This window comes from Melospiza georgiana, chromosome 14 (assembly GCF_028018845.1).
Source record: "Melospiza georgiana isolate bMelGeo1 chromosome 14, bMelGeo1.pri, whole genome shotgun sequence".
Taxonomy (NCBI): Eukaryota; Metazoa; Chordata; class Aves; order Passeriformes; family Passerellidae; genus Melospiza; species Melospiza georgiana.
In genome coordinates, this window is record NC_080443.1 from 5,098,013 (window position 1) to 5,237,717 (window position 139,705).

Here is a 139,705-nt window from a genome sequence, read left to right on the forward strand (position 1 = left end):
AAGAGAAGAGAAGAGAAGAGAAGAGAAGAGAAGAGAAGAGAAGAGAAGAGAAGAGAAGAGAAGAGAAGAGAAGAGAAGAGGAAGAGAAGAGAAGAGAAGAGAAGAGAAGAGAAGAGAAGAGAAGAGAAGAGAAGAGCACCACATGCCAGTGCTGGTGTGTTACATCACACTTTTGAAACACATTTGCCAACATTTCTTCACATCTACTTGACCTGTCTGCGAGAAGTTGGCATTCATACAACTTAGAGAGGATGATTTAAAATCTGATCTTGAAGGAGACACTATTTTTTTTCTAAAAGATTGCAAATGTCTGTAACATTTCATGCTCTGAAGCTCATTTTTTTAATGATCCTCATAACTAGATTTTTATGATGAATCTTTATGATTCAGAGAATTCAAATCCCAGAGTGATTTGTATGTCTCCCTACACCCCTTAAATATGGATATAGCTTTACATTAATCTTAGGATATGCATTGGTTGTTCTTTGTATTGAAGGCCTTTAAAGGGACTTTTTTCTGAAGGTATTGAATTTTTTTCTCTGTTACATTAACAACAGAGTTTTAACTAAGACAGCACTTCAGGAGAGCAGCAATGAAAGGAGAACACAGCTGTGACTTTCAGAGTTTGCAAGGATGTCAGCAAGAGAAAATGCATCTTTTCCTGTAAATTGGGCAAATTTATTCTGCAAGACTTTGAGAGAAAATAAATTTGGACCTTCACAATGCTATTTATTCAGAGTCACTTTTCAGCATAAAACCACTGCTGAAAGGTCTCATAATAGAGGGTAGAAATCTCATAAGCATCTCAATGCACCTTACACTCCCGCCTCTGTCAAGAGTCAGCAGCCAAGTTGATAACAAGACCTATCTTCTTTTATTTTGCTGGAGAGACTCTTAATCAGTCCACTGTTGCCTGGTTTGTGTCTAATTTTATGTAGCAAGGAGAAGATGAGCATATCCACACTGACTTAGCAAGTTCAGAGGTATTTTGCTTTGGAATTTACAAACAGATAGGAGCCAGGACAGGAATTGCAAATGTAGATAAGCATAAAAGGTTTAGAATTGCATTTCTTTCCTCCTAAATTGCTTCCCTGCAGCTTGTCCTTGTGTAACAGGGCAGCAGGCTGAGCACAGGCACAGCACCACACGTGTCACAGGGTCACAGTCTGAGCAGGATGCAAACTCTGGTTTCATATATGCAAATACATATTTAGAGACTGTTCACATCTGGAAAGAAAGCTGTACCTGAGGCATATGGGAGAGTGACAAGAAACAAGAAAAGTTCGACTTTAAATGCATTCTGACTGCTACATCTGGAAAATCTCTGCTGCAATATGTGGAGTTTGAATTTGTACTGAGAAGAAAATTTGGCCCTGGAAATAGCACAGACCAGTGTGCAGATCTAGCCAGCAGCATGCTGAGCTAGAAGTACCACTGGGTCTTTGTGGTCTGAGATGATATTTTGTGCCTTGAGTCCCATAAAGCAGAATGACAGAGAAAAGCCTATTTTAAGTGTCATTCTTCAGCTCAGGAGCCAATGTAAGGGTGGTGGTGGTATTTATATATAACTCCAAGCAGATCCTTGGCACCCAATGCGTTTCAATGGAAACTATTTCCTTCAGGACTTGAAATGTTAAGTGATATCCAATATAGGGCTTTGAAATAACTTAAACCTTTCTGTGTTTGGTACCTGAAGTCAAATTCCTCTTCATGTTCTCAGAATTGTGTCTATTCTTGCTGCCTGCAAGGGCTGAGCATAAGTGCGAGTTGGTCTCCAGATGCTGGGTTCCCTCTCACTGGGCAGCAAGGGCAGGCTCCACGTGCAGGGCTGCTCCTCACACAGCACAGAGGGGTCACATCCTCTGAGGGACATGGCTTGCTGCTGGCAGGAGATGCAATAGCTAATAGGCACTCAAGATTATTTAGGATCTGGACCTCAAATGTTGGCACTAATTAGCTCCTTAAATCACTGCTGAATGGAAGTGAAGAATAAAAAAAACATTTTTCCCCTCAACGTGGCCCTTTCCAAATCAGGCTGAGATGTTTGCTGAGGGTAGATAACATCTTCACCATGCAGCAGTTGCACTGTACCTGTTCTTAGCCATGCAGAGAACGTGCAGTTCTGGCATCTCTCCCGGACTCTGCAGTATGTTCACTTTCATTTTCAACCACTTTAATAGTAAAAGATCCTTCCTTGGCAGTGGCTACAAATATCAGAATTCCCACTGTGAGGAAAAGTTTAAATATTCAGAATTCACCTTCAAAGCATTAGTTGAAAATCACTATAAGAAATTCTACTCTTGTCTTTGCCTTTTATCTTGTGAAGAAAAGCAAAACCATAAAACTTTAAGGAACAAAGCCTGTCTCCGACCTTGCCCTTGCCTGGATCAGGTGTACAAGTGTGGAACAAGAGTTTTGTTAGTCAGCAGCTGCATGTGTTTGCAATTTAATGTGTCCAGCCTATTCAATTACAGTACTACAGCTAATCACACTAATAACGAGCTCTTAGAGATCTGGGTGCCAGGTTCTGCTCACATTTGCTACTTTTCTTTCTCTCTCCTCCAGTGTGCTTGGATATCTGCTAGTTTTGGCAAATTTGAGTTGACACTGTCTTAGAGGGCAAGAGAAGAGCCCAGCTGCATGCCCTGCTGGTAATTCCCTGAGAGCCTGAACTGGGCCAGCCATGGAAAATGAAGTCATGCTCTTGGTCCAGTACAAAAAGGGATCTGATAAGTGCTGTTCTAGTTGACTCTTTCTGCAATGTAGGAGAGGCTTTTGGGGGAAAGCCTTCAGGCAAAAACACCATTAGAAAAAAATTTCCCAAGTATTTTCAAGCTCTGTGTTGTGACTCTCAATTGCATTTCTTCACTGGTCAGGCTGATGAGAATTGTCCCTTTGTTCTGTGAGTTTAGAATAAAGAAAATAATCTTGTCTTTCCAACAGGCTGTAACTGTAGGCTTGGAAACTGTAGTTGAAATGTTCTTGGCTTGCTGACTTTGCTTTATCCTCTTAACAGAATAAATGTTCTCATGTAATAACAAACCTGACAGATCTTCATAATTGATCCCTATCCCTGACATATGAAGGGCGCAGGATGCAAAGAGGAATGAAGCACTGTAAGTACCCTGCAATGGAAGTATTGATTCTCTCAATTGCAGCTCTGCCTTTCTCTGTAAGTGCCCGCCTCAGCAAGAAGAAATTATGGGAGAAAATGGACAGGGGAAGTAAAATTAGACCTAAATAACAAAAAGTGTAACTGATAACTCAGTGAGAGCCTGCCAAGGAGTCTCATTGCCTAAGGGCTCAGTTTTACATAGAGCCCTTAACTAGATCAATAGATTGCTTTTGGACTACCAGAGGTTAAAACACGCGTAAGTGGAAGAGGGCTAATAAATCAACCCTGCTTGTACCAGACACAGGTTAGTAGTGTCCAAAGCCCTTTATGCAATTAGAATGATTCACACAGGAGTGATTGGCACGGGCTGAGAAGTGCTGTGGGTAATGGGTAAAGTGCTGTGAGGAGAGCTGCTCACACCTCTCACTGCCAGATTATAATCAAGCAAGTTGTTCTTTCAAAGCATGATGTCCTTGATAAACAAGGAATGGCAAGACTTATTAAAGTGCAGGCCAATCATTGTTATACCCTGATACTGGAAGAGATAGGTGTCAGGTTCTGTTACTGCTGAAATTTTCACAGCACCCAAATGGTCTCCTTGGAGGTGTGTGAGGAGGCACACTGGCACTTAATACGTGCACACCTATTCCCAAACCTGCAAAACCACTGCAGGAACCTTTTAACCTGTTCTCTCATCTTCTTTTATCCATCAGTGTTGTCTCACAGTCTGCTCCCACTGAGCATGCTGCAGTTGTCTAACGAATTTCACATTCAGATGGTTGAGTCACATTACACTCCACAGGGTCATATAAATGTTCTGAAGCTGACAGTTGTGATTACAAGTTAGTTGGGTAAGAAGAGGACCCCTGGGCACAAATCTCTGATGTACCTGAAAATTTTTTTGGCAGCAGTGACTAAATCTATCCCAAGCCTACAAGGTCAATTTGCAGCTCAGTTGCCATCCATATTTATCTGCCTCACACATTGAAATTTTGCTATGACAGTGATAAGATCTCCAGGAAATACCTCAAGTAGATGGTTTCCACGGCTAACCTGTAACCCTCATTCTTTTGAAACTATCTTCCAGGATATGTCATTCTCATGATGATGCCATCTTAAGTTAAAAAGAAAAAAGAGGCACCAAGAAAACCAAAGCCGAAAATAAAATATGCTCCTATAGCCATAGAATCCCCCTTCATTTCAAATCTGGCTCATAATGTGGCAAGATTTGATTGCAGCACTGCCACCAAATGTAGGCACTGCTCTGCTAAACAATAAAGGGAAAAGGAAGGGACAAAGAATGCAGTGTAACTTAAATTTCTCGTATTACATGGAAGGACTTATGAATAGAAAAAATGCCAAAGCCATGGAAAATCCTGTGTGCACATACAGCCTTTTGGACCCTGGGCACTTCCAGTGCTTGATGATCTCTCAGTTGGAGCTCCTGCTCAGAACTCATGTATTTAATCACAGAACTGGTGTGACAAAACACCAGATCAGAAAACTGCAGTCACAAAAGGAATCAGTCCTATGTGTATCATGCCTACTTTAGAAGCAATAACAATATTAGACATGTCTTGGTGGTGGGAAATCAGTTGAAACTGCTTTTAAAGTATTCAGCATTTAGCAAGTTTAAAGGTACTTAGAATAAGGTGATATTTGAGACACTCTCAGCTGAATCTCTGGAGACAACTGCTGCTCTTGGTCCATGATCAAGGCAGTGCATGGTCATGTGTGATACAGGGACAACTACTGATATTTCCACATTGAAACAGGTTTTAGCTTGGATTTTATCATTCACTAAATGAAAGGGTTGAGTCTTTTCATCTCTCAACACAATCCACTTCTGTACTGCTAAGTATTGGAAAAAATAAGGCAGTCCTTGTCTGAAGTAGCTGTTTAATATTGAGAGGATGCAGCTGATATTTTTGTCTGGCTTTTCTTTCCAGGAACAAAAGAATGTAAAAGCAAGGAATGTTGCTCAATGGCTTAGAGAACCTGACAGGGGGTTTTTTGTCACAGACTGTAACATGAGCACTGAAAGAGAGGGAAAATGTCTTTTATGTGTTCCTTAAGTTGTGAAATATCCACATTGTTCAAGAACTTCAGGTTCAAACACCTTCACTGCCCCTCACTGCACCAAGGGCTGAATCCAGGGCCTGCTGAGGTCTCCAGGAGTCCTTCCATCAGCTGGAACGGGGCTGGATCAGGCCCAGCACAACACAGAAATGCAAACGCTGCAGCTCTGGCTCTCAGAGGAGCTCTTCACTACGGCAGCTCAATAAACCCTGGCTGGGTTGGTCCTGGTGTGGATCCTGCCCAATAAGCCATGTGCTAAAGGGTGGCCATGGGCAGGAGATGCAGGTCAGGACATCTCTTCAGAAACACCATCCCTGTGCTGTAGAGGTGCTACAATGTGCTCTGTGCAAAGTTACTGCTCAGCAGAATTAGTGTCTTCAGTATTTAATTTCGATATTAAATCAAAGGCCTTTATTTTCTAGTTACTGAACAGGGTGTTCCCTAGGCTATGCACTGATCTCCCTTGAGACCCAAGGCAAAGTTGCTGTAGCTCCATCCATCATTATCCAATTGCTAAAATAGCCAGAAAGTGCTATCAGAGTTCTACTGAAAATGTGCCCCCTCGCCATTCACAACCTGCAATATTAGTTCTGCAAAATTTCCTTTTTATTTACAGCCCTCTAAGTACATTTCCAGAGCTAGATGATGCAGTCTTTGTCAGCAATACAAGCAATAAAATATTACTGTATAGCTGGCACCTCTGGAGCTGGAATACAATCCAATCAAACTGACATAACTGATAAAATTCAGTGCAAAGTCTGAAATGCTTGAGTGCAGAATGTCCTGGAAATCAGTATGGTTTTGCCATAAAAAAAAACCTCTTGTGTCAGTGCCAGGGAATAATGTCCTTTGTTGCACTCATTTAGTACTCTATGCCAACTCCATTCTCATTAAGAACTGCTCACCAGGGACAACTCAAAAGTGTTTTGCTGCTTTTAAGTAAGAAATCGAAATAATTGTGAGCTTGAAGTGGAGGTGTATGCTTTCTTTTGCTACCAGAAATCCTTCTGTCCTTTGCATCAATAACAGCCATTGATTCTAAATTTGCTAATCCTGTTGGGAATGGTTTTCTCAGCCTCTCCCTGAGTCTGGTAAATGGGGATGGAAGATGAGAGCTACAGTAGGTGCAGGGTGAGATGGAGAGGCAGAGCTCCTGAAGTGCAGCATGCTGGCTCTGCTTGGCTTGGTAGAAACAATCCAGAGCTGCATTATAAATGTCCCTTCAGTCCTAAGGATGCTTTTTCTATCACTCTTTTCTTGAAAAACTAACTTTATATTATGTAGGGGGATAGAATATGAGAAAGTGAAGATAGTGTAGAAAATAATCTTACCCCTAAGGAGTTGCAGCTGGGCCAATTATCAGAGATTAGGAACAGGCCTGACTTTAACAGGCCACAGCTGTAAGCAATAAGAAGAAAATGCTATAAAAGAGTGGGGTGGGTGGTAGAGAAAGGAACTGGAGTCAGTGGCTGCTTTGTGAAGAAGAAAGAGTCAGTGCTCTGAGGAGATGTCCATGAGAAACACCAAGAAGGTATGGAACTTTTGTGGTAATGAGACACCAGTACGGAACCCCTGCAGTAAAATGACAGCAATATTAGGTAGCAAGGTATTTCTTACCATGCAGACAAAGATAAACTTTTGCTCTTGTGTTACCCCTGCACATTTGAGAACAGAAGCAAATATTTTCCCTCTGTATCTTTGCAGTATCTGTGGTCATGTGGTACATAGAAAACCTGTAACAGAATTTCACTGACTCCTGCAGTCTATTGAGCCTGGAAATGCATTCACTAGCAAGCTTTTAACTACTTGGATCCTTCCTTCTGCCCCTCAGGAGCAATTTAAATTTAAATGAAAGATGGTTTACAAGGTTTCAAGATAACAAAGTATGCAGAAGCATCAAATATCACCAGACCTGATGGGAAGGATGATAAAGCCTGTGCTCAGTGCCATGCAAAATGTACTGTTTAGAACTGAGACTTGCAGCCAAACTCCCTCCTCAGCACACTCCCTGCTGCTCCCACTATTACTGCAGGGGATGAAGGAGAGTGGGACAAAAAGGTGGTTTACTGTTTCAAAGCTGCATCTTTCCTTTTTTCATCTCGTCTCTGCCTAGCTCTGAATGCTCTTTAGACCCTCCCCTTTAAGGGGCAGGTTAAAGAACAACAGGGGAAAACAAAGGAAACAGAAGAATGTTTTACTTTAAAGACATACTTCTCAAGAGTGTCTGCTCTCAAATGCTTACCTTTAGGTTTTCATGTTGTTGCTTTGGTTTTTTGTGTATTTAAACATATTCCTCCATCATAAGCACTCCTTGTGCCATTTCCAGTGTCAGGAAGGGAGATCTGTTTCTGCAAAAGTACAGTCATAAGAAAGCTGATTTTCTCTCTGTCTAGTCATTGGCTCATTTATGCTCCCTTTCCATCTGCCTTTGCCTGCCTTCCATGACTGCATTGTACTTCTCTCACTGCTGCTGAGTGCCAGGGATTTAACTGAGCACCACACTCAGCTGCCTACAGAGCTTACATCCCCAATAAATAGTATTTAGTTATACTGGATTGGGCTCATGTTCAGTGTTACTTATTAAGATTTTTTTAAAAATATAGTTGTTCATGGATCTGCAGAAAGCTTTTATGACAGGTTTACTGCGTAGTCCATCTTAACCAAAGATATGTTACTTACTGCCTGCTTCAGAGGGCTTTTCTTTCAATGCTCATATCTTAATATTTTGCAAGTTTTTAATCCTTAGTCTCACTTTTCAACTGGCTTGCCTCTTGCTACTTTTTCATTACTTCCTTTAACAGGACTGTAGACAGGTTTTAAGGTGACTTTCCTGAGTTCTAAGCAGATCTCATCCTGAAGTAGATGTTACTTCAGGAGGGACATAAACTTCTTGCCTCTCTCTGCCCAGCTGGGGCACGGAGATGTCAGTGCTCCCTTCCTGACTGCAAGTGGCTGGGGAAAGGACAATTAAACAGCAAGAGCTGCTGACTGCTTTACACCCCATGTTGAGAGTTTTAAAGTGCTGCAGCCTCAGAAAGGCACATAAAACTGGTGGATCTAAGCTCACTTGACTTTTTTTTTTTTTTCATATAAACACCAGTGTTTTCCATGTAAGGGGAAAATCTCTATGGGTGTGTATCAATCAGAATGCTGTCTGCTGTTGGATTTACTGGCAGCCTTAGGTTAAAGGACTGAAATGGCCTAAAGCAAAGCCACTAAAATGTTCTATAATCCTAGTTAGAATAATGATGGAAATGTCCAGTGAACTGCATGATGTGATGCTGACAATTCCTGCATATGGAAAATGAGGTGTGACTACTGTAAAGGCAGGACAGCCTGAGGTTGTTAGTGTTCAGGAACACATAATTACATAATTATTATAATGCAGGTGCTTTCATTAAAGAGCTCTGACCTGACATGGTTTTGAGCCTTACATGTTTTTATATTTTATCATTATATAACTTATATATTAATAAACTTACATTTTTCTATTATATACATTGATTTCATCCAAGTGTGGATTTCTTGTGATCGCCCTCAAAACCCTAACATAGTTTCTTGTTGTTCTTTAAACGTCAATTACATCTAATCACATCTAGCAATTATATAATTTATCATATACTGACTACACAGGTGCAGTTTCACATGATGTAGCAAATACAAGGTCTAACATTTACCAGGGCCTACCTTTAACATTTCCCAAGGCCTACTAAAGCCTAACTTTTTTTTTCTAACTCCCCAAATTTTCTATGATTTTAAAATCTTTCACTATCAAGGTGATGACCAGGTGCTGGTGTCAGGAGCTTTTTGGAGAGGCTATGGAGAATGACCCAGGTCAGCTCTGCAACTGAGAGGAGATGGGTATTTGGACAAAAGATCAGGAGATGGAGATAAGGGTTCTTATCACTCCCCATGGTCAGGGCAAGATGGTCATTTTAAAGATGTAAAATACAAATCCCCAACATCTTTCAATACCTGGATGAGGTTACTGGTTTGTTCTCAGTGTGGTTCTTTTTTAACTGTTCATCCATTCATCCAGCCTTTCTCTGATTTATTGTCCTGGTATAACAATACAGTGAATTGGCTCCTCAAAGCTGTATGAGATTTTAACAGATTCTCAGCCTTGGGGGTGGAATCCTTCTTCCTCTCTATTTCCATCATCCTTGTCCTCTCTCCCATCAAGGGCAGGTACACTCATTTCCTCAGGCTTTATTCCTTTCTAAAATGGTGCAGATTTTTTTCCAATAATGTTTACCACAAGCTGAAGTGTTTTTTACACCAGTTCAAAACAGAAGTTGTTAATAACAGTGATAGTATCTACTAAAAGGAGCTATTGCTCACTTGAAGGTAGTTTAATATTCAAGATTACTATTTTCTTTGCTTTCCATCTCAAATAGACTGGAGCATGTTGGGATTTCTAGATTTTACTTCCAACATTCAGATACAATTTTTAAAAGTCTTGCCAATGTTTGCAGTTATAGCAGGACTTTGACTTTTATTCCTTGTTCTGTGTCCATCATGCTCCAAGGGACATGTGCTGATTGAAATGTTGTATTAATTAACAAGAGAAGTACTTGGGAAGTGGGGACTGTGGTATTATTTTCTAAATGAAAACAGTAGCTGTACTTCTATTTCTATTTTATTTGGCTGTGCTTCTGCTATGTGCTGGAGTGTTCAGCATATGCACCCAGACCCAGCTTCAGTTGGACAGAATACCATCTTAATTACATTATTCTGGAAAAGCTGGTAGCTGTACTTTTGGGCTCCAATGTTGTTATTTTTTCTATCTGATTTATATATTTGAGACAGTTTTTTTGTTGGCCAAGTGGAAAATCTTAGGAGATTATGACTGCTGGCTTTGAAGATCTCAATCCTGTAACAACTGATTCTGATGGCTCCTCAATACTAATTACTGCTCAAGCATGTGCTCTCTTTTATGAATCATTCAAAAATAAGAAACCATGAATAAACGTCATGTGGTTTTTAGTTTCAGCTGAATGTACTCTCTCATAAAAGCACAAAAGTTTGTTATATAGTCTTTGCCACTAAATGATGCAAATATATTTTGTATCATAGAATCATAAAGGATGGAAGAGAGCCTGGAGATCTTCAGCCAAGATGTTAACATGATACTGCTAAGAATATTTGTGTGGATATATTTATGTACCTACACACACACATGTATCTTTTATATCCATATAAAAGTATATCTATACATATGAGTTACTTATGAGAGGAACAGTGCATCTGGTGAGTTTTGGTTAATCCCTAATTTTAAGCTGCAACCCTTGGACTGAAAAATCAGTTCTTCTAATTTAGGATATTTTTAATTTTTTCTTAAAAAGAGTGGTGTAGATTTTTTTGTGTGAATGGGAAGAACCCATCATCAAAAAAGCACATAACACACACAATCCCTTCTGGCAAGATTCATGTCAGATGAAATTTGAGAAGTCACCCTGCAGATGTTTTGAGACATGGCTATCCAGGGATATTTGCTGTAGATGAGGGGAATCACTGGACACTGAAATTCTGGTTGAAATTACAGCACAAATTCTTTGTGTTGAGAAAGAAATTTTCATTTTCTCTTTTGATAGTTGTTGAAGAAAATATGTTCTAATAAGGCAAAAACAGTGGTCTTCTGACAATGTGGGCACTTTCACAGAAATCTCTTTTCCATTGCATTTTTTGAGGAGCATGCTTTGGGCTGAGTTCAGATGAACCTCTTGGCACTCCAATGGGGCACAGAAATATTGAGAATGATCTATTTCCTGATTTCTGTTGATGAGGAAAGGGGAAAAAGCGGATGACACAAATTTTGCTGGGTCTTTACTCACATGCTACTGCTCCCCTGAATTGTGCTTTGTTTCTGTTAGAAATGTTCCAATCCCCTTCTGTTCTGAAAAGCCAAAAGAGCTGCACCAAGTCCACATGGATGGAGGCTTCCAAGCAGAGTGGATGGCAAGGATTTAGCACTCATTTTTTAAAGTTTGGGGTCCCTCTCTAAAGAGACCGTGCAGATAAAGCTTTCTTAGAGAAGAAATGCCCCCAGTGCTGGGGTAGGAAGAATATCTGGGTTTTGTGTGCTTGCCAGTGGGTGAGAGGGACTTGGGTAGGGATGTGACTTGGCACACCGTGTGCCCAGAGTGATGGCACGGGAGTCCTTCCTGGGAAGGGAGAATAAAGAACTCAGCATGAGAGCTGATCCTTCCTCCCCAGCTCTGAAAGAAAGGATTTGAGCTTGACAGGAAAAAATTGCATGGCAGTGCTCACTATTTTCAGTACTTGACAGTTCTCATTGTTACCAAGAGTCCTGTTTCATGTGTTATATAAATATTTCAAGTCAGGGTCCCTTAAATGAAGATATTAAGATGCCATCATTTCACAGCAGAATGTCATTGGTGACACGTAATTTTGAAATGTTCCAAACAGGTTTTCTTCTTCTTTGTATTTTTTCATGCTTTTCAGTATTCCTAAATCCTCCCTGATTCCTTCCACACTTCTGTCTTCCCACTCAGATTTCATGAAGAGGGTAGCCATGAAAATGCGTATTAAAATGCTCTTGAAGTTTAAGTATTAAATGAAATGTGCTTGAGTATCTTACTGTGATTTTTTCATGTAATCTGCTACTGTTCTGGAGTTTGATTTCTTTTTTTTTTTGCTTGAGGATGAAGTCTTGATATATTAGGTGAAGAGAGAAAATAAACTCCCTGGCTGTAGAAAAGTTAAGAAAACATATCTTAATTCATGGTAGAGTCCCACTAGATGAATATTTTGTAGTGAAAACTGAACTGGTTCAGAGTAATTATCTTTTCATTTTCTATGAGTTTTGGATGGTGACAAACGGAATACTCATTTTTTTTCTGAAGTTACACATGTAATTAGAACAATTTCACACATTTTAGTTTTGGTTTTCAAGAAGCTGGGATTTTGTTGTGTAACTCGTGGCAGAGTGCAGCAGTTTCAGTTGAAAACCGGGCAGAAACACAAATTAAGTGTAGATGTTTTGATTTGTTATTTCCTGGTCAATGCACCAAGGAATGTTGTGGGTCTAATGCTGCCCAAATGCAAGTACACCTACTAGAATTAATTACTCATTTTCTGTTACGAGGTGAGAACCAGGACGAGAGCAAAGCAGGCGCAGCATTACACCAGGAAATTACTCTTGCTACTTGAGTGTCTCTAAGAAGAACGAGAAGCTACATGTCAATGCCCAGGACCTGCAGCTCGCTGATTCCCGCTTGTACTATCACTGAACGCAAACTGCTGAGACCCTGGGCTTTTCCCGTGCTGGAGGAGCAGCCCGGAGCTGGGGCCGAGGCTCTGGAGACATCGAGCGCTGCCTCCGGGCCCGGGAGCGAACCCAGCCCGCTGTGCCCGGGGACCGAGGGGGCACCAGGGCTGGAACAGGCGGGGACTGAGCGGGGACACGGGCAGATCGAGGGGGCAACGAGGCAGGATCGAAGAGGGACTGAGGCGCGGCCAGCGCTGCCCCGGCCCGTCCCTGCCCGGCTATTCCTGCCCGCCCCGCTCGGTGCCGCGGTTACCCGGTTACCGCAAACGCGGCCGCAGAGTCCGGGCCGCCCGTGCGATGCCTCAGAGCCCGGAGCCGGCTCTGGCTGCGCGTTCAAGCGGCGGCACCCGGCGACTCGCCAAGCGAACTGTTCGCACAACCGTGCTCTATGTGAGTGGGTGCTGTGAGATCCTTTCTTCACAATGGCGTCTGGATTCCCGGGAAGAACACCAACACCTCGACTTGTGCCCAGGGAAGGACTGAAGCCTAATACTGTGAGTAGGCACTGGGGCTGTGTTAAGGCTGGAAACTGCCCTGCTGTCCCTGCTCTCCCTGCCCCTGCTGTCCAGCAGTGCTCTGAAGCTGCAGAGCCCCTCCCCAGCCCTTTGTGCCGTGCTGCTGTTGCTGGGGCTGTCCTGGTGCAGTAGGGAACACTGTGGGATGTGTCAGGGACAGCCCAGCGCCCTGCCTGGCTGTGCCAGCAGAGCCAAGGGAAACCAATGTACAGCTGAAGCCCTCAGCACGGGCTTCTTTCCTTCCCCTTTGCCACAGCCATTCCTTCTGTCAGGCTGGGCACTCACCTGTGCTGCTCTGACCATCCTGCCCTTGGGCACCCGGGCACGTGAGGGGGAAAGCTCAAACTCTGCCCAAAGCCTTGAGAGCCACGGCTGGTCCCAGCTGGAAGAGCTCCCAAGGCAGCTGTTCCCTCCCAGCTCCTGGGTGGGCACAGATGCAGCCCTGCAGGCAGCACTGGATGGAGCCAGGGCCACAAAGGTCCCTTGCTGTCTGCAGCTCACTTGGCTGAAGATGCCCCACTGCTGAGCCTCTGCCAAGGAGATCCCTCTGTTTTCTTCTGTCCAGGGCTCTGTCAGCCCACACAGAGAAAACCAATGCTAATTGACAGAGAGAGCTAAAACTTGGACACATTCCTGTGCACCTCACTCTTGGTACAGCTTTTCTTGCTTGCTTCCCTTGGACTCAGCCAGCAGTGTTATCTGCTGGCTGTGAGTTTTGAGTGTTGTGCAGGGATGGAGTTTGGGCAGTTCTGAGAGCTCCTCCCCACTCTCTGAAAGGTCACTGCCTCAATCCAGGGAAAAGTAAGAGGAAACAAATGCTCAAAGAGCAGAAATCCCCAACCATGTCCCATCAAATCACAGAGAGACTCATGGGACACAGCCATGTGGCTGGAGTATGTGTATTGCACTCTGTATTATTAATTTATTGGTGCTAAGTATTTCAGCAGGAAACTTCCAGGGCTTCCAGAACTGTGCTAGTGGCTGTGATCACAAATTATTCATCAGTGCCACTTGTTCAAGGAAAGCCTTTCTGAAGCACATCTCTGACATTCTTGCTGGTTTGTTTTGTTTTTGTTTTTTTGTTTTTTTGTTTTTTTTTTTTGCCTTTCAGCTGCTTCCCTCTAAGTTCCAGAGGGAGAAGTTTCTCAACAGAAAGCAGGAGGCCAGCACTGGGGAGAGTTTTCTGCCCAGAATTGGCCCATGTGTAGACAGGAGTGAGACTCGTCAAAAGGTAGCCTTTTCCTGCTCTTTTCCTTTAACATGAAGTTTGAAGAGGGTTTCACATGAAGTTTGAAGAGGGTGTGTACTTGTGACAGGCTCGCCTCCAGCAAAATACCTCAGTGTCCAGGTCCTGGTGTCATTGCAAACTGCTGGCAGTGGTGGACTGGGAGTCCTGATCTGCACTAAGCCAACACAACTGACCTCTGCTGAAGCTGCTGGGCTGTGCTGGAGTGCAGCTGCCATTGCTAAAACCATGGGGGGAAGGCTGGGGACACAAAGACACAAAATTGCAATTTGCCATTCTCCTGCTGAAGGTGCCACCTCTTGCTTTGGTGTGGTCACCATCAAATGCTTGGGGGTCACAGGATTCTCTCCACAGTGGCAGCGTTGGCCTTTGAAGGGCAAGGATCTGCAGAAATCACTTCAGTAATGAAAACAATTTTCATTACTGCTTTGGGTTGGAACAATGTGTTGGACCCTGATGGGATGTTAGATTTTGCAAGCTGCCAGATGTACAGGGGACTCACCCATGCCGAAAGAACAGCTTGGCTTGAGCCTGCTCTGTGTGGCCCAGCAGCTCTCGATCAGCTCAGAGCAGAGGTGGGCGAGCCACTGTTTGCCCAGTGTGTCCTGGGCAGACATGCTCCCCAAGAGTCTTCACTGGGGATCAGTGTAAGGGATCCTTCATGAACCTTCCTCCTGGCAGCTGAACCTCGCCCTGCTCTCTCTCACCTCTCCAGCTGTCACCAGTTCCCCCAAAAAGGAGCTTGTTTCAGGTTTCCCCATCAGATACAGTATTTCAGGACTTCATCTTGTGAATCCCAGAGGGCAGAACCTGGCAGGAATGCCCAGCAGCCCAGCTTGCCTGCACAGGCAGCAGGAAGCCCTGGAGAGCCAAGATTGGCTTTTCATACTGGACCCACACTGTCAGTCAGTGCTGGTCATGTTTCTCCAGGCAGAAAATGCCTTTGAAGCCCACAGTCAATAGGCACAGCCTGTGTGTGTTTCCATCACTTTTGGCAAGCTGATTGCTCTCCTGGTTTTATGATTCTTTCTTGCTGCTTTACTGCTCATTTAAATTCTCTTTGCCATCTCCTTGTTTTAGGGATTGTCTTGTTGTGTTCCTTCTTTTGCTTTTCAGGTTTACTTTTATTCCCAGGAAGGCCACAATGGTTTGGTCTCCTCTCTTGCTGCTCTGCCTGCAAGACTCTATCCCCAGAACGTCCCTACCCAGACCAGATCTGCTAGAAGGGAATTTTTTCCTTCCCCCAGGACAATTTGATGTTTTGCTTTCAGGTAGCACATTCCCCCCTGGAACACGACTGCATGGCTGTGTGCAGGCAGAAGCCAGCAGGTTTTCTGGCCTTGTGGAATATGCAGATGACTTGGTTCAGGTGCTTTGTCTCCATCCTGCTGGTGCTGACCTGTTTGGCCCTTCCTTTCCACCAGGCACTGCCCAACTGCCCCAGGCCACAATGCTGGAGGCAGACAGGAGGGATTCAGGCTCACCCTTGTGAATGATGTGCCTGTGCCTGCACAGCTGAAAGTGCTTTGGGAAAGGGGCCAAGGAGGGATGTCACCAGGGCACGGACAGGGCTCCTCTCGTCCTGTTTCCACAAGTGGCAAAGTCATCATTTCCTGTCTTTGCTGCAGTTTCCTCAGGTGGTGAAGGTCTCCATGGAGAGCAGCCCTTATTTCCAGCTGGCCTGCCCCAGTGATGTGTACCACATCGTGCCACCGGGCGCCTCTGCCCCTGTGCGCATCCGCTTCACCCCCGACGAGAACAAGGTGAGGCTGGAGGGGCCAAAGCACACAATGATCTCCACAGCCATTGTTTTCCCTGCACTCTGGCTCCAGCCCATTGCATGCTGTGAGCTGGGCTCCAGGCCTGGGCAGGCAGCCTGCAGCAGCCAGTCACACCTTGGCACTGCTGGCAGGCTCTGCTTCCCCTCCCTGCACATGCCTGAGCATTGCCAAGGGAAGCTGCACAGGGAACAGGATGAAAATGACAGAGAGGTGTTGACAGATGTTCGGCCATCTCTAGGTACAGTGGAAGGGGTTTCATTATTATGGAAAACACTTGAGGGACAAAGAGGTCAGAGAGCTTTCCTCCTTCCTGACTGCCAACAGCCTCCCTGCCTCGCCCTGGGCTGGAGCAAAGATGGTGCTTTTTCACCCCTCTGTTGTGCAGCCTTGCAGCTGTGCTGTCCCAGAGCACAAGTGAGCCTGGCACAGCTGCAGGGCCAGGGCAGAGGACGTGCTGTGCCCGTGAGCCCGGCCTGGCACAGGCACACTGGGCTCTGGGTGCCCTTGGTCAGCAGCAGGTTGCTGAGCTGCAGGGGACTTGGACACCTGCCTGAAGGAGCTGGTGTAGGGCAGGTACAACACCTGCAGGCAGAGCTGTGGGCCCAGAGCCCGTGGCAGTGACTCTGTCTTCATGCCTGGCACTGTGCTTGCTCTGTCAGCTGGCACCCATTCCGTGCCAAAGGTGCTTCTGCATGGAGGTTTGAACAGCAGTGCTGAGGCCCTGGCAAGTCTGATCTCAGTGCTGGCATCTGGAGGCTTGTTCAGACAGAAGGGTTTAGGACATGGCATGGAAGGGAGGAAGCCTTGCAGGCAAACAAAGAGAGGCTCTTTCCAACAGCATCCTGCAAGCTCTTAGCACTGTTCTTCTCCTGACCTGGCTGGAGAGGCAAAGTTAGAGGGGAGTTCTGAGCCAACTGATGTTTCTGCACTAGGCCAGAGGTGCAGGATCTCTTTGAGTGCAGCAGTTTTCTCATCTTCCTTTTGCTGCTTAGAGTCAGTTTAACACTTTGTCCGATTCTCAGACAGTGGGAATATAGAAACCTGAAGAGGAATGTCCTGTGTTCCCTAGCTCCATGTTCCTTAGAAGGAAGTTAGAAATTATTTAGTATCATTAAAATTTGTGAATGAAAATTATGGTAGCCTAGGGCAGTTCTCCGTATGACCCAAGTGACACAAGAGCTTAATGCCACTGGGATAGGTTTTGCAAAGTGCACTGGTGCCTTTAAAATGTGACTTAGTAGTAGAACTCAGTGTTCATTTTGGGGTGGAATAGGTAAATTGATGCCATGGATGAGTTACAGGAAATGGTTTTTCTTCTGCCATGGGGATGGCACAAAATGCCCTGTGCTGAGTCAGTTTCTTTTCCTGCAGAATTATTCCCATGAGCTCACCTGCATCACTGCCAAGGAGAAGATAGTTGTGCCGATTGAGGCCATCGGTGCTCGAGCCATCCTGGACTTCCCTGCCCAGGTGGAGTTCTCAGAGTGTCCGGTCAAGTACACAACCCAGAAGATTCTGCTGGTTCGCAATGTCGGTAACCGGACAGCTCATTACCAGCTCAGCACCCAGAGGTGAGGCAGCTCATCTGTCCTTGTGCAAAGGATATCTGTCACCTTTGGGTGATGGCAGAGTTGGGAAAGAGCAGCAAAAGGAACCCGAGCATCAGAGCTGCAGCCCTGGCTGGAAGTGAGCAGGCAAGCCATGAAGTCACCCCCACCAGTGTTATTCCCATCCTGCCATCAGAGGGCAGGAATATGTAACATGGGGCAGCAGTGGGAATGGAATGGAATGGAATGTAGTGCTGAAGTGTGGCCATGGATTCCCTTAACTGACAGCTTCTCTGTTCTGGTGGAATTTCTGGCAAAAGAATAAGAAGAAAATCCTGTGCCTTGTCCCCAGCAGGCACTGATCCCCCGAGCCCCAGCAGGGACCTGCAGCAGTGCTGGCATCAGCCCCGGGGCAGATGCAGGAGCACGTGCACCAATCTGGCTCTGGGGCTGCTGGGGCCTTGTCTTTCCTCCCCTCCCTCCAAAGTCTCACGTCCAGCACATGAACATTGCTGGCCCAAGGCTTCTCCATCAGCCAGTGATGTTCTCACCAGGGGGAATGGGAACAGCTCAGCCCATCATTGCAGCAAGAGGTCCTTCATGAGCTGAACCTGAAGCAAGTGACATGAAAAAAGCTCAGCTTGCCAGATGTTCTCTTTATTTTTGTGTGTGATGCATTCATCACCAAACTGCCCAGAACACACTTTTAAGTGACAGATTGACCACCAGCAAAGCACCAAGGCCAGCAAAGCACCAAGGCCAGGAACTTTTGTTTCCTCAGCGGGGCTGTAGAAGAGCACAAAGCCCAGCAGCTGCTGGGCAGGAGCACATTTCCCCTGAGCTGTCCCTGAGCATCAAAGCACGGAGTCTTGTGCTTGTCAGGCAAGAGCTCTTTACCTGGTGACCAATCCTGATTGCTCCTGTTAAATCCAAAGTGCACCAACACATTTGCATTAACATTTCCAACACGTTGGGATCCTTCAGCCTGTAAATGGCATCCTCCTTTTGGCTTTCCATGTCACTCTATTGCTCTAATCTGCATTTGCACTCTTTCAGAGCTTTGACTGCTCCTTTTCTTAGAGCAGCTTTGATTGAAATGCTGATAAAATGTGCCCGTTTTAGGCTAAATCAGGATGTTTTCAAGGCAAAATAAACCAAAGAACCACACTGCAAATTCAACTGTAGCTATTCCTTGGTCTTCAAGGAGAAGTTCCTTCTCCCTGTCTGATTCCTAGGCTGTAATATCCCAGGACAGGTAGTGCCCTAACATTTGCATCTCCTGAGAGGAGGTTTATAGGCAGCAGGAAAAGAGAAATTCCTGAGGCAGTCAGTGTCAAGTTGTGCATGCAGACAGCTCTGAACCCTCTCTGTGCTCTTCACAAACCATTCTCTGATGGGATTGCTGGCAGTGGGACCCTTGAGCCTCATTGCAGAGAGCTGGATGCAGAGTATGGGGGAGATGAGGTCATTTTACCCCCAGGATCTTGTGAGGGCTGGATCTCCTCAGCAGTGGCTCAGTGGCTGTTTCTGACCCTGTCTGTTCTGCCTTCTGCTGCCTGTGCTTGGTTTGCTCCCTGCTTGCCCAAGGGAGCTGCAGTGCAGAAGGAATCTCATGGCCAGGTGTGCCCCCAGCCCTGACCCCTCTCTTTGTCTCGCAGACCTTTCTCCGTGGTGCCGACCTCAGGAATTCTGGGCGCTGGTGACACCGCACAGGTGACAGTGACATTTCACGCGCTGACCAACGGGGACCATTTTGGGTCCCTATGCTGCAACACAGGTGAGTGCTGGGCCCTGCATGGGCACAGGACAGTTCTCCACCATGGCTCCCTGTTGTCCCTCCCCTGCATTCCCTCTAGAGGTACCTCCCCTTTTCAGCTTTACCCCAAAGAAAACTGAAAACTCCTTGGTGTTCAGGGGCTTGAGAAAGTGGATTTCCTCTAACGGGCAAAGATTTTTGACTCCTGTTTTGCTGGGAGTTGCTGAGTGGAGGAAGGAGGATGCCTGATGCTCCACTACCATGTGGCTATGCCTGGTGAAGTTTTATTTTATTCCTGGGCAGTGCTGTATGTGAGGTCTCCATCAGACTCTCTCCAATGCAGGGGATTTCTTGCACACCTCTATCCCATATGCTGCTTCTCCACTGGCTTGTCACACATCCTTTTTCTATGGGGCCCTTACACATATATGTAGTTTTTGTCTAATAACATTTTCAGACCCTCAAGTTCCTGTTTGGTGACAAGACAAATTTTTCCCTGTGCCCATTTCCCAGGCTGTTCATGTTGTTACAAACCTCTCACATCTATCTCCCATTTGATTTCTAGACTGAGGAATCCCATTTCAGTCTTAGTGTAGAAGCTGCTCTGTACTTACTAATCTTTCCTTTGTCTCTTTTTTATTTGATGTGCAATGGTTCAGCTTGGTTTTTGAGATCAGAACAATGTAAAATATTTCAAGACTGATGTGGCTGTGGGTTTGGACAGGGAGATGATGATGATTTTCATGGTGTTCATTTTAGAGTGGTTTGTCATATTGCAGAGCCAGGCTGGTTGTGTTTCCTGACCTGTGTCCCCTCCTGCTGTGGGCTGTCACTTCACTTGCTCCTCTGGGCCTCCTTTTGCTGCCCACCTGCCTCCAGGCATATTTGCTGGTCAGCAACAAGGGATCCAAGGGATCAGGAGAGACAGGAGTCTCGTGGGATGCCCGGGGAGACCCTGGGCAAGGCAGGACTGAACAGGGCTCCTCAGCCCTGTCACCTGAAGGACTTGGATGCAGAAATCCCAGTGATCTGGGTGGGTCACCAGAGCACACTGACCAATCTCACTGTCCATATTGTCACCTTGGGGCCAAATCTCTACAAACACACTCAGAAATAAGGGCTTTAAGGAGCTGCCCAGGACATCCTCACACTCTACACACAGAGCTGTCAGGATGTGACAAATGGACTGATCCAAAGAACTGCTCATTCAGATAAAAACTGGGACACCTTCTTCTGTGCCCTGTGGTTTGTTCTGTTCCTTGTGCTTCCATCAGCCAGTGAGCTGAGAAAAGACTCCTCTTTGCTTTGTTCCAGATGAAGAAAGTATCCAGGTAAAGCTCCATGGAGATGCTGTAGAACTCGATATTGTGTTGAGCACAAATTCCGTGGATGCTGGCAAGACTTTCATCACCAAGTCACACCAGACAACCGTGTTAATCGAAAATAGGAGTAACATCACAGCACACTTCCAGTGGAAGGCTCTTCCTACTGAGGAAGATGAGAACGAAGAGAAGAGGAGGTTGGTTTGGAAGATACATTTCAGTGAGATATATGGCCCAAGACTGAAACTAACGTGTGGCCTCAGGGGGGTGTTGGTGCTTTTGAATGGTTTGGGCCAAGTAAACCATCCCTGGCACTAGGGTGTGTGTCCCTGGGCTTCAGGAGCTCAGCACTCAGCATTCCAGTTGCATTTATACTCCAACCAGAAATGGCATTTTGGGAAGGAAAGGTTGATTGCAATGACTTATTTCCTCAGGTTCTAATTGGGCTCTTGTCTCTCTAATCTTCTTCCTAAATGACCCAGCTTCATCTCCCCTTCCAGGGGAAGTGCTGCAGTGGGTGCTCTGTGACCTTTATCTGCATCCCCCGAGCAGCTCAGTGGGAGGAAAAGCCAGCTGAGGTGGTCGGTGGATTCTGCCTCAGTTTAGGGCAGAGGCTTTGAGCCAAGAGGTTTCTCTGGAGGGATGCTGGCTTTGGAAACCTCTCCTGAGCTTGCAAGTGTGGGCTGAAACTCCCTGCTGTGCCAATGAACAGCAAGTTATCCTCTGATCCATGTGGGACCCTTGTGGCTTGGGCTCAGCCTTTGCTGGGGAGCTGCTGCTGCTCGTCCCCAAGTGCTTTGCTCTCCTGCACTCCCACTTCTCTCTGCAAATATGTGGCTCATGAAACCATCTGCTGGCCTTGTCTCTCCCTGTGGCTGCAGGCAGAGTCTTTTCCTGCACCCCTCAGATGAGGACTGGCTGGAAAACTTCATGGAGGAGAAAGAAGTAGAGAAGGAGCAGGGCTTTTGCGAAGATCACACTACCCTCCTGAGAAGCAGGGTCCCGGAGAAAAAGGCAAAGGTGCAAGAAGATCCCCTGCTCTTCTCCAGTGACATTTTTTTCATTGAGCCAATGGCAAGTGACAGCTGAGAACCTCATTTTCTTCCTCCTCCTCTTCCTCCTCCCAAGCGCCCTTTCCCCGGCTGCAGTCACTGGGCAGATCCTCAGCTGGCCCCATGTGTTGGCAGGGAGCACATGGAGTTTCTGGAGCGGCTGCAGAGCTCCCTGCTCAAAGCATTTGTGCCCTGCAGGCTCGAGGCAGGGCTGGGAGCCTGACAAAGCCCAGCTCTGCTGCCAGGCTGGAGCTCAAGGCCCTGACTGCGTGTCCTTGCAGTGTCCCGGGGAGCAGTTCCTGTAGGCAGGGGCTCCCCCCACACGTGGGGCTCAGCAGAGGCTGTTGGAGCACTGCCAGCTCACACACTGACCTGAAGCTTGCAAAGGTTCCCTGGCAAAAGGAGGCCAAATTCAGCCCAAGGTTAATGACAGAAATGCCAATCCCCTCCTGTAACCATGCCTTGCACTATTTCTGAGTGTCCCTTTCAGTGTCATCTGTGAGCCTGGACACAAGGGTGGAAGGCTGAAATGGGCCTTTGGACTTCTCCTGCACACAGGGACAGAAAACCTTTTCCTTTTCTGGTGATGCAAGCAAACTGCCACGTGCTCCCATCAACCAGAGCCCTGATTCTGGCATTGGGAGAGATGGTGAATGCCTGGTGCCTGCACAGAGCAAAATCCCTTCTCATCTTGGGGTGAAGCCCAGAATAATCCCAACCTCTGCTTTCTTTCAAAACAGCTTAACTAATATCTGTATTTCAAGGAAGGGGATCATGTTCTCTTCTTGGTTACTCCTATGGCCCATCTAAGGCCAAGAGCCACCAGTGCACAGTGGAAGTTACATCCCATGGAGCTGACAGCAGCATGATGGGACCAAGAGCTTGTGTCAGAGCAGCAGGAATATTGTGGAGAGTGGGAGCTGATCAGCTGAGCATTGAGAGCTTCCAGCACTGTGTTGAGCTGGGTTGGGAGGCTTTCCTTGGTTGCTTGTGTTGTTCACTCATCACTGATGCTCTCAATCAAGGCTTGCAGACCTGTGGTTGGAAACAAGAAATGTGAAGTTTGAAGAGCAATGTTTTGCTGTCTCTTTCTGTTGTAGGAGGGAGAAATTGGGCCCAACTCTTCGGCTGAAATCAAGGTGACCTTCAAACCCATGGAAGCATTGGAGTATGGAAGTGTGGCTTACTGCAGCATCTCAGGTGCAGCTCCTTTGCCCTGCTTCTCTCCCTCTCAGTGAAGCCATGGTGCCAGCCTGAGCCCACTGGGCTCCCATGGAACTGCTGGGAAGAGTCCCTGGTCAGCAGGGCAGTGCTGGCACATCCCCACTGGCCCTGCAGCTTCCATGGAATCTCCTGTGCAAGGCCGGGGCTCAGAATGCTGTGTCTGCCTGACTGATCCCAGAACAGCCCAGGCAGTGCAGGGAGAGGTTTCATGCCATGGCTTTGCCAGCATTTCCTCAAAGGCCTGAGAACTCCAGAGCAGAACAGCTTTAGTGAACAAGCACTCAGCCCCTGCAGGCCCCTGGCCTCCAGGATGGGTCCATTTGCCATGGATCCATCATCAGGTGGTAGGAGCTGAGTTAGAAACGGGCTCCCTGAGCCTGGATCACCTCCCAGTGCCCAGACAGCAGCAGAGCAGAGGTGGCTGAGCCCCACTGAGCCCAGGCTGTTTGTAGAAGGAGCACCCTAGGCCAGCCCCTGCTTCTCTCCCTGTGTGGGAGTTGTCACCTTGCAGCTCTCACTCTGTGGAAACAGAACACAGTGCTGAGTGGCAGAAGGGGAGCACTGGGGCAACAAAGGCCTGTGCTCCTGGGCCACGTAGTTTGGTAATTGCCAAACTCTTCATGAGCTTTGTGCCTTCACTGAAGGGATTTCAAAGCTCCTCTAGGTGCATGGGAAGGAAATCACAGAATCACAGTATGTTAAGGGTGGAGTGGACCTTAAAGATCATCTAGTCCCAAGGCCCCTGCCATGGGCAGGGACACCTCCCCCTGGACCAGGTAGCTCAAAGCATGACTGCATCCAGCTCAGAGTCAGGGACAAGCACTGAGGCAGCCTGGAAAATCCAGTGGAACAGAGGGAATGATTGTACTGAAATGGACATCTCTCCCCAGGCCGTGAGATGAGGCTGCCCCTGCTCCTCAGAGGGGAAGGCCAAGGACCCTTGGTTGAATTCAGCATCCCTACACTGAACCTCGGGAATGTTTTTGTCTACACCCCCTACGTCTATGAGGTGAGCAGCGGGGCTTGGGATGGATCCTGATGGCTCCTGAGGCAGCAGCAAGCCTGGTGCAGCTGTGGAATTCCTGCCAACCTGGGCAGTTGTGAGCAGGGAATATTTGTTGTACTGCTCAAATCTGAGGGGTCACAAAGGTGCGTCTGTTGTTCCTGAAGCCCCAGTCCCTGCTTTTGGGCAGCCTTCCTTAGGGATCAGCTGGGAGGCTTCCTGCAAAACAACCCCTTGGCACATGAAACCAACACTGCCTCAAAAAGCTGCATGTTCAGAGGCTTTTGTGGCAGTGCCAGACACAAGGCCCCTTTGGACTGGGCTCTGCAGAAGCAGCTGCAACAAACTGGCTGCCTTGGGCTTCAGCCCACTGCAAACAGCTTCCAGTCAAGTGTCCCTGCCTATTCCTGGAAGTCACAGGAAAGCCATCCAGCCTCCTGGCTCAGTGCTGGCCCTTGCAAAGAGCTTGGGAGTTCTTTCCCTTGCTGACCAGTCCCTCACCACACTTCAGCCTTGGTGCATCTCTGGCTCTAGAAGGAGAAAAGTGTTCCTGGGTGTCACCATGTCCTCACTGACCGTCGGTCACTGCCCAGCCAGCCCTGACATGGTGGACTATGGGGGACAGTCTCCCGTGCCTGGGAGTACAGGAGGGCAGCCAGGGGTGTGTGCCCCTAAAGCAGAGAAGGCATTGGCTGGCTAAGGTGGAGAAAAAAAGAGCTAACTCTCCGTAGGGTTCAGTCTGAGGGTTATCAGAACCTTGGTAAAAGCTCCACGCCTGAGGGGAGATCTAAATGTGAGGGAGCTTTTACTGGGCTACAAATGGGCGTGGAAACAAGAGCGGGATTTAGCGAGCAACCAATGCGAAGAGCTGGGGGTGTGGAAACCGGGGAGAGCGACAAGAGGGGCAACAAATCAGGAAATGCTCTAAGGGAGGGCCCCGAGCTGTGGCCAATCACTCGACGCCGCTTGTGGAAGGTTCTGGAAAGAGGGGATGGGAGGCCAAGAGACTGACAAGAGTCTGGGGAGGAGATTGGGGAATGAATCCGGAAAAACTTGGGGGGCTGGGCGGGGAGTAGGAAGGATTGACAGGCTGGGGGGAGTGAAATAACTTGAGGCAAGCCAGTTTTGGTTTCAGCCAAGGTCACAAAAATGGCAAAACCATAACAAACAGAGAACTGGGGTTATATAAACAACAATATCAAAACCATAACAGACAGAGAACTGGGGTAATAAAAACACAATACAACACTTGGAAATAAAGCAAAGATTTTTTCTATCTATTTTCCTCGCCTCCAGTAGTGTCAAGTTTTCAAAAAAATCATGAGAGAGCAACTGAAAGAGGTAGAAAAGGAGGCCCTGCGTCATGCCAGACACTTTCAAAAGTGTGGCTGGGGAAGGGAAAGACACGCTGAGTTTTCTTACCAAAAGATGGTGCTGTCTGTACATTTTGATGCTGATGCCTCATTCTCAATGTATTGTTTTCATGGTCTGGGAAAAGGTGAATGAGTAGATGGTGCTGTTGGAGCTGTGCTCACTGGGGCAGCAGCAGCTCTGGACTGATTCACTATGCAACTGCAATGACCCCACTCAGGGCTCTCAGCGCCAGCTCTCAATGAGCTTGGTGCTGCTGAGCAGAGGGGCACTGCTCTGTGTCCATGGGATAAGCCCAGGGTGACTGCAGTTCTGTGGAGTTGACACTGCTCTGCATGAAAACCCAAAGGCAGAACTTGTCCTGTTGTATATTTTGACTTCTGCCATTCAGCAGCACAAAGCATCTTCTGCCTTTTCTGGGTATTCATTGCATCATTAGACAGTAACTCACAAGAAGGGAAGATTCCACATGTATTTCCATTTTGCTTTCTTGCTTCTGCAGGTGGAACTGATGAACCAAGGAGCTCTTGATGCTCCCTTCACCTATATCCCTTCAACCACAGAGGTGGACTTCCATTTCAAGATTAAGCCCGAGCGGGGCATCATTCCAGCAGGTGGGACCCAGACTGTTCAGGTCTCCTTCCATACCAACGTGTTGGGGTGGTTTGAGGAAGAATTTCAATTCAGTATCACTGAATCTCCTACACCTGTGATCCTGACGGTCAGGTAAGGACCCTGGGAGCTGGGTGGGCACATCTGTAGCTGTCTCTGGGACATCCCCCACCTACCTCATTCTGGGGTCGAGCAGAGAAAAAAGGTGTTGCCTGAGGTGTGAATCTCTGCTGTAATCCTGGCATTGCCTTAGTGTGAGGCTGCCTGCTGCCCTGTGTGGTGCCCAGGAGCTGCAATGACTCCTCCCTGCGGGGATCTCCCTCTGCCTTGGGCCATGGCAGGCAGTGGGATGGATCAGCTTTGGGCAGCAGCTGCTCTGGGATGTCCCACCTGAACACCCAGCAAGGCCCCCAGGGCTTTGGAGATGGGCCAGCCTGGGTCATTCTGCAGCAGCAGCAGTGTTTGTAAAAACTCCTGTGAATAATCCCTGCCAGATGGGCAGCAGCAGCCTCAGCTCCCCTCTCCCAGCCATGCTGTGGGGACAAGCTGTGCTCCCAGCTCCTGTGCACAGAGGGCTCTGGTGCCTCCTTTGCACAGCCAGCAAAGGGCTGATGTGGGAGTCAGGAACTGTGCAGCAGGAACTGTGCCAAGGACTGGGGCACCATCCCGTGGGCTGGTGCCATGGCAAGAGACAATCCTGGCCCAGCCAAAGGGAGAAGGGCTGATCATGGGGGAGGCAGAGCTCAGTGCTCAGCACCACAGCAGCACGAGGGCTTGTCCCTGCCAGCCTGAGCCATGTGCTGCTGGGATAATGGAGTGGAAGCAGGAGAGCTGATGCTGGCTGCTCTGCAGCTTTGGAGCTGGGCTGCTGCTCTTGGGCGGCACTGGCTCAAGGCAGTCAAGAAATGAAAACAATCTGCACTTGATTATACCAGTAAGATAAGGGAGATGGACAAAAAGGAACAATGAAGTTACTACTTAGCAAGAGAAGTGGTGAGTACGTCTGCCCATAGTGGAGAAACAATGATGCTGGCTTTGTTTTTGGAGGAAAAGTGCTGCTTCTTTAGTTTGGAAATCAAGAGGGAACCTTTCACCATCAAATAATTGATTTTCCTCTGTCCCTCCCCCAAACTGGTCATGGGATGTTTCTGCATAAGCAGCTTTCTCCTTGAGCAAGGGCAGGTGTCTCTTGTTGAGATGTGCAGAGCAGAGCCAGGGGCAGTCCTGTGAGTACAACACAAGGCACAGTTCACTGGTTCTTGATTTTGAACCAAAAGGCAGAGTGGGCATTGATTGGCATCAATACATGAAATCAACTGGTGAACGTTGTGCAGCTTCAAGTGCTGATTTCAGAGGGTGTTGGTGGCTTTTGGAGTGTGTCTGCTGAGTTCAAGGACAGGTGAGGTGCTGTGCTAGATTCAGGCCAGCCTTGTTTGGTTGTTGCAGCTAGTGCTCTTGGCTGTGCCAGCTGTGCACTGCTGACAAGCTGGTCCTTTCCTCTAGGATTCATCTGTGCCCTGGGTAGAACTGTTGCTGCTCTTTTCAGAGGATGTTTGGGGCTCCCCTGCATTCATGTCTCAGAACTCTGTCTGTAATGATTGTGTGGGTCAAACTCTCCTGCGAAAGCTTCTCTATGGGAACAGCAGTTCCAGCTAAGAAGTAGCAAAGCAGGGAACCTGTGGCTGGAAAGGCTGCTTACAGAAGTTTGTGGGGACACCTTGATGTCCATCCCATTGCAGCTGGGGAAACTGAGGCTCAGAGCCACGTTGGGGTGTGTGTTCAGGGTCCTTCATGGGACCACCAGCATCCAGGGGGCTTCTCCTGCCTGCCCATCAGGGGCTGTTGGCTGCTGCCACTTGGCTTGAGCTGCCTCCTGTGCCCAGGGCCCTGTGCTGAGCACACGGGGCTGTGTTGGTTGGGAACCTGGGGTGCCCTGAGCCCAGGTTTTGTGTCCCCAAGCCACGACAGCCGGACCTTTGCAATGCCTTTAACCGAGCCATTTCCTGCTCTGTCCTCGCCATCCAGGGGCACCGTCACTGGACCGGATTTATACTTCGATGTCCCTGACCTCGACTTCGGGGACGTCTCCTTTGGTGAGTGTTCCTGGGCTGGGACACAGTGTCAGGGATCTGTGCCTTCCAACATAAAAGCACCCCTCATTCATGATCTGCCACAGCAGCCTCTTCAGGCTGTGAACTGCAGGGCTGCTGCTGCCTCAGGGGGCATTTTGCCATTGTGAGATCGAATAGAATCACAGAATAGAAAGGCAGCTGTTGTATCTTTGCTTCTTCTCAGCTATTGACTGTTGTCTGCGTGTGCTGACCTCAGTCTCATTTGAGGTTTTGACATCTGGGTTTGTCCTTTTTGTGCCTCTCTTGCCTCCCTGCTGGAGTCCCTGCTGGAGCTGGCAGAGATCACTGTTGATGGGCACAGAGAAGCTCTGGGCTGCACCTGCAGTTGTTTTTTCTCCCCATCTGTGTTCCAGTGACTCTTGGTGAGCAGGCCTGGGGAGAATTCTCCTCCCCACAGAGGTGGCCAGCCCGGCCAGATGTGCACTGCAGAGCAGGCTGTGGCTGCTCTGCGGGCTCTGCAGGACATCCCCACCATGAGTGGCTGTATCTCTGCAAATCTCAGAGCTAAAGTGGGGATCCCCTTGCAGGCACAATCACAGTGAGCAGCATGGCTGTGATGTCCCTGTTTCTGGGTGAGGTGGGACCTGGTTCCTAATTGCTGATCTCAAAGCAAGGCTGGGGTGTGCCCCCAGTTGAGTGGGCTCTGAGCTGTCACGTGCTCAGTCTGTTTGGCCCAAACCAAGAGATGCTTTAAGGGTCCTGCAGAGAGGAACTGCATTAAGTGCATCACGTTCTAGTTCCTGATTCCATCCTCACTTTCTTTTGCTGTAGCTTCTTCTCAATGACAACTCACTGTTTATGTATCTTGAAAATGGTGAGAGTGTTGGCAGACTTACCAGGGAATTTTACAGCTTGAATTCTCAGAGTAAATGCTCGGTCTGGGTGCACACTCATCACTGAGAGAACTGGTGCTGGTTTGGGGCAGGTGAGGGAGCTCCTCCCGATCACAAAGAGAGAAGCTTGCAGTGTTCAGCAGGGTTAGGAGTGGGTATTTTCAAGGCTGCAGTCTGCAGTCAGCGTCAAAGGGAACTAAATGACAATTAATTCCTCATGCAGCTTCTTGGTGAGCTGTAGTTCAGATAATAAAGAGCTCAACTCCAATCACACTTTCATCCTGCCAGGATATTCCCACCAGGAGTCATGCCATGATGAGTGCCTAAATGGATATTTGTGTCCTTTCCTAGGCTTTCCCTGCACCAAGAGCATTTGCCTCACTAACAACTCCGTGGTGCCTGTGACATTCAAGCTCCGCATGTCAGAGGATGGCATGCAGCCGGCTGTGAGCAGCTTTGATCAAATACACAAAGAAGGTGACCCATCCTGGGACAAGGGAATTAAATTCTGTATGGAGCCAAGGGAGTTCACAATGAATCCCAGCCAAGGGACCATCGTCCCCCAGGGACACCAGCATATTAAGGTATGGGAAGAATCCAGCCACAGACGCTTCAGCACCAGGGCTGAAGCTTCACTGCAGTGTGGGAGGGCTTTAGCTCTGGTGCCAGCTTTGAGCATCCTGGGAGTGAGAGATCTGCACTGCTGGGAGGCCTCTGCTAGCTGGGTTACCTGGGATGTTCCTCAGGGAGCACTGTTTTGTTTCCAAAATCATACACTGAGATCAATACCATATAGTCAAGTCCTGAAGCCATTCTTGTGTTTTTGAGAGCAATTTCTTTGATTGCAAGTGGGCAGAGCCAGGATGAGGGCAGAAGGTATCTGTTAGGGAGATGTAATTGTATAAAGCAGTTAGCTTTTCTTCTTGGTCTCATTTCTCCTCTCCTGGGGAACAGAATGATTTGTGTTCACTGCAGGGATCTCCAGTGGAGACAAAACACTCTGCAGCCCTGAACTGCCCAGCACCTGCTGGGCCACTCTTTGCCCTCAGCCTCCTTCTGTAAAGCTGAACTCACTGTGTCCAAGTCAGATTTCCTCTGCATTTATGTCATTGTAGTCAGATGAGAAATTGGCCCCTTAATTTGAATACAGTGGTGTGTAGAGCTTTAGTCTAATGTTTTAATGAAGCTGACCTATGCTGTGATAGCAAGGTGTGTTTGACAAATCTGGTATTGCCAGAAGGCTTTTGCTACTCTGAGACTCTGCTCTACACATGGACCAGCAGAAGAATTAAGGCCAAATCCTCCCTCAGGAACTGGAGGATATCACATGTGAGTAATGAGCTTTTGTAAGGAAGAATTTACTTTTCTTTTTTCCACCAGGTGACCCTCTGTTCCAACACTGTGACGAGATTCAAACGGAGATTGCTGGTGGACCTGAAGGGTATTGCTAAGGAAGTGGCAACGGTGTTCATCATAGCCAGGTACCTTCCCCTTCCCCCAGGCACTGCCTTGCACAGACTTTGCTGGCTGCAGCTCCCAAGGAGAAGTGCTGGTTAATGCCCTCATGTTGTGCCAGCTGGACATGAGAACAGCAGTGCTTGGACAGCAGCCTGTGGTGAAAAGCACCTCTGCTCACAGCCCAGCATGGTCCTGGGCCCTTTTCTAAGGGACCAGGAATGATATCATTTATTGGCCTGGGTGTTGGTGCTTGAGGTGGAACAAATTTCCTGAGGGCCCCCTCTCCTTCTTCCTGCAAGAGATGGAGTTGTGCTGGTTGTAGCCACCCTGCATTGGTTTGGGACACACCAGGCAGCCTGCTGAGAGTCAGGCTCTGGTTCTGTTAATGACCAATGTGTTCTGCTCCTTTTCACAATCTTTGGGGGTAAATGTTCTTCATTCTCTCAGTATCTCTGATTCCCTTGGGGTCATCTCTTTGCCCAGATGTGTTGTTCCTGAGCTGAATGTGTTCCCCATAATCCTGCCGTACCGTGAGTGCCTCCTGAAGGTGCCATATGAGAGGAAGCTCTTTGTTACGAATTCCACCAGCCTTCCTGGCTGCTACGGGCTTATTCCCCAGGTTTGGCATCACATCCACCTGCTCCTGTCAAATATTATTGGGGAGATTATTAGGGGAAAAAAGGGTTTGGATAAGACCTTGCTGGTTTCTATTCAGTCTTAACGATCTGCTGAGAACAGGATCCTACCTGAATGTAAACTTTAGGATGCAGTTTAAGGAAACAGTTCATGTTCTAGTCTTCAGGGTGCTTTCTTGTGGGAGATCTTAGAGGGTTGTGAAAAGCTGCTGCATCCACAGACACCAGTGCTGGCAGCCTCCTTGCAGGATCCCCTGGGAGTGCTAAGCCTACAATTCTTGCAGCTTGTTTGTGCCTTTTACCTTTGTCCTGAGGAGTTTTAAACATGTGTGTACGTCGCTGTTGCGGTGCATGTTAAGGAGTCTAAAGTTTCTTCAGAGGTCCCTCTGAAGTTGCATTTCACTCTGTCCCTTCCAGAAACGTGAGGAGGACTCTCCTGTGCTCTACAGCAGCCCCAAGCCCTGTGGGATTGTCCAGCCTTTCAGCACTGCAGAGATCCCAGTTGTAATCGAAGTGCAGACAGTGGGCGAGCATCGCACCAACATTCTCGTCGGCGTGTTTGGGGATGCGAGACACCCACGGGTGAGTGCAAGGGGAGATGTGAGCCTGTGTGCAACTGCTCCTGCAATGGTGCACAGGGGACAGGGATTCTGCCAGGGAAAACAGCCACAGGCTGCTGTGGAGAAGGACAGGAGGGATGGGTGGCACAAACAGCCCGTGCCTCATAGGTGGTGATCTCAATGTCTGACACAGAAGGTAGTTCATCTAAGCTGGAATTGAGGGGAGTTTTAGTTAATTAATCTTTAAAATGTTGTTAACTTCGGAAACATCTGTTTTAAAATGTCTTGTCCATCTCTCTGAGCACAAAAGAAGATGTCAGAAGACTTCTGGGAACCTTGAGCTTTCTGTAAAAGAAAGGAAACCTGGCATTTGAAGAGTGGTTGCAAGGATTTAAACTGATACTAAAACATAATGAAATGATGATGCCAAATTCCCTGGATGGCACCAAACATCTGAACCTGGGCCATTGTGGCACTGCATGTAAATCAGTGAACAGGAAGGACAGGCAATGCAGGCTGTGCCAGGGAGCCTGAAGTTTGACAAAACAGTTGCTTTCAACTTTCAGGCTGCTTACCTTAAAGAGGAGGGTTTCTCCCCACCAGAATAACCAGTTGTTTAACTGTCAGCCTGGTCTTAACTAGAGATTTCTTGCAAAGCTTTTACCTTTGGGCCAATAATTTGTAGTTTGAAAGGTTCTCTTACCTTAATCCTTTTAAATTTGGAGGTGAACCTGTATTTTTCTTTTTCTTTTCCCACAAAATCCCAGCATTTCAGCTGGAGTGTGGTAGCTGTCCCTAAAGCAATAACTTGAGCAGGGTAGAGCTGTTTAAGCTTTTTTAGGTTTCCCTGTTGTGGTTTGTTTTGGGTGGTTTTTTAATCTTTCTTGCCTGCTTCCTGGAACAGGGAGTAGAATTACGGAGCACTGGATGGCTGGATGAAATCTACCCAAGTCCAACTCTGTTAGAGTTTGGCAGGATCCCAGCTCTACAACCCTCTTCAAAAAGCTTTACCATCTTCAGTGAATGTCTCGTCCCTGTAGCCTTCAGCGTAGACATTGTAAGTATCTGTGGGGCTGTTTTCCAGGGAAATGGACTGGTCAGTAGCAGCCATGACTTGGTTTTTAAATGCAAGATTTCCATATTGCCCTGTGTGAGAGGAGGCAAGATACTCCAATATTCCCTCTGAGCGAGGCAAGAGGAACCTGGCTCTGGAGTGGTTTTAGCTGGGGCACCCCTCAGTGAAGTCAAGTGCAGAGATGTTGGAGCAGAAATTAATCTGGGTTGTGTTGACAAGTTCTCCCTTAATTTTATCTTTTGTCTTTAGCTGTGTGTGTCACATTTTGGAGCTCCGAGATCAAGAGAAACCTGTGGTCCTTTGCTCCCCAGAGCATGGGTTTCACTGTGGTTTCCCTGTCCCATCTGCATTTGCTTTGTGCCAAACTGCTGTTAATAGTAGAGAGCAGGGTGTGAGGTCTGTCCTCAGACTGCTGGTGGGGAGGCAATTTTCACACCTGCTGGGGGTCAAGCCATCTGGGCTGTCCACACAAAGACAAGTGTGGGGGTTGTGCACCCCCAGCCTGTGATCTCTGTGCTATTGAAGAGCATCTTTGGGGAGCAGCTGCAGAGAAAGGCTGTTTAATGTGTGGGGGCTGCAGAGGGCAGAAGGAGCTGGGGCTGCTCCCCTGGCAGGGGGAGCAGGGCTGGTGCAGCCAGGAAGGGCTTGTAGGCTGGGCCTGGGGCTGGCTGGGATGTCTGCTGGAGGGGGAGATCTGTGAGGGGCTTGAGGTTTGTTCTCTTCTTCATGCTGGGTGTGTTGAACTTGTGGAGCTGGATAAAACCTGATGCTATGGACTTGTTTGGTCTGTGGATAAAGCATCAGGCCATGTGGGAGGGGTGTGAATTTTCCTCTTGCTGCTTTCCCAGCTGTTTGGGAAATAAATGTCATTCTGAAGCGAGGGTTTTTTTCCAGGGCAGCTTTTCCTGACTCCACAATGGAGTTCTGCTTTCAGCCTCTGCAGGGAGCAGTGCACCTTGGCTGGGTGCTCATGGTGTGTAAAGGTTGGGTTTCACATGCTCCTGCCAGGGCCAGACCTGCAGAGCTGTGTCTGTACAGCTGTGCTGGTGCAAGGCCTTTCCCCTCCTTTGGGCACCTTCCAGCTCCCTTGCTCAGTCCATGAAGTCCATGAGAAAGCAGATGACAAGAGTTCTTGGGAAGAGTGGGCCATGCCCACAGAGCACATGTTGTCCAGTTTTCTTTCTGCTTCCTGCTTTCCTGCTCTGCTATAAGCATTTAGAGGTGACTTTTCCAAAGCAGAGGGCCCTGGGGCACCTCTCTACAGCTGATGATTGGTGGGGAGTGAGGGCTTCAGTCCTTCAGGGGGTGTTGAGAAGCACTGATGGCCCCTTGGGAAAGAATCGTTTGGCATTGGGGTTTTGCTTACCTGGTTTTGCAGAGATATGTTCTTCAGGCTCTCAGCAGTGTCCTCCAGCCATGTGGTTTCTGCAGTGGGATTTGAGCAGTCAGGACTTCCTCTGGCCTTGAGCCTTTGTGAGAGTCCAGGAGAGAGAAAGCAGCTTTCCTTGGCCCACACTGCAGAGAAAGACTGGGGAGGGAACACTCTCCTGAGGATAAGCATCCCTTGGGTTGGGCAAAACGGGGTTAATTGGGTGAGTCCCTAAAAGGAGGGGAAAATACAGGTTGTATGAGCTCTGCTGTTGCCCAGTACTGTAGCTTAACTTCAGGGAGATTAAGCCTTCAGGATTTGTATCCTCCCCTCTTTAGTCTTTCCTTTTCTTATATCCCACAAGACACCAGGGTGTATGGTTTCCGTCCTAAATGCATATTATGTTTGTCTTACAGCTTTCCAAATCCTACTGCTTTGTTGTTGAACCCAGTGAAGGAGTGATCCCTGCTAGGGGTGAGGTTCCTGTGACTGTCACAGCAACCCTGGATGACACTGTGGGTTTTGAGGACTCTGTCCAGCTGTTCATTAGGAACCGCCTTTGGAACACCGTCTATCTCCAGGCTTTCGGCATTGGCACCACAATTGTCATAGATGAACCATTCGCCCCAGAGCTCAACTTGGGATACCAATTCAGGTAGGAGATCTCTCCACTCCCACCTCTCCTCCTGTCTCAACAAGGAGCAGTTTTTCTGTAGTCCTTCAGGCAAGATCTTCTTCAGTGTTCAAAGCCCTGACTGCTTCCCTGAAGGCAGAGATTCCTTTACAAACATGTGATGGGCAGTTGAGAGTTGTTAGACACCCTCAAAAGCCACTGAAAGGGAAACCAGTTGCTAAATTGCCACAAATTGTCTTTAGTTCCAATACATTGATGTCCTGGCTTGATCAAGTAATGATCTCACAGGCTGCCCAGAACAAAAGGTTCCTGAAATGGTGCCCAGATGAGGCAGTCCCTCCATGTGGCTGAGGGACCAAGGGAAGGAAGATCCTTTCTCCTGTCCTTGCCCTTTCCCAGTGGCACCTCCCAGGCAAGCAGGGGCCCTGGGAGCAAAGAGACAGGAGGGTGACAACCCCCACCAGGAAGGCGGGAGCCCACAGAGCAGTTCCAGAGGCAGAGCTGCCAGCAGAGTTTGCAAAGTTCACTTCCAAACAGTTTCTAATTGCAAAATGAAGTTTCTACAAATGGCTCCCAGTGCAGAGCCAAGGCTGATATGAATGAGAGAGGCTCTGCTCCCCTGGTTTCCTCTCCTGGAGCAGGCAGATGATTTTTGCCAGCTTGCTGGGATCATCCAGAAACTGCCTCTGAGGCAGCTTTTAGGAATGTCTGCAATCCTGCCCCCACACACAAGGTCCCCAAGGGCAGCATCTCAAAGATTCAGTTTCAGTTTTGGGCACAGATTAACACAAAATACAGCAACAGTATGAATCACCCCAGAACAAACATTTTGGGGGAAAACACCATGTCCTGTTATCCTCACCTGGAAATGTTACATTACCGTTATAAACATATTTCTCTTTGCAATAATGACATCAGAAGGGCAGCTTATCACACACTACTTCTGGTCCACATTAAGAGCTGGAGATGAAGACAGTCTCCAAGCAATTAACACCTCAGGTTGCTCACTGGGAGCAATCTGATGACCAGGGAAATAGCTACTCCCATACTATTTTCCATCCTGCCTTCTATTCCAGCCTGGTGCCCTGTATTCGTCAGTTCAAAGTAACAAACAAGGGCCGCCGTTACCATCAGCTCTTCTGGAGTGCAGAATGCTACAGCCCACCTGAGGAGGAGGCCCAGAGTGTCTCAGGCCTCAGTAGCCCCAAGGCCAAGGGTGATTCTCGGAGCCCCAAACGTGCCAGGCCTGTGTTTGGGCTGGAGCCACTATCGATGGACCTGCATCCAGGCCAGTCTGAGGACATGGTGCTGCGAGGCTTCTCCCGCATCCCACAGGTGAGATCCCCTCCTCTGGGCTTGTTCCACCGTCCCTTGACGTTTGCCTGGGGAGATGAGCAGGGGCCTTCACAAAACTGATTTAAGGCTACACGTTTCTGTGGCAGCACCAGTTGCTTTCCTTGCTGGCCACCATCAGACCAGCTGAGACTTCATTGTGATCCCACAGCTACCAAAACCCAGTGCTGATCCCAAAGCAGGGGTGGAAGGAAATATTGCTCTTTTGGGGTAAGCAGTGTTGCATGCTGAGTCAGCAGAGAAGGGCAGAGAAATAAGTTCCACTTAGACTAGGAGCCCAAAAAGAAAGTGAATTAAACAAGTGCCAAGTGGTTTGTCTGGGGTGAGCACAGAGTAAAACAAAAGCCATGTCAAGGGAGGGGGTTTCTCACAAGTGCCTTTTGTGGTTATTGGGGTGCAGTGTCACAGACAATTGAGCACAGGAGAAAAGGGGGCAGTGACTGTAACTGTGGCAGGAATAGGGCCCGTGGTGGGTGCAGAGCCAATGCAGGGCATTTGCAGGGAGCCCTGCACCCACTGGTGACAAGTTACTCTTGCTTGCAGGAGGTGCAGGATTATGTGTTCTGTGATACTATCATTGGGACAGACCCCAAGATGGAGAGGATAATAGAAACAATCATCACCTGTGAGTTTATTCATCCCTCTATAGAAGTATCAGCCAGAGAATTCTCTTTCTATGTGGAGAAGGTAAGTCTGGATTGCATGCTGGCATTTAACAGCATGGCTGAGGGGGGTGTGTGCTTGTGTTGAAGCCCCTCTTTACCCTTCCTGAGGCACTTTGTATAGTGAGTGAAGATGCTTTTAGAGATGAGACTGGTGTTTGACTTCCCCAAAGTAAAAGTGCAGTTCCAGCTGCAGTGCCAAGGAGATGGTGGCCACTTCCAGAGAAATGCCAGTTTCTGTGCTCACTGTAAAGGGAGGCTTTTGAGGACCCTCCAAGGCACGGTGATGTCTGTACACTGATGCTGTAGGAAGCTGGGAAATCTGGAGATTCCTGTGAATTCCTCAGGCTGACAAGGAAAAACCCAACATTTCCTGCGTCTCTTTGCCTTCTCCGCTGTTGGCATGGATGCTTGATGGTACAGCTGTATGGTACAGCTCTGTGCATTTCCCTAAGCCTCCTGTGCTTCAAAGGATCCCCAGGCATCCTGCAACTGCAGTGATGATAACACTGAGGCAGAGCAGGTGCCCTTTAGTCTCTGGATCCCAACTCCAGCATCATCTTTCTGCCTCCTGCCAGTTGTGTGAAAAAGAGAAGACGGTTAATGATTTGGTTTCTGGAGTTTCAGGCCTTTCCTCTGGTTCCCAGGCTTCCAGTGAAGTACAGAATCCCTGGAACAGGCAGTTCAGATGTAATTTAGAAGCTTTTCAGGTCTCCCTGATTCTGCCTGGGTTCTGCTCGATGCCACGCACACAAACTGATTTATTGCATTCTATGGCACAGCACCTGTTTGGTACCAGTACGTGCAGAAGTCGTTTCCCAAAGTCTCTGGTTTCTCTAAACCATGCAGGAAGCCCAGCACAATGCACAGACAGGAAGGAAGAGCCCAGGCTGCTCAGAGGTTTGTGACCACAGACACCTTGTGCCTGTAGCAGGGGCTGCAGGACACGTGGTGCAGACAAAGTGCTTTTGGAGGCTGCTAGAGCCAGGAAGGTTGTGAGAAATGACTGTCAGTGAGTGAAGATTCTCTAGTGCTGTTCTGCCCAGTAGAGAGACAAAACTGGAGACGAATGGCCTGGATTCACTTTCTGCTTTAGATCTTGTTCAAGCAGCCACCTCCTCTCGGGGGCCTATTCCCTCATGTGTACTTGGGAGTGTTTCCCTGTCCTCCAGAGGATGCTGAGGTTTCTAAACATGAAAAGCATCTGCTGTCAGGAAAAACCTCCTGGAAGGGTAGAAACAAATAGAAATTGCAGATAGAAATGAATGCACTCCTGAGGCTGAAAAATGTGAGCTGCAGCAGAAGCAGAAGGAGGTCTGTGTCTAGTTGATGCTGTTTTTCCCTGTCTCCTGTTTCTATAGAAACCCAGTGATGTCCTGAGGCTGCAGTACCAGCCTTTGTCTTTAAAAAACACCTGCCTGCTGCCACTGGACCTCATGCTGGACTTGGAGCAGCCGTTCCAGGTCTGTGATGAGGAGCAGCAGCCCCTCCCAGGTGGCCAGGTGAGCAGCCCTGGACTCCTCCAGTGGGGTCTGGAGAGGAGGGATGTGGTGGTACCTTTCTGTTGGGGGCTCCTTGAGTCTAGAAGTTTATTCTGTATCATCAGCAGTGGGCTGGCCTGAGCTGCATCAGCAAAGCTGCTGAAAGAATCAAAATCTCATCTGAATTGAGAAGATCCATCCTGGCTTTAAGGCACAGGGAGAAGGGAGCAGGCAGCTGGGTCTGGGCAAGGCATGCAGTAAAGGTGTCTCCTGGAAAGCATGCCAGCTCTCCAGCAGCCACCCCCTTGGATTGGGGCTGAGCACAGCAACGGGAGCCTGAGGGATCCTGGACTGAACTGTGGTGCCTGCAGTCAGACCCCTGCTGTACAGAGATGAACCATGAACTGAGGAGCCCATGCTGGGCTCACTTGGAGCATTTACTGTTTGCTGCTGTCAGACCTTGGGACATCATCCCACAGGTGATTAATTACTGCTCATCTCCTTGCAGCCTGTGAGAGTGGATGTAGGGGAGACCTGCCATCTCTACATCGTGTTTGACCCAGCTTATGAACTGGATTTTAAGAGCTGGAAAGAAGAGAAGGTTCTAAAGATAGACATGGTCAGGGGCCATCCTTTTGTGGAGTGTATCAGCCTTCAGGGAGAAGTGCACTTCCCAAATCTCGAAATGCAGCCCAGCTCCCTGGAGTTTGGCTGCATCAGGATTGGCACTGAAGAAGTGCGTTTCCTGGAGATAACCAACTGCAGCCCACTGCCCGTCCAGTACCACTGGTCATTCCAGTCCGACAGCGAGGTGACCAGGTTTAGGTATGTGCACCTTTGCCCTCTCCTTGAAGCTCTTCTTGCTGGTGTCCTGTTTGTACTTGGCAAAGAACAAAGCTGTTTGCCTGGGGTCTGACAAATGACACTGAGCAGCTGTGCTCAGGCTGGATGCTCAGGGAATAGTTTTCCACCAGTTTGATGCTGCATAGCCCCCAGAGTGGTTTCCCCTGGGAAGGAAAGCTGGGGTGAAAGCTGCTTTCTCAGACCTCTGTGGCCTGAGGCCATGTCCACCTTGATGAAGGGCTCCTAGTCCCAGCTTCCACAGTGCTGCTGGAGGCCTTTCTGGCCCCTCTGCTTTGGGATGGGTCCTCTCTGCAGGAGCTGCTCTCTGCTCCTTGCCTTCCTCCCTTGCATTGTGCTGGAGGATGCCCAGAAGGTCCCAAGACCAGAGAAAGAGCCACTTAGCACCAGGGATCGTAGAGCTACAAGTTACTGCCACTGGCCACTGGGGTTTGCTGTTATGTTATTTTCCAGAGATGAGCTTTACCCACCTAAATTCAAACCCCAACCACCAAAGGGGAAGGCAACCTATTTGGATCACCCAGCATCTCGATGGAGACACTGCAAGATGAGATATGAGGAGACAGCCAGAATGCTGAGCACAATGCAGGATTTTAACCAATCTTTAAGAGACAAGGTAGATTTTCTTGTACATCTCCTGCTTGTGTTGCCTCCCCAGCCTGCCACCACCAAGTCACACTCGTGCTGACCTCCCTTTTTGCTGCCCTGCTGTCCTGTGCCCTGACAGTGGGCTGGGCAGCAGGACCAGTGGCTGGACATGGGCTCTGTGGGAGGGAGAAATAGGAGAGTTTTCCTTGGAGAAGCTCACTCAGATCCTACAGACCTGTGTTGAGTGTGGCATTTTTTGCCTTCACAATGTAAGATGAGGCTTTTATCTGCATCATCATGGTAAGGCCTCCAGCTTCCTTCCCAGAGCCAGCTGGGATGATCCTGATCTCCATGGAGCCTCTTCCCAAGGCAGCCAGACTCCTGTTTGCAGGGCTCTGCTTTCACCCAGAGCTGCTATTGCACTGCTGGCCCTGAAGCTGTCTTACAAAGGGAGACTTTGCAAAGTGGCTATCTCTTCCTCCTAGCATAGAAAATGGCTTGTTTTTCAGGTGCAAGCAGAACAAATTCCTGAATACCCTCGCCTCCTAGTGGGGTTTGAGGGAGTCAGTTGCTCCGTGGACACACCGCAGACTTCCCTCGAAGCGGAGGAGGTAAGAGGGAATCTGTCTCACTTGCACACTGTCAGTGTGGCAAGCAGGGCTGCAGCTCCCAGTGCCACTGGTGGCCCTCAGCATTGGCCACAGAGGGGCCTCCCATCCCTGCAGGCCCATCACAAAGTGCTGCTGGAGCAGCTGGTAGTTGGAGAGGCTGTGCAGGACACCTTGTAGGGCTGCCCAAGGACACTTTGCAGCACCTATGGAGGGCACTGCTCTCCCTGGAACTCCTCAGGTGGTCCATAGGAAATTTTTGCAGGAGCTTTTGCTGTAGCATGTTGAGAAAGCAGCATTTAAATCAGAGAGAGGGGAAGAGCCGCAGGAGCCAGATGAGCTGGGCTGGAGTCCTTTGCTCAGCTCCAAGAGCTCTCACTCTGAGTCTCCTCCTTTTCTAAAAGCAGTAAGAAATGCTTCTTAAAGGCAAGTTGTGCATCAGAGAGAATTTCTAGTGCCAGGAGACATCCCAGTTCACTTTCCTGTAATGTACTAATTAATGCATTGGTCTGTGAGTATGGGAGAAGATTTTCCCCATGGTCCCTCCACTGGTCAGTGGCATGGATGCAGGATGAGATGAGGGTGATTCTGGCAGTGTTTGGGGAATAGGCCCCTCCAGGTACAGCTGCACTTTGCTCCAAGATGCTCTTCTGCATCCATTGCCATGCTCAACAGCTCAGTCTCTCCTGTCTTCCATGCAGGCTTTCAGTATCCTGCCAGTGTCAGGTGTGCTGCAGCCAGGAGAGAGCCAGCAGGTCTCCTTCACCTTCTGTGGCCACCTCAACACCATCTCCAATGTCACGGCGCTGTGCCACGTGGAGGGAGGCCCCACCTACGAGGTGCTGGTGACTGGGGAGATCTCACATGTCAGCTACCTCGTGAGGCCCCAGGAGATCAACTGTGGCTTACAGGTACCACACACATCCCTGGCACAGCTCCTTGCCTTGGCACCACGGCCAGCGGGTTCCTGCCCACCTCGCTCCAGGGCTCCCTGCCCTTCCCAGCCCCTTTGTTGGCTCTGGGACTTGGAAGTCCAACCTTTGAGGGACACATCTGGCATCCAAGCTGCTTTAAAATGGCCATCTCCAACCCTCTCCACAATGCTGGGAATGCCTCTTTTTCAGGGTACCTAACACTGCCTCCTGGGGCAGGCAGGGGCCCAGTGGGGATGCTCTGAGGGGTGTGTCCCTGAGACATCCCTCTGCTGGTCCACTCCTAAAGCCTGACCTCCAAGGAGATGCTCTTGTCTAAAGCTCTTGCTTAATCCACACAATGATCAAGGAAAGAAGTTGGGCTTCCAGTCACTACAGTTGGAGAGACTGTCCCAGAATAATCCCCACTTCACTCTCTTCCAGTCAAAAGCCCACAGATATTCCCAGCTGCTGGCTCTGTCTGTGTTGCCCTGGGTGGCTCCCTTGTTGCATCCATGTTGCTTGCCAGTACTTGCATGCAGGTGTCTTTTCTTCTGGAATGCCTCAGTGCTGTCTCTGTTTCTCCTGGCTGTTGGTGACCCCTCAGAGGGCAGAGGAGGGCCTGTGTCCCCTGGTTCATTCATTGCTGGCCCTCACGTGGTTGTCACCACAGCTCTGTGTGCTGCCAGAGCTCCCTGGTGCTGTGCAGGTGCCCTGTGCCTGGGGGTTCCCCGGTTCCCAAGTGCCCCTATCTCCTCCCTGGTCCCTGCTCCCATGATGTGTCTGCTTTCAAACCCAGGAGGGAGAAAGGACATTCTCAGCAGCAGGCCTGGGTCTGTAACTTCCCTCTCCTGTGCCTTCTCTTCAGATGTTTAATGAAGTTCGTCACAGCAATGTCACCCTGGTGAATGGTGGCAAGATTGAACTCAACTGGGTGCTAAACCCTAGCCCTGCAGATAAGCATGTGCCTGGTGTGTTTCTGGTCAACCCCACCACTGTAAGTAGCACAAGTGACTGAGCCCAGCCCTGTGTCAGGTGGCCCAGGAGAGTGTGAAAGGAAAAAAGAAAGGGGGGAGGTGGGGAAGGGGGAACAAAGTCAGAGGGGAAAAGCCCAAACCCAGCCATGAGAGAGACAGGGCTGTAAGCAATTTCTGCTGGGGCCAGAGAAGGTCAAACAAGTGCTCTCCTGACAGACTCCCCCACGGCCTTGGCTGGTGGGTGGCTCTGCTGGCAGAGGCGACCCCGGCGGGAGGCACAGGTGTGTGGGTCACTGTCCTGTCCTGCTGTAAGGGGAGCAGAGGAGAATTCTTTTTGATAGATTTCTCAGATGAAAATAAGGCACAAACGCAGCAAGTGTTGTATCTGAAAACTGTTTGTTGATAAAGAAAGGTCATGGTCCCGACCAGAGGGGGGGCAGAAAAGAGAGAAAATGAGAAATGGAGAGAGCAACAGAGGACAGGGACAGAGTGTCAGTGCTAGAGCCCTGAGGCGCTGTGTCGGGTCCTGCTCAGCAGATGGAGCGTGTGCAGTTGTCCTAGTCCTGGTCATTTGTAACTTTTCAACACATTCAACAGGTTTCCATTCCTTCATTGGTTAAATGTTAATATTGCAACAACTCTTCACCAACATTGCTAACACAACACAACATTCTCATTAAAAGAGCTGTAAAATTTAGCAAAACTTCTTTTACAAAAGTCATCATTATAAAACTCATCTTATTTACTCTAACAATTGTGAAAGCTAATACTGTAATATATTTATCATGAAGGTGATGTGGTCTGATGGTTTCTAATAGATGAGAACCTGTCCCCCGAGCCATCCCCCCATCAAACACTCTTATGCATTCCCTCTCTCTTCTCCCATCTCTGCAGGGTTCCCTTGCACCTGGCAAGAAGCGACTGCTGAAATTCTCTTACATGCCAGGATTACCAGGAGCCTTCAGCAGGACTTACCAGCTTAAAGTGGGTGACCTGGAACCAGAGAACATCTGTCTGAAAGGAGAAGCATCCTTTCCCATGATCAGTCTGGACCTGCCCTGGAACATCAGAGGTGGGCACTGCCTGTCTGCCCCCAGGAAGGGCCCCTCTGGTTTTGTTCCCTACCGTGTGCCCATAGGGCAGCTCATGCCAACGCCACCGAGCCTGGAGGGTTGCAGGACTCCCAGATCAAGTCAAGCCCCCTGGTTGCTTCATGGGTCTTGAGCAGAGGATCCCATGTGGGCTTTGTCCCAGGAACCAACCTGCAGAGCCTGCCAGCTCATCTGGCAGGGTCCTGAAGGACAATGGCTAGAGAGAAAGGCTTGGGAAAGCTGTAAGAGAGGCTGGCAGGGCTTCTGGCAGGGTTGGATCTGTGTGACATTGCAGGGGATGAGATTCAGAGAGGAGCAGCAGCATCCACTTTCCATGGATGTCTTGAGGGATTTCTTTCTGGAAGAAACCAGTGTTGGGAGGCGGGGACTTCCCAGCTTAAATGGGACTGGCACTTTGCTCACCCTTCTCTTTGTGGATGCTTTCCTCCTTCAGGAAATGAAAAATATGAGAAGACACTGAAACGGCTCATAAAACGCCGGCAAATATTTGATCCCAGCTATAAATCAGTTGTTCTGAAGAAGCCCCAGAGCCCAAAGACTGAGACCTTGAAGACTCGGGACCTGCAGCCCAGCGTGATTGCCTCTGGCACTGTAGTAAGAACAGCTGCAGCCCCGTTTGGCACAGGCCACCCTCTCCATGTCACCTGAGCCCCTTGCAGCCCACAGCAGCTTCCTGGTGCCCTGATGACACCTCCCTGCCCACTGACAACCTTGTGTCACCTCAGCATTGCCCCTAGGGCTGCCACGCTGGTCATGGTCTCTTCTGGGGCTGCAGCAGCTTCCTGGCTGGCCCAGGGAGAGATGCTGAAGGCCATGCTCCAGGGATGGAGTTGATGGTGCTTTGAAGGAGATGCAGGTCATTGCTGGGGAGTTCATTGTTCCCAACCCTAGCCCTGCCAGATTTACAGACTTTAACAGCAGCTGCCTGGTTGTGCCCTGGGGCTGTGCTGGAGGTGCTCATCTCCACGAGGCACCAGCTTGGTGCCAGTTCCCTTTCAAGACAGCTTCTGTCCAAGCTGCCTTGGTACAGGCTGGGGACAGGCAAGTGTCTGGAGCTCTGGAGGGTTTCTGGCTTGTCTGTCTGCCTGGCCAGATCAGCTTTGCTAACAGTGTCTGGGCAGGCAAAGATGCTGGCGTTACTTCCCTGGAGATGAGGTCCTGGCTAAGAGAGCAGGAGGTGTCACAGGCACTGAGCAGCCAGACAGGAGGACCCCACACCCCCTCCCAACAAGAGTGGGCTGGGATCCTTTCTCAGGTGCAAGCTGGGCTTTGGGAGGGACCTTTGCTAACCAGCCACTCTCTTCCCTTTCTTCAGTCAGACACTCAGCTGCAGATAGAGATGATGAGGATGCTGATAGAGAAACCTTTTGTAGAACTGCAGCAAATTCTTCCATCCCATCCCCTGAAGAGCAGGTTCCCTGACAAGGAGCTGTGCCAGAGTCTTGTCAAGTGAGTAGGGACTCCCATCCCCATCTCCAGGTGCCCCTGGGTGGGAACACCCAGCCATGTCCCCTTCTCCTGAGAGCTCCCTGTGTCTGCAGAGCTGGGAACAGCCTGGGCTCCAGATGGGCTCTGGTCCTGGTGGCTGTGACACGCTGCATGTGAGCAGCGGAGTGTCCTCCCTTCCCCAGCACCACGCTGAGCTTTGCGCTGCTCAGCTCCCCACAGGTGTGGGGTTCTGTCCCTAGAGCTGGGGGACCCAGTGCAGATCTTCTAGCCCTTCCAGACAGCATAGATTCTGTCCCTGCTGCCTAGCTCTGAGAGAGACAACTCCCAGCTGAGGTCTTGCTTCCAACTAACAGCTGTGCAGCTGTGACACTGAACAAAAGGAGAAGGGAACTGCACCTGTCAGCAAACCCTTTAAAACCCAACATCAGATGGTTTGGATCCTGGTGGGGTGGCAGGGCTTATCTAGGTGACTTGGCCTGTCCCTTTGCACCATCATGATGCAGCACAAGCACGGGAGCTTCAATTCAGGAAGGAGATGCTCTGCAGAGCAGCTCATGTGGTCTGGTTGCAGAGCAATGAAGATTTCCTGTGCAGACAAACCTTATTCCTAGACTCCAAAGCAATTTCAGGCTCAGGCTGTACACCAGGCTAGGCAGTTCCACTGAGAGCAGTGGAGGCCCAGTGGACTCACCTAGACTGGCTTTTCATGGCAGATGAGCTGTGGCCAGTGTCCATTTTAAACTAATTTTAATTTCAGGTACCATTAGTAGCTGATCAAACCTAGGACCTGCACTTCTCCTGACTTCCCAAAGTTATTGCCAGGTGGTCAGGCCATGGGTTTCATGGGCTTGAGCTGAGTTTTTACAGGAGTGAATAGAGAAATAGCCACTTTATTTGTATCCTCCATCCACCTGGATGTGTAGCCAGGCTGTGGTTTAAGGACTGTCCTTATTTAAACTAATTTTAATTTCAGGTACCATTAGTAGCTGATCAAACCTAGGACCTGCACTTCTCCTGACTTCCCAAAGTTATTGCCAGGTGGTCAGGCCATGGGTTTCATGGGCTTGAGCTGAGTTTTTACAGGAGTGAATAGAGAAATAGCCACTTTATTTGTATCCTCCATCCACCTGGATGTGTAGCCAGGCTGTGGTTTAAGGACTGTCCTTATTCCTTGCAGAGTTGAGCTGCTCGAGTATGTCCTGGACATGGGCCCTGTCCTTAAGGGTTACACTGAGTCACACTCTCTGAAGATCACCAACCCTGGGCAGATCCATGTATCCTTCCAGGTCGATGTATCTGTCCTGCAGGACACAGGTAAGCAGTGCTGGAGACACTTCCTGTGCCCTTGAAGGAGGTGTCAGACAGATTAGCTTAAGCCCCTGAACCTGGGGAGGTTTCTGAGTTTTTTCTTCTCAGTGCCCCTGCTGGGAGCTATAGAGACAGAACTCTCCTGGCCAGCCCCGGCTAGCTCAGTCGGTAGAGCATGAGACTCTTAATCTCAGGGTCGTGGGTTCGAGCCCCACGTTGGGCGTCAGCCTGCGCGAGGGCGTATTTGGCCCAAGTGTCCGGCTAGCTGAAGTAGGGAGGGAGGTGGCCGACACCCCCGGCGCATGCACTGCCAGCCCCCCTCGGCGTCTTGGCCTCAGGCTGGGCTGGATGCGCGGTGCGGACTGAAGCGCAGTGAGACGAAGAAAGAGGTGTCCACAGGCTGGGGGCTAACTCCGGTTTATTGAGGGTTCGAGGACGTGAACAGGAAGGGAGAGTGCCAACCAGCAAGAGGCCGGGAATGGGGGGAGAGGCACAGTTTTAAAAAGAAGGGGTGGAGAGAGGAGGGGAGCCCAACCAGCCAATCAGAGAAGGGTACAAACATAACTGACATAGGGGACTAACCAATTGATACAACATAAAGCAGGGGCCCTGGGACCACAGCCAACCACAGCCCCCAGAGAGGAGAAGATTCTGGAAACCTGGGAGGAGTGGGGGGTGATTGACTGGGCCCAGGGAGGAGGAAAAACTTACTTATAAGGAGAATAAGGGAGGGGTAATCACATAATAAGGGGAGATTGACTGTTGAGGGGGAAGGAGGTAACCATGGAGACCAACTGTGAAGGGAGGCAGTGGCGGGAAAATCAGGGGAGGGAGGAACCATTTTACAGAAACCGGGGGGGAGAATACATAAAATGGGGGAATAACTGGGGGAAATTAAACAACACAACACAACAGCCAGCCATGCCCAGGGACCTGGCCTGCCTGTGACTGCCCTAACGCTTCAGTGCAGGGGCCAATGGTGACCATCACCCTGGTCACCTCTCAGCATCTTCCACCCTTGGCTCCCACAAGCAGCAAGTTCCTTTGGACACTCTGTGGGCTTGTTTTGCCAACCAGTGGGGTCTGCTGTATTTTGGAAGTGCTTTGTTTGGAGTTCACACAGGTTCACAGCACCTGTATTCAGCCTTTACTGAGGAAGCAGCCTGTGAGATCCTCTGGTGCATCAAAAGAGGTTTCCAAAAGAGGCCTTGAGGCAAGGCTGCCCTTCCATCACACAGTGGCTCACTGTGTCTGAAGGGTCTTCAGGTGCACTCTTAAGATTTTGTCCAGGTCACAGCACAGCCTGGGGCTTTTGCCACACCTCTCAGCCAGGACACCTGTAAGGCCTAAATGCTTGTACACATTTTGTGTTTTGTGTGTATCTCAGCTGCTTTGTGTTCATCTGTTCAAGGTTTCAGCGTGGGCCTGGACCAGATGATTTGCCTGCCCCCCAACAACAGCGTGGACTTTGACGTGCGCTTTGAAAGTGCCCACAAGCCGTATGGTGACGTGGAAGTGGTGCTGCCCATAGAGGTACCACAGCTCTTGGGGCAGGCAGCAGGCTGGGCACAGCAGCACATGTCACCTGCACGCTCTGCTGAATTCTCTGTCCTTCTCCAGGTGACAGAAGGCCCTATGTACAGCATCCGCATCCGTGCCACTGTGTTGGAACTGTCACTCACCCTCTCCAAGAACAGACTGCAGTTCTCTGACATCCTTGTTGGGGACTGCCAGGTTGAGACCATCCGACTCTTCAACTGGTTCCGAGTACCCTGCAAATGGTTCATTGCTTCCAACAAGCCTGCTCTGAGGGTAAAGCACAGGCGACATTGAACACAGACCTTGCTTGGTTGGGTTTTCTTTGTGACTCTTGCCCTTTCTGCTCTGTGGCTGCTTGAGCACTTGGGTCTACAGTGTGTTTGAGGAAACTTCTGAGGGTCTAGATCAAGGCTGGTTTGCCTCAACCTGTTCCATTAGCTGACGCTTTGCTTTGCTGCCATCTTCACCCATTCCTCCTCCTCCTCTGAGGACAGTAGTTCCCTATCTGCCTTCCCTGTCTACAGGGCTTCCCTCCAGCTCTGGGCTTTGGGGCCACACTTGGTTTGGCTGTGGGTGCTCTCAGCACTATGTCAGTGTCTCAGAACATGAGGAGACCTCACATTATTGATTTCTGTGCCCAGAACAATCAGCACGAGCCTTGTCCCTTTGACGTGACGCCCTCCAAAGGAACCCTTGATCCAGGAAAGTGGCAGAACTTGCATATCCAGTTTACACCTGAGGAGGAGGTGAGATTGGCGGGTGTCAGCCCAGGAGGCCTGTCAGGGCTATCTGGAAATGAGGGCCTGGTGCAGAGAGTGTGGTAGGAGCTCTGCCTTCACAGGGAGCCTTCTGCAAACCCCGTACTCAGCGTGGCTCAGTTCACCCCACAGAGCACTCCCGTGAGATGTGCTTTGAAATGCCCACAGGGAGCTTGCACAGAGAGCACCAGGGCTCTGAGGCTGCCTCTTGGCACATGGGGGGGCTGTGCCCAACTCCCCTCAGCCTGCCCCTTGCCTGGCTGTATTTGCAGCTGTGACACTCAGTGCAGAGCAGCTGCCCACTCACAGAGGATAATCCTGGAATGGCCCATCCTGCTGCAGGACTGACAGACCAAACAGCCACCACCCACCTTCCTGGGCACGGCAGGACAGTCACCTGTAGTGGGGTGCTGCCAGCAGTCCCTGGGGCTCTGGCCTGCCTGCACATTCCTGTGCAGCTGGGGATTCAGCTCAAAGGACAAAGCATTCCCAAAAGTGGTTTGCCTGTGGCTGCTGGGTCTTGGAAAGTGGCAGTGTGTACCAGCATGGACACAAGTGCTTGTGTGCCCACACACACTCCCAGGGATCTTTTAATTGCTCAATAAATGTAACCATCTTGTGTCTGGCTTGGACCAGAGCCAAACACTAAGCAGAGAAGATGACCCTTATTTCTGGCCAGCAAGAGCTCATTTGCCTCTCTCCTGGAGCTGGTGTTTGCCTGATGCAGCAGTGCCAGGACTGTGTCTGGACACTGAAACCCTGAGGGCCTTTCCCATGAGCACTGCACTCCTGCATGACTAGGTGAAAATGTCTGACAGGCCATTGTACAGCCATCTGATACCCAGTTACAGTGCACACCAGCATTCATCCCAGTTACTCAGACACAGACTACTACAGATGCTCTAGTCCCTAGCATAAGTAAATATCTCGTTTCCATTCACCTTGGAGGGACTGATAACACCAAGCATTGCTGTATTTGGGGTCCTGTCATCTGAGACTTCATGGATGAGTTTTCTGTGCTTTCCTCTTTTCAGAGGTCTTACAAGAATGAGCTGGAGCTTATCATTTGTGGGAGCAGCAATCGCTTAAAGCTGCACCTCTCAGGACAAGGTCTTGAGCCACGGTTGGAGTTCAGGCCCCCAGCACTAAAGATGGGATGGATGCTGGTGGACAGCAATGGGGTGGAGGCCACAGTGGTGGTGAAGAACCCATGCAACTTCCCCATTGAGTTTTATTCCCTGGATTTTGATGAGCAGTACCTTGAGGAGGAGAAGGTGAGAAGTCTGGGCCCCATGTACACGCTGCCCAAGCTTCACAGCACTCCAGCATTCCCAGGCTTGTGCCAGGGAGATGGAGGCAATCCCCAGGGCAAAGCCAGCTCTGCTGACATGCTGTGGGAGGACCTAAACTAAATAGTTTGTGTTGTTGGGAGGAAGGGAGGAGACAGAAAATGGGTTTGTTGAGTCTTTGTGATGAAAGGCAAGAAAAGGAATCTTGTGTATGGCTTCTCTTCCCTCCACACACAGATCCTGCGGATGGCAGTGGGGTCTGAGTACCAAAAGAGCTTTTTTCTGCCTCCACGTGCCGTGGGTGAGACACTGCCTCCAGAGGTGCTGCAGAATCATGGAGCACAGTGGAGGCCAAAGGCTCAAGAGGCAGAGCCCAAGGCCAGGGCTGAGGCTGAGGCCAAGGCCATGGGCAAGGCAGCAGCAGGTCAGAAAAACAGTGAGGGTTTGGTGGTGTCTGTTTTGCCTGTGGTCACAGCAGGGACTCCAGCCCATACACCCTGAACTCTCTGTCACCTTGCTCTCCAGGGAAAGCCCGTGCTTTTAGCAGCTGCCTGTTCCCCAGCTTGGTGGAGGAACTCTTGGCTGAAGGGCTGTGGCATCCTCTTCCAATTCTGAGTGCAGCCAAAGCAAGCTGCTATCTGCCTGCCATAGACTGGGGAAATAATCAGGATATTTCCTTGTGTCCCTTAGCCACAAAGACTAGGGCTGGATGAGTTCCTCAGCCAATAGGACCAGGTCTAATATCACTGGCTCTTTTATATTTGCACCTTCCTAGCAGCAAAAGAACAATCTCATCTTGCTTTCACCGAGTCTCCTTTCCTGGGATCTGAGGGGATGGGGAGGATGGTGAGGATCAAAGGTAGGCAGGAGGCTGACTTTTCCCCCTGGTTTTGCACTGCAGCACGTCACAGAGCTGTCCCATTCTGTCCCGAGTCCATGGTGAAAGAGGCTGGGAATCCTGTCTGTCGGGCTGTCCTGCACCACCTGGGCATTGACCCGGACTCAGGGAGTTGCGAGGCGCAGCCCCACCAAGGAGGGATGGTTGTCATCATCCATGGGCCGCCCCGGGCAGGTACGTGAGCTGCAGCCCAGGGCTGCAGGGAGAGGGACAAGCAGGGGGAACACATCCTGGTGGGCCACGGTGCTTAAGGCAAGTCCTCAGCTGAACGGGAGGTGGAGATGATCCACTTGGCTCTAGCATTCAGAGTTTGTATGCATGCTGCAGCTGCCTCCCTCATGGCCCCCCTGGAGGGACACTTGCTTTCCCACTGTCATTTTAACTTTGAAATTTGTTGGAGGTTTTCCAGGGCCTGTCCCTGCAATGCCTCCTGTGCCAGTGTCACCAAGCAGTCCTCCTCTCTCTCTCAGGAAAGACAGAGATAGCAGCAGGCCTGTGTCAGTATTACGACGCTGCTTACGTGTCCATCGACACCGTGGTGAAAGAGGCCATGGCCAAGGACAGGAGCCCAGCGGGGCTCCGTGCCCGGGAGCTCTGCACCCAGGCTGCCCTGGAGCTGGAAGGCAAAGATGAAGGTGATGCTGGTAAGGAGAAATGCTGGTAAGGACCCAGGGCCAGTGCTTGAGAAACCCACCACCACCGTCCACTTCTGCTTACTCAGAGCAGCAGTTTTTCAGTCCTTGGGTTTCTCTTAGGGAACATGGGTGAAGTGCATCACTGGCTTGCCAAAATAATGAAATCAACTTTAAGGGCTCAGAAAAAGGTTCTTTTATAGCCCCCTTTGCTGCCTTTCTTGGCACATGTTCGTTTTTCTAGGGGTACCAACTGCCCAGGAAGTTTCATAAAAGTCTCCAGTCTCACATGGAGAACAGCCCGACGAGCTGTGTAACCTGGCAGTGGGCATAGGTAAATCTCTGGAGAAAAGAGCTCATCTAGGGCTGGTAAAGCATGCCTGTCTCTGTCCCAACTATTTTATATTTCCTCAAAGCTGAATTGAGCCTTCTTCTTATGGGCAGCAGGCAGAACTGCTGCCCACCTGAACAAGGAAAAAGCCTTCTGAAGTGGCTCATTGAGCACAGGAGGACTGACTATGCGTGTAACCTCGCAAACGAGAGGAAGGGAAGGACAGCCTCCCAGAGGAGTTTCCAATGAGAGACATGCTCCAGATGAGCTCTCTTCTCCAGAGAGTTACCTGTGGCCACTGTCAGGTTACACAGCTCGTTGGGCTGTTCTCCATGTGAGACTGGAGACTTTTGTGAAACTTCCTGGGCAGTTGGTGCCCTGAGCTCTGCAGGGTGAGGCCAGACCTGGCTCAGTGCAGGGGGAAGTTTTGCAGTGCTCAGTTTTGAACCTGGCTGGGTTGGGAGCTGGTGGAAGGAAGAAGAGTCTGGGTCCCAGCTGGGCTTTTCCCACAAGGAGGATTTAGCTTCAGTGGAGATGGGTGATGCAAGTGTGGCAGGGCTGCAGGTCTCCACATGGGAATGCAGGATTGGTGCAGTGTATGGAAACAATGCTCCTGGAGGACAAATCTCTGGCTTGATCTGCAGGGGAACTGCTGTGTGAGCAGCATCACCTGCATGCACAGTTGTTAGGAGGGACATAGTGCTGGCTTTAAAATCAAGTATGGGATGGTGTGCTTTACCATGCTGGTAAGAGAAGCAGGGAAGGAGCTGCTTCTGGGAAACAGTGCTGCCAGTGCCCAGCAGACTGGGAAAAGAGCCATGTTCCTTCCCAAGGCTGTGCCCATTGCAGTCAAAGGTGCCTGCTTGCTTTACAAAGCCCCTCTGAACCATCTGTTCCCTGTACAGATAAAAAATCTCAGACCAAGAATAAACGAGCCTCTGGGGAAAAAATCAAGAATGTCAAAGAAAAGACCCCTCCATCACAAAAGAAGGAGTCAGCCAGCAGACTTGGTAAACATGACATCAAGGTAAACATGATCTGCCCTGGTTGATGCCTGGGACCTTTGCATTGTCTTTGAGATGGGCAGGGGCCGCTTGCATTGGAGGCTCTGTGGGTCTATGTGCCATGACTTGGGCTGGGAATGTGCTCTGGCAGACAGCTCCACTGGCTCTCAGTGGTTTGCTGGCAAAGTGCAGTCCTGGCTAGTGTGGCTGCAGGCAGTGAGCAAAGTGCTGGGAGGCTGCACTGGGGCTTGCAAGCTTGGGTGTCTGCTGGCCAAGGCATGGGCCCTCCAGAACCGTCCCCTGGAGCCCCCAGCCTGCACTGCAGGGTTGTTCTAGTCTCCATTAGTGAGGAACCCCAGCTCCAAGCCCAGCAGTGGGAGTTGTTCAGGGCTTTCCACTGTGGTTTCTTTTCCTTACAATGGTTCCCATTGCAGTTCACAGTTTCCACTGCTCCTGCGCCCCAGCAGCTGAGCATCATCAGCAGTCGTGGGGAAGAGCTGAACTGCTTGAGCTGTGTGCTGCCCGAGGAGCTGCTGGTGGACATCCTCAGTGAGAGGCTGCAGGTGTGTGGGGTGGGGCAAAAGGAGACATTCCTGCTCTGGAGAGAAGGCACTGAGGTACGACTCAGAGAGGAGGAGGAGCAGCAGCAGCTCTGCACATGCTGCTCGAGGATCCTGGACTGTGTGCAGGGAACCCTGGGGGAAGCTGCAGCTGCCCTTAGTTGGCAGAGCCTAAGGACAGGTCCCAGCTGCTCTTAGCTACTGCACTTGGAACAAGGATAGCTGGTGCCCTGGGACATCTGGGATCACTGTCCAGCTGTGAGGCCCCTGCGTGCAATGGCTGACTTACTCTTCCCTTTATTCACAGCGTAAAGACTGCTCCAAGGGAGTGATCTTTGATGGCTTGGAGAGCCTCTTTGCAAGCAGCCTGGAATCTTCCCTACTCTGCGTACTCAAAGCTGTCAAGAATCGTTGTCATATCTTCATGGTAAACCTGCATGAGGATTATGATTCTTGGAAAGCCAGGGAGGAAGCTGAAAGAAAAAGGAAGGAAGCTGAAACCGAGAAGGAAGGTGAAATATCTCCATCCCTCTCAAATCTTTTCTCTCAAGCCCTCACCCTTATTTCTGTGTATCTGGCTTTGCAGCAGAGCTTGTAAGAAATGTTTTTATTAATCTTTCTGCCTTCTGCCTCAGTGTAACCAGCACTCATCTCAGAGTTGCAGGAGATCTGAGGTTTTAAGACTCACCTTAATCTCTAACGTTAAAGCTTGGGCACAAGTGCCAGCTGCTGTAGCTGAGTGACAAACAACTGTCCTCAGCCTTGGTGCACTTAAGCCAGGCAAAGCACAGGACCTCACTTCTCGGCCATAGCTTGGGAGATTGAATTCTGGAGCAGGGATATAAGCTCCCCAATATCTCCTGGGATGATAGGCTGCATCAGGAAAAGCTGTGAATCCTTGCAGCTGCCCCAGAGCACCCAGCTCTGCTTGCAGTCACTCATGGTTTCTCCTCTGGTTTGTGCTAAAGAAATGCAGCGGGAAAAAGCTCTGCAGAGGAAAGCAGAACATATCTTGCAAATAGATGAGGATGAGTATGATGCTCTCCCTAAGGAGAAGAAAGCAGAAGTGGATAAAATAATCCTGGAAAGGAAGCGCATACGGAGGAAAAAGTGAGTAAGCCTTCCATGGGTTACTGCTCTTCCATGGGTTATCGTCCCTGGAGGGCTTCCCTGCTCCAAGGACTCTGAGCTCAGAGGTGCTGCAGAGCAAAGGCCAGAAGCAGCACAGGGATGGCCACTCTGAGCTCCCTGGCTCCCAAGAGAGGAAGGACCTTCTTCTGTTGAGACAGAAGATCTTCTTCTCTATTTGGTTGGTGAGCCCTCCTGCCTTAGATGCTGCCTGCAGGGAGCTGGGCTCTGGGCTTGCCTTGGCACTGCCTCTAGAGGTGCCTTTAGGTCCATGGTGTTGAGTTGCACCTTCTTCATCATGTCCCTTCACCAGAACAGTGGGATTGTGGTATGGGCAGGTGTGGGGCACAGAGCAAACCTTGCTTTGGGTCCTGGTCCTGCCACAGCATTGCCAGTCCTTGCAATGCTGATCTGCCAGGGTTCTCCTTATGGTGGGACAGCACGCATGAAAGCTCATGTCCTTTAGGCTCCCCTTCAGCTGCAGCAGTAGGCAAGCCCAGGAGAAGCTCTGCTCCAGCAAGGCAGCGCAGGTCAGGACACATAGGCAAAGTGTGGAGATGGGAGTGTGTGGTGGTTTGACCGGAAATAGGATTTCTGGGATGCTGTGGTCACCAATAGGTGCTCAGATTCTAATATTGGTGCCTGATGTGGCCATTGGGACATTGGATCCGCCTCTGAGAACACAGGGTTAAAAGCAGGGCTCCCCCCTGGAAGGTTCTCTTTGGATTTCAGGCGGGAGAGAGTTTGATCTCTCCCCCAGCCCAGCTGCTGGCTGTGCAGGGAAGGGGAAGGCCATGCGGCCTGGGAGAGGTGGGCCTGACCCTGAGGGGCCCAAGGGTGGAAACATCGAAGAACTACTGAGAGGTATTCCTCTCCACACACTTCTGGGAGACAGAGAGAGAAACAGAGCCGTGCCTGAGAGTTTCCCTGAAACTTGATAAACACGTGTGGCAGCATGGCTTAGAAGGAGGAAAGGCAGGCGAGGAGCCAGTGATGTGTCCAGCTGCTTGTGGGAGCTTTTAACCCCTTTGTGGACAATGAAAACTTTACAGAACATTAACCCTTCCTAGAAGAGTGATGAAGGTCTGGGCTGAGAGAGAGATGTTGGAAGAATGGAGATGATGTAGTGGCATTTTTTGATGGACTCTTTTTTTTGCATAGCCATGGACTGTTTCCTTGTGATACAGAGACTGCTTCCAGGGGGGGCAATGCCTCAGAACCAGGAGGTTCAGTGTGGGTACCCCTCGGCACCAGAAGGTGCAAAAAACTTGGGGGGGACAGATGTCCCAAAGGAGAGACTGTGCCGTTTTTGGAATGAGAAAAGGCATCCTTGAAAGAAAACCCCAGAAGCAGCTCTGGTCCATGCGCAGTGGTGAGAGCACTGGGCATGGAAGATGTCATGATGGCAAAGGGTCTCTGGGCGGTGCCATGTGTGACAAGAAGTCCATGGCACAAAGAAGGACTCCTTCTCCTTTTGATGAACTGAGGATTGAGTATTCTAAAGGGTGGTGCCGGACCAAGAGTTGGTGATTTGGGGGAAAGTATCGTATTGGAATTTGGTGGGGGGACGAGGAAAATGTTGGCATCAGGGTCAAGGAATGAAGTGCAGGGCCAGCCAGGACTGGTGAGCTCAAGTTTCTGGTGGTGACTCTCAGCAATGTTTTCTGTTTTGTTTGCTGAAGGGAGCTGAAGCAGCTGGCTCAAAAGCTTCAGGAGGAGGCAAAAGCCTTAGAGAGGCAGAAGGAGGAAAAGAAGGGTGTCTCCGTGCAGAAGCAATCTCCAAAACCAGCGAAGGAGGAAACCAGATCACCCGAGGGGAAGGAAGCCCCAGAGAAGGGGGAAACCAAAGCCCCTGAGACCGGAGAAACCAAAGCCCCAGAGAAATGGGAAACCAAAGCTGCAGGGATGGGGGAAACTGAAATCCCAGAGGACCCAGCTGAGATGGAGAACTTGATCCTGAGGTTTCAGATTTATGATTCATCGCAGCAGAATGTTGCACAGGTTTTCTCCTGCTGGGACAGGTTTCAGGGTACCGTGCAGTTACCTGTGATCCAAAAGGGAAAGTCTCCAGCTGAAAACAAAGGTCAGAAGACCAATAAGCCTCAGGAGAAGGTGGAGAAGAAGCCTGAACAAAAAAGTGGAGACCAAAGAAGTCTTCAGTCATCTCAGCTGGGGACGCGAAGCGAAGCTGCCGAAGGAGCAGTCAGAGACGAGCACATTGGGGTGCCGTGCCTGGACATTGAGGTCTCAGATCCAAAGGCCATGATTGGGCAGATCCTGAGGGATGGGAAGCTGCCAAAGGAAGACCAGGTAAAACCCTGCAAAGCTCAGATCTTGAGCTTGCTGTGGTCTTGGGCCCTGGAGCATTGTGTTCCCCCAGGTGATAATGGCACAGAGCCACGTCCAGGTCCCTGATGGTATTCCACAAAGACTATCATCTGTGTGGATGGGGAGGTTGTCACCATCCCTCAGATGGGCAGGAAGTGGGAGTGCTCTGTGTACAAGTATCCCATCTGTTCAGAGTTTCCCATCCCGGAAATCATAAACCCTCCCAGGACATGGCCATTGTTTTCTTCAGCTGAATCACTCTCCCAGTCCTGCTTGTAGCTCTTGTGTCTGCTCTGGAGCCTGCTCACCCCACTGGGCATAACAAAGCACTCGTATTTCATGTAAATTAAAAACCCCATTGCCAAAAGCTCAGTGCCTTCAAAGAAGGAGTTGTGAGGATGAAGGTGGCAGAAGTATAAACAGGATTTTCTCTTCTGTTTTAGCTGCTGAAACATCTGGGACTGCATCCTGATGGCCCCCCCCTTCCCCCTGCTGCTGTGCTCTCCATAGTCGAGTACCCGGAGGAGAGGCTGGGCTCTGCAGAGCGTGTGGAGCCCTTCAGCATTGTGGCACCAGAAGGTGCTGCTATAGAAGAGGATCTGGTGGGTGCTCCAGTGGTGCTGGCACTGAAGGTGCCACGGCAGGGACAGGCTAGACGGGGACAGGCGGGACAGGTTGAATGGAAAGGGAGCATTGTGGAGAGGCAGTGAAGATGTGATGGGGTCCCATATCTGCAGGTCTCCTTTCTGTCAGGGATGGGACAAAAGAGACAGTTCTGCTGGAGACAGAACAGTTCTGTAAGACAAGAGGGGGAAAAAGCACTTAAAACCATGAACTTCCTTTGAGGAGAGGGTCCTGAGTGAGCAGGGGTGTCCTAGGCAAAACAAACACCAATAAAGGAGACCAAGTCCATGGGCAGGTGGACTTATTTATTTTTTCTCTCTTCCATTGGTGAACAAACCCCCCTTTTGCTTTCCAGGATGGGGATGTCTCAAGGCTCACTTCTGTCTCCCTCTTCTCTCTCCCCTTAGCCCAAGGCCCCAGATGTGAAGGGCAGTTCTTCCAAGGGCCATCCAAAGACAGGTAAAGCAACCAGCAGAGACAGCTCTGCAAAGGAGAAGCATATCTCCACACAGAGAGCAGAAAGTCCCCGGGATTCCTCTGCAACAGGATCCAAAAGTACAGTGGGAAGTGCCTCAGTCCCCACAGAATTCCTCAGGTGAGCTGCACGGGAGGAGGCGATGCCTCTGCTTCTTGGTCCTCTTGCCAAACAAGGTGCATCGTCCCCAGCTCCACAGTGACCCCGTGCCAGTGCTGGGGGATGGCAAGCGCACCCTCCTTGTTCTGTTGGCTCCTCAGCAATGTCTGAAGCCTCCTCTTAAATTGCCAGGCTGAAACGGTACCGGTGGATAGTGCCTGCCCACGGTGAGGTGGAACTGAAGGTCAACTTCTCCGCCAAAAAGCCAGGGAGGTTTGAGCAGACACTGAGGTTTGAGCTCGTGCAGTCAAAGCGCCTGTACGAGCTGCCCTGCTGTGGCACCGGCCTGTACCCCAGCATCTGCCAGAACCCACGGTAAGGCTGGGCCCCGGCAGCCTCCCACAGCACAGCTGCCCCTGAACTCACAGCCAGGCTGCCCCTTGGGGCTTCTGGCCTGGGCAGATGGTGCTGCCTGAGGCTGCCCAGCCCCTCTTCCTGTGCTGGGAGCTGGGAAGGCAGATGGTACCTCAGCCACCAGGAAGGGTTATGGCTTTCTGACTGCATTTCCTGCTTGGAGCATCTCATAGCTCCTCCTTCCCCACTTTCTCTGCCCAGGGTGGTGTTTCCACAGTGCAGGAAAACCATGAAGGAAGACGAAGTCATCTTCAAGGAATACGTTGAGAGCACAAAGCAATTCCACTTTGGACCGCTGCTGTGTGGGAAATCAAGAGAGTGGTATGTGCTCCCTGCCGGGCCTTGTACTTTTCTGGACATGCCTGGAGAGACATGCTGGCCTGGTGGCACAATCCCAACAGAGTCCTGGGTTTGAAGCACCAAAGACACGTGGGTTTGAAGACACATGGGTTTGAAGGACCACAGATGTGTGAACTTGAGCAGATAAGAGGCAAATGAGCCTTGGAGGAGCTGCTCTGCCTACCCAGTGGGTGCCTTGGTGGCTGCCTTGGTGGCCAGAGCCAAAGGTGACTTGGGGGGCAACTTTTGTGTCCCCTCCCACATGTCAGCTTCAACCCATAGGAAATGCACTTTATGGTGGTTTTTGAAGTGCTTTGAGCTCTGCAGGTAGCCTGATCTAGCAAATATTCTGTAGATGGTTTTGTAAACCTTTCATTAATCTCTAATTATTAATAAGATTTTATGGTTGACTTGCCAATAGGTGTCGAGGGGAACACACAGCAGGAATTACATTTTCCTGCAATGACATTGCGTGCTCACTGCTGGATAAAATCTGCATAAACACACTGTCATTGAAGCTATTGTGTACTTCTACTTTTACTGTCACTTAAAAAAAAAAAATTTAACTTTAAGTTCTTATTTCCATGGGAGCTCTGGAGGGCTAGGTCTCTTTTGACAGCCCAAGAAAATGAAACTGAAATACCTACAATCTTTTGCTAGGTTGATGGATGGTCTGGGATCTCTCTTTGCCTCTTTAACCCTTTCTCCAAATTCCTCTCTCTAACTTTCACTCCAAAGTCATTTCCACACCTGAGAGAAGAATCATTTGTTATCTTTTTGCATTCCTCTTAGGAATTGATGCCTTATGTTTCTTTCTCAGACTCTGAGCTAACCCATGAAATCCAAAGTACTTTCATGACTTTTATGAAAGAGATTAGCTGAACTCCTGTTCCAAAAGCCTTTCCTTATACCCTGCAGGGAAGGCATCCCAAGAAAGAGGGGGGAAAAACCCATGTGTCTGGTGTGCTGTTATTTTTCTAGGCACCCTTGAAATGACGTTGTGTTAAAAACTCTTGAAGTGGCCTGAGCATGATCAGGCTTCTGGGCTGGAGGCACCAAGTCCAGGGGAAGGCATCAGAGTAAGGCAGGGATGAGCACACGCCCATGCCCCTGACTGGGATCCATTTCCCTCACTTGTCTGTTAGAGCAGGGTCCCCCAGCACCACTTCCTCGGGGGCACACGGTGCTCTCCTCAGTGTGTGGCAAAGGCAACAGTCTCCTCTGCAGCCTTTTCCCCTTTTGTGGACAGGTACAAGGCCCTGAACTGTCCTGGCAACTCACAGCATATAACCATCCTCAACAACTCCCCTATGGACATAGAGGTCCACTTCTCCTTTGAGAATGATGGGGAAGCAGAGACATTCCTTCTGGACCCTCCCAGCCTAACCCTGAAACCAAAGGAGAAGCAGGTAGGAGAAGGGCAGGTAGAGCAGGCACTGTAGAAGTGCCCAGGGGCTGCTCCTCCTGCTCACACTCAGAGCTCCTTTAATTTCTTCCTGTGGGGCCGTGTCCAGGAGCTGACCATTTGGGCATACCCCACTTCCCTTGGCTTCCTGGAAGACAAGCTCATCTGCAGCATTGAGAAGAACCCAGAGCCAGTGGTCTTCAGCCTGTGCTGCTATGGGGTGCATGTGAAGCTGGAGATCAGCCCCCCAGAGCTCTCTTTTGACAAGCTGCTTCTGCACAGGTCAGTGATCCCACAAGCACTCCAAGACTTGTGACAAAGAGAAAACGTTTGACTCTGGTTTCTGGGGCATGGATGGAGCTGCTCCAAGTTGCATTCAGTGGCGAGGCTGGTGTGACCATCCAGCAGCTGATGCCAAGTGCCTTCCCTTCCTCTCTCTGCAGGACTGACAGCAGGACCTTGGTCCTGAAAAACAACAGCCTGCTGCCCATGGCCTGGCAGCTCAATGGGCTGGATTACCTTGCTGAGAACTTCTCCTTGTCACAAGATAATGGCATCCTTGATCCCTCCTCAGAGTTGGAAGTGACAGTGCATTTCAAGGCTGAGCAGATTGGCATAATTGAGAAGATCCTCCGACTAGAGGTGAGAGGAACTGTGCTCTGCCTGGCAGAGCAGGGCACAGTGAGCAGCCGTGTGCTCCTAGGGACAGAGTCACGAAGAGCTGCACCTGCCAGACACGAGGGTGCTGTGACCCCAACTTGTGCCTCTGCACAGCATTTGTCAGAACATGCAGTGCATCCACATCCCCCCAGATAAGCAGACACTGCATCCTGAGCCTGTAGCACAACCACCCTGTCCCTGTGAATGGCCGAAGGCTGTTGTCTGGTTGTACAGACTGTAGCATGATCTCTACGTTCCTCCTGGGCTTTGTCTGAAGCCCTTGCATAGTGCAACAAACTCTCCCCCTGGGATTTTGTTCCCCATGGTTTAGGGGCTGCATTTCAGACAGGGTGCTAGGTGATTGGAGAGGGTTATCAATGCCACCTGCTCTGAGACACCTCACACTTTTTGTGGTTGTTCTTACACCCCTGTGCCTCTCAAGGAGGCTTTAGCAGCAGCATTCCCTGCTGCAGGAGTGCAGAGTTGGGCTGATAGGGTTTTTTACTGCAGCAGAATCTCACTGGGGCAGCCCCTGAGAGGAACAGGTTAGCCAAGCTTGGGAGCCCACCAATGCTTGTGAAGCCAGGGAGGACATAGGGGAAGCCACCAGCAGAGACAAGGACTTTTCAAAAGAATAATCTGAACAGTGTTTGGTTCTTGCTGCCTCAGGTTTCAGATGCAGAAAACATCTTGGGGATTGTCCACACTGAAAACATCAAAATCTCTGCAGAGGTCTATGAAGTTTCTCTGACCATTGACTTCATACCTGAAGGTCAGTGGATGCCTCCCAAACAAAGCAGTCCAGGTGCACTGCATTACCTTGGGAGGTGGGCAGCCAAAGCACTGGGATGGGATGGGATGGGATGGAATACAAGGATGGCATGGATACATAAAGCATGTACCCTGCAACCTGCATGAAATAAAGGGCTCTGACAGCCTTAAGTCTCTCCCCTCTGAACTTTGAAGTGTGCAGCTTCATGTGCAGATTGGATTTTGGGGCTTTGAAACAACAGTGACATGAACAGGCAGTTGGCAATGCCCACGGGCGTGGCACAGCAAATAAAGTAATTGGGTTTGTGCTTGGGAGCGAGGAAATGGAAGGCAAGCTCTTTAGCTACTAAGCCTGCAGATATTTTAAGTGTGAAGAGAAAGGGCAGCTGGAAAACACTTTCAGGAACAGAAACTTGCTGGAAGGGGGTTTGCACCAAGACCTCCATGTAGCTTGTGGCCTGTTGTATTCTGCAGCAGCTCACAAATACCGTGTTTGACCTCACTCTGTGGGTTTTCTGCAGGTCCAGAAGGAAACTTGGAATTTGGAACCATTAATGTCATGGATAACGTGAAGAAAGTCCTAAGTTTAAACAACAAAGGGGTATACAACATTGAGTACAGGTGAGTCCTGCAGCCTGGTAGTGAGCATTTCCCAGGCCTGCATGCTCTGTCAATGGCTCGAACCATTTCCGTGCTGGCTACCTCATGGTAAATACAAAACCTGGACTCTAATCTCCATTATTCTACCAGAGAATCCAGCCACAAACCAGCAGTTCTTCACAGCTCAGCAGGAACCCAAAGGAGAGCCCCAGAAATTTCAGCCACTGAAATGCTGAGATTCATTGCCTTTCTTTGATGGTCACCTCCTTTCCCTTTCTGAGACTCTGTAAGGAAGGGAATGAAAAATGTTGGTGTCAAGGTTTCTTGCAGTAACCTCATGATTGTCTGCACTCTCTGTCAAGATCCAAGATTCCCTGAGCAGAGCTGGATTCTCCCTTTTTTTTCTGGTCCTACGCAAAGTCCTGGCTGTGCTGGTGGCACCTGTACTTTTAACTGAGAGATCTCCATTCCTTCCCTTTCTCCCCAGGTTCATGCTGAAGGGTGCAGGTCCCAGGATGCGAGACGCGGCATCCCACTTCACTGTTGCGCCTCAGTCGGGCGTGCTGATTGCCTCCCAGCCTGCTGTGAATGTTGAGATGCTCTTCCACCCCACCAGTGAAATGCTCCTCAAGAACAGACCCATCCTGTACTGCCAGGTGAGCTGCCTGGGCCAGGCTGTGTTATCACACGGTGCTTTGGGAGTATAACAGGATAGATGTCTAATGGAAGGAGGCCTTTAACTGGAGAATCCTCTCTCCTACATGCACAAAGTCTTTCAACACCATTTGGGAGGCTTCCTAAGTGGAGCTGAGAATGTGACTCTGGAGGAGGTGCTTAAACAGGGAGGGGTAAACTGGAGGCTGGGGAGGGAGCCTGGGGACTGGGGTAGAGGCTGGCCTCTTTGCATTGTTTACCTGCCCTTCCTGTGGACACAGGTGACAGATGCCAGATTAGGTCGAGGAGGCCCGGTTGTGGCTGACATCCCACTGAAGGTGTCGGCCAAAGCCGTGTACAGCAAGTACAGCATTGAGCCTGCCTCACCCATCAACTTTGGAGCCATGATCAAGGGCACCAAGAAGAGCCAGATTGTGGTGCTGGAGAACAAAGGCATGCTCCACTTCAAATTCTGCATCCGCCAACCACCCGAGGATGCATCTGCATCAGAAAGGAAAAGGTACGAGCAGCCCTGACCACCCTTCCTGTCTGAGGAGGCACCACCCCACGGCTGGGATGTGGCAGGCAGCCAGGGGACCTGGGCTGTTGTGCATTTGCATGCCTGGCTTGAGGAGAGGCAGCAAAAAAAGGCCTGGGTGTCCACATGTGTAGTATGAAGCTGGTGATAGAGCTGCTCAGTCCAGCAGGTGCTCTCAATGGGTGCTGCTGGCTGCTCTCTGGGAGCCAGCAGGAGCACAAGGCTTTCCTCTGTGAGCAGGAAGGCCAGCTTTGGCCTCAGAGAAAGGCAGGGGAACTCAGATGACAGATACCTCTGCTTTCTCCTCTCAGCTCAAAGGAAGGGGAATCTGCTCCATTGGCTGCTAGGCTCTCACCAGCAAGGAAATCGAGCTCCTTCACACAGGTGGGTGACTCCTGCTGCCCAGCAGTGCTGCTGCAGGGGATGTGACAAGATGCTGCTGTGCCCAGGCTGGGGGTCACTGCAAGACCAGTATCTGCTCAGTCCCACTGACAGTCCTGTAGTCTGGCTCTGACCTGGAGTTGTGGGGTCAACAGAGGGGAGCAGGTCCTGTGTTTGGTAGCTGCAAGCCAGCATAGATCTGTGAACACCTCAGAAGCAAAAACATCCCCCACTGAATTCCCAGTCCACAGAGCTCAGACATTGCTTTTTCTTCTTTGCAGTCCCCTACCTCTCTCCCATCATTTCTCAGAGGTATTTCTGCTCTCCTCTGTTACCTCTGGAGATTGAAGGAACACAGCTACCACCTTAATTCTTTACATTTAAATTCCTTTCTCTCTGCCCCCTGGGACAGATTTGTAGCTCTTCTTGGCTTGTTGCTCCCAGCCTGGGGCTGCCATTGGGCCATGAAGTCATCCTTCCCTGCCCTGGGACTGGCTGCTTGGGCCCAGCTGGAGGCCAAGGCAGAACATACTCTTTGGTGGGGTGCTCAAAGCACAGCTATCAGCCATCAACCTCTCCTGGAACTTTTTCTGCAGAGTCACCTCAATCTTGGCATGTTCACGGTGTCCCCCTGCTCCGGCTCCATCGGTCCGTGGGGCCAGCAGAAGATCACAGTGGACTGCTTCGCAGGGCAGGAGGGGAAATGTGAGGAGCAGCTCTACATTGACATCCCGGGCAGAGACCCCAAGGAGAATCCCCTGGGCATTCCCTTCACCCTGATTGCCGAGTCCTGCCTCCCAGGTACCTGCTGGCCACAGTGCCCTTGGTCACACCTGCTGCTGAGCAGCACCTCAGTGCCACAGTGCCGGATTATTCCAACCAGCTCCCGGCACCGAGGGCACGGGTGGGCTGCCCCCAGAAAGCTGCCCAATCCGGGCTGCAGCTGCAGGGCACGGCCGCTCTACGGCTGCTGTGGACTGCAGACTGTGCCAGGGTAGGGACAAGGATCAGGGAGAGGCCCTCTGTATGGTTCCCAAAGAAGTTGACTCCCGGAGGTTCAGTGACAGAAAGGGCAAACTCAAATGCGTACATCAGATGATAAGGGGGAGGAGGTCTCAGGGGAGGATACAATCTTAGACCAATAGGGAGAAATTTGGGTTGGAACACAAGGTGTTTAAACCAATAAAGGACTGCAGGGGAGGAGAATAATTTAAACAAATCAGTGGGGTTTCAAAGGATGCAAGATTGATAGGGAAGTGTCTAGAGAAAGAGGCAGGCTTGGGGAGGGATAGACATTCAATAGGAGGAGGAAGAGGGAACAGAGGGGCAGATCTTTGGAGAGATGGGCAGCCTGGGCAAACCCAATAACACAGGGCAGAAAGGAACAATCCATCAAGAATAAAATATGCTATGACAGTACAAATTAAGATTACAAAACTGACTGCTAGAAATGCATTACAATTAAAAAACACAATGCTACACCTCAACTTGCTGCTTGGATAGAGAGGCATGCTAGCCCTGGTGTCCCAGCTTAAAATCCTCAGAGGTTCCAGCCCTCTTCAAGTCCACCAGTGGACTCATCCCTCCCAGGCTGAGAGGGATGCATGGAAGGATAAAAGGAAAGCAATGCCCTCTAAGACTGAGGTGGACTGAGCTCCATCCTCACAGCCAGTTCTCCCAGCCAAGGCTGGGTTTAGCAGTCACCCAGGCAGAAAGGGCTTATCAAGCCTTCTGAGAGGCCAGCAGGGTCCAGATAAACTCATCAGGGAGGCTTCTCCATGCTCATGCCTCTGGTGTGTCCCCAGGACTTGCTGAGGATGTGCTGTTAATCTTCGAGGAGTACCCGATCTGCAGCAGCACCGACCTCGACCGCAAGATGCAGTCGGTGAAAGGCACGGGCCTGTTCGTCAGAGATGAGAACAGGTTCATCTTCAACAAGGTTCTGGTTGGCCAAGAGACAGAAGCTCATTTCAGTATCTACAGTGCAAGCAGCCTGCCGTGTGATGTGGTCCTCTCCATCAAACCCCTGCCTGGAGAGGTAAGAGCAGGAGGCCAAGGTGGTGGTTGCCCTCTAAGGGCTGGGTGAGAGCCTCTTTTGTTCTCCAGGTGCATTGCTTCCTGTGGCCCAGACTAGTCTTGATCAGTGCAGGTCAAACTGCAGGGGAGAGCAGCAGAGCCAGGGAACAGTTGTGTGGAATTCTGCATGTCTCGGGCAAGGTTTTGGCTCACACCTCTGGGTCTTCAGAGGGAGAAGTGAATCCTGAACCTCTCCTGGAAGCACACGCAGAGAGGGGCTCTTATGAGCTGACATGCCAGGGCTCAAAGCAGAGCATTTCCTCAGCTCCCTGGCTTTTCCTTCTCTTTGAAGGCCAGTTCTGGGTTAGTTGCAGGATCGTCCATGCAGTGCCCATCTCCCATATAGGCTGGGGAGGCTTCCTGCACTCCAAACACACAATGCTTTAGCACAAGGTCAGCATTCCCTGGGAGGACGGGAGCCTGCCCAGGGAAGGAGGAAGGAAGACACAATGTCTGGGGCTGTTCTCAGTAATGCATTTATGTATAAAACTGTGTCATCTTGAAAGGTGTTTTCTCCTAACACTGCTCTCTGGATTCCCCCAAGGAACAAATCCCTATCAACAACGTTTTCAAGCTGGATCCAGTCAAGATGTCCGTTCCTGGCTCATCCTATGCTGTTGCTACAGTGACCTTCACCCCGCCAGATGACCAGAACTACAACTGCACCTTCAAGGCTTCCCTTGTCATCCCCAAAGGGTAACTGACCCTGTGAAATATTCGGGAGGCCTCACTGATAGCTCCCTCTCCCCTGGAAAGCCACAGACCTCTTGTTAGCTCTAATGCTTTCAGTAGCCTCAGGCAGAGTACTTGGCTTGAGATGATCTGGGAGGCAGTAACTCTTAGAGCAGAAAAATGAGGCTGATGGTTTAGCCTGTATGAGGAACTAAGAAGACAGGCAAATATTAGGTAGCCAACTGGAAGTTACTGAGATGTGCTGCAGCTGAGCTGGGGCTTCCAAGGACAAAGGCTTGGATGAAGCAGTTTCTGTACCAGCAAGTCAGCAGTTACAGTTTCCTTTTGTTTCTGTAAAATTAGGTGATCCTCTGTGATTCCCTGGCGCTCATTAAGCTGTTTTATGTGAGTGATTGGAGCTGGTATGAAAGAGGAGTCTGGTTCCTCTGCTCTGGGACCTGTGTACTGGGGCTTTGGCTGCTCTTCCTCAACCCTTTAGTGGCTGAATTGGAACAAGAGAAGTCTAATTGCTAATAAGCAATTGCTTTTTTACTGTTCATGGAAATGATCTTTACTGATGGTGATGATGATGTGTTTTTGCCTTCTTGCTTTTGTACTGCTTTCATGCTGTGCTTTTGCTTGTTGCATAAGTTCATCTCAGTGCAGCCAGGGGATTTGCCATATCTCATCTGGTGCCTCATTATTTACCTGCTGTACTGCATGATTCAATTAAATGAAATTATTTTTAACTGTTATTGTGGAAGGCTCTGGCTCTTTGGAGCAGATTCCTCTTGTGAATGGCCCTGAATGGATTGGGAAGAGGCTGGTGGGGGGCCGTGTTGTGGGGTACAGGAGCACCAGGCAGGGAAAACGCTGTGGCCCTTGCTGCTTTGCCTGCCTAGTGAGAAATGCGTCAGTGCCAGCTGAAATTGTTTCTGTGCCTCTCCTGCAGCCCTGTGAAAATTAAACCCCAAACCGTGACCTTCACCATCAGTGGGAAGGCGCACGAGGCGCAGCTGACGGTCGTGTGCCCCAGCGCTCGCAGCAAGAGGGGAGCGGCCGTGCTGCGCTTCAAGAGGCGCCGCGTGGGGACATCCCAGAAGCTGCCCCTGGTCGTCCGCAACGATGGCATCATACCTCTCAAGGTGGGGAGGACCTGCTCAAGGAATGGTCTGGTGTGGGAACGAGCACTTGTGGCACAGGGGAAGGGTCCCAGAAAACACGGCAGACCTGGGAAGAGGTGTCAGAAATTCTTTTGAAGCAAGTGACTGACATCTGTTCTCCAAGAAGGGAATTCTTGGAAATTTTCCATCCAGTCTTTCTTCTTTCAGTTGAACACAAGAAAGGTGGTGGAGTATTTTCCCCCCATCTCTCAGGTCACCTTTTGTTCTCATGGACATGTGTGATTTTCCAGTTCCATTACATTGTATTTGATCCCAGTTTGCTACATTTGAAGTAGACTTAGATGTGGTTTAATTACATTCTGCTCATTACTTTCTGTCCTGTTTGATTCTGTGTCAGTTCTACCCAGATGCCTCTGAACGCCCTTTTTTCTTGTCTGGTTTGACTTCACTTTTGTGCTAAGTGCTGTTAGTAGTGGGAGAGGTGCTGGGCTGCCATGTGGGACCAGCAGCACTGTGGTGTCAGTCCCTGTGCCACCCTGTACTCACACCAGCATCATTGTGCTCTGGTTTCCCTTTTCTCAGTTTATGTTATGCCTGGAGCACGAGTATGGAGCATTCTTCTTGAAGGGCAGGGCCTCCACACTCGAAGTATTCCGCACTGAAGATGAGGACTCCATCATAAATGGTAAATTCATTACCCATGAAATGTGATCATGCAAAGAGGGAAAACTCAGCCTGCTCTTGGCTTCTCCAAGCAGCAGCCAGATGTTAGGCACAGTTTTGTTCCTTGGGCTCTCTGTCCCCCAAGCTTTTCTTGGGGCCTTTTTGCAGGGTTTCCTCCTAGCAAGTTGTAGGAAGTTCTTCTGTTCTAGACATGGGGCGTTGAGTTGTGGGGGACTGTCGCTACCACAGTGGACCCTCTGAGGTATTTGCTGCATGTAGGAAGGTACCAACCTGAACAGACACAGCCCTTGAGCACACAGCCAGCAGAAGCCAAAAGTACTCTTTGGCTCAGCTTTGCATATGGCTGGAGCTGGCTGGAAGCAGATGGAATGAGGGCTGGGCATCAGCCTGAGGTTAAGCTGCTTAAGTGGTGATGTGTCTGGAGGTGGCATAGGCACAAGGTGTCTTGTGAACATAGGAAGAAGGTCTGGAACTACTGGGGGTAGAACCTGTGCTTAGAAGGCAGCTGGCTTCAACCTCTTATTCCTCATATCTCCCATGGAAATATTTCCTCTGTACAGCTGTATCACTTTACTCTGATTTCCATTGCTGTGCAGGGAGCAAGCCCACAAAGCCTTTCTTCCGTCTGCATCACGGGGAATCAGCAGAGTTTGATGTCATTTTCAAACCCACCCTGGCTCAACGTCTGGAAGGGGAGATTCGTCTGTTGTTGGCGGACGCCTGCTCTAACAAGATCCTAGTAGAGCTGGTGGGTGAAGGCCACAGAGACAGATTCTACTTCAGAGGACTAAAGGAAGACACAGAGGAAAGGGATGCTAAGAGCAGCCTGAATAAAGACATCATTGATGGTAAGAGAGGAGAGGCTGCCAAGGTGGAGCAAGGAGGAGGACAATGTCTGATCACGTGTGTCCTCCCTCTAGCCAGGCCTGGGCTGTCACCCACGGGACTTGGTGGCCTGTGGGCGTGGCAGCCATGCACGCAGAGCAGTGTGGGCTGTGCTGCACATTGCTGGCTTAAGGATGTGTCAGGGTGTTTCCCTGGAAGTGTGGGATGGGGAACTCCCTCCAGAGGGAGGAAGGCTTGGAGCAAGGAAGCACTGAACGTGCAGGTGTCTGTGCACGTGAGGGGGTGTGTGGAGCTCCCTGCATGCTGAGATCCCTTGCTCTCCTCCTTTACAGCTATCAGAGTGAATCACATGGACTTTGGGCACTGTCCTGTCGGGAAGTGCTGCCACAGGACCTTCTCCATCAGGAACCGCACCCAGCACCAGTTCCTGCGCTTTGAGTGGGAGGCAGACGGCCCATTCCACATCTCCCCCAAGGTGAGCGTGGACTGCTCTGCCTTTCCCCACTGCTCAGGCCCTGCCCTGGTGTTCCCAGGAGCTGGCAGGGCAGGGAGTCCTCACATGCCACTGATAGCCTGTCCCAGTGCCATGTAGGAGATGCAGTCCCTGGCTTGGCTGGGCCAAGGCTGCCAGCCTTGCAGCAAAGGCTTCATGTTATGGCAGGTGGCACCTTCTGTTCACACTTTTGTCTATCAAACTTTGCATAAATCCGCTCTGAGGTGCAGATTCCTGGCACAGCTGCTCACCACATCAGTTCCTTTTGCTGGCAGTCCTGCCCTTGGCAGTGCTTCCAGTTTGGTCTTGACTCCCTGATTCCCCCTAGGTGGGACACCTCCGTCCTCGCCGTTCCAAGAAGATCAGAGTGTCCTTCAAATCAAATGTCCCAGTCACCTACAGGAGGCACCTTGTGAAATGTAAGGTGACCAAGATCGAGTTTCAGCTGCCACCAAGGAAGGTTCCGGACTGGGATGACCGAAACTGCATTGTCACGTGGAAGAGTACCCCCACGAAAGACCCAGGAGACAAATTCCATAAAATGCAGAAGGTAAGAAGCAAAATGGCAAAAAAGGCCAACCCAGCTTTTACTAAAAGAACCACCATAACACCATCACTGCTGGCTGTGCAGCTCCTGCTTCCTCTGACATCGGACAGCTGTGAGGTTCACCAGCAGTGCAGTCCAGGGGAGAGGTGGATGCACAGTGACTGGATGCACTCACACAAGAGGGGAAGCCTTTGGACAAGAGACCTTTAGCCACACAAACCATCAGTCTGTGCCACAAGCACAAGTGTTGCAGCCCATGTTGAATGGGGGACAATGTTTTATGATTTTATCCCATTTTAAGGTGTTAGAAATGTCTTCATCCCATTTGGTGCCTTTTCACCAACAAGGAGTTAAGTCTGCTGCACTCTGTCTCTTCTTTTGAAGCAGAGAGAAATCCATTTCTCCTGCATATGCTGGTGAAGTCCAAGTTTTGTCTGCATGGATACCAGGGAATTTGGTTGTAGTCTCTGTATTGTGTGGGATATCTCATCATGGAGTAGCTCAGGCACTGTGTGACAGTATGGAGGAGTCCAGAGAAGGATCATCTCCAGAGACTCCGGGTTTTATTTTCATTATTGCCACGCAAACTCATCTTGGGTGAAGGTTCATTCTGAGTTTCTGGACCATTTTAAGGCTTCTAAACCATCCTCTTTTCTATCAGAACATCTGCAGTTGGAGACTTTCCTAGTGAGATCTCTCACATCCCAAAATGCCCATCCCCAGCTCCCAGCAGTGTGGCTGTTGCTCCACACAAGAAATCTGGAAAGCACTTTCTCCTAAGATAAGGAAAAGGTGCTTTCTAGAATTCTTCAGTCTTGGGGTTCTTCATCTACAGAGCTCCAGCAGGAGCAGCAGGAGCTGCTTAAACCAAATTTTGAGACCTGCTGGATTTATAGGGGACAGGAAAAGAGTCAGTCCCTCTACAAGGTTGAAGTACAGGGACTGGAACACAGCTATAGTCTCCGTGGGGATATTAACAGCTGTGGTAGTGACTGCTTGGATCAGTGGGTAGAAACAACTACTGTAGCAGAGCAGTCCCAATTTTGTCATCTTTCCAGGGAAGTAAAAGTGAATGGTCCTTTCTGGTCCCGCTATGAGGCTGACCCTGGAGGCCAGAAGATTCCCTTCCAGGCCTGACCTTCTGGGCTCTGCTCAGTGACTCCTCCCTCCTGTGTTTGCAGATGGTCGAGCCAGTCCCAGAAACGGATCACATTGAGGTGGAGGGTAGCAGCCAGGAGGCCGAGGTGTGCTTCAGTGCTTCTGTGGCCTACACCCAGCTGAAGACGAACACCATCGTGGTTCAGTTCAAGGACACCTTGCCCTTCCAGACAAGGACAGCCACGTGAGTGCTGGAGGCCAGGCACAGCTCCTCCTGGGAGCAGGAGCTGCCTTTGCCCAGGGCTGGCCCAGTGCCTGCTTGCCAGAACTCTGCCCCAGCCCCAACCAGCACAGGCCCCTTTTCGTGCACACAAGGCCAAGCAGGAGATGGTGTCAGGAGAGCCTCAGTGCTGCCAGACCTTTCTGCTGAGAGCAGCCGTGGGTTTGCTCTCACTGCATGTCACCTGTCCTCATCTGCTCAGGAATAAGTTTGCATTCAAACCAAGACCTAAAGTCCAGAGGAAGCCCCTTGGCTTCCATGTCCTGGGCACCATGTTGGCCCTTTCCTCTTAAAGATCCAGACTTGGAAATACTGTTTAGGGCCACCCAGGACAGCAGTCTGAGCAGCAGGGTTGCCTGGGGAAGAAGGTGCTCCTCAGCAGAAAGTGATACCAGGAGTTCCTCAGACAATGTTACTGTACTAATTGCTTTATATTTATTGGACATTTTTTTTTATTCCTCCTTCTTGCTTTTCAGTTTCAGAATTCACAACACAGGGAAGGTACCTCTGGAATACTACTGGGAGGAACCTACAGCTAGTAAACCAGTGAAGAAGGGATACTCAGTCGCTCTGATGCGTAAGGGCATTTCACCCCAAAACATGAATTGCTTTTTCATCCTTGTCCACACGTCCACTTTCATCAGCATCTTCCCAGCCGCAGCTGGAGAGTTTTCTCCTTGTCCCTCTCTGCCTTTCAGCCTTTTCTCTTCTTGCTCTGCCCCTTCTGCTCTGCAAAGGAGCTGAGCCAGGCTCTGGGGAGAGCCACATGCTGAGTCAGGACTGGGAAGGGGGACATCAGGTCATCTCTTTGAGAAGTCTGAGACTGGGAAAAGCAGTGGTGTAACGAGTGACCTGCCCTGGAGCCACTGTCTGTGTGCAGTTCCTCACTCCAGGGCAAATGCAAAGTCACTGTCTAAAAGCAACTCTCCTGCTTTGGCACAGGAATGTGTGCTGCAGGCAGAGACCCTGCTCCCAGACACTATTTTCTGCTAGAATAAAGGACTCGGCCAGAGATGCTCCAAGTGCATCCCAGCTCTCTTCCACCTACGTTCAGCAGGAGGCGGAGTTGCTGGGAACACAGGTCTTTGAAAGCTGTTCTCTTGTTCCCTTGCAGGTCGGTTCCTCTCCTCTAAAATTGTAAAGCATCGCAGAAAGCTGCTGCGTCGTTACTGGCGGCGGCTGGCCCGTCCTCCTAAAGTGCGGCAGTGGCCTGACAAGAAGCAGCAGCATTCCAAGTGGTGGCAGCAGCTGCAGGGTTCCAAGCAGCAGCAGCAGGATTCCAAGCAGCAGCAGCAGGATTCCAAGCAGCAGCAACCTTCTAAGCAGCAGCAGCTTTCTGAGAAGGAGCAGCTGGATTCCAAGCAGAAGAAGAGTTCCAAGAAGCAGAGCCGCTCCAAGGAACAGCAGCAGCCCGAGCAGCAGCAGCCTGAGCAGCAGCAGCCCGAGGAGCAGCAGCCCGAGGAGCAGCAGCCCGAGCAGCCAGCCCCTTCCAAGAAGAAGAAAAAGACAAAGCATGTCTCTCTGCAGCATAGCAGTTCCTCCATGGAAATCTTCCCAGATCTGACCGATGAAACACCGGCAGCACTGTTCTCCATCGACCCCTACCGCGGCACCCTCGCTCCTGGCCAGATGCAGACCTTCCACGTGCGCTTCTCCCCGAAGGCTGTGGGCAGGTTTAAGACCATCATGGTGTGCAGGTGGGAAACGTCTCCACCAACTCACGCTACCGATGGGTGTCACTGAATCACAGGGTGGGACAGAGTGGAAGGGACCACAGTAGGTCATCTGGTCCCACTTCCCTGCTCAGGTGGGGTCGTCGCTGAGCACAGGGTTGTGTCCAGAGGGCTCTGGAATAATTCCAGTGAGGGACACTCCACACTTGCTCTGGGCAAGCTGTCACTACACAGGAAAGAAGTTCTTCCTTAAGTTCAGGTGGAATTTCCTGTTCAGGTTCTGCCATTGCCTCTTGTCCTATTGCTGGGCATCACCAAGCACAGCCTGGTTCATCCCCCCTAACACCCTCCCTTCAGTCCCTCTGACTGGGATGGGGAGGTGGGCATGGAGTCAGGCAGCCCCAGAGAGGCAGCAGAAACACCCACAGGAGCACAGAAAGATCTGTGGAAGGCCAGATCATCTGGCCTTGGAAGGGAGGCACTGGGAAAAGACACCGTATGAAACATCACGCTCCCGGAAGGTTGCAACATGTGGAATGAGAGATCTGGGCACCAGCCAGTCCCTAGCTCTGGTTCCTTTGGGGATAAGCAAGGCCTGCTTCTCTACATGGAACCCTGTGTGCTGTAGGTGGTTCCCAGGCACTGAACAGGTCATTGTCCTGCCCTTGCATCTCTGTACAGTGAGTGCAGTTATTTAATGTGCTGCTCACTGCTTGCACAGAGAGAGGATGCAATACTGTGTGCTTTGCAAGGAGGCAGAAAAGCAGGTGGCTGGAAATGTTCCTCTGGCTAACACCAGTCCCCTTCTTCCTAGGATTCCTAAGCTGAGGCCAAGTCAGAAGAAGGTGCGGCTGATTTTGAGAGGCAGGGCCCGGGACAAGAAGAAGATGAGGTTTGGTAAACCCAAACGCTCGGCGTTACGGAAGGCAGAGGAGAGCCCGAAGCCCAAGAAGAGGGTGCACTGGAAACTGCCCCCGAGTGAGAGCGTTTGTGTCAGCTGGAGCCTCCACAGGAGCCAGCAGCACCGTGCCTTCTGCTGCTGGTGGTCTCCCACCCTTCACCAGAGACCTCCGCAGCTACCCTTCCAGTGAACACCTCTAGCTTATCTTTTAGTTACCTAAGTTAATTCACTAACTGTGGTTTAATTGTTGATTAAACAACTGGCAATAAACCGTTAGTTGTCAGCTTGTCTTGGTTGGAAAGACAGGTGTCTGCAGGACCTCTCTGGAATGGAGAATGTGACCCCCTTCCCTCCAAATTATTGTAACTGAAATTAAGGAGCTTTCAGGCAAAGATATGGGAAAAGGAGTAGCAGTTCTTTACTAGCATGTAAGGCAAACAAAAATATCACTGGCAGCAACAACAAACAGAACCAGATACCCAACCACAGCCTTCCCTCAGCTGCAGGCACTTCCCCTTTGCTGTAGTTCTGGTCACAGCTGGGCAGGGAAGGGAGGCAGCTAATGAATAAAGCTGAAGAAATTTTAATTAAGCTACACCAAGGAATATGCTGGAGAGCTCAAGCACTGTGTGATCAATTCAGAAGAACTTATTGCTGTGAGGGAGTCTATAAAGGAATCAAACAGAGACTGAACAATGCTCAATTTGTTAAAAGGTAAATAAGAAAATGATGAGAAAACACCCTGGTAAGGGAAGAGCCCTAGCCCTTAGACCCTTTCAAAATATGCAAATAAATTACACTGAGTTCCCCAGAGTACAGAGGTGGAAATACCTTCTTGTAATAGTTGATCACCTCACCCACGGGGTAGAAGCCTTTCCTACCTCAACTGCAACTGCCTCCAAAGTGGCTAAGATGCTATTAGAACAAACCATTCCCAGATATGGGATAGTGAAAGAATAGATTCAGATAAGGGAACACACTTGAGAAATTTTACATTCTATATGTGTTGAATGAGACATAAATTGGAGATTTCATACCCCGTGGCACCCTCAAGGCTCTGGATGTGTGCAGAGAATGAATGCTATCCTTAAGAACCATATTACCAAATTAATGCTTGAAAGCAGATTAGCATTATTAGAGATCAGAACTGCTCCAAGAAAGGGCAGAGGAGTTTCTCCCAATGAAATGTTACTTGGGTTACCTTATCTGGGAAGGGAGGAGGGGTTGCCAATGGCTGAAACTAATGACTCAGCTCTCAGAAATTATTTGCAGGCAATTGTACTCTCTCTCATGGATCTTAGAAGAAAAGAGTTGTTACCCCGAACATCACCTCTAGACTTTCACATACACCAGGTAAAACCAGGAGATTGGGTTCTAATAAACTTGGAATGATGATGCCTTAACAGCAGCATGGGAAGGTCCCTTTCAGGTACTTTTAACAACTGAAACAATTACCAGGACTGCAGAAAAGCTCTTATGCCTCTCAAGTCAAAGGGCCAGTGGAAGCTCCTCCCCAAACTTGGACAGTGGTACAAGGAAGTGACCCTTAAAAGTTAATCTTCAAAAGATGATTTAATGGTGAACAGTCAAGGGCAAGACTGGACTGACCTCTGTATTTGCCACCTGAGAGCCTTTTGCTCCTCTGTGGGCTGCAACCCCTTGGGCGTTGAGCAGTGGGAATATAAGGCAAACCAGACTTTGACAAAAGAGGAATAGGAGATTATGTTCTAAGTCTCTGCAAATTGCTGGATGGAGTGTCATGGCTTCTATGCTTCACCTCCACCTCCCTGCAGTGTGCTGTTCTAGTGCACAGAGCTCAGGAAGCAGGTATGGATACCGAGGAAGGGAACCTTTGGTGCTACAGTCACCATCTGAGGTTTGCATCATCCCAGCAAGCACGGATGGAACTGCTGATGGCAGACACTGCACACAAGCGTATCTACATCCTGCTTTGCTTGAGTTGGAGGAGGACTATGGACAGCAACCAGAACTGACAAATCAGGAACTTTTAAATAGACTGAATTTAACACCGACCTCAGAAAAGACTGATTAATCTTATTTATAACTGCTTCACAAAAGGAGCCAGTTAGTGCTGACCAGACAGGGTAATTAAATCAAGGGGTTCAGCAATAAAAGGATAATAAAAGGAAAGGGTGGATTGTGAGAGATGAGGTGAGATTTTGCTGAAGCCAGAAGGTTCTTAGGTTAAAGAATGAAAGGTGTTGGTTCTATGTGGTGTTGCTTGGATTTGTTCTGGTTGGTTTGTTGAGTGTTTGTGAGCTGGGAGAGGGGCGGGGTTGGAGACCTGACTAAAAAGAAGTAGGATGAGAGGGGAGGGGACCATAAATTTGCAGATAACAGCAAGGTGGGAGCATGTGTCAACCTGTTGGAGGGTAGGAGGGCTCTGCAGAGGGACCTCGACAGGCTGGATAGATGGGCCAAGTCCAACAACATGAAGTTTAACAAGTCCAAGTGCCGAGTGCTGCACCTTGGCCACAACAAACCCTGCAGCACTACAGGCTGGGGACAGGGTGGCTGGACAGTGCCCAGGCACAAAGGGACCTGGGGATTTTGGTCAACAGCAGCTGAATGTGAGCCAGCAGAGTGCCCTGGTGGCCAAGAAGGCCAGTGGCTCCTGGCCTGGATCAGGAATGGTGTGGCCAGCAGGAGCAGGGAGATCATCCTTCCCCTGTGCTCAGCTCTGCTGAGGGCACACCCTGAGTGCTGTGTCCAGCCTGGGCCCTCAGCTTGGGAAGGACCTTGGGATGTTTGAGCACATCCAGAGGGGGCAACGAGGATAGAGAGGGGCTGGGAACACAAACCCTGTGAGGAACCCCTGAGGGAGCTGGGGGTGCTCAGCCTGGAGAAAAGGAGACTCAGGAGCCTTTATCACTGTCTACAACTCCCTGAAAGGTGGTTGTGGTAAGGTGGGGCCCGGTCTGCTCCCGGGCAACAAATGACAGAACGAGAGGGCACAGTCTTAAGCTGTGCCAGGGGAAGTTTAGATTAGATGTTAGAAAAAAAATTCTTCACTGAAAGAGTGACGGCACACTGGAATCGCCTGCCCAGGGAGGTGATGGAGTTGACAGCCCTGGACATGTTTAAAAAAAGAGTAGATGTGGCACTCAGTGCCATGGTTTAGTTGATGAGGAGGCGTTAGGTCATGGGTTGAACTAGATGACCTTAAAGGTCTTTTCCAATCTAATTCACTCTGTGATTCTGTGAAAAGTTGGCAGTCGGGAGAGAATGGAGGTTCCTGAGTACCCATCCAATGGCAAAGGGGATAGGGACAGCCCCGATCAGGAAAGGGTATAAAAAGAAGCTGTTTCCTCAGGGGGTGGGTGTCTTGGTCTGTCAGGCAAGGGCAGCACACACCTGGCTCATTACTAATAGAGTATTCTTTTGCTTCGACCATTTGTCCCCACTGAATTGCATCTAAAGGTTCGTGCATTTCCAACGCCATGGAGGTGGAATAAGGTGATATTTAAGGTCCCGTCCACGTTCTGAGGAAGGGACCTCCTCTGGTTCCTCCTCTCCCACCTATGGTTCTGTGACTGGTCACAAATGCAGCCCTTTCACGGTCCTTCTCCCACTGGGAGCTGCTCCAGTGCCGGAGTTCAGGCGGGACTGGATGGAATCCGCGGAGCCTCCACACGCCTGGGGCAGCGCGGCCCTGCAGCTCCCGGCGCAGGGACAGCCCGGAGGGGGAAAGGGAAAAAGGCAACTGTGAAAAACGCCAGTCACTTGTTTTCAAAATTTTAAAAGTTTAATAGTAATAAAATGGCTATAAAAATAGTAATACAATTAGAGTAATAATAATTTGGACAATTTGTATTAGGACAATATGAGACAACAGAGACAAAGAGTTATGGACGTCCGGGTACCTTTTTCTGGGCAGCACAAGCTCGAAAAAGAACACCCGTTAACAAAGGATTACCCCTTAAAAGCAATAACCTGTTGCATATTCACATATTTCATACATGATGCATAAATTCCATTCAAACACAGGATTCTATCTGGTCAGTGCCACCTTCTTCCTCTGAATCCTACCAGCGCCTTTGAGGTAGGAAGAAGTTCGTTTCCTCTGATAATGGGGCAATAATTTCTTTTTCTCTGAAAGATTCAGGTGTCCTGTGGCTGCTGTATTGCTGCAAGTCCTTTCTTTAAAAAAAGTATCCTCCATAGCATAGTTTCTATTCTAACATTTTTGAGAACCTAAAACTATATTTAAGAGAAGTAACACAGCATTACTTTCTAACACAACACATGTAATATCCATTTTAACGTTTGCGAACGGCCAATCATAAAAAGCACGCATTTGTCACAGGAGCGATCGAGCGCCGAGCGGCGGAGCCGGGCCGGGCCGTGCCGGGGGCGGTGCCGGAGATGGCGGCGGAGCGGGAGGAGCCGGGCCGCGCTCCCCGGGCCTGTCCCGGTCCCTGTCCCTGTCCCGGCCCGGGGTATGAGCGGGGCACGGCCCGAGGGTGCCCGAGCTCCGCTCTGCCCGCTGCTGGGCACGGCGCCATGGAGAGGGCCCGGCACCGCCTGAGGCAGTTCGATGTCGGGGACAGGTTCTCCGGCCTGCCGCTGCCCAGAGCCGCCGTGCTGCTGCCGCTGATGGTGCGAGCGGGGCGGCTGCACCTGCTGCTCACCGTCCGCTCGCTGCAGGTACCGGGGGCTCCGGGAACCACCGGGGCGCGATCCAGCGCCCCCCTGCTCCCGCCCTTGTGCCCAAGGGCACGGCCGGGTGTTTTTACACTGATGGGATTCTGGTGTTTGCGTGCCAGGAGCATGCCAGGATCCCGGAAACCCGTGACGGGAAATTGACATTTGCACAGCCGGCAATGGTTGCTTACTTAAATAATGAAACTGACCGTGGAACGCAGCTTTGTTAAATGAGGTTTTTCAGTCTGCGGTTAATATTACTCTTCTCTTCCTTTACTATACAAAAGACAGCAACCCAAGGCTGCCAGAACTCTTTCTCCAGCATTTTGTTTTCTTCTACAACTCTTGTTTTCCATCCTTGTGTCACACCAACTGCCTGTACTCAGGAATTACTTTTTTCTGTTGCTGAGTCTTACTTAAAAAACAAATAATCACAGTTACATAGCTGTTAAATTGATTGTAAATGTGTTTGTTACTGATCCTTGATGCACAAGCCTACTACTGGAATGTATTTAAACCTATCTTAGAAATAACTCACTTTTTGATACAGTCAGGAGGGGACACAGTCTTTGAAGCAATAACTAAATAATTTAATTTGTAATGAGTTAGCTGAGTCGGGTGTGTGTCTCCTTCCCCAAAGGCAGAAACACACACACACTGACAAAATGGCAATCTTTTATCCTCTTTTGCAGCTGGGGCTGCTCCCTGTCCCCTTTCCCATTGAGTGCCTGCTCAGGAACTCAGGCTCTGCCGACTGCCAACTCTTCTGTCCTTTCCCTTCTCACCCTTCTTCCTGTTCTGGTCATGTCTTCAACCCTGCCCCTCTCCCAGTTCTCAACAACACTCAACAGATTAAACAAAACACATTTTAACCAAAGATAACAACAGATGGGAAACAGAACCAACCATTTCCATTCTTTTGCTCTGTAATCTTTTTGGGCTGAAGCAAAATGTTATTTCCTCTCTCATGGTGATGTTATTTAATTGTGTCTTTCAAAGGTTTTTGCTCTTAGAGTATTTTGATCTTGCTCTACAAGTCTGTCTTGATTATTCTGTCAGTCATTTACATAAACAAGATGATGCAAAATGTGAACTTTGGCATACTAAAGCAGAAGTTCCGGTATGAATTACACAATGGTGTACAGGTACAGGGTATTTTTTGATAGTGAGGATTTATGGATTACCAGGGGATAGCTATCTCAGCATTTTCTTAGCTGGCTACTCTTGCTAAGGTTTGTTTCTTCTGGTCTGCGGAATCCTTAACCACCATTTCCAGCTTCTTTGACTGGAAAGATAAACACAAAGGGATGCTGCAATACCAGCATGTATCAGTGTGGATCCATTAAGAAACATAAACCTTGTTCTATTTAACAGTACTTTACTCCTTTACATTCTAGCTGAGAAGATCACCAGGGGAAGTGTGTTTTCCAGGAGGTAAAAGGGAAGACACTGATAGAGATGACATTGACACTGCTCTCCGAGAAGCTAAAGAAGAAGTGGGTCTTCAGCCAGAGAAGGTGGAAGTCATCTGTAGGCTGATGCCTGGAATTGCTAAAGTAAGTTAGCCTATCATTACAGAATAAGTTTGGGTGGTCTTCACTTGTGTGGTTGGCAGTGACCTTTTCAAGCCTGGAACTGCCAAGAGGCGCCGCTTCCCCGTGTGCCCAGCCCGTGTGCCCAGCAGAGGCCAGGGAAAGGGCTCCTGCCCAGGGTTTGGTGTTTGTGAGAGCAGCTCCGGGGCACCACACAGCCAGCGCTGCCCTGTGAGAGTTCAGCAGAGCCATGAGAGCAGTCACAGTGAGTGAGTGATGGATGAGCAGCCAGGCTGAGAGAGGGGGGCTTGCTCAGCGTGAAGGCTGCCAGGGGATTTGGCTGCTTTCGGGGACAATACCCGAACTCTTCTTGAGGCAATGGACACAGCAGCGGCACGGACATTGTGATGAGATGCAAGAGAGAAATCCTCTTCACCATGAGGTTGCGCGAACGCGTATGCGGCTCAAAGTGCGGCTAGCTAGAGGGGAAACGGCCGACGCCTCCGCTGCACCTGAGATCAGCCCCCCTTGGCGTTGTGGGGCCCGATCGCGGACTGGATTACATGCGCTGGACGAGACGAGAAAAGGGAGTGAGCACTTGCTGGGGGTTAATGTCAGTTTATTGAAGGATGGCAGGTACCAACGGAGGGAGGGCACCGACCAGCAAAATGGCCTCGAGCAAGGGGAGAGGCGAGGTTTTAAAGGCAAGGGGGCGGAGAAAGGAGGGAAATCCTGCTAGCAAATAGGAAAACATATAGGGAGATGCACAACATAACTGACATGCAAACATATCCAATAAAGACAAGGTTACAGAGGGGCCCCGGGACCCCAGCCAATTACATCCCCCAAAGAGAAGAAGGTTCTCGAAAGCTGGGAGGAGTGGGGGGTGATTGACTGAGCCCAGGGAGGAGGGAAAGCTTACTTTTATGGTAAAATAAGGGAGGGGAAGTTACATAACTTGAGTGATTGACAACTGAAGGGGGCAGGGATAACCACAGTAACATAACTGTCAGGAGAGCTGTGGCGGGAAAACCGGGGAGGGAAGAACCATTTTACACAAAATGGGGGGAGCAGATACATAAAATGGGGGAGGAATTAAATGAACTTAACGAACACACTACACCATGAGGTCAGCCCAGAAGCAGAGCAGATGTTGCTGACAGGCTGTGCAATCCCCATCCCTGGGGCTGTGCAGGGCTCACTCTCCCGGGCAGGGTGGCTGTCTCATCTGGTGTCTGCTGACTCCAGGGCTGTGCAGACAGAGAGGGGATGTGCCCCAGGATTGTGTGCATCATCTTCCTCTAGCAGGGAGACTCACAGAGGTGTCTTTGGAGTGTAGGTCACCATTTGTAAATTAACAGGTTCTCAATTTCAATAGCAGTGTTCAGTATTACATAGGGTCAGTTTTCCCATAGAACAGAGGAATTGCTGTTTCTGAAGATTATTTTTGTTTAGCAGGTAGCACTTTATCTCTATGCCTCCTGTTCTTCTATCTGATAGCAATATCCTCTCCCCATTAAAAATGGAAAGAGCTACTTTTGAAATTTTATTGCAAAAAGCTTTATTTAAGCTTTGTTTAACTTCTTAAATTATTGTACATTTTTGTACAGATAACCTTAAAGCCACATAGCTCAGAAGCAGTGTGTAAAAAGGATCAAATTTTCCCTGTTTTCCAGCCAATTACTTCAGTCAGTAGGAAAGATGGTGAGGGTTTTGGACCATGAGCATTGTACATGTCAGATGACACTCTGTCTGCTCAGTGTGTACATTCCAGGTGCTTCTGACTCGGACAGAATCCTTCCAGACTTGAATCAAATACCACAATCACTGTTTTGCTCTTCCTCCTTTCTACAGGACAGTGGTCTTTGTTAGTCTGAACAAACAGAACTAGCAATGCATCCTAAAGAATTTTGGTGTTCTGTTGATGCAAACTATGATTTCAGTGATTTTGCCTTCCCGTGGAAGCAGGGATTACATTTAGAATTAAAATGTCCATAAATAATGTGTTTCAAAAAGTGTTACATTTTATGGCTAAATACATTGCAATAATATTTCTGTACCTATAGAAAAATATTTCCATATTCTGGAAAATTCCTATATCCTGGGAAAACAATACAGAAATATGATCTATGATAGGGAAAATCTGGATTAAAATCAGAATTAAAAACGTCAGTAAGGAAGAGCCATGGGAAAGCATGCATGCTTTTCTACTTCTGTAGCAAACTGGCAAGCCTTTTAAACTGCTCTGTGATTATACAGGATGAACTGAGTATTTGTAAAGTCATTTTTGACAATACAAAAATATGACTGCAAATTCTTCAAGTCAAATTACATAGATTGCCATTAGGGGGACTAAATTGCATTGCAGTTGAAAACATTCATAGGCTTCTTGTACTCATTTTGTAACAATGAAGTGATTTTTTAAGTAATGAACATTTTTACTTGGTTCAAACATAAGTGTATGAGGGTTTTGTTGATTTTTTTAAATTTACTTATTTATTGTTTGTTTTTTTCTCTCTCTTTTTAGATGAATAACTTGGTGACACCCGTTGTAGGATTTATAGAGGAAACATTCCAGGTCACTCCTAACCCAGATGAAGTCAGTGAGGTTTTTGTTGTGCCTTTGGAGTACTTTGTCAAGCCCTTAGATTACAAGACCTTCTCTTATAAAACCTCCTCAGGGTACTCAACTCGAGTACACTGCTTTACATACCATGACCAGGAACACAGAAAGTCATTCAAGATATGGGGACTGACTGCACACTTCGCTGTATTTCTTGCTCTTGTAATTTTTGGAGAGAGACCTACCTTTGAAGTGGATTATGATCTTGACAACTTATTTTCATCTTCTGAGAATTACTTCACTAATTTGTATGCATCTATACATGAAAGAAAGAAGAGTAATCTGTGACAATTTGGTCTGGCCATGAATCTATTTTGAAAGAGGAAAAAGGAGGTTGGTTCATTTCCTTTGTACCTACTTTTTGAAAGCTAAACTTGAATTTCATCGGAATTGGGAACTTTAAGATGACAATCTCTAACTAGATTAATACAATTTTTAATCTAAGAGCTGTGAGAAGCGCACAATATTTTTCATGAAACAGACTTTGAAAAGGTCTGTTTCACTTCTTTCTCAGTTTCAGTGCCTTTGTTCTGTGTGATCAGAGATACTTTCTGTGCATTGCTTTGTCTATAATGAGATAATACTGTTTGATGGAATTTGTGTCTGAGTTAGCCTAGGAAAACTTTCAGGGATCTGTCTGCCTCTTACATGTGCCATGCATGGACAATATGATCCATACAGTCTTGTGTGGTGTCTTTGAGCACTTACAGAATGCACAATAAAAATACAAAAGGTTTCAGGTGCTTTCACAATCTTGTTTTGTTTGGGTTTGTGGAGGGAAGAGGGCAGGTCAATATGTGCAGAGAATTTTGGTTAATTTAACATTTCTCACGAGGCAATTCCATAGGCTATGGGAAACTCAGGATACAGGCAACAGGACTGAAGTTTGTCCCTCACCATCTTGTTATCAAATCTCACTCAACTGCTGGCAGGAGCCTTCTCCAGGACAGAAAAGTGGAGGTGAGGATTCATGAGGACAACCCACCAAATAAACAACAACAGAGAGGGGTTCAGAACCTACAAAACAGCCCCTGAAGAATCGTCAGAGACCAACACTGCACAGCAAGAGCCTCTGAACAGTTAAGGACTGAATGCTCCATGCCAAACACACTGAAACCTGAAGACAAGATAAAGCAGTATAAATTTGAGTAAAGAAGTTGTTAGGAAAATTAATCCACAAACATCAGAAGTTTCTGTCCAAAAAGGAGACAGAGGAGTCATTTTTCTTTATTTGAACAAAGGGAAAGGCCATGGAGCATTCCCCTGGGATCTCTCCAATTTTTGGAGGACACAGCCTCCCTTTTTATCCCAATTTCCAGCCACATTTCCCTTCTCTCTTTCCCCTTGGCTGAGGTACTTGAGAGGTTCAGACTTCTCAATACACCTGATACCAAAGATTTCCCTCTAAGGTATAACCCTCCCTTTTCATTTTTAATTCTTATGGAATTTAGGGGGGGGTTTCTTCCCCATTGTTTCTTTCATCTTTCAATGTCCAATTTAATTTAGCAGCAAACCTAAAGTTTATTTGTAAAAGCAAATACCTTTTTCCATTCATCAATCAGTGGAATCCTTCCCTTTGTTTCTTTTATCTCCCAGTGCTGGTTTTATCTACCAGCAGACCCACAGGTAGTTTGTAAAGACAAATCTGCCATTCCTCTCAAAATCAGTTACCATGATAGCACAATCTGCCCAGTGTGTGATCACAGCTAGAATCCCCATTGCTTGGCACGGCTGGCACGTGTGCAGTTAGTTGGGAGCCAGAGAGCTGCAGAAAGGGGTGCTGCTGGGGATGCTCCTCTTGTTCAACTCAGCAGCAAAGTGGCACAAGTTAGAGCAGTGATTTTCACTTTAGAATACCTTTGCCTTTGGGAGTGCACCTCACAGAGGCTACTCTTCTGGAGTGTGAAATGCCATGATGGATGGGAAAGCATCCAGAAGGCAGAGGAAGAGCATCAGGCCGAGCCCTGCAGGGTTCCCTTGCAGCTGGCAAGGAGCAAGGGCTGAAAGGCTCCTGCCACCCTCCCCTGTGCCACCTGAGCTCCTTGCATGCCCCAGCAGCTTCCTGGTGCCTCTGGCTGCAGATCCAGCTAAGACCCAGCCATGTCCAGAGATAAAATCCTGAAGCAGCTCCACAGGTGCTGTGTTGCTTTGTCCCTGTGAGCTCTGCAGTTCCAGTCTGTACACCTGCAGGTTTCTAGCCAAAGCTGCTCATGTCATATTAGACCTGCTTATATTTTATACTGCACTGACAATATGTAGATACTTTATTGGCAATAAGTTCAGTCATAATGACCCACATGATCAGTGCCATACATCTCACACCTATTGGAATAAGAATCCCAGTATTACCAGTTAGATTGTGCCTGGGCCAGTCTGACCCTCGCTGCCGGGCCAAAGGCAGCAACTGTGGTGTATCACCCCAGAGATACCTTGGCTTGCTGGTGGTTGCAGCTGGGCACTGAACAAGTCCAGGCTTGTTGGAACCCCGTTTACCTCAGGAGGGATAGCTTCAGGAGATGGTGAAGAGAAAAAGGAGAGGATTCTGCTGGAGGGTTTAATGTCCAGAGGTTTATTCCATGGTTCCAGAGGTCTTAATCTTGGGAACAGCTCCAACAGAATACGACCGCATGGCTTGATTCACCTTTTAAGCTCAGGGACAGGGGGAGGGGAGGGACAGGTGAGCACCAACCAGGTGAGAGGGGCAGGGTCTCAGGGAAGATGACACCCAGACAGGCCAATGACCCCCAGGCCTGAGGGGCATCCTTTGAACTTGACCAACCACACGACGCCTTGCTGGAATGTTAAGCCTGATTGACAGGACTCGCTCAGCATGGGGGCAAGGGGGAAGAGGTATAGGCACACCTGGGAGGTGACCTGGAAGTCTAAAATGGGACATTACAGCACACCACAACACCTGACCAAGAGTGTTCTCTCTGAGCCTGCCACAATCCCCAGGGTTATCTGGGCCCAAGTACCCCAAGGTAACGTGGCTGCTCTCAGACTGTCATCCATGACCATCCTAAGGGTATCACTGCCTTCATGACAGGGGTTTAGAGCACTAGCTCTCCAATTCCAGGGGCAAGGGACAGGTGGGACTTCAAGTAGTGGTTAAGGGTGGCTATAAAAGCTGCAGGTGCTTCCCAGAGGGGGAAAGGATCCAGTTCTCTGTCCCGAAAAGCTTCACTGGGAGAAGAGGAAGACAGTGCAGGATCTCATGGAGTTTGCACCATGCCTGGGCAGGGCTCAGCCTTCACAGATTTCTTCCCATAAGAGATTCCTTTCTCTGCTTTATTGGTAAACAAGATGTGCCAATGCCAATCCTCGAGGTTCTTATGGCTCTGTAGGTTCTTCAAAGAGCTTCCCAGTTTCCCTTGGTCTTCTCAAGGTTTGTCTTCTGAAGAATATTTGGATGATTCCGTTTCTTTATCCTCAGCTGAAATCTCAAGGTTGGCAGTATCACTGGAGAAGAAACCACATCATTCCCATCATACAGGTACAGAAATTGCCTTTTTTAAAATAGTATTTTTTTCTGCTTAACCTCTGTATTCCAGAACAGGTGAGAAATACTTTATGGAATCATACACCAATAAAAAAAGTAAATGAGGGCTATCACGAATAAGGCCATTTGGAGATCACAAAGTTCACCAGTTCAGTTGCCCTTCTTGCCATTTACACAGCAAATGAAGAAGACTTTGCTGGTGCTTGGCCCTTCACTGACTCTGAATATTCTGCTCACTTTCTAGGTATAAACACTTGAATACAAATATTTCTCTCAGTCACAAAAGAGAACACAGCACAAGCTCTCCAAATGCAGCAAGTGGCCCAGAAATCTGGCAATCTGATTGTGGCAGTGCCTATCTGAGAGCTCCAAGTATGGAGGATGGGCTGGCCACAAGCAAAGGCAGCTTTGGGAGGGAGCACAGATGCCACTCCTCCAATTTCCCAAGTGGGAATAACCCTCCCACCTGTTCCACCAGACCCAGTGTGCTGCTGGGGGAGCCCCTCAGCTGAAGGGGCCCTGGGGAGATGTTGGACACTAGCCTGTTGTTCAGGTGTGACAATCAGTGACCCATCAGTGACTCCATCAGTGACTCCGTCATCACAGATGGTCACAGATGATTCATCCTTTTCCTTTTCTTCTTCCTCTGGGTTTTTTCCTTCTTCTTGCAGTATCTCCTCTTCTGAAGGAAAGAATTATCCATAAATAGAAGACAAGGCACATTGCCAATCCCATTGAGGCTGAGAAGTCCCACTTCCCCAACAGTGGCCTGTCCCAGAAACAATGGATGCTGCTGCTCCTCTCTGAATCCTCGTGTTCATTCTCACTCACAGGGGATCATCTCATCCCCTGCAATGCCACGCACATCCAACCCTGCCAAAAGCCCTGCCAGCCTCTCTCACAGCTTTCCCAAGCTTTTCTGCCTGGCCATCATCTTTCCAGGACTACAACAATGTGCTGGCAAGATCCTGGGAAAAGGATCCTGGGAAAAAGCCTAACTGGACTCAACTGCTCAAAACTCAGGAAGCAGCCAGAGAGGCCAAAGTGTTGGTCTGGCAGCCCTGCAACTTCCAGGCTTGTGGAGATGGGTGTGAGCTGCCTGATGTGTGATGGCAGGGGAAACCAGGGGATCTTCCTGGGAGCCAGCACAGTGCTCACCTTTCAGCTTCCTGGGCCGGTACTTGGTAACCCCAGGGAAGGTCCCCCTTCCCTTCAGGGTGATTTCTGCCGGTTCCAGATGAGCCACTTTGACCTGGAAAGTCTTGTGGAAGGCTCCCAGCTGTCCTGGCAGATAATAGACCTTCAACACTTGCTTCTGGCCAGATGCAAGGGAACCCTGCAGGGACAGGAGAGGAGGAAGGGACTGCATCAGAGCTTTGCTGTGGGATGGCTCAGGGGACAGACAGGCTGAGGGGACAGGTTCTCATGCAGAAGAAACCATCAGACCACATCACTTTCTACCTTCCTTGTACCCAAAAGCTGGCACCTCCACCCCTGGGGTGCAGTGTGTGCTCCTGAGCTCTCATGGGCTGCAGCCCCAGCACAGCTGGGGGGTTTCCCCCCACTTTTTTCCCTCTTTTCCCCCCACTTTTTTCCCTCTTTCCCCCCCCCTTTTTTCCTTTAATTCTCTCCTGGGCTGCCTGACAGAGGGCCAGGGGCAATGACTTGTGCTACTCACTGTGGTGGGCACGACCACGGGCACTCCAGGCAGAGGCTTTGCTGCAGTGCCAGCGCTGCAGTTTGGCACCACGAAGGTGAATTCCATGACCCCGGTGTTGCGCAGGGTCACCTCTGCTTTGAGGACTTTGTTAAACCTCTGCAGAGAGGACAGAGCAGGGAGAAGTTACAGACACAGGCCTGAGGCTGGCAACCTCCTGCCTCTTTCATGGCACTGAAAGCACACAGCCACAGTGCAACCACACAGCTACAGAGAGGTGGTAAAACCTTGGAAAGGCCAGAAAGAAATGAACCAGGGGACCAGGTCCTCTGCACTCTGAGGGGCCACCAACAGCCAGGAGAAACAGAGGAGGTGGCACTGAGATGTGTGAGATGAAGCCAAAAGCTTATGGAGTTAAAGAATGGAAGTTGTTGGTTCTGCATGTTGCTGTTTGTGGTTTGGATTTGTTCAGGTTGGTTTGTTGGGTGTTGCTGTGAGCGGGCAGAGGGACGGGGTTGACAACCTGACCTGACCAAAAGGAAGGAGGATGAGAGGGGAGGGGACGGAAAAGTTGGTGGTCAGAGAGAATGGAAGTTCCTGAGCACCAGGAAAGGGGCCAGGGACTGTCCCAAAGGGGATACAAAGATTGCCCTTTTGTTGGAGGTGTGTTTGCTTGTCTCCAGGGACAGGGAGACACACACCCAGCTCGGCTGAATTATTACTAATAAAACAGTTTTGTTTTGCTTTGACAACTTTGTCCCCATTGAATTGTATCTAAAAGTCAGTGCATTTCTGAGAGGCATTCCAGGAGAAAAGGCACCTGCATGCAAATATTGGCAAGAAACAGACAGGTGACAAGAGAGACACACAGAACAACACAGGCAGTGCCAGCAGCTGGAAGTATCTGTGGACTTTAAAGTGAAAAGAAGTAAAGTGGGGATTATTGTGGGACATTGTTTTCAGGTACTGAAGTGACTGAAGGCCCAAGTTCCTCCCTGGATGATTTTGTGGATCAAGCCAGAGCATTTGACAAGAGCATCTCCTTGGAGCTCAAGCTTTAGGAGCAGATCAGTGGAGGGATATCCCAGGGACAGGTCCCTGTGGACATCTTCCCTGGGAGCCTTGTGCTCCCCAGGCGGCAGGGTCAGGTGCCTTGGAGAGGACAGTGTCCTGTCCCTCAGCCAGGGGAAGGGAGGGAGGGGTGGGGATGGCCATTCCAAACCAGCTGGGATGCTGGCCTGTCTCTCACAGGTTGTGTTCCAAGCCCCAGAGCCAGCAGAGGGGCCGAGAGGGGGAGAGAGCCTGGGACGGAGGTGGCCACGATGACAGCCAAGGAGCTGTGGCAGGAGCAGCCTGTGGTACCTGCAGCCCCCAGTCGATCTCCTGCAGGTCCAGCTGGTAGCTGGGGCACGAGGCCTCCCCGGTCAGCACCACCTCGTAGCTGGGGCCTCCCTGCACGTGGCACAGCGCCCGCACACGCGCCACCACGTTGGCGTGCCCAAAGAAGGTGAAGGTGACCTGCTCGCTCTCTCCCGGCTGCAGCTCACCCCACAGCGGCCGCACGTCAAAAACCTGCAGGGAGGGGAGGAGAGATGGAGATAGTGAGAGTGGACATGGATGCAGAAGAGCAGCTGTGTCCTGAAATAAAGCAGAGTCACAGCTGGAGGGGCCTATTCCCCAAACACAGCCAGAATCACCCTGATCTCATCCTGTGTCCGTGCCACTGACCAGTGGAGGGACCATGGGGAAAATCTTCTCCCATAATCACTTATCCATGAGTATAGACTACATTAGAGTCAACTGGAATGTCTCCTGGCAGCAAGAAATTCTCTCTGCTGCAGAACTTGTCTTTGGAAACACTTCTCACTGTCTTCAGAAAAACAGGAGACTTGGAGGTGGGAGCCCTTGGAGCTGGGGGAAGGCTCATCTGACTTCTGAGGCCTTTCTCCCTCTCTCTGACTTACGTGCTGTTCTCTCAAGCTGCTACAGCCCAAGTTCCTACAAAAATGTCCTGAAAACCACCTGATGAGGTAAATGGGAGCAATGCCCTCCACAGGGGCTGCACAGGGAGCATCCTGGGGCAGCCCTACAAAACATCCCACATGGCCTCTCCAGTGAGCACTGGCTTCAGCAGAGCTTTGTGATGCACTGGGAGGGATGTGAGGCCCCTCTGTGAGCAGTGCTGAGGGCCACCAGTGGCACCGGGGCTACAGAACCACCTCCCACACTGGAAACATGGACGTGAGACAAATTCCCACTTACCTCCTGCATTCCCAGCTTGGGGTGCTCCATCTCTGAGAACCAGCTCAGTCCCCTCATCCTCAGCGGCCTCTGAGACGCCCCAGGAGTGGATGACAGCCCCTGGAAAAAGCACCACGGGCTGCAGTGAGCTGGCTGCTCTGAGCAAGGTCACGCTGCTGCAGGCTCCAGCACCTCCCACACCAGGAGCAGCTGGAAAGGGGCCTGGGCACAAACCAAGGGTGACAATGTCCAGGCCATCAGTAGAGTGTGGGTCCAAGCCCAGCCACAGATCAGACCTGGGCTCCATCTGCACCTCCTACATCAAACCTGCCTGAGGGAACTGGGTGCCCCCAGCACTCAGGCAGGGAGGGTTGGAACTACATCATCTCTGAAAGTCCCTTCCAAGCCAAGCCATTCCAGGATTCCAGGATGGCCACCTGAATTTCCCTGGTTTACTTGTGCATACATGGCAACAATCAGGAAATAAAGATGATTTTGTGCTTCTATTTGAAAACATTCAGCCGCACTGTTGTTTCTCCTGATTCAGAAAAACTGTGCAGTGTAGAAACAACTGGTATTTGTGTGTGAGCAGGTACAACCCTTCTCCCTAAACTTAATGACAACACTGGGCTTTTGAGAACCTCTTCTGCTTCCTTACATCTTTTTTTTTAATTGCCCCATGAGCAGCCTCTGTTCCCCCGATGCACAACAAGGGGCCACTTCCCACTCCAAAGTACTAATGTTCACCAGACAGATCAAAGGCCTTTTTCCTTGTTTGGAGGAAGAGACAGTGACTTTGCAAAGTCTTGCTTTATAAAAGACAGCTCTGGAGCTGTCGCTGCAATACCAGCTTTTGGGTGAAGGCACAGATGTGAGTGCTCTAGCTGGGTTGGGAAGGAGCTACGTGGAGATCAGGACTCTTCATGGACTGACATGGGAAGCTGGAAGCGTTCTCATCATGATGCAGATAAAGACCTCATTTTACATTGTAAAGAAAATATGCCAAAAAGTCCCAAAGTCAGCATAGGTGTGTAGGATCTGAGTGAGCTTCTCTGAGCAAAACTTTCCTATTTCTGCCTCCCCAGACACCCCATGCCCAACTGCCACTTTCAGGGCACAGGACGGAAGGGCAGCAAAAAGGGAGGTTGGCACGAGTATGACATTTTGGTGGCAAGTTGAGGAGGCAAAGCAAGTGGTAGGTGCACAAGAAAATCCACCTCTGATTCCAGGGAATGCTCTGAATCTTCTGGCTCCTGTTCAGAGTCCTCCTGAGCAGAATCCTCCTGATCAGAGTCCTCTTGAGCAGGATCCTCCTGAGCAGGATCCTCCAGGGCAGCATCCTCCTGGGCAGGACCTTCCTGAGCAGGATCCTCCAGGGCGGAATCCTCCAGGGCAGAATCCTCCTGGGCAAGACCCTCCTGGGCCGGATCCTCCAGGGCAGAATCCTTCAGGGCAGAATCCTCCTGGACAAAATCCTGCGTTGTTTCTGGGGTTTTGGTCGGCTCCTCCACACTTACAGCCCTGGAGTATCTCCGTAGAAACACTCTCCTCTTCTTTGATGACCGTGGCTTGAATTTAGGTGGTGAAGGGATGAACCTGGAAAATAACATAACTGTGATGGTGGACCTGTAGTGGGGGAGAGAGGTGCCTGCAAGAGCAGCTCCTCACTGCACTGCAGCCCCTGGCTGGGTGCTGGTGTGCTGAGCTCAGTGACAGCCACTCAGAGCCAGGCTGGAGCAGCTCCATGCTGGCAGCAGCATGGGGATGATGATGCTCATACCTGATGGTGTTCACCTGGCTGTCTGTCAGGAATGACCAGTGGTAGTTGACAGGGAGTGGGCTGCAGTTGGTCATCTCCATCTTCAACTCTTGTTCAGTGTCATTTATGATGCAGCCAAAGTCCACGGCCTTGGTGGGGAGGTGGAGATTTGGGAAGCAGACTTCCCCCCGAAGAGGGATCTTCTCCACATGAGGATGCTCCATGAAGCTCACCCTGAGAACCTTCTTTACCACCCAGCTGATCAGACTGTTCTTATAAGCTGGGTTAAAGCGGATGCAGAGATGAAGTTCCTTCCCTACACCCACTGTCAAAGCCTGCAAGGAGATGAGCAGTAATTAATCACCTGTGGGATGATGTCCAAGGCCTGACAGCAGCAAACAGGAAATGCTCCAAGTGAGGCCAGCATGGGCTCCTCAGTTCATGGTTCATCTCTCTACAGCAGGGGTCTGACTGCAGGCACCACAGTCCAGCCCAGGATCCCTCAGGCTCCCGTTGCTGTGCTCAGCCCCAATCCAAGGGGGTGGCTGCTGGAGAGCTGGCATGCTTTCCAGGAGACACCTTTACTGCATGGCTTGCCTCAATCTGCTTTCCTGCTCCCCTCTCCTCATGTTTTAGAGCCAGCATGGATGTTACCAATTCAGATAAGATTTTGATTCCTTCAGCAGCTCTGCTGATTCAGCTCAGGCCAATCCACTGCTGACACTACAGAATGAGCTTCTCAACTTGAGGAGCTCCCAGCAGAAGTGCAGCACCACATCCCTCCTCCTCAAACCCCACTGCACAAGCCCACAGAGGCTCACGTTGCAATTTGCAGGGAGGGGCTTCCGTTTCACATTGCAGACCAGGAAGGGCTGCTCCAAGTCCAGCACCACGCTGAATGGCAGGGAGCTGGTGTTTTTTAATGTCAGCGGCTGGTACTGCAGTTTCAGGACATCACTGGGTTTCTACAGAAACAGGAGACAAGGGAAAACAACCTCAAGTGCCATAGACCTCCTTCCCTTTCCAATGCATTTCACATTTTTCAGCCCCCGAAGTGCATATATTTCTATTTACTTCCAGCCAAGTTAAGAGTTACACCTTTAAATGCCAGGATGCAATCTGGTGACTTTACCTTTTCCACACGGAAGGCGATGGCTCTGGGGGACATTTGCACTGCAGGGCAGATGAAGTTGCAGATGACATCTGTTTGCAGGATCTGTTTCTTTGCTGTCTCTTTCCCCACCACAGCGTGGCACAGCAGCCGCTCCTTCACCTCCTGCACACAAGATTCCCTTGTGTCCCAGTGTGTGCTGGCAGGCCCAACACCCCACACTGCCTTGCCACCCACCCATGGGCCCCATTCCTGTCACTTGTTATTAGGGACTGTAATTAGTCTCTGCTCTCCTCAATAGCTCTCTTTTCTTTCTGTGCTGCCACCTGTTTATTCTAAATATCTGTGCCCAGGGCTCCTGGAGCCAGGGAATGCATACCAGACTTAGCTGGCAGCTTCTCTGCAGAGTTTCATTTCCCCTGGAAAGAAAGGTCCAGGTAGGAGAACACTCCCAGACCCTGCTAAAATCTCCCCTCTGCGCTGCTCTCCAGGGGTGCTGCAGAACCTGGCTGTCCCTGGGACACCAGGGGTGGCTGAGACACTGGGGCAAGCAGTGATAGAAAAGTTGACCAAAGTCAAACTGTCAATTCTGATGATGTCTGGGAACAGTTCCCTGCCTGGATGGACATTGCACTGATCATTAGAGCTGGCACACTGTGTTTTCCCCCTCCAGGACTCATAGCTAGAGCAGCCCTGTGCCCACGTTTGTCTTCAGAGGAAAAGCAATGCTGCTCCCAGACGCTCCTGCCATTCCCAGGGCATTTGTTTTACTGCCTGGGTAAAGGGTTTTTCCCTCAGAAAAAGCACTTGACAGTAGTTTAATTTGCTTCCTGCATGGGCTTCTAGCCTAAGTGCAACTTCTTTTCTCTGCTCTCCCTTTCTGCCTCAGCACATGACACAGGTAAGCCGTGTTTGCCCAAAGGAGCAGTACTTCCTTCAGTCTGTATTTTGGGATCAGCAAGTTGGGTTTATGGTAGCTAGGGAAACACAAAAGAGCCTTAGCAACTGATGGTGGCCAGCAAGGAAAGCAACTGGCCCTGAAACAGTTTCTTGAAGTCACTTGCTCCTTGTGGCAGGCCAGTGTCAAGGGGCTGCAGAAGAAGCTGCAGTGGAGGGGATCTGATGGGGAAGGCTCAGCCCTGGGCAGGGCCTCACCTGGACAGTGCTGGAGCAGCCTTCCAGCACCATGTCCACAGTCTGGCCCGGCCTCAGGTCCACCTGCACTGGGCACAGCTTGAACACGGGGCTGCCAGGCCTGGGCATGGGGGGAGCCCCTTTGCCCGGGGGGCCCGCGGGGGCCGGGGCCCGCGCGCTGCGGCGGAAGGTGCGGAACCCTTCCGTGCTCCAGTAGAGCCGCTGCGTGCGGCGGCCTCTGTTCGTCAGCTGGAAGTGGTAAAAGCAGCGACTGAAGCTGCAAGAGAAGAGAGATGGAAAATGTCACGGGAGCTGTTATTTCCCTGGCATCACTCAGCTTCAGCTTCACCCCGATGGCATTCCCTCACTGCGCACTCTGCAATAAAACCTCTGCCCAAAAGGCTGCCCAGGCTCAAAGCTTCAGCCCTGCCAGGTCTTCCAGCTTTTCCATTTCTGTGGCTTTCCAGGATATCTGGATATTTGACATATTTCTCAATGAATTCCTGTGGTTTCATGGAAACAGAGCTGGGACCTTGAGTACTGAAGATCTAGCCTGAAGGGCTATGGAAATATTGTTCCTTGCTGAACACACAGGAGATGTGGAAGTTTCTAGAGTCTCCTACCTGAAGCAGGACTTCAAGTCGATCTTCGGAACGAGAGGTTTGTCCGAGACAACTGTGGTGCCAATGCCCACAGCCTGGAGAGGGATGATGGTCACAGGGTTGTTCTCAATGAACACCTTCAGCTTCTCCTGGAATTTCACTGTGTCATTCAGGTTAGCTACGATAGCCACAGACACCTCAGAACTAGGGGGGACCACTCCTTTACTGGGCTCAATCCTCCAGCAGGAACGTTCCACAGCCTGTAGGAAAAGCCAAACACAAAGTTAGATGGAAGCCATGGACCCTGCTCTGCTGTGAGGTGCAGAAAACGGGAAGGCTAAAGAGATGAGTATAAAAACCATAAACATTTAATTTCCCTAAATGTAAGCTATGGTGTCCAGCACAGCAACTCCCCAAGAGCTTATACAACCTGTATTTTACCTTCCTTTAACAGACTCGGGTCATTAGCCCTGTTTTGCTCAACCCAAGGGAAGCTCCTCCTCAGGAGAGGGTAATTCCCCCTGCTGGCTCTCTTTGGAGTGCTTGCCAAGGGAAGCTGTTTACTCCCTGCTGGCTTCCTGGCAGCGGAGCTGGGTGTGCACAAAGGCTCATGGCTGGAGGAAGGCAGGACTGCTCAAATCCCAGCCCAGCAGCCACACAGCTGGAGGACACTGCTGAGAGCCTGAAGGATAACTCTGCAAAGCCAGCTGAGCAAAATCCCAAATCTCCTTTCCCAAGGGGCCATCAGTGCTTCTCAACACCCCCTGAAGGACTGAAGCCCTCACTCCCCACCAATCATCAGCTGTAGAGAGGTGCCCCAGGGCCCTCTGCTTTGGAAAAGTCACCTCTAAATGCTTATAGCAGAGCAGGAAAGCAGGAAGCAGAAAGAAAACTGGACAACATGTGCTCTGTGGGCATGGCCCACTCTTCCCAAGAACTCTTGTCATCTGCTTTCTCATGGACTTCATGGACTGAGCAAGGGAGCTGGAAGGTGCCCAAAGGAGGGGGAAAGGCCTTGCACCAGCACAGCTGTACAGACACAGCTCTGCAGGTCTGGCCCTGGCAGGAGCATGTGAAAGCCAACCTTTACACACCATGAGCACCCAGCCAAGGTGCACTGCTCCCTGCAGAGGCTGAAAGCAGAACTCCATTGTGGACTCAGGAAAAACTGCCCTGCCAGTCCTCCACTCTGGGATAACATTTATCCCCCAAACAGCTGGAAAAGCAGCAAGAGGAAAATTCACGCCCCTCCTCCTTGGCCCAGGAGGCTGAGCCTGAACTCTCACACAGCACCTGATGATTTATCCACAAATACAAACAAGTCCACTTGATCAGGGTTGGCTTTAACCAGCTCCAGAAGTTGAACCCACCCAATATACAGAAGATCAAATCTCTTTTCAAAGCTTTTTTCAAGCCTTCCACAGATGCCCCCTCCAGCAGGGAGCACATCCCACTCAGCCCCAAGCCATGTACCCTTCCTGGCTGCTCCTCCTGCCAGAGGAGCAGCTGCAGCTCCAGCCCTGCAGCTTGTCCCCCTCTGTAACCTCCAGGAATGAAATAACCTTCCTCTGCAGGTGATCTCCAGAGCCATTCTGCAATGCTGCAGAGACCACAGGCTCTGGGGGTGCACAACCCTCACAGGTGCATTTGTTTGCAACAGCACCACTGGTTTGACCCACAGGAGTTGTGAAATTTGCCTCCCCATGAGCAGTTTGAGGGCAGATCTCACACCCTGCTTTCTGCCATTAACACAAGTCTGGCACAAACAAATGCACATGGAATGGGGAGTCCATGGGGAAATTCATGCCCTCTTAGGAGCAAAGGGCCACAGGCTTCTCTTGATCTCAGAGCTCCAAAACCAGGACTTGCACAGCTAAGTATCTTCCATAAAATAAAGAGAGAACTTGCAAACATGATCCAGACTCATTTCTGCTCCAATCTCTCTGCAAACTATTTCACAGAGGCATGCCTGAGATCCTGGCTCCTCTTGCTTGCACTTGGATGGAATATCTTGCTTCCACTCACACAAAACAATACAGAAACGTTGCATACAAAAACAAGTCAAGGGCTGCTGGTAACCAGCACCTGTCCCTGGAAAACAGCCCCACAGACACTTACCATCTCCACCTGGAAGGCTGCAGGAATCTTACACTGATTGGCGAGGTGGAGAGTTTTGGAACAATCCTCTAGGACTGGGATAGAGCCAAAGTTTATCTCCCTGGGATGGACATAGACAACGGGGCCCTGGCCAACGCACTCTAAACGGATTTCCTGTTCCAGGAAGAAGGTAGGAAAGGTCAAAAGACGCAACAAAGGCAGTTTTAAAAACACAGCCAGCTCCAAGAGCATTCCTAGACTGGGGACAATGATGGCCCTTGGAAGTTGTCAGTGGTGCAGACTGAAACAGAAGGCCTGGAGCAAGTGTGGGGTCTGCAGTGATCCCACCTGAAAGCCACAAGCTCCCATCATCAGAGCACAAAGCACTGCTGTTTGCCATGCTTGCTTCTTCACACCTCTTCCACATGGCTCTTTCCTTTACCTCCTGCCTGCTTCATTCAAATGCTCCACCTTGGCCCAAAGCACCTTCCCAGCCTTTGCTGCTGCACAGCCATCCTTGAAGACTCTTTACAATTCAAAAAGCTGCTCTGGTGAAAGCAGCACGAGCCAGAGGCAAGGAGGCTCTTCAGAGTGGAGATGAGGCAAGTTAGCTGCCTTCAGTTTGTGCTGATGTGTAATCTTCATATATATGAGTAAGGGGCATCAATTAGTAATTGCATCATTCAAGCAGTATTTTTTCCTTTAAAAAAAGTCTGAACTGACTTAATAGTCTGAAACTCAAAAGAATTGTTCTTGCAGAAATGGCACAGATGGTGGGACAAGGAACATGGATCCCTTTGCTAAACTACCTGCTCACACCAGTGGAAACCAGGAAAATTTTTTCAGTCTTGTTAGATTTCACTGGTCCTAAATACCCCAACTCTTACACAAGAATTAAATGCATAAAACTCACAACACAAACAAGATTCGCTGGAGGGCTTGGAGTATGATTTAACCACAGAAGAAACCAGCCTCTATGATGTAAAACCTTTTGTGATGTCTGACTTGAGGGAATGGCATTGACAGCTGCCAGAATTACCTTCAGTCAGAAGGAGCAGCATCCAGAAAAGCACATCCCTTTGGGACATACATGCCTGTGCAAAGAAGAGCCTGGTACCAGATGGCTGGTACCTCAAGAATAAAGAACTAAAGCCCTGCATGATGAGGGATCTTGTAGTCCTCTGGGCAAAGGGAGGCCCAGGGGGCTGCAGCCTGGCTGATACTGCCCAAGGCTCCCTGGAGGAAGAAGCTGGAGGGAGGAGCTGTGCCTCACCAGCTGGCTTTGCTTCTAGGTGACAGTGCCATAGAAGCAGCAGAGGCAGGGCAGAGCCCTTTGGAGACAAGCAGAGTAGCACCTGGAGGACGCCTGACCCAGCTTCAGTTAGGGTGTGACCATGGGACAGATCCTTACTGAGGAAAAGGCTTGTAAAAACACACAAACCCTTCATCTACAGGATTCTTAAAAGGGACAAGAGCAGCCCTGCTCAGCAGCATCACAGGCAGTGTCACACACAGGAGGGAGAATAAAAGCAGACAGCAGCTTTGTCCTCAGTGTTACTGCTACACACACACATCCACATGCTGCAGCACTGCTGCCTTTGTGGGGTGCTCATGGCACAAAGCAGACTATGGAGGGATGAAGAGCATCCATGCCTGGCAGACTGGGCCTGTATTTTGTAGCCACCTGCTGTTATAATATGTGCCTCTTTTAGGAGATCTTTTAGAATCTTCTTTACAATCCTTAGAATCTTCTTCAGAATCTTCAGAGTCCTCTTTTAGGAGGCTTTAGTTCACAAAATTGCTTGCCTTATCCATTTCCAAACTTGGTGGAAAAAACAAGCAAAGCCTGTGCTCCAGATGCAAGTTGTGCGGACATTCATTTTGTTTTGGGTGGGCTTTTCTTGAGGAGATATGCTGGGTATTTCTCAGACCTGAGGGACCTGGCTTTCAGAGAAGCCTCAGTCCAGCTCTGCACAAAACATTCCTTTAGCAAACAGTGCTTGCTTTAGCAGGATTCAGGGATGTGATGCTGAACAGCTGTAATGAAGCAGCACTTGTGTTCATCTGATAACATGGCAGAGTATGAGACCCAGGGACTGGTTTGGGTTTCAGCCTGGGCTTGTTATCCCATCTCCCAGATTTGTAACTCTATGCTGGGTCAGGCACTCAGATTGCCACCTGTGAGGCTTCCACTCTTCCTCTTTCCTAGGCACGAGCTGCTGCTTGTGCCACCAGTCCCTTCTGTCCTTGTCCACACCAGCCATAAATCACAAGCTCCTGGAAGAATCCCTGTGCAGTTTACACCCCACTGGGAGGAGTTGCTCAAGGCACACAAGTCCCCTTGCTCTCACCAGTGGGGATTCTGGTCTCCCAAACACGGCCAGCTTGGCAGTGATGCTGCACTGTCCCAGCAACTGGGCCTGGAGTGTAATTGGGATCTGCACCGAGCTGTGAGCCTCGATAATCCCAGAGGATGCAAGGCTGGAGTACCACGCAGCAGCCTCCTCCTTGTGTTCCTGGCAGGGACAGAATCAAAGGCATCTTCAGAACGGAGGAAACTTTAAACTCCTTAACCTCTACCACAAGAGCAACTCCCACACGCTTGTAAAAATTCTCAGGAGAAAGCAAGAAAGCAAAAACCAAGATGCAAGGTGTAGGTGCTCAGCATCCCCAGGGGTCCAAAAGTTGCTGCATCAGAGACACCCACTTGGGTGCTGACAGCTTCCTTGCATCGGATTTTCACTGCCCTCGAAGCTCTGCCACGTGAAAACAAGTCAAGGACTAGACTCTAAACATCTTCCTCAAGATGTTAAACTGCTTCCTAAAGTTTGTATTTAGGTTCCTGTTCTCAGAAAACCTTTAGCTTTGAATAGAAACCAGCAAGGTCTTATCCAAACCCTTTTATTCCCCTAATAACCCCCCCAGTAAAATCTGAGGGGAGGAGATGGATGCAAGGCCAAACCTGAGGGAGAAGACAGTAGCAGCCTGGGAAGTCACTGTCATTCACCAGGGTCACCTTCTCATCATAGAGCACCTTCAGGCAGCAGTGCCCCAGTTCCACGACAGGGTTGAGCACTCGCAGAGTAGGAACGATGCACCTGGGCGAAGAAATGACCCCAGGGGAATGAGAGACACTGGGAGCATGGAGAACTTTTGTCCTCCAAGAGCATGCAATGGAGTGTAAGGTATTTGCAAATCTAACAGAGTAGAGTAGTAGAGCAGTCCTACAGTAGTCCAGAGCTGTCTTAGCAGTGTTGCCACTTCTCTGCCCAAGGACACTTGCAAGGACTCCTGTAACAGTGCCAGTGGTCCCTGAGCTCTGGGGGAGCCTTTCCAGTGAGGACCAGTGCCCACCAAGGCTCAAGGAACACAAGACTCCAGTGTAACAGTGAAAATGACTCCCTTTTCTCCTCCAGCACTGTTGTCCTGCCTGAAAACTGAATCATCTCTTCCAGCAGTGAAGGGCACAAGGCCCACAGTGCAGGTGATCAACTTCTTCCAGTTCCTAGAACTCCCTCAATTCCTTTCCCCATGGGTCTCTACACTGACTCTCCCCATTTGTGCTTGCTTTACAAAATGGCAGCCCAGGCACTGACTGGATGGCTCTGCCTGGGAGAAGGAACAGCACCAGGGAACTGCATCCCTCTTGGCACTAAACTGACACCCACAGCAGCACGGCAGGATGGAATTCTGCTGCAGCAAGAATGACTTTTGGTCTCAGCTCTGAGAACATGACTCAACAGAGCCAGAGGGAAGCAGCGAAAGCTGAGGTGACCTGCCACATCAAGGACTACAGTCCTCTTTGTAAGACCTTTTGCTCTCCCCACTCCTGCCTGGAGCCTCTTCCCCACTGCACATGCACTGCTGAAGGGACCCAGACCCCAGCTCTCAGCAGGCTGCTCACTGTGTTCCAAACCACTGCTGCAGGGTGGTCACAAGCAGCATAAGTTCACCACTTGCAGGAAGAAGGGCAGGCAAGCCTTTGGAAATTTGTTCCAGCTCAAGCACCAAAGCCCAGGCCAACAATTCATGTTATTCCTGCTCCCTTTAGAAAAAGGGCTAGGGCCATGGCTGGCTGTGAGCAGGGGGTATCTCACTAAGGGCTGCTTTCCTGGCACTGTTCTCATGTCTAGATGGGCAGATCCAGCTCATGAAGCAGCACTTCTCCTTTGGAGCTGCAGCCAGGCAGTGTGCTGGTGCTGGATGCCCGAGCAAAGACAAGCAGGTGCAGGAAAGGTGTTGGTACCTGGCTGTGAGGGGCAGTGCAAACACCTTCCTGCCAACATCTTCCACGTCCAGCACCAGCTCCAGATTGTAGTCCCCAACAGTGTTGGGACACAGGGTGACCTGGCAGAAAAGAAATGAAGTGCAGCAAGTATTTCCTAACTCCCAAAATTCTCACTACCCATGTATGTTGTCCTCCAGCTCTTGTTCCATGGTAGGCAAAGGGAGAATTGTCCTTTAATTGTTCTGCTGGTCCATAAGTAGAGCAACAGTCTTTGAGAGTAAAAAAAGCCCTCTGTCAATATGAGATTTGCTAAAGGGACTAATTTTTCACCTGACTACAATGACATAAATGCAGAAGAAGTCTGTTGTCTCCAATGGAACAAGTCCAGCCTTACAGCAGGAAGCTGAGGGCAGAGTGTGGCCCAGCACATGCTGGGCAGTTTGTGGCTGCAGAGTATTTTCTGTCCCCACCGAAGATTCCTGCAGTGAATACAACTCATCTGCTGCCCAGGAGATGAGAAACAAGACAAGGAAGAGAAGAAAACTGCTTTCCACCATGATATCTCTCTCTTTAACAGCAACTTTCTGTTTTCATCCTTCCTCTGCCCACTTGCAATCAAAGAAATTGTTCTCAAAAACACAAGAATGGCTTCAGGACTTGACCATATGGTATTGATCTCAGTGTATGATTTTGGAAACAAAACAGTGCTCCCTGAGGAACATCCCAGGTAACCCAGCTAGCAGAGGCCTCCCAGCAGTGCAGATCTCTCACTCCCAGGATGCTCCAAGCTGGCACCAGAGCTGAAGCCCTCCCACACTGCAGTGAAGCCTCAGCCCCAGCAGCTGGACTCTTCCCATACCTTGATATCCTGGGATCCCAGGGCACGGACGGTCCCGCTGTGGGGATTTATGGTAAATTCCTGTGGCCTTATCAGAACTCGAACTTCCTTCCTCCACAACTGGCTGCTGGGTTTGCCTATCTGAGTGGAGCTGCTAACACTGGGCACTCCCAAGCCATCCCCAGGAATGTAGAGGGAGAAGCCCATGGGTGTCAGGGAGGTGTTAAACAGGCAACACTTCAAGGTGTGAGGAAAACCTAAGAAAATGACACAAATCCCCATTTAGGCATCAATACCTCGTGATTGCTGGTGTGAATATCCTGCTGGTAGGATAAAACTGTGCTTGGATTTTACTTCTTTGTTATCTGAACTACAGCTCATTGCAGTGGATCTAGGGCTTGGCTGGCCAGCTATGTGTGGAGCAGACATCTCCCAGCCTGCTTACCAAGAGTCATTTAAACCCAGATGGGGAGGAAAAACCAACTGCAGGCACAGCCCAGGGCTTCTCCATGCCCATCAACAGTGACTGCAGCAGGGAGGCAGGAGAGGCACAAAAAGGATGTCACGCTCTCAAATGCCACTGAGGTAACACATGCAGACAACATTCAGCAGCACAGTTTAAAGAAACAAAGATTAAAGAGCTGCTCCCAGCTGAAGAAACCTTAGGAATGAAATCAGATTAAGCAGGATGAATCTGCTATTACAGAACCATATTCCTGCCCGGTGCCTTTCTTTATGGTGCCACTTACTAAAAGGGAAACAAGAAGTGGCCAAACAGTGATGCTGACTTTTTATTCCTTTGGTCCTGTTTGATCTCATGATCAAACAAAAGGGTATCTGAGGCACCAGCAGCCCTGAATGAACACCCTGAAGAGGCTGTGGTGGAGGAACACGAGTGATGAATGCTCTTATGTTCAAGGGCTCCATTTCAGCACCACAGCAAGCTCTGACACTGTGGTGCCAGCCCAGGGCACACTCACCAAAGGCGATGTCACCGAAGTGCAGGGCGGGCACATCAAAATGGAAAGTGGGTCCCATCACAGAGCCCCTGTAGGGACAAAGGCAGGGAGGCAGTGCCTCTGTTAAAGGGAATCACAAAGGGTTTGGGTGTCCTTAGGGAAAGGGTGGATAAATGCTGCTGTCAGAGCCACCCTGGGTTTCAAATCAGCCCAGCACCCTGTGCTCAGCACAGCACCCACGGGGGCAGGAGGCAGCCAAAGCAAAGTGCTCAGCAGCTGACAGATGCCCCAGTCCTTGGCACAGTTCCTGCTGCACAGTTCCTGACTCCCACATCAGCCCTTTGCTGGCTGTGCAAAGGAGGCACCAGAGCCCTCTGTGCACAGGAGCTGGGAGCACAGCTTGTCCCCACAGCATGGCTGGGAGAGGGGAGCTGAGGCTGCTGCTGCCCATCTGGCAGGGATTATTCACAGGAGTTTTTACAAACACTGCTGCTGCTGCAGAATGACCCAGGCTGGCCCATCTCAAAGCCCTGGGGGCCTTGCTGGGTGTTCAGGTGGGACATCCCAGAGCAGCTGCTGCCCAAAGCTGATCCATCCCACTGCCTGCAACAGCCTAAGCAGGAGACATCCCTGCAGGGAGGAGTCACTGCAGCTCCTGGGTACCCACACAGGGCAGCAGGCACCCCACACTAAAGGGATGCCAGAGCCAGAGCCACCTCAGGCAACACCTTTTTTCTCTGCTCCACCACAAAATGAGGCAGATGGAAGATGATTACCCAGAGACAGCTACAGATGTGCCCAACAAGCTCCCAAAGTCCTCCTCACCTGACAGTGAAGATCACAGGCTTAGGGGATTCAGCCACATGGAAGCAGAATTGTTCCTCAAACTCCCCCCGGATGGTGGGACAGAAGGAGACCCGGATGGCCTGGAGCTTCTCTGGTGCCACGATGCCCTCCTGGGGCAGGAAGGTGAAGCAGGAGCCCATGGCTGTGGTTGGAGGGATGAGTTTGAAGGGAGCCTCAATAGGCCCCTTGTTGATCAGGTATGCCTGCAGCAGCAGAAAAGCAACATGAGGAATGTTCCTTTCCTACAGAAGTCTGAGTCACTTTCAAATTAAACTATTAACACCAGTAACAGACAGAAGATGCCTTGTGCTGCTGCATGGTAGAAGCCAAAAATACAACATTGAAATACAGCTTTGTATAGCTTTGGGTGTTTCATTCAAAGCAGTGATAACTTCATATAACCAGAGCCACTCTGGGGTTTTCCCACTGGCAGAGACAGTCCAGTTTGACCTGCAGCACAGAGGGGCTGCCCAGCATCACCCAGTTCATTCACACCTGGCCCTTAGAGCAGCACTGGGCATCACAGCATTACCAGTGACATCACCACAGAGATTTCAAATGTGTCCAACCCCACCATGGGCAGGGCACGTTCAGCTTCCATTGCAGCCCAACCTGTTTACAGCAGGAGTGGGAGAAACCAGAAGCAAAGATGTAGGAAGTTCCTTTGCCTCCTTCCCAGAAACACTTTGCTCTTTCTAGAGCCAGAGGTACATCATGGCTGAGGAGTGGTGAGGGGCTGGTCAGCAAGGGAAAGCACTGCCAAGGGCTTTGACCAGCGCTGAGCCAGGAGGGTGGATGGTTTTCCTCTGACTCCCACGAATATGCAGGAGGGACATGGCTGAAAACTGTTTGCAATGGACTTGAACTCAAATGCAGCCAGTTTGTTCCAGCTGCTTTTGGACAGCCTGAGCACAAAGGTGATTTGTGTCTGGGACTGGAACAAAAGCCTCTGGACATGCAGCTTTTTGACCAAGTGTTGGTTTCATGTGTCAAGTGGTTTTGCAGGAAGCCTCCCAGCTGATCTCCAAAGAAGGCTGCCCAAAAGCAGGGCCTGGGGTCTCACGAACAACAGACACACCTTTCTGACCCCATCCAAAAGATCCAGATTCCAAGAAATCCCCCAGATTTGACTAGCATCACAACTACCCAAGTTGCCAGGAATTCCACAGGTCCACAAGGCTCACTGCTACCCTAGGAGCCAGCAGGACCCACCCCAATCTCTCTGCTTACCTCATATCTGTGGGTTACTCTGACAAAAACCTCCCCGATGTTCAGTTCCTCAAAGTGGAAATGGACCTGGGGCCCGAGGCCTTCCCCCATGAGGAGCAGGGGCAGCCTGTTCTCACGGCCTGGGGAGAGATTTCTATTTCAGTACAGGAATTCCTTCTGCTCTCCTGCATTTTCCAGGCTGCCTTAGTGCTAGTCCCTGACTCTGTGCTGCATGGGACCAGCTCCTGATGTCCCAGGAGCAGATAGGGACCCTTCCCTTCCCTCAGGAGATGCAGTACGTCCATAGACACCATCCTCTATGTTGAGTGTGGAACTTTAGGAAATGCCAGAAATTTTGTTCTTTCTCCTTCTGAGTGCACCTCAGAGTGTTTTCCCCAAGGGAGGAGAAGCAGACTAAATACAGGCAGCATTCAGAACAGCTGAGAGGGAAAAAATCAAAATAGAGGAGATGCCCTGGAAGCTGCAGGGACAGTGGGCATGTGCCAGCAGGGCCCTGCTGAGCACAGACCCTCCCCAGCCATGGCACAGGAGCCCAGTGACCTGGGGGAGTGTTTGCAGCTGCCTTCACTGCAGAGAGGGGCAGGGGAAGGAGCCGTACCTGAGATGTCACAGAAAACTGTTCGCTCATAGACCTGGGCTGCCTGGGGCGTGAAGAACACGCTGATTTCAGCCGAGCACTTCGGCATGATCTCACCCTCCTAAAGCAGAAGGACACAGCAAAACCTTTATCTTCAGACACCACAATTCTTGTTTTCAACCACAGTCCTGTAAGCTGTTATCTAGAGCATCAGTGACAAGCAAGGAGTGAGTAACACTCATCAGTAACACTGAGAACAGAGTTTGGAAGCTTTAGTCAGGCTCCTGCTGCCTGCCAGGAGCCCACAGGGCAGAAATGCTTTTTGCAACCAGCTCTCTGACCTCACCAGAATCCCGATGACTTCTCTCCTGGCACACAAAACCAGCTGAGGCAGGGATCAAGTGACCTTACTCAGGGATGAGGAGGAAGAGGAAGGAGAGAAGCAGGAAGGGAGGTTCTCAGCCATCATTTACCTTTGGCACAAGGGAGAAAATGTCATCGTCTAACAGCATGGGATCTCCTCTGATCTTTGCTACCTCACTCTGGAAGGTGTGGTTGAGAAGAGCAAGGCGTTCTCGGCAAGTGATGTCCACTTCACGCTCCTTCAGAAAACTATACAATTTGTGCCTTTGCTGCTGGTATATCCTGTGATACTGCCTGCAGGCATAGGAAAGACAAACCCAGCAGGTTGTTTAATAAGCCACGTCTTTGCAGAGAGAAGTGGAAGTGTAGGAGCAGCTCCACAGCAAAGGGCTGACCCTGAGCCATGGGGTCCCAAATGGATCAGAGGGTCACTTGTTCACTCCACACTTGCAAGCTCAGGGGAGCTTTCCAAAGGCAGCAGCCCTCAACAGAGCCTTCCTGCTCAAAGCCTCTGCCACAGCTGAGGGAGAATCCACCAGCCACCTCAGGCAGCTTTTCCTGACACACAACTGCTTGGGGGAGGCAGGAGAGATGGGCTGGTTTACTTACCCAAAGCCATTCAAAAGCACCAGTACCTCTTGAAGCCATTTGTTAGTTTTACCCTTGGGCACGGAATGTCTCTGAAATGGATCTTTCAAACCCACCTCTGCCTCAGCTGATCCTCCTGTTCCTCAGTATCCACAGCCTTCCACTGGAAGCGGGCTGTGATGTCGCTGCGGTTGTGGATGAGCACAGTTGCGCTGTTTGACATGGTGATGTATGTCTTCTGCAGGGTCACAGTATTCCTGTCCAGCCCGATGTGGGCATCCACAGCTCTGGCATGAAGGCTTGTGTGGGTGTCTTCACCTGGAACAAAGCACAGGGGAGTCTTTGCTCACCTCACTGGCTGATGGAAGCACAAGGAACAGAGCACACCACAGGCAGCAGAAGAAAGTGTCACAGCTTTTAGCTGAGCGAGCAGTTCCATGGATCAGTCCATGGATCACAAGCTGAGAGCTGCATGTGCACAGCATGACGCCGTCCTGACAACCTGCCAGCATTTCACCCTCTAGAACAGACCCCTACCAAGGCTCCCTCATTTCCAGAGCTTTCAAAGCTTCATTATTCCCAGCCAGCTCCTGGGATTCATCTGGGCTCAGACTTCAAGCTCACCATTCCTGTTGCAGGTGAGCATTACCCAGGCGAGATGCAAACAACAAATACCAGACATGCTCTCTAGAAATGGCATTTACATGGAGCTCTACGAGGATCAAGATGACAAACTGCATGACTACAAACTAGATGACTAGAACATGAACCCCATGAAAAGTATCATCATCTCCCTCTTGAAACCCATGGCCACACCAGCCTTTCTGCTTAGAACAGGCTCTGCTCTGAGGGATGCACAGAGTGCCCTGAGCACTGGCCAGCACTCACCTGTGTCGTAGTGCACAACAAGGGACCTGCAATGGTCACCAGTCTTCAGTGGCCGAAATTCCACTGCCACCTCCACAGCGTCACCAACATCCAGAGTTCCCATGGCCGGAGTGACAGAGAAAGGGCTGCAACACAGAGACAGTAGGGCTCTTGGTGGAGATTTGGGGACCCTCTTGCAGTCCAGTTCTGCTCACTTGTGCAAGCAAAGAGCAAACCAACCACAGTCAGCAGAAGACAGAACAAACAGGGTCAGAAACAGCCACTGACTCTAGTGTGAGGAGATCCAGCCCTCACAAGATCCTGTGGGATGAAATGACCTCATCTCCCCCATACTCTGTATCCAGCTCTCTGCAATGAGGCTCAAGGGTCATTTGCATCTTGCTTACTCTCATCAGATATCAGATCTCCTTACTGACAGAGCTGGGCAAAAATTATGGCCATGGATACCAAGGACCAAGTACTCCTAACATAATTTAGAAACAGAGCTGACCAGTGAGCAAAGCTGGCAATTTTGTGACCAAGTCTCTCAAAGCACCATTCACCTGCACTTTTGGTAGATGCTGTGTGCAAGGAGGCTGCAATCTGTTTCAAGTCCCATGGTACAGTTATCTGCTACAGCCAAACGTTCTTTTGTCCACTGGTGTCTTAAATGCCATTATTAAATGATTTGATTTTGGGAGAATTGATCTCATTAAAAGCTGCCTCCCACACCAAGGAAGACAGAAAAATTACTACTAATTGAATTGCCTCATGTGTCCACTAACACTTATTGCAGGAAGAAACCCAAATATGATCTCATCTTAACATCTATTACTTTTAAGTGATGGTCAGTTAATGCTGACGTCAAGCAGCATTAACTGTTCTAATAAATTCAGTCTGTTAGGTTACAGCAGCTCCATCTCTGTGCTGAAAAATTCTGTCCAGAGTCAGCAGCTCACAAGCTCCATCTTTCCCTCTGTCACTACATCTAGGCTCTATTTCATCTACTTCAAGATTTAATTCCTGAAGTTCAGAAACTCTTTAAATCCCTATCAAGCAGGATCCAACATGCTCTGTAGCACTCAACAGAACTGCGGGCAAGCACACTGTAAAAGGATACCAGACTTTATTGGGGATTTATTTTGGTGGTGACAAAACAAGATCTGGAAATCCCAGAGAAAAACCGTGCATGGATTTACAAGTTCCTGCCTACATGTTTGCACAGTCCAAAGCAGCAGCCTGTTTGAGCAGCATCTGAGGAGCCTGGATTGGAGCTGCCAATAGCTCTGGCAGGCTTTGGTGGAAGCTCCTCTTGGACCCTCACGTTTCACAGCAGAAAAGTCAATTTGCCTTTTGACCTCTGTTTTGCCAGAGAAAAAAACATCAAGGCCACTCAGCTGCCTGTGGTTAGACAGCAGGTCTGTGCTGCATTCCTGAGCTCAGCTCCTACACCAGGACCTCTGGGATCTCATAACCCTCAACACACCACCAGCCAACTGAACTGGTTTCCTTGCAGATACGGTATCAAAAATGCATTACCCTCTCCAGTTCAGCCAACAGGAGAAACAGTGATTGTCTTCTGAGACTGGCAGGAACAGCACAGGCTGCCCACAGCACAGCTCATGTTGAGTATTTGATGCAGGGACCACTGGAAAGCCACGTTCCTGTGGCCTCCTAGAGAATGGGTCTATTTGGCTGGCAGTGGTGAGTAAGCATTTCAGAAGCTGCTTGTGCTCAGGAGGGTGCAAGCCAGCTACCAACATGTTCCAGCACCCTCCAGGAAATCTGAGACAGAGAAAGCTCAAAGGCTGCATCCTGCTTAAACCATGAGAAGCAACGGCAAACCCCACACATCCTGCTCACTTCCAGTCAGGGCTGCAGGGCAGCAGCTCTGATGCTCTGGTTCCTTTTGCTGCTCTTTCCCAACTCTGCCATCACCCAAAGGTGATATCCTTTGTACAAGGACAGATGAGCTGCCTCACCTCTGGGTGCTCAGCTCGTAACGAGCAGGCCGGTTTCCAACATTGTGAACCAGCAGGGTCTTCTGGGTCGTGTACTTGACCGGACAGGTGGAGAAGTCCAGCTGGTCAGGGAAGTCCAGGATGGCTCGAGCACCAATGGCCCAAACTGGCACAATGAACTCTTCACTTTCAGTGGTGCAGAGGAGCTGGTGGAAATAATCCTGTGGCAAAAGAAACTGTCTCAGCACAGAGCCTTTATCTCCATCTTAAGCACAGGCAAAGAGCATCTCCCAGTTCTAGATCCTCTGAAACCAAACAGGTCCTCAAAAGCCAGGCCAGATGCCCTGAGTCCAGCCTTGCAGGTCCACTTTCCACTGCAAACAGCAACCTCTTGGGCCCTCCAGACTCACCTTTCTCTGCCCAGGGGTGAAGAGGATGCGGACAGTGGTGTAGAGGCCTGGTGGCACCTTGCGGCACACGTCATTGGGGCCCACCAGCTGGAAATAAGGTGAGCTCTTCAAGGTGACCTTCACCAAGTGAGGAACCTGCAGGACAGACATGGAATGATGGTTTTGCCACTTGGGATGGCACAGGTGGACATGCCCTGGTGCCATCCTTAACCACCCTTCTCTGCTCTCCTCTTCCAGCACAGCGTTGAACCTCCAGTCCCAGCACTCACCTTGTCCCTGTTCCTCAGAACCAGCGGCACTTCACAGACCTCACCGGGGCTGTAGTTCTGAAACACCACCTCTGGTGGGCAAGGCTGAAACGAGCGCTGCTCTGGGGCAGCTGCTGAGAACTGCAGGGAGAGGCCAGAGAGAGCAGAGACAGGTTCAGCTGCTGGGAGGAAGATTCTGCTCTGATCCCCAGTGAAGTGCAGACTCTGGGTGAGCACATCAGCCCAGCCCACGCTGGGCAAACAGTGGCTCCTCCACCTCTGCCCTGGGCTGACCAAAAGCTCCTGGACCAGGCTGAGCAGGCTCAAGCCAAGCTGCTCTTTTGGCATCCTCCTCGATTATCGCATCAAACAGCAAGGGCAGGGAAAGGCTACCTTGTGATGGGAGGTCCCAGGCTTGTCTTGAGGCTGGACAACCTGAGGCAGACTCAGCTTCTTAGCTCTGGCCAGCCTCTGCTTGGTGCTGAGAGACATCTCCTTCTGGAAGGCAGAGGGAGTCAGCTGGAAGGCAAAAAACCAGCAAGAGTCTCAGAAATGCCCTTGCTCATGGAGGCTTTTCTTGTTCACTTACTACTGATGAATGATTTGTGATCACAGCCACTAGCACAGTTCTGGAAGCCCTGGAAGTTTCCTGCTGAAATACTCAGCACCAATAAATGAATAACACAGAGTGGAACACACATACTCCAGCCACATGGCTGTGTCCCATGAGTCTCTCTGTGATTTGATGGGACATGGTTGGGGATTTCTGCTCTTTGAGCATTTGTTTCCTCTTACTTTTCCCTGGATTGAGGCAGTGACCTTTTCAGAGAGTGGGGAGGAGCTCTCAGAACTGCCCAAACTCCATCCCTGCACAACACTCAAAACTCACAGCCAGCAGATAACACTGCTGGATGAGTCCAAGGGAAGCAAGCAAGAAAAGCTGTACCAAGAGTGAGGTGCACAGGAATGTGTCCAAGTTTTAGCTCTCTCTGTCAATTAGCATTGGTTTTCTCTGTGTGGGCTGACAGAGCCCTGGACAGAAGAAAACAGAGGCATCTCCTTGGCAGAGCCTCAGCAGTGGGGCATCTTCAGCCAAGTGAGCTGCAGACAGCAAGGGACCTTTGTGGCCCTGGCTCCATCCAGTGCTGCCTGCAGGGCTGCATCTGTGCCCACCCAGGAGCTGGGAGGGAACAGCTGCCTTGGGAGCTCTTCCAGCTGGGACCAGCCGTGGCTCTCAAGGCTTTGGGCAGAGTTTGAGCTTTCCCCCTCACGTGCCCGGGTGCCCAAGGGCAGGATGGTCAGAGCAGCACAGGTGAGTGCCCAGCCTGACAGAAGGAATGGCTGTGGCAAAGGGGAAGGAAAGAAGCCCATGCTGAGGGCTTCAGCTGTACATTGGTTTCACTTGGCTCTGCTGGCACAGCCAGGCAGGGCGCTGGGCTGTCCCTGACACATCCCACAGTGTTCCCTACTGCACCAGGACAGCCCCAGCAACAGGAGCACGGCACAAAGGGCTGGGGAGGGGCTCTGCAGCTTCACAGCACTGCTGGACAGCAGGGGCAGGGAGAGCAGGGACAGCAGGGCAGTTTCCAGCCTTAACACAGCCCCAGGGGCTACTCACAGAATCAGCCTTCAGTCTTTCCCTGAGCAAAATACGAGGTGTTGGAGGTGTTGGTGTCTTTGGCACTCCAGAAGCCATTGAGAAGAGATGATGTCACAGAGGAGTGACAGCGCCTCAACAGAACTGGAAGGAACAACAAGGGAACTCTGAAAATCCAGAACCCAATTCATGGCAGACTCAAGGGATGTACTGGTGCTAAAGGTTTTATATGATTTGAAAGCAGCTAAGTGCTCATTAGGTAGAAGTAGCTAGTGTTGTTAGGCCTCAAGTGGAATTTTATTGCAACTGTATGGCTATCTTGACAATTTAAAGATTGATTGTACTGAAACCTGGAGCTAAAATGCTGAACATTAATAATGCTTAGAACAAACAAAACTGTAGCTTAAATGTTATTTAAAAACAGCTTGAATGGACTTTCTCTTCTTTAGGCTAAATGACCTCTGCTCTCTCAGCTGCTCCTCACAGGACTTGTGAGAGACTAGAATGTTATGGGTAATGCCTTAAATATTGCTATAAAGGACTTTTTGCCCATTATGACAAAATTGAATAAAGAAGCTGAGACCCTCCCAAATGCACCCTTCCCTGAAAATGCCTCCTGACTGGAACTTGGCACTGGGAGTTAAGCTGCCTAAGGGAACTTGAGACAAAATAAAGCTGACACTATTGTCCTGTTAGCTCAGGTCTGGGGAGAAGTGAACAAGGCTGAGGGAGAAAAATATATCCCCACTAAAGTCAAATCCAGCAGCTGTCCTGAAAATCAGCTCTGTCTGCCTTCAGGCTGGGGAAGTCATAGCCACAGACTCGTCTGCTGAGGCCAGGTTGGCACACAAACCTCCCATCAACAGAGGGGGAAGGAGGAAATTTTGGGGGTGAGGCACAACCTCTGGTAAGGGGCAGAGGACACCCATCCTCCCTCAGACAAACTGGCTCAGCTCTAAAACCCCCCAGCCCCAGAAGGCCACATCCAGGGGACATTCCCATGAGGGGCAGCTGAGGGGGTGTCATAACCCAGCAGAGACCTCCAGAGTGCCCCCAGAGCCATTCCTGAGGCCTTGCACCAGATGACTGCATGGCATGCAGAGAAACACAGCAGATCTGAAAATCCACAACCCAATTCATGGCAGACTCAAAGGACATACTGGTGCTAAAGATTTTATATTATTTGAGAGTAGTAAGAGACAGAGCCAAACTTGCCCCATCCCAGGGAGGTACTTGGGCAGTCCCACCTTGCCCAAATCTGCATTAATCCATTGGAGTCTCACATTTTGTGAGACCTCACCACAGAGACCAGAAGGGGACTGAATGGGATGGGATGGGATCCATGGAATGGTGATATTTTCTACTAAATCTGTCTCTGTCAGTCTTTATTCCCTCCTTCCCAGCCCCCTCCCTCCCCCTCTTCTTTTTCTATTTCTTTCTCCCTCTCTCTTCCTCACATTTACTGTTCCATAAAATCCAAACTATTGACTTTGGCACATGGTCTCGGTTTGCACCTTAATCCAGGGGCATCTCCTTAATAATTTTAATAACCAGATCATAACAACCCACTGAAACTTGAACAGAACTCATTCACCTATAAGTAGTTTAATTACATACTATAGGAAAAAATGTATAGACAAGTATATTTAGGAAATGTTGCATTTCTTCAGTGAGAAAAAAGCACCATCAGCAGACCATGTATTGTTCATCCCCTCAGCTGTACATGCCACCGCACTGAAGACTGGCATTATCCCATCCTGTATTTCCCTTTGGCATTCTCTTTCAGAGCACAGATGTGACAAAACCAGTAAGTACAACTTGAGTCAATCTTTACCTTCAAACGAAATTCAGGACTCTCTGGCAGAAACCACTGTTCTGCACGTTTAGGCGTCCCTCGCAGAGCAATGTTTTGCGAGTTCTCGCTCACAGACAGCACTGTTGTGCGAACAACTCCGCTGGCAGTGGCCGAGTGCCGCCGGTGAGCGCGCCGGGTGCGAATGAGCATCGGGGCGGCTGCGGGCGCTGAGGCCGCGGCGCCGTCACAGACGCTGAGGGCCCGGGCGCGGTTACCGGGCAACCGCGGCACCGAGCCTGGGGCCGGGCCGGGCCGCGCTGCCGGGCGCAGGACATTGGCACTTTGGCTGCTGACTTGGCTTTAGTTCCTCCTGCAGAGTCCTTCTGTATTTATGGAAGTTTAAAATGTGGTGATAAAGGCACCTATGGCAGATCTATACCCTGCTCTTTGTATAGCACTAGGATGCTATCCTGGCTGGAGCCCCATCAGGGGCTGAGGGAGCTGGGAAGGGGCTGAGCCTGGAGCAAAGGAGGCTCAGGGGGCCCTTGTGGCTCTGCACAACTCCCTGCCAGGAGGGGACAGCCGGGGGGCCGGGCTGTGCTCCCAGGGACAGGGACAGGAGCAGAGGGAACGGCCTCAGGCTGGGCTCAGGGTGGGCACCAGCAGGAATTTGCCCATGGAAAGGCTGCTCAGGCCTTGGCAGGGGCTGCCCAGGGAGCTTTGCAGTGCCCATCCCTGCAGGTGTCCCGGCAAGGGCTGGAGGTGGCACTCAGGGCTCTGGGCTGGGGACAAGGTGGGCATTGGGCACAGCTGGGACTCCATGGTCTCAGGGAGCTTTCCCAACCTTGATGATTCTATGAAGGAATTATTCAAAACAGATTTGAACTCTAAATCTATCATACACAAATATTACAAAGGTCAAAATTCACCTAAAAGAAATTTAAGATTATTCTTTAATATTGAAATAATCATATGCCAAAGTTGCATACAACATTGTTACATACAATATTGTAAAGCCATATAAAATAAAAGCCTTGTTACCCTTGTAAAATTATGACTCAGGCCTGCTGCTTCGGCTATGTACAGCTAACAGCTAGCCTGACAAGTTCCTGTGAGAAAGGAATTGGCACCTGTGAGAAGAAAGACTTCTACCCACATCTTCTATCCAGGAGATGTTAATGGGAGGAAAGGTTTTCCCTAGTATGTACTTTAGCAACTACTAACCAATGAACCGAATTGCAGTAAATTACCAAACAATTAAAATGAAAGACAATGCCTTTAGAAAACCATATAAATGCAAGCTGTGAAGAATAAAGTTGGGCTGTTGTGCATGAAGACAGCGACATGTAAAGACAGTATTACATGAACTACCCTTGGGTTTAACATCATCAGTGAAAAGTTAAACTGGACCTCTCTATTAGGAAAGGATTATTCGTTCAAATTTTCTTGTCCTTGAAGAGAATACAGAAGTCTTTATAGATATATTACTGCTTATGTAAATACAAACACCTTCATGTTAACATGTAGAGATACATTTTGATTAACATTATTGACAGACCAATAGTAGAGGAAAAATAATCAGATTCTATAGGCTGACTTCTTCCTTCTAATACCTGGCCTTTCTGGCTGAGATGCCAGACTTATGACCACACTGCTTAATTCTTTTTCAGTTAAAGAGGAAGCAGAGTTGCGAGAAAAGCTGTGCCTCCAATGATGCCTGGCCTTGTACACATCTAGTAAAAAAGATATTTCTATGTGTTTGAAGTTTCTCAAAAGGCAGATCTTTGCCTTGGAAATGCAACTTTCAGTCAGTGACTTTGTTGGCAGAAGATGAAATAAAATGCAGCTTGTGCCTTTTCTGTGTTTATCTTTTGTGTGCTGGTTTTATAGTTTGTTTCATGTTGCTGCTTTTCCCCTGCTCTTTTCCTCACGGGTGTTTTGGGGGAGCAGAGGTGCAGCGGCCCCGGGGGAAGCTGTGGTGGCTGAGCCAGACGAGCCCAGGGCAGGCTGGATTCACAGCCACAGGGCCCTGCTGGGATCCATGGATAATGAGAGGATTGGCCCTCACAATTAAGGGATGACTATTGTGTGAATATTAAGAGAAGCTTTATTGATGTGTAGTTATGTCATTGTAGTTTAAATGTCCTCTCTTCTCCCCATAGTTGCCCTTTTTGCAGTGCTTTCCCTCTTCCCTGTGAGCACCATAGGCCCCTGCTCTGGTGCAGAGCTGCTTGATTACTTCTGCTTGATGGAGCCTTACCTACTGTGTTTGTGTGCCTTGAAAACGTTTTTAAAAGTTTATTTCATTTTCTGACTAAATTCTGATTGTTTTATATAGTTTTACAGTTACTGGAGAGATTGAAAAGTAGTAAATGCAACGCCTTATTACCTATCAAATTTTAATATGGTCTGATATTTTAACAAGAATGCTAACAAATTTTCCATATAAAATGATGCCAGATACAGTCACAAAAAGCTGTTGGGTTGTTCAGCAATATGCTAAATTGCACATTATATTTATTTTTCAGTAACCCTGCACTTTAAAAAGTCTTACTGAATTTCCATGGAATTTGCAGTTCCCATGAGTTTTTCTCATAACTGATTTACTTGGAATTCTAATATGCTTGTTACAACTTTAATCCCTCCAGTACGCCATCATGCTGTTATTTCATTTATGGCTTATTCACCTTTTAGTTGTCTTTTTGTATTAATAACCTTTGACTAAGTTACATCACATCATATCTGTAACTTTTAAGGATGTTCTTTTTAATTCTGTTAAATTAAGGCCCAATATATGTAGCTCAGTTACATTTTGTTAAATTGAATACAGCTAAGATTTATAAAGTTAATTTTGGTCGATTTTATTTCTGTTAAGTTTCAGTATTACTAAGTTTGAACCATGTTCTATTTCAGTTTTTTATGGTTCCACTTATGTTCAATATTAATTAACTTTGAGTTCTCTTGAGTGTGCTTTTTGTTCTACTAAGGTGATAATAAAATTATGTTTATTAATTTGAAATCCTTCTAGTGTGGAGTTTTATTAAGTTTCATCTTGTTAAGCTCTATCACTGTCCAAATTAATTTATATCCGGTTTGAGTGTTATTTAATCTGAGGTATCATCAATTTTACTAGTGAGCTATTCAGTGTTTTCCTTTGATGCATTTCTTCTGTCATAACTACATAAATGTTTGTATTACTGTTTTTATAGCCAGCTTTTCATATGCTTTACTATCTTTTGGTGTAATTATCTACAAGACGTGTCATTTCAGGATCCTCCTTTTGTTCCCTAGCTGCTTATGTATCTCTCAGACCAGCCTACCCCTCTAGCTAGGCTCTGCACTGTGGCTCTATGGTTTCACCCAGTGCTGTCTCATAATTTTTAAGTATTTTTCAGAGTTCCAAGAAATGATATCTCAGTTTTGTGGGAAGCCTCCTCTAAACTGATGGTATTGTGACATCTACTCTAAGTAATCAGATGCAGCCCCAATTATTATTACAGAACCACTCCAACAGTTTGCTGGGTTTAAAGCATCTCTCTGCTGAGGAAGTTCTGGAGGAGGCAGCTCTTGGATGGTTCATTAGTCTGTCACCCCTAGACCTTTACTCCTAAGGGCTATTCTTAAGAGCCTTGCTTTAAATTACATTTAGGGAATTCTCTCCCACTTAGAGCTTGGGTGGTGGCCAGGCCTTAGCTCTTCCTGGACGGGAATTTGCCAACAGACACAGATGTTTTCTTCATCAAAACTAGATTTGAGTTACTTTGACTTGGCAATTTGACCCTCTAGACATGACAGTTGAACTGTTTTTAAAGTGAGCTTGGGAATTATTATCTGGAAATAATGATCCAAGTCCCCACTGAATGGAGGTTTGTCAGCTGTTTGCAGACTCTGGGATGATGGTACATTATTGCAGAGATGGCTGTTTACCTAATTCCACATATGTTGTATGCGCGAGGGCGTATTTGGCCCGAGTGTCCGGGTAGCTGAGTGCTGAAGGGAGGGCGGCCGACACCCCCAGCGCATACACTGCCAGCCCCCCTTGGCGTCTTGGCCTCAGGCTGGGCTGGATGCGCGGTGTGGACAGGAGCGCAGAAGAACGAAGAAAGAGGTGTCCACAGGCTGGGGGCTAGCTCCGGTTTATTGGTGGCTCGACGGCAGGAACAGAACAGGAGAGTGCCAACCAGCAAGTGGCAGCAAGAAGTGGGGAGAGGCACAGTTTTAAAACGAAGGGGTGGAGAGAGGAGGGGAGCCCAACCAGCCAATCGGGGAAGGTTACAAACATAATTGACATAGGGGACTAACCAATAAATACAACATAAAGGAGGGGCCCCGGGACCACAGCCAACCACAGCCCCCAGAGAGGAGAAGATTCTGGAAGCCTGGGAGGAGTGGGGGGTGATTGACTGGGCCCAGGGAGGAGGAAAAACTTACTTATAAGGAGAATAAGGGAGGGGAGATTACATAACAGGGGCGATTGACTGTTGAGGGGGAAGGGGGTAACCATGGAAACGAACCGACCGGGAAGGCAGTGGCGGGAAAACCAGGGGAGGGAGGAACCATTTCACAGAACTGGGGGGAGAATACATAAAATAGGAAAATAACTGGGGAAATTAAACAACACAACACAACAGTTGTAAGTTTTGTCTGCTATGTGAAATATTTCTGATAGTTGTATCTGTATTATTCCTAATTGCTATAAGTTTCTTGTCCATCAAATGTATTATTTTACTATGATATTTCTTCATACTCATAACAAAAGATATGCATCTCATTCTTATAAAACAAAAAAGGAGTTACCAACTTAAGAACATTCAAATAATGCAATATGTACATTAGAAAGTTAGATGACTAATAATTTTGAATAATGCAATATTTACATAAGAAATTTGAAAAAAAGATCATCACATTTAAATCCCAACTGAGCGTACCACAGTGAAGCCTAATTGATTCATTAACTTCAGGAGAAGATGTGCCTGTATTTTATCATCAGCAGTTCAAAGCAGTCACCTGTTCATTCCATCAGATACTGATCAGCTCTGAAAAAATGAGGCCCAGTGAAAGGAGAAATAACCTCATCGCCTTGCAGCCTTTGTGGCCAGAGCAGGAGCAGAAGGAGGACTGCCAAGACATGGCTGTGGCTGGAAACTGACAGAGACAATTTGCCAACAAAAGCCTCATGGCATCCTCATGGTACAGTGCTCCTACGAACCTTCTTCAGTTATTCCCCATTCCAGCACCCAGGGGAACATTCAGTGATGTCAAAGATCAACATTTCCAGCTAATGGACTTCCTCATAGTTCTCAAGTAACTGGATTTTAAAACAATAGTTCTTTATTTCCATTTCCCTAAGAGACATTGGACATTATTCTTTTCTCATGCTGTGGAGCCCTGTGTAAATTACTTCATAGAATTTGGTAAGTTTTGTTGATTGTAATTGGTCTTTTATGTATCTTATCCCATATCTAATAGATAACCAGTGATAACCTTCATGAGATAATACCCTCACAAGAGTGTGCTGTTTCAACATCAGAACATAGGAGCCTTTGTTAAATGAACGAAAAGTGGGAGATGTCATAGACAGAAGAATTATAAAAGAAAGGCCTTATGAAATCAGGCCTTGTTCTCGTTATAGGTAAAAGTTAAGTTAAATTAGGGTACAGTTCAATTATATTGTATTAATTATGTTATATTAATTGTATTATGTTAAGAGGGGGGGGGCTTGTTGGAATGTTCTAGAAGGGTCCAGGGTTTGGTGCAAGGGTGGTCTGGTGGGGCAAGGCGAGGGATTGGATGAAAGATCTGACCAATCATTTGAAGCCCTGCAGAAACAATTGGTCCAGAATGAACGGCGTTAAAGCTCAATGCGAAGCCTGGAAATGGACCAATCATCATGCGGATCCAAAATGGACCGATCCTGGACTCGAAGGGGGCTATAAATGGGGGAAGTTCGGTTGGGTTGGGGTTCTTCTTCTTTTTGGATACTTGTTTGGTGGGGAGAACCCAGTGCACTTGGGGTTAGCGCACTGTTCTGTTTTCGGCTTGCTGTGTGGGTAGCTACACTCCATTCCTTGTAGCTATTTTAATAAACAAGAACCTCTTTCTCCAGAGCAAGTTTGGCCTTTCATCTCTTCTAAGTGCAGCCAAGCAGTTACAAGTTCCCATATGAAGCTATTTTGAGAATGAGAGTTCGTTAACAATCTATTCTGAGGGTGAAAAACAAATGCACCTGCAACAAGGGTTTTGTCTCATGAGAATCAGTGAAGAGAACAGGTAAACAATACAACAGAGAGGTTTGATGTACAAGTAAAATATATTTTATTAATCAATAGAGTAATAAGAAAGAAGTCTATTAACTAATTAAAGTTGCACACAAAGTCTAAAACTGTATAAACTAAGTAGAGTGAATAAAGAATGGTCTTTCCCTGCATGAAGAAACTGAGTCCCCAGAGGTGGTAACCTCCCTATCAACACAGATGGTACCCATTCATTGTGGAACATCATCATCTGACTGCCCCCTCTGCAACTGTGCACCTCCAGCTGAGACGCTTAAAGATTCCTTTGGTCTCTACATTTTTTGTTCAGGCTTCTTCACCTTCTCCTGAGGCTTATTGGTCTTCTGACCTTTGTTTTCAGCTGCATACTGGGACTTGTTTCTCTTTTGGATAACAGGTGACCGCACGGTACCCTGAACCCTGTTCCAGTAGGAGAAATTCTGCTGCAATGACTCATACGTCTGAATCCTCAGGAACAAGTTCTCTATCTCAGCTGCGTCCTCTGAGATTTTGGTTGCCCTCATATTTGGGACTTTGGTTCCCCCCTTCTTTGGGGCTTTGGTTCCCCCCTTCTCTGGGGCTTTGCTTTCACCCTTCTTTGAGGTCTTGGTTTCACCTGTCTTTTGGGCTTTGGGTTCCCCCTTCTCTGGGGCTTTTACTTCCCCCTTCTTTGGAGCTTTGGTTTCCTTCACTGGGATTTTGGATTCCTTCCACTCTGGGAATTTGGTTTCCTTTTCTGGAGGTTTGTTTTTCTTCTCTGGGGGTTTGGTTTCCTTCTTTAGGATTTTGCTTTCCTCCTTCTCTGGGATTTTGGTTTCCTTCTTTGGAATTTTGGTTTCCTTCTTTTCTGGAGGTTTGTTTTTCTTCTCTGGTATTTTGGTTTCCTTCTTTTCTGGAGGTTTGTTTTTCTTCTCTGGGGCTTTGTTTTCCTTCTCTGGGGCCTTGGTTTCCTTCCCCTCTGGTGATTGGGTTTTCTTCTTCTCTGGTATTTTGGTTTCCTTCTTTTCTGGAGGTTTGTTTTTCTTCTCTGGGACTTTGCCCTCCTTCTCTGGGGCCTTGGTTTCCTTCCCCTCTGGTGATTTGGTTTCCTCCTTCTCTGGGGGTTTGGTTTTCCCCTTCTCTGGTTTTGGAGATTGGATACCCACAGAGACACCCTTCTTGTCCTCCTTCCGCCTCTCTTCCTCCTTCCGCCTTTCTTCCTCCTTCCGCCTCTCTTCCTCCTTCCGCCTCTCTTCCTCCTTCTGCCTCTCCTCCTCCTCTAAGGCTTTTGCCTTCTGATGACGCGTTTGAATCAGCCACTTCAGCAAACTTCAGCAAACAAAACAGAAAATATCGCTGAGAGTCACCACCAGAAACTTGAACTCACCGGTCCTGGCTGCCCTGCACTTCATTCCTTGACCCTGAGGCCAGGCAAGACCATTTCCGTAAATTTTCCTCAACCCACAGAGGCTGGGAACATCCCAAGTGAGGGCATTGGTGGAAGAGGACTTCCAGGACCAGCCAAACCTGAACCATGCCATCATAAGGTCTTCGCTGTGCAAGCTCCCTCTTAAGGCACAGCCAGACCCCTCCAGCCCCTGCCAAAGGCTGATCCACCAGCTCTCTGTGCTGATGCCTGAAAATGCTCTTTGTCTCTTAATTTCCCAGTTTAAAGCAGAGCACAGATGGCTAACATCTGCTTATCTCTCCTACAATTCTTACTCAGCTCATTCAGCACCCCTCGGGGTACAGCCTGCTCCTTAATGACAATAATCCTATCAGTCAGAAAGCAAAGGCTGTAGGAACTCCTCTCCTGCAAGACAGGCTCTTGTCAGCCAGATTTCCTGCTGGAACCCAGCTGTGACCAAGCAAACCAGTGCTGTCTGCCATGAAAACCATCTGAAGCAGCCTCATCTGTCTCCTCTCCATGAAACCAAATTCAGCCTGGGCTGAAGGAAGTCCTGATGCACAGCCTTGCTTTAACCAGCTCCCACCTCCACACTTTGCCTATGTGTCCTGAGCTGCGCTGCCTTGCTGGAGCAGAGCTTCTCCTGGGCTTGCCTACTGCTGCAGCTGAAGGGGAGCCTAAAGGACATGAGCTTTCATGCGTGCTGTCCCACCATAAGGAGAACCCTGGCAGATCAGCATTGCAAGGACTGGCAATGCTGTGGCAGGACCAGGACCCAAAGCAAGGTTTGCTCTGTGCCCCACACCTGCCCATACCACAATCCCACTGTTTTGGTGAAGGGACATGATGAAGAAGGTGCAACTCAACACCATGGACCTAAAGGCACCTCTAGAGGCAGTGCCAAGGCAAGCCCAGAGCCCAGCTCCCTGCAGGCAGCATCTAAGGCAGGAGGGCTCACCACTCAAATAGAGAAGAAGATCTTCTGTCTCAACAGAAGAAGGTCCTTCCTCTCTTGGGAGCCAGGGAGCTCAGAGTGGCCATCCCTGTGCTGCTTCTGGCCTTTGCTCTGCAGCACCTCTGAGCTCAGAGTCCTTGGAGCAGGGAAGCCCTCCAGGGACGATAACCCATGGAAGAGCAGTAACCCATGGAAGGCTTACTCACTTTTTCCTCCGTATGTGCTTGCTTCCCAGTATCATTTTATCCATTTCTGCTTTCTTCTTCTCAAGGAGGGCATAATACTCATCCTCATTTTTTTGCAAGATACGTTCTGTGTTCGTCTGCAGAGCTTTTTCCCGCTGCATTTCTTTAGCACAAACCAGAGGAGAAACCATGAGTGACTGCAAGCAGAGCTGGGTGCTCTGGGTCAGCTGCAAGGATTCACAGCTTTTCCTGATGCAGCCTATCATCCCGGGAGATATTGAGGAGCTCATATCCCTGCTCCACAATTCAGAAAATCCCCCAAACTATGGCTGAGCAGTAAAGTCCCCATGCCCTCAGATCCCAGGAAAGGAGACTCGGTGAAAGCAAGATGAGATTGTTCTTTTGCTGCTAGGAAGGTGCAAATATAAAAGAGCCAGTGATATTAGACCTGGTCCTATTGGCTGAGGAACTCATCCAGCCCTAGTCTTTGTGGCTAAGGGACACAAGGAAATATCCTGATTATTTCCCCAGTCTATGGCAGGCAGATAGCAGCTTGCTTTGGCTGCACTCAGAATTGGAAGAGGATGCCACAGCCCTTCAGCCAAGAGTTCCTCCACCAAGCTGGGGAACAGGCAGCCGCTAAAAGCACGGGCTTTCCCTGGAGAGCAAGGTGACAGAGAGTTCAGGGTGTATGGGCTGGAGTCCCTGCTGTGACCACAGGCAAAACAGACACCACCAAACCCTCACTGTTTTTCTGACCTGCTGCTGCCTTGCCCATGGCCTTGGCCTCAGCCTCAGCCCTGGCCTTGGGCTCTGCCTCTTGAGCCTTTGGCCTCCTCTGTGCTCCATGATTCTGCAGCACCCCTCGGAACAGTGTCGCAGCTACAGCACGTGGAGGCAGAAAAAATCTCTTTTGGTACTCAGACCGCAGGATCTGTGTGTGGAGGGAAGAGAAGCCATACACAAGATTCCTTTTCTTGCCTTTCATCACAAAGACTCAACAAACCCATTTTCTGTCTCCTCCCTTCCTCCCAACAACACAAACTATTTAGTTTAAGTCCTCCCACAGCATGTCAGCAGAGCTGGCTTTGCCATGGGGATTGCCTCCATCTCCCTGGCACAAGCCTGGGAATGCTGGAGTGCTGTGAAGCTTGGGCAGGGTGTACATGGGGCCCAGACTTCTCACCTTCTCCTTCTCAAGGAGATGCTCATGAAAATCCATTAAGTAAGACTCAGTGGGGAAGTTGGATGGGTTCTTCACCACCACTGTGGCCTCCACCCCATCGCTGTCCACCGGCATCCCTCCCATCTTTAGTGCTGGGGGCCTGAACTCCAACCGTGGCTCCAGACCTTGTCCTGAGAGGTGCAGCTTTAAGCGATTGCTGCTCCCACAAATGATAAGCTCCAGCTCATTCTGGTAAGACCTCTGAAAAGAGGAAAGCGCAGAAAACTCATCCATGAAGTCTCAGATGACAGGACCCCAAATACAGCAATGCTTGGTGTTATCAGTCACTCCAAGGTGAATGGAAACCAGATATTTACTTATGCTAGGGACTAGAGCATCTGTAGTAGTCTGGGTCTGAGTAACTGGGATGAATGCTGGTGTGCACTGTAACTGGGTATCAGATGGCTGTACAATGGCCTGTCAGACATTTTCACCTAGTCATGCAGGAGTGCAGTGCTCATGGGAAAGGCCCTCAGGGTTTCAGTGTCCAGACACAGTCCTGGCACTGCTGCATCAGGCAAACACCAGCTCCAGGAGAGAGGCAAATGAGCTCTTGCTGGCCAGAAATAAGGGTCATCTTCTCTGCTTAGTGTTTGGCTCTGGTCCAAGCCAGACACAAGATGGTTACATTTCTTGAGCAATTAAAAGATCCCTGGGAGTGTGTGTGGGCACAGAAGCACTTGTGTCCATGCTGGTACACACTGCCACTTTCCAAGACCCAGCAGCCACAGGCAAACCACTTTTGGGAATGCTTTGTCCTTTGAGCTGAATCCCCAGCTGCACAGGAATGTGCAGGCAGGCCAGAGCCCCAGGGACTGCTGGCAGCGCCCCACTACAGGTGACTGTCCTGCCGTGCCCAGGAAGGTGGGTGGTGGCTGTTTGGTCTGTCAGTCCTGCAGCAGGATGGGCCATTCCAGGATTATCCTCTGTGAGTGGGCAGCTGCTCTGCACTGAGTGTCACAGCTGCAAATACAGCCAGGCAAGGGGCAGGCTGAGGGGAGTTGGGCACAGCCCCCCCATGTGCCAAGAGGCAGCCTCAGAGCCCTGGGGCTCTCTGTGCAAGCTCCCTGTGGGCATTTCAAAGCACATCTCACGGGAGTGCTCTGTGGGGTGAACTGAGCCACGCTGAGTACGGGGTTTGCAGAAGGCTCCCTGTGAAGGCAGAGCTCCTACCACACTCTCTGCACCAGGCCCTCATTTCCAGATAGCCCTGACAGGCCTCCTGGGCTGACACCTGCCAATCTCACCTCCTCTTTGGGTGTAAACTCGATTTGCAGATCCTGCCACCTTCCTGCACAAACGATTCCTTTGGAGGGCGTCACGTGAAAGGGACAGGGCTCATCCACCAGTGCCTGCAGCTTCTGACGTATGGATGGTGTCATGAATTTGAGGTGACTATTCTGGGCACAGAAACCAATAATGTGAGGTCTCCTCATGTTCTGAGACACAGACACGGTGCTGAGAGCACCCACAGCCAAACCAAGTGTGGCCCCAAAGCCCAGAGCTGGAGGGAAGCCCTGTAGACAGGGCAGGCAGATAGGGAACTACTGTCCTCAGAGGAGGAGGAGGAATGGGTGAAGATGGCAGCAAAGCAAAGCATCAGCTAATGGAACAGGTTGAGGCAAACCAGCCTTGATCTAGACCCTCAGAAGTTTCCTCAAACACACTGTAGACCCAAGTGCTCAAGCAGCCACAGAGCAGAAAGGGCAAGAGTCACAAAGAAAACCCAACCAAGTTCTGTGTTCAATGTCGCCTGTGCTTTACCCTCAGAGCAGGCTCCTTGGAAGCAATGAACCATTTGCAGGATTCTGGAAACCGGTTGTAGAGTTGGATGGTCTCAGCCTGGCAGTCCCCAACAAGGATGTCAGAGAACTGCAGTCTGTTCTTGGAGAGGGTGAGTGACAGTTCAGACACAGTGGCACAGATGCGGATGCTGTACATAGGGCCTTTTGTCACCTGGAGAAGGACAGAGAATTCAGCAGAGCGTGCAGGTGACATCTGCTGCTGTGCCCAGCCTGCTGCCTGCCCCAAGAGCTGTGGTACCTCTATGGGCAGCACCACTTCCACGTCACCATACGGCTTGTGGGCACTTTCAAAGCGCACGTCGAAGTCCACGCTGTTGTTGGGGGGCAGGCAAATCATCTGGTCCAGGCCCACGCTGAAACCTTGAAGAGATGAACACAAAGCAGCTGAGATACACACAAAACACAAAATGTGTACAAGCATTTAGGCCTTACAGGTGTCCTGGCTGAGAGGTGTGGCAAAAGCCCCAGGCTGTGCTGTGACCTGGACAAAATCTTAAGAGTGCACCTGAACACCCTTCAGACACAGTGAGCCACTGTGTGATGGAAGGGCAGCCTTGCCTCAAGGCCTCTTTTGGAAACCTCTTTTGATCCACCAGAGGATCTCACAGGCTGCTTCCTCAGTAAAGGCTGAATACAGGTGCTGTGAACCTGTGTGAACTCCAAACAAAGCACTTCCAAAATACAGCAGACCCCGCTGGTTGGCAAAACAAGCCCACAGAGTGTCCAAAGGAACTTGCTGCTTGTGGGAGCCAAGGGTGGAAGATGCTGAGAGGTGACCAGGGTGATGGTCACCATTGGCCCCTGCACTGAAGCGTTAGGGCAGTCACAGGCAGGCCAGGTCCCTGGGCATGGCTGGCCACGAGAGTTCTGCCTCTACAGCTCCCAGCAGGGGCACTGAGAAGAAAAAGCTCAGAAACCTCCCCAGCTTCAGGGGCTTAAGCTAATCTGATACCTCCTTCAAGGGCACAGGAAGTGTCTCCAGCACTGCTTACCTGTGTCCTGCAGGACAGATACATCGACCTGGAAGGACACATGGATCTGCCCAGGGTTGGTGATCTTCAGAGAGTGTGACTCAGTGTAACCCTTAAGGACAGGGCCCATGTCCAGGACATACTGGGGCAGCTCAACTCTGCAAGGAATAAGGACAGTCCTTAAACCACAGCCTGGCTACACATCCAAGTGGATGGAGGATACAAATAAAGTGGCTATTTCTCTATTCACTGCTGTAAAAACTCAGCTCAAGCCCATGAAACCCATGGCCTGACCACCTGGCAATAACTTTGGGAAGTCAGGAGAAGTGCAGGTCCTAGGTTTGATCAGCTACTAATGGTACCTGAAAATAAAATTAGTTTAAAATGGACACTGGCCACAGCTCATCTGCCATGAAAAGCCAGTCTAGGTGAGTCCACTGGGCCTCCACTGCTCTCAGTGGAACTGCCTAGCCTGGTGTACAACCCGAGACTGAAACTGCTTTGGAGTCTAGGAATAAGGTTTGCCTGCACAGGAAATCTTCATTGCTCTGCAACCAGACCACATGAGCTGCTCTGCAGAGCATCTCCTTCCTGAATTGAAGCTCCCGTGCTTGTGCTGCATCATGATGGTGCAAAGGGACAGGCCAAGTCACCTAGATAAGCCCTGCCACCCCACCAGGATCCAAACCATCTGATGTTGGGTTTTAAAGGGTTTGCTGGCACGTGCAGTTCCCTTCTCCTTTTGTTCAGTGTCACAGCTGCACAGCTGTTAGTTGGAAGCAAGACCTCAGCTGGGAGTTGTCTCTTTCAGAGCTAGGCAGCAGGGACAGAATCTATGCTGTCTGGAAGGGCTAGAAGGTCTGCACTGGGTCCCCCAGCTCTAGGGACAGAACCCCACACCTGTGGGGAGCTGAGCAGTGCAAAGCTCAGCGTGGTGCTGGGGAAGGGAGGACACTCCGCTGCTCACATGCAGCGTGTCACAGCCACCAGGACCAGACCCCATCTGGAGTCCAGGCTGTTCCCAGCTCTGCAGACACAGGGAGCTCTCAGGAGAAGGGGACATGGCTGGGTGTTCCCACCCAGGGGCACCTGGAGATGGGGATGGGAGTCCCTACTCACTTGACAAGACTCTGGCACAGCTCCTTGTCAGGGAACCTGCTCTTCAGGGGATGGGATGAGAGCTTTTGCTGCAGCTCCAAAGCAGCCTTCTCTATCAGCATCCTTATCATCTCTATCTGCAGCTGAGTGTCTGACTGAAGAAAGGGAAGACAGTGGCTGGTTAGCAAAGGTCCCTCCCAAAGCCCAACTTGCACCTGAGAAAGGATCGCAGCCCACTCTTGTTGGGAGGGGGTGTGGGGTCCTCCTGTCTGGCTGCTCAGTGCCTGTGACACCTCCTGCTCTCTTAGCCAGGACCTCATCTCCAGGGAAGTAACTCCAGCATCTTTGCCTGCCCAGACACTGTTAGCAAAGCTGATCTGGCCAGGCAGACAGACAAGCCAGGAACCCTCCAGAGCTCCAGACACTTGCCTGTCCCCAGCCTGTACCAAGGCAGCTTGGACAGAAGCTGTCTTGAAAGGGAACTGGCACCAAGCTGGTGCCTCGTGGAGATGAGCACCTCCAGCACAGCCCCAGGGCACAACCAGGCAGCTGCTGTTAAAGTCTGTAAATCTGGCAGGGCTAGGGTTGGGAACAATGAACTCCCCAGCAATGACCTGCATGTCCTTCAAAGCACCATCAACTCCATCCCTGGAGCATGGCCTTCAGCATCTCTCCCTGGGCCAGCCAGGAAGCTGCTGCAGCCCCAGAAGAGACCATGACCAGCGTGGCAGCCCTAGGGGCAATGCTGAGGTGACACAAGGTTGTCAGTGGGCAGGGAGGTCCCAAGTGTCATCAGGGCACCAGGAAGCTGCTGTGGGCTGCAAGGGGCTCAGGTGACATGGAGAGGGTGGCCTGTGCCAAACGGGGCTGCAGCTGTTCTTACTACAGTGCCAGAGGCAATCACGCTGGGCTGCAGGTCCTGAGTCTTTGGATTCTGAGTCTTCAAGGTCTGACTGTTAGTGGACTGAGTTTTCAGGGTCTGAGGCTTCAAGGTCTTGGTCTTCAGGCTCTGAGTCTTCTCCAGAACAACTGATTTATTCCTCTGATTGTCTTGTTGCAGGGGTTTTATGAGCTGTTTCAGTATCTTCTCATATTTTTCATTTCCTGAAGGAAGAAAGCATCCACAAAGAGAAGGGTGAGCAAAGTGCCAGTCCCATTTAAGCTGGGAAGTCCCCACCTCCCAACACTGGTTTCTTCCAGAAAGAAATCCCTCAAGACATCCATGGAAAGTGGATGCTGCTGCTCCTCTCTGAACCTCATCCCCTGCAATGTCACACAGATCCAACCCTGCCAGAAGCCCTGCCAGCCTCTCTTACAGCTTTCCCAAGCCTTTCTCTCTAGCCATTTTCCTTCAGGACCCTGCCAGATGAGCTGGCAGGCTCTGCAGGTTGGTTCCTGGGACAAAGCCCACATGGGATCCTCTGCTCAGGACTCATGATGCAACCAGGGGGCTTGACTTGATCTGGGAGTCCTGCAACCCTCCAGGCTCGGTGGCGTTGGCATGAGCTGCCCTATGGGCACACGGTAGGGAACAAAACCAGAGGGGCCCTTCCTGGGGGCAGACAGGCAGTGCCCACCTCTGATGTTCCAGGGCAGGTCCAGACTGATCATGGGAAAGGATGCTTCTCCTTTCAGACAAATATTTTCTGGTTCCAGGTCACCCACTTTAAGCTGGTAAGTCCTGCTGAAGGCTCCTGGTAATCCTGGCATGTAAGAGAATTTCAGCAGTCGCTTCTTGCCAGGTGCAAGGGAACCCTGCAGGGATGGGAGAAGAGAGAGGGAATGCATCAGAGTGTTTGATGGGGGGATGGCTCAGGGGACAGGTTCTCATCTAGAAGAAACCATCAGACCACATCACCTTCATGATAAATATATTACAGTATTGGCTTTCACAATTGTTAGAGTAAATACTATATGTTTTATAATGTTGACTTTTGTAAAAGAAGTTTTGCTAAAGTTTAGAGTTCTTTTAATGAGAATGTTGTGTTGTGTTAGCAATGTTGGTGAAGAGTTGTTGCAGTTTTAACATTTAACCAATGAAGGAATGGAAACCTGTTGAATGTGTGAAAAGTTACAAATGACCAGGACTAGGACAACTGCACATACTCCAAAAAGGCGGGACAGAGGAGGAACTATGTTAAAATGTTTGAGAATGTATAACCATTTGTAAATATGCAGTAGGCTGATGCAATAGCCAGAGTATACAAGGGCTGTTTCTGTGTTGACTGGTGTGTGCCTCTGGTTGTGGCTAAGTACCCAAGTCAAGCACCCAGTGCTGTTACTTGTACTTTATTGACTTGGTCCCCTGTTGTCTCTTATTAAATTTTCTTTAAATTTTAACTGAGGAGCAGGCTTTGTTACTCACACCTTCTACCTTCCTTGTGACCAAAAGTTTGAGCCTCTGATCCTGGGGTGCAGTGTGTCCTCCCCAGGGCTCATAAGGCTGCAGCCCCAGCACAGCCCGATGTGAGCACAGCTCTGCTGCTGATGGGGTTTGCCCTCTGCCTGCAAGAGCCCGCGTCATCAAAAAAAGGCTCTTGTGCTGCCGCTGTGGAAGGGAAATCCCTGCACTGAGCAGGGCCAGCAGCTCCTCTCATCCCTTGTAGGAGACAGGCATGAAGAAATGGGAAAGCCAATCGGCTTCCTCTTCCCACTGCAAGGAGGGAAAATAGCAGGAGTGCTGCTTCGGCTCAAAGACATCCAGACAGGACTGAGAAGCTTGGACAGTGGTGGGATGCTGCAGATTTTTATCCCTGCTCTTCCAGCCCCACTGCTCCCTGGCCCCCTCACTGCCCCACAAAGGCGCTGCACAGCAACAAAGCTGGAAGAGGCAGGGAGCAGCAAGCCTACTAAGGGATATGTGATCACACAGCCTGGGTAAGGTGACCCTCAGAAACGCTCCAGTGCCAGCACAGCCTGAGATCTCAGCCATCGGGGTTCCCAGAGTGACTGTGAGCAACCAATTAAAATTTTAGTTATGCCTCAACATATGTTATAAATCCACTTTCTGACATGGGGTGAAAAGTTACTAGAGGGGCTGTAGACGTGCTGGGAGCCTTAACACATCCCATATGTAAAGGAGGTTGTTAGGAGGAAATGCAGACAGGCTCTGTGTCTGGGAGGCTGCAAGAGATTTCCCCCTTGGAGAAAGACAGACAGACCCCGAAGCCCAGGAAAATTTTGCCCGTCTGAGCAAAAAAGTCCTAGACGGGCTGAGTTATGGGAGAAATCTCAGCATATAATAGCAGTTAACACTGACAGTTTTTCCCTGCCGCTTTAGTTATTTTGTTGGGCTTAGAGCACCCGGAGGGTCCGGCTCCCTGCAGAGCCACTTCTTCCCTGTCTGTCTACGCTGCTGCTGCCGCTTCCCTGCTCGCCACGGCAACCCAGTGCTCCTCTGCTTCCCCGAGGGAGCAGCCGCCGTGTCCCGACCGGGACAAACCGCGGCTGCTGAGCCCGGCCCGGCCCGGCCGCAGCCCGCGGGACAGCCAGGCCTGCTGCCGGCCCATGGAGCCGGGCCTGGTGCCGGCCGATGGAGCCGGGCCCGGTGCCGGCCGATGGAGCCGGGCCCCGCTGCTGGCGAATCCAGCCCGACCCCGCTGCCGGCCGATCCAGCCCCTCACGCCGCGGCGGGCACGCACGCTGGTACGGTTGGCAGCACTTGCTCCATCTGCTGAGCAGGACCCGACACAGCGCCTCAGGGCTCTAGCAGTGACACTCTGTCCCTGTCCTCTGTTGCTCTCTCCATTTCTCATTTTCTCTCTTTTCTGTCCCCCCTCTGGTCGGGACCATGCCCTTTCTTTATCAACAGTTTTCAGATACAACACTTGCTGCGTTTGTGCCTTATTTTCATCTGAGGAATCTATCAAAAAGAATTCTCCTCTGCTCCCCTTACAGCAGGACAGGACAGTGACCCACACACCTGTGCCTCCCGCCGGTGTCACCTCTGCCAGCAGAGCCACCCACCAGCCAAGGCCGTGGGGGAGTCTGTCAGGAGAGCACTTGTTTGACCTTCTCTGGCCCCAGCAGAAATTGCTTACAGCCCTGTCTCTCTCATGGCTGGGTTTGGGCTTTTCCCCTCTGACTTTGTTCCCCCTTCCCCACCTCCCCCCTTTCTTTTTTCCTTTCACACTCTCCTGGGCCACTTGACACAGGGCTGGGCTCAGTCACTTGTGCTACTTACAGTGGTGGGGTTGACCAGAAACACACCAGGCAGATGCTGGTCTTCAGGGCTAGGGTTTAGCACCCAGTTGAATTCCATCTTGCCAGTGTTCAACAGGGTGACATTGCTGCGACGAATTTCATTAAACAGCTGGAAAGAAGGCACAGGAGAGGGAAGTTACAGACCCAGGCCTGCTGCTGAGAATCTCCTTTCTCCCTCCTGGGTTTGAAAGCAGACACATCATGGGAGCAGGGACCAGGGAGGAGATAGGGGCACTTGGGAACCGGGGAACCCCCAGGCACAGGGCACCTGCACAGCACCAGGGAGCGCTGGCAGCACACAGAGCTGTGGTGACAACCACGTGAGGGCCAGCAATGAATGAACCAGGGGACACAGGCCCTCGTCTGCCCTCTGAGGGGTCACCAACAGCCAGGAGAAACAGAGACAGCACTGAGGCATTCCAGAAGAAAAGGCACCTGCATGCAAGTATTGGCAAGCAACATGGATGCAACAAGGGAGCCACCCAGGGCAACACAGACAGAGCCAGCAGCTGGGAATATCTGTGGGCTTTTGACTGGAAGAGAGTGAAGTGGGGATTATTCTGGGACAGTCTCTCCAACTGTAGTGACTGGAAGCCCAACTTCTTTCCTTGATCATTGTGTGGATTAAGCAAGAGCTTTAGACAAGAGCATCTCCTTGGAGGTCAGGCTTTAGGAGTGGACCAGCAGAGGGATGTCTCAGGGACACACCCCTCAGAGCATCCCCACTGGGCCCCTGCCTGCCCCAGGAGGCAGTGTTAGGTACCCTGAAAAAGAGGCATTCCCAGCATTGTGGAGAGGGTTGGAGATGGCCATTTTAAAGCAGCTTGGATGCCAGATGTGTCCCTCAAAGGTTGGACTTCCAAGCCCCAGAGCCAACAAAGGGGCTGGGAAGGGCAGGGAGCCCTGGAGCGAGGTGGGCAGGAACCTGCTGTCCGTGGTGCCAAGGCAAGGAGCTGTGCCAGGGATGTGTGTGGTACCTGTAAGCCACGGTTGATCTCCTGGGGCCTCACGAGGTAGCTGAGATATGGGATCTCCCCAGTCACCAGCACCTTGTAGGTGGGGCCTCCCTCCACGTGGCACAGCGCCGTGACATTGGAGATGGTGTTGAGGTGGCCACAGAAGGTGAAGGAGACCTGCTGGCTCTCTCCTGGCTGCAGCACACCTGACACTGGCAGGATACTGAAAGCCTGCATGGAAGACAGGAGAAATTGAGCTGTCGAGCATGGCAATGGATGCAGAAGAGCATCTTGGAGCAAAGTGCAGCTGTACCTGGAGGGGCCTATTCCCCAAACACTGCCAGAATCACCCTCACCTCATCCTGCATCCATGCCACTGACCAGTGGAGGGACCATGCGGAAAATCTTCTCCCATACTCACAGATCAATGCATTAATTAGTACATTACAGGAAAGTGAACTGGGATGTCTCCTGGCACTAGAAATTCTCTCTGATGCACAACTTGCCTTTAAAAAGCATTTCTTACTGCTTTTAGAAAAGGAGGAGACTCAGAGTGAGAGCTCTTGGAGCTGAGCAAAGGACTCCAGCCCAGCTCATCTGACTCCTGCGGCTCTTCCCCTCTCTCTGATTTAAATGCTGCTTTCTCAACGTGCTACAGCAAAAGCTCCTGCAAAAATTTCCTATGGACCACCTGAGGAGTTCCAGGGAGAGCAGTGCCCTCCATAGGTGCTGCAAAGTGTCCTTGGGCAGCCCTACAAGGTGTCCTGCACAGCCTCTCCAACTACCAGCTGCTCCAGCAGCACTTTGTGATGGGCCTGCAGGGATGGGAGGCCCCTCTGTGGCCAATGCTGAGGGCCACCAGTGGCACTGGGAGCTGCAGCCCTGCTTGCCACACTGACAGTGTGCAAGTGAGACAGATTCCCTCTTACCTCCTCCGCTTCGAGGGAAGTCTGCGGTGTGTCCACGGAGCAACTGACTCCCTCAAACCCCACTTGGAGGCGAGGGTATTCAGGAATTTGTTCTGCTTGCACCTGAAAAACAAGCCATTTTCTATGCTGGGAGAAAGAGATAGCCACTTTGCAAAGTCTCCCTTTGTAAGACAGCTTCAGGGCCAGCAGTGCAATAGCAGCTCTGGGTGAAAGCAGAGCCCTGCAAACAGGAGTCTGGCTGCCTTGGGAAGAGGCTCCATGGAGATCAGGATCATCCCAGCTGGCTCTGGGAAGGAAGCTGGAGGCCTTACCATGATGATGCAGATAAAAGCCTCATCTTACATTGTGAAGGCAAAAAATCCCACACTCAACACAGGTCTGTAGGATCTGAGTGAGCTTCTCCAAGGAAAACTCTCCTATTTCTCCCTCCCACAGAGCCCATGTCCAGCCACTGGTACTGCTGCCCAGCCCACTGTCAGGGCACAGGACAGCAGGGCAGCAAAAAGGGAGGTCAGCACGAGCATGACTTGGTGGTGGCAGGCTGGGGAGGCAACACAAGCAGTAGATGTACAAGAAAATCTACCTTGTCTCTTAAAGATTGGTTAAAATCCTGAATTGTGCTCAGCATTCTGGCTGTCTCCACACTTCTCATCTTGAAGTGTCTCCATCGAGTTACGGGGTGATCCAAATAGGTTGCCTTCCCCTTTGGTGGTTGGGGTTTGAATTTAGGTGGGTAAAGCTCATCTCTGGAAAATAATATAACTATGAACAGGGATCTGCAGGGGAGGGAGGAACAGCTGCACAAGCAGCTCACCGTCAGGATGCAGCCCCTGGGTGGCTGCTGGAATGTTGAACTGAGAAATGGTTTGATCCAGCCCTTCCCAATCCAGGCTGGAGCAGGTCTGTTCTAAAGGCAGCCCAGGGATGACACTGAGGTGCTGCAGCAGCTGCAACTGCTTCCATTGAGGAACTGCAGAGGACAGGGATTAACATCCTTTGGGGATGCAAAAAGCACAGTGGGAGTGGAAAAGACAGAGAAGGCAAACAAAAAGGTGAGATCTGAGGCACTGAGGGGCAGAGCCAGCCACTGACGAGCCAGCACAGCCCCCCCAGTGCCCAATGCCAGAAACTCTGCAGTTCCACCAGGGATTTATCAGGAATGCTTCCCTGACACTGGTGGGGGGTTGGTTGACATTTTCCAACCCTCCCAGGTGACTCAGGTCATATTCCCCACTTTTAATTGAAGCAGGTGCTCAGGGTACCTCTGCTTGTGTTTCTATGCCACGTGAGGGACACAGTCAAACCGTGCCTGCCTGTCACCCTGCTGAGCTGCAAGTGCTCCCCACAGTCAAACACCACCTGGATGCTCCATTCCCAGACAAGGGCCTGTAATGACCTGCTCCCCAAAGAATCACTGTCTTCAGCTTTGTAGCTTGTTACCTAAGGCTGGGTTTCATTTCTGGCTCTCTCATCATAACCCCCAAGAGATCCTAATCATGTACTCCACTGTCTTTAGTTTTAATGAATGGTTTGAGGCAACTTCCCAGGACCATGGCGCCCAGACAATGACATTTTTCACTCTAAAATAGAAACTCTCTGGAAGGCAGGGATAGGAAATGATGTGATGAACAAGCCCTGCTGTCAAGCAATTCAGAACACATAAGGGACATGTTGCAGGGTGGAAAAGTCAAAATGAGTAATAAGTGTCACAAAAAATGGAAGTGAAGACTCCAAGGTGTCCACTGAAAGCCGACCCCTGGGAAAGAAATCATCCTGGCACTAAAGGAGTTGTCTCAGATAAGAAGGAAAGGGAAGGTAACAAGATGCTCAGCATCAGCCCTGGTGCTAAGTGGCTCTCTCTCTGGTCTCAGGACCTTCTGGGCATCCTCCAGCACAATGCAAGGGAGGAAGGCAAGGAGCAGAGAGCAGCTCCTGCAGAGAGGACCCATCCCAAAGCAGAGGGGCCAGAAAGGCCTCCAGCAGCACTGTGGAAGCTGGGACTAGGAGCCCTTCATCAAGGTGGACATGGCCTCAGGCCACAGAGGTCTGAGAAAGCAGCTTTCACCCCAGCTTTCCTTCCCAGGGGAAACCACTCTGGGGGCTATGCAGCATCAAACTGGTGGAAAACTATTCCCTGAGCATCCAGCCTGAGCACAGCTGCTCAGTGTCATTTGTCAGACCCCAGGCAAACAGCTTTGTTCTTTGCCAAGTACAAACAGGACACCAGCAAGAAGAGCTTCAAGGAGAGGGCAAAGGTGCACATACCTAAACCTGGTCACCTCGCTATCAGACTGGAATGACCAGTGGTACTGGACGGGCAGTGGGCTGCAGTTGGTTATCTCCAGGAAACGCACTTCTTCAGTGCCAATCCTGATGCAGCCAAACTCCAGGGAGCTGGGCTGCATTTCGAGATTTGGGAAGTGCACTTCTCCCTGAAGGCTGATATGCTCCACAAAAGGATGGCCCCTGACCATGTCTATCTTCAGAAGCTTCTCTGTTTTCCAGCTCTTAAAATCCAGTTCATAAGCTGGGTCAAACACGATGTAGAGATGGCAGGTCTCCCCTACATCCACTCTCACAGGCTGCAAGGAGATGAGCAGTAATTAATCACCTGTGGGATGATGTCCCAAGGTCTGACAGCAGCAAACAGTAAATGCTCCAAGCGAGTCCAGCATGGGCTCCTCAGTTCATGGTTCATCTCTCTACAGCAGGGGTCTGACTGCAGGCACCACAGTCCAGCCCAGGATCCCTCAGGCTCCCGTTGCTGTGCTCAGCCCCAATCCAAAGGGGTGGCTGCTGGAGAGCTGGCATGCTTTCCAGGAGACACCTTTACTGCATGCCTTGCCCAGACCCAGCTGCCTGCTCCCTTCTCCCTGTGCCTTAAAGCCAGGATGGATCTTCTCAATTCAGATAAGATTTTGATTCTTTCAGCAGCTTTGCTGATGCAGCTCAGGCCAGCCCACTGCTGATGATACAGAATAAACTTCTAGACTCTAGGAGCCCCCAAGAGAAAGGTACCACCACATCCCTCCTCTCCAGACCCCACTGCAGGAGTCCAGGGCTGCTCACCTGGCCACCTGGGAGGGGCTGCTGCTCCTCATCACAGACCTGGAACGGCTGCTCCAAGTCCAGCATGAGGTCCAGTGGCAGCAGGCAGGTGTTTTTTAAAGACAAAGGCTGGTACTGCAGCCTCAGGACATCACTGGGTTTCTATAGAAACAGGAGACAGGGAAAAACAGCATCAACTAGACACAGACCTCCTTCTGCTTCTGCTGCAGCTCACATTTTTCAGCCTCAGGAGTGCATTCATTTCTATCTGCAATTTCTATTTGTTTCTACCCTTCCAGGAGGTTTTTCCTGACAGCAGATGCTTTTCATGTTTAGAAACCTCAGCATCCTCTGGAGGACAGGGAAACACTCCCAAGTACACATGAGGGAATAGGCCCCCGAGAGGAGGTGGCTGCATGAACAAGATCTAAAGCAGAAAGTGAATCCAGGCCATTCGTCTCCAGTTTTGTCTCTCTACTGGGCAGAACAGCACTAGAGAATCTTCACTCACTGGCAGTCATTTCTCACAACCTTCCTGGCTCTAGCAGCCTCCAAAAGCACTTTGTCTGCACCATGTGTCCTGCAGCCCCTGCTACAAGCACAAGGTGTCTGTGGTCACAAAGCTCTGAGCAGCCTGGGCTCTTCCTTCCTGTCTGTGCATTGTGCTGGGCTTCCTGCATGGTTTAGAGAAACCAGAGACTTTGGGAAACGACTTCTGCACGTACTGGTACCAAACAGGTGCTGTGCCATAGAATGCAATAAATCAGTTTGTGTGCGTGGCATCGAGCAGAACCCAGGCAGAGAGACCTGAAAAGCTTCTAAATTACATCTGAACTGCCTGTTCCAGGGATTCTGTACTTCACTGGAAGCCTGGGAACCAGAGGAAAAGCCTGAAACTCCAGAAACCAAATCATTAACCGTCTTCTCTTTTTCACACAACTGGCAGGAGGCAGAAAGATGATGCTGGAGTTGGGATCCAGAGACTAAAGGGCACCTGCTCTGTGCCTCAGTGTTATCATCACTGCAGTTGCAGGATGCCTGAGGATCCTTTGAAGCAGAGGAGGCTTAGGGAAATGCACAGAGCTGTACCATACAGCTGTACCATCAAGCATCCATGCCAACAGCGGAGAAGGCAAAGAGACGCAGGAAATGTTGGGGTTTTCCTTGTCAGCCTGAGGAATTCACAGGAATCTCCAGATTTCCCAGCTTCCCTACAGCATCAGTGTACAGACATCACCGTGCCTTGGAGGGTCCTCAAAAGCCTCCCTTTACAGTGAGCACAGAAACTGGCATTTCTCTGGAAGTGGCCACCATCTCCTTGGCACTGCAGCTGGAACTGCACTTTTACTTTGGGGAAGTCAAACACCAGTCTCATCTCTAAAAGCATCTTCACTCACTTTACAAAGTGCCTCAGGAAGGGTAAAGAGGGGCTTCAACACAAGCACACCCCCCCCCCAGCCATGCTGTTAAATGCCAGCATGCAATCCAGACTTACCTTCTCCACATAGAAAGAGAATTCTCTGGCTGATACTTCTATAGAGGGGTGAATAAACTCACAGGTGATGATTGTTTCTATTATCCTCTCCATCTTGGGGGCTGTCCCAGTGATAGCGTCACAGAACACATAATCCTGCACCTCCTGCAAGCAAGAGTCACTTGTCACCAGTGGGTAGTGGCAGGGCTCCCTGCAAATGCCCTGCATTGGCTCTGCACCCACCATGGGCCCTATTCCTGCCACAGTTACAGTCACTGCCCCCTTTTCTTCCTGTGCTCAATTGTCTGTGACACTGCACCCCAATAACCATAAAAGGCACTTGTGAGAAACCCCCTCCCTTGACATGGCTTTTGTTTTACTCTGTGCTCACCCCAGACAAACCACTTGGCACTTGTTTAATTCACTTTCTTTTTGGGCTCCTAGTCTAAGCAGAACTTATTTCTCTGCCCTTCTCTGCTGACTCAGTATGCAACACTGCTTGCCCCAAAAGAGCAGTATTTCCTTCCACCCCTGCTTTGGGATCAGCACTGGGTTTTGGTAGCTGTGGGATCACAATAAAGTCTCAGCTGGTCTGATGGTGGCCAGCAAGGAAAGCAACTGGTGCTGCCACAGAAACGTGTAGCCTTAAATCAGCTTTGTGAAGGCCCCTGCTCATGTCCCCAGGCAAACGTCAAGGGACGGTGGAACAAGCCCAGAGGAGGGGATCTCACCTGTGGGATGCGGGAGAAGCCCCGCAGCACCATGTCCTCAGACTGGCCTGGATGCAGGTCCATCGATAGTGGCTCCAGCCCAAACACAGGCCTGGCACGTTTGGGGCTCCAAGAATCACCCTTGGCCTTGGGGCTACTGAGGCCTGAGACACTCTGGGCCTCCTCCTCAGGTGGGCTGTAGCATTCTGCACTCCAGAAGAGCTGATGGTAACGGCGGCCCTTGTTTGTTACTTTGAACTGACGAATACAGGGCACCAGGCTGGAATAGAAGGCAGGATGGAAAATAGTATGGGAGTAGCTATTTTCCTGGTCATCAGATTGCTCCCAGTGAGCAACCTGAGGTGTTAATTGCTTGGAGACTGTCTTCATCTCCAGCTCTTAATGTGGACCAGAAGTAGTGTGTGATAAGCTGCCCTTTTGATGTCATTATTGCAAAGAGAAATATGTTTACAATGGTAATGTAACATTTCCAGGTGAGGATAACAGGACGTGGTGTTTTCCCCCAAAATGTTTGTTCTGGGGTGATTCATACTGTTGCTGTATTTTGTGTTAATCTGTGCCCAAAACTGAAACTGAATCTTTGAGATGCTGCCCTTGGGGACCTTGTGTGTGGGGGCAGGATTGCAGACATTCCTAAAAGCTGCCTCAGAGTCAGTTTCTGGAGGATCCCAGCAAGCTGGCAAAAATCATCTGCCTGCTCCAGGAGAGGAAACCAGGGGAGCAGAGCCTCTCTCATTCATATCAGCCTTGGCTCTGCACTGGGAGCCATTTGTAGAAACTTCATTTTGCAATTAGAAACTGTTTGGAAGTGAACTTTGCAAACTCTGCTGGCAGCTCTGCCTCTGGAACTGCTCTGTGGGCTCCCGCCTTCCTGGTGGGGGTTGTCACCCTCCTGTCTCTTTGTTCCCAGGGCCCCTGCTTGCCTGGGAGGTGCCACTGGGAAAGGGCAAGGACAGGAGAAAGGATCTTCCTTCCCTTGGTCCCTCAGCCACATGGAGGGACTGCCTCATCTGGGCACCATTTCAGGAACCTTTTGTTCTGGGCAGCCTGTGAGATCATTACTTGATCAAGCCAGGACATCAATGTATTGGAACTAAAGACAATTTGTGGCAATTTAGCAACTGGTTTCCCTTTCAGTGGCTTTTGAGGGTGTCTAACAACTCTCAACTGCCCATCACATGTTTGTAAAGGAATCTCTGCCTTTAGGGAAGCAGTCAGGGCTTTGAACACTGAAGAAGATCTTGCCTGAAGGACTACAGAAAAACTGCTCCTTGTTGAGACAGGAGGAGAGGTGGGAG

General features: G+C 49.9%; 3 protein-coding genes and 1 non-coding gene across 5 annotated transcripts; 3 read left to right on the forward strand and 1 right to left on the reverse strand.

Moving 5' to 3' along the window:
- The first annotated feature begins 12,782 nt into the window (after window positions 1-12,782).
- LOC131089631 (hydrocephalus-inducing protein homolog) lies at window positions 12,783-73,931 on the forward strand. The gene is made up of 64 exons (XM_058034463.1): window positions 12,783-12,875; window positions 14,112-14,231; window positions 15,875-16,009; window positions 17,399-17,598; window positions 19,233-19,351; window positions 20,645-20,849; window positions 21,534-21,726; window positions 22,805-22,904; window positions 23,819-23,937; window positions 25,805-26,028; window positions 27,940-28,007; window positions 29,231-29,463; window positions 30,260-30,360; window positions 30,821-30,956; window positions 31,390-31,554; window positions 32,437-32,589; window positions 34,393-34,631; window positions 35,687-35,945; window positions 36,507-36,650; window positions 37,987-38,127; window positions 38,615-38,931; window positions 39,421-39,583; window positions 40,865-41,074; window positions 41,943-42,071; window positions 42,946-43,123; window positions 43,597-43,757; window positions 44,479-44,612; window positions 45,790-45,926; window positions 47,332-47,453; window positions 47,541-47,732; window positions 48,101-48,205; window positions 49,252-49,491; window positions 49,744-49,930; window positions 50,408-50,578; window positions 50,875-51,048; window positions 52,273-52,394; window positions 52,806-52,934; window positions 53,239-53,443; window positions 53,918-54,041; window positions 55,742-56,369; window positions 56,831-56,989; window positions 57,419-57,606; window positions 57,778-57,960; window positions 58,201-58,320; window positions 59,588-59,747; window positions 59,853-60,025; window positions 60,187-60,385; window positions 61,073-61,175; window positions 61,696-61,795; window positions 62,262-62,430; window positions 62,710-62,948; window positions 63,278-63,350; window positions 63,944-64,148; window positions 65,153-65,385; window positions 65,968-66,119; window positions 67,048-67,240; window positions 67,802-67,904; window positions 68,500-68,751; window positions 69,082-69,224; window positions 69,571-69,792; window positions 70,971-71,131; window positions 71,644-71,744; window positions 72,282-72,864; window positions 73,655-73,931. The coding sequence occupies exons 1-64, from the start codon at window positions 12,783-12,785 to the stop codon at window positions 73,929-73,931; spliced, it is 11,466 nt and encodes a 3,821-aa protein (XP_057890446.1).
- TRNAK-CUU (transfer RNA lysine (anticodon CUU)) lies at window positions 46,070-46,143 on the forward strand. The gene has a single exon. It is a non-coding gene; the product is annotated as a tRNA-Lys (tRNA).
- Window positions 73,932-78,031: 4,100 nt separating the features above from the next.
- On the forward strand, window positions 78,032-83,623 carry NUDT7 (nudix hydrolase 7). 2 transcript variants are annotated; one of them, XM_058034172.1, is made up of 4 exons: window positions 78,122-78,409; window positions 79,804-79,962; window positions 82,466-82,894; window positions 83,494-83,623. In XM_058034172.1, exons 1-3 carry the CDS (start codon window positions 78,128-78,130, stop codon window positions 82,847-82,849), a joined length of 825 nt encoding a protein of 274 aa, XP_057890155.1. In that variant the 5' UTR covers window positions 78,122-78,127; the 3' UTR covers window positions 82,850-82,894; window positions 83,494-83,623. The 2 variants fall into 2 exon arrangements, with proteins under 2 accessions (XP_057890156.1, XP_057890155.1); XM_058034173.1 differs by lacking the exon at window positions 83,494-83,623 and having other exon boundaries at window positions 78,032-78,409; window positions 82,466-83,298.
- Window positions 83,624-85,679: 2,056 nt separating this feature from the next.
- On the reverse strand, window positions 85,680-111,472 carry LOC131089632 (hydrocephalus-inducing protein homolog). Its single transcript, XM_058034464.1, has 28 exons — window positions 111,395-111,472; window positions 110,170-110,295; window positions 109,798-109,917; window positions 109,529-109,663; window positions 109,140-109,339; window positions 107,179-107,303; window positions 106,407-106,608; window positions 105,813-105,996; window positions 105,361-105,460; window positions 104,763-104,881; window positions 103,512-103,735; window positions 102,708-102,775; window positions 101,749-101,984; window positions 100,908-101,008; window positions 99,624-99,759; window positions 99,013-99,177; window positions 96,683-96,835; window positions 94,586-94,824; window positions 93,984-94,239; window positions 92,850-92,993; window positions 92,539-92,682; window positions 91,739-92,052; window positions 91,176-91,554; window positions 89,980-90,078; window positions 89,080-89,289; window positions 87,739-87,876; window positions 87,219-87,396; window positions 85,680-85,744 (listed from the first exon to the last, which is right to left on the reverse strand). The coding sequence occupies exons 1-28, from the start codon at window positions 111,470-111,472 to the stop codon at window positions 85,680-85,682; spliced, it is 4,638 nt and encodes a 1,545-aa protein (XP_057890447.1).
- Window positions 111,473-139,705: the final 28,233 nt, after the last annotated feature.

Bases quoted from the DNA above. Each gene is read 5' to 3' on its own strand.
- LOC131089632 (XM_058034464.1), bottom strand. From the start codon at position 111,472: ATGGCTTCTGGAGTGCCAAAGACACCAACACCTCCAACACCTCGTATT. The intron at 101,985-102,707 runs GTGAGTGTGCCC...TCATTTTCTTAG, and splicing joins CTTCGGTGACATCGCCTTTG to GTTTTCCTCACACCTTGAAG. The intron at 94,825-96,682 runs GTAAGTGTCTGT...CTTTTCCTACAG, and splicing joins CAGCCTTCCAGGTGGAGATG to GCTGTGGAACGTTCCTGCTG.
- NUDT7 (XM_058034173.1), top strand. From the start codon at position 78,128: ATGGCGGCGGAGCGGGAGGAGCCGGGCCGCGCTCCCCGGGCCTGTCCC. The intron at 78,410-79,803 runs GTACCGGGGGCT...TTTACATTCTAG, and splicing joins TCACCGTCCGCTCGCTGCAG to CTGAGAAGATCACCAGGGGA. The intron at 79,963-82,465 runs GTAAGTTAGCCT...CTCTCTTTTTAG, and splicing joins TGATGCCTGGAATTGCTAAA to ATGAATAACTTGGTGACACC.
- LOC131089631 (XM_058034463.1), top strand. From the start codon at position 12,783: ATGCCTCAGAGCCCGGAGCCGGCTCTGGCTGCGCGTTCAAGCGGCGGC. The intron at 19,352-20,644 runs GTGAGTGCTGGG...GCTTTGTTCCAG, and splicing joins GTCCCTATGCTGCAACACAG to ATGAAGAAAGTATCCAGGTA. The intron at 47,733-48,100 runs GTAAAGCACAGG...TTCTGTGCCCAG, and splicing joins CCAACAAGCCTGCTCTGAGG to AACAATCAGCACGAGCCTTG.